General features: G+C 40.4%; 3 protein-coding genes across 3 annotated transcripts in view; all 3 read left to right on the top strand.

The window, feature by feature from the left end:
- The window catches only part of fgf11a (fibroblast growth factor 11a), a 154420-nt gene extending 102425 nt beyond the window's left edge, over positions 1 to 51995 (top strand). The window contains exons 4-6 of the mRNA XM_074662254.1: positions 7944 to 8047; positions 43309 to 43507; positions 46571 to 51995. Of these exons, the coding sequence (XP_074518355.1) occupies positions 7944 to 8047; positions 43309 to 43507; positions 46571 to 46713 (446 nt within the window). The 3' untranslated portion in view covers positions 46714 to 51995. The remainder of the gene's footprint in view (positions 1 to 7943; positions 8048 to 43308; positions 43508 to 46570) is intronic.
- Positions 51996 to 63101: 11106 nt separating this feature from the next.
- Positions 63102 to 110820, top strand: chrnb1 (cholinergic receptor, nicotinic, beta 1 (muscle)). Its single transcript, XM_074661919.1, has 11 exons — positions 63102 to 63257; positions 70783 to 70916; positions 77463 to 77507; positions 78139 to 78248; positions 85134 to 85242; positions 85316 to 85460; positions 85548 to 85733; positions 88035 to 88258; positions 97202 to 97377; positions 109547 to 109694; positions 109810 to 110820. The coding sequence occupies exons 1-11, from the start codon at positions 63197 to 63199 to the stop codon at positions 109954 to 109956; spliced, it is 1485 nt and encodes a 494-aa protein (XP_074518020.1). The 5' UTR covers positions 63102 to 63196; the 3' UTR covers positions 109957 to 110820.
- Positions 110821 to 119057: 8237 nt separating this feature from the next.
- On the top strand, positions 119058 to 140631 carry chrnb1l (cholinergic receptor, nicotinic, beta 1 (muscle) like). The gene is made up of 11 exons (XM_074699378.1): positions 119058 to 119157; positions 122351 to 122484; positions 124501 to 124545; positions 124996 to 125105; positions 126975 to 127083; positions 127858 to 128005; positions 128095 to 128280; positions 129881 to 130104; positions 130188 to 130366; positions 139751 to 139889; positions 140103 to 140631. Exons 1-11 carry the CDS (start codon positions 119058 to 119060, stop codon positions 140241 to 140243), a joined length of 1515 nt encoding a protein of 504 aa, XP_074555479.1. The 3' UTR covers positions 140244 to 140631.
- The last annotated feature ends 3548 nt before the right edge of the window (positions 140632 to 144179 follow it).

Genomic DNA, 144179 nt, shown 5'->3' with positions numbered 1-144179 from the left:
GATGAGGTGGTTCAGGCATCTGGTGAGGATGCCTCCTGGATGGGGAGGAAACCTTGGGGTAGACACAGGACACGGTGGAGAGATCATATCTCTCGACTGGCCTGGGAACGCCTTGGTATCCCCCCAGAAGAGCTGGTGGAAGTGGCCAGGGACAGGGGTCATTGGTCTTCGCTGATGGCATTGCTGCCCCCGCGACCCAGGCCCGGATATGCAGTGGAAACGAAAACAAATATGCTTGTTATTTACAGCTTGTGGAATGATCACAGTGAATAACTCTGTTCACGTTAGCTGTTGGTCTGTTTTCAGTTTGATGCATATCCACACTGTACAAACCCCAGATATGCTAATGCTAAGCTAACAGACTGTCCCTTGATTGTTTGTTTGCTCCTTTTTGAACCATCCATAGGATGCTGCAAGTTTTGGTTATAGTGACACATTTGTGTTTAGAAGCAATTTTTGCTCAATGATGGCTAGGGCGAATGAGAAGATCGACTGAAATGCAGATCAGCAATCAACTAAAAATACTTAAACTGGTCAATCTGATACTTGATCTCACACCAGACTCTAAATAATTTGATATCACCAATTGGACTGGGTTTTACTCAATGAATACACTTAACATACTTCAGTGTTTTAGATTTGAAGAGCTGAGCATTCTGTTTGTTTGTCAATGCAATAGCCATGATCGTTTCTAAAAGCAACACTGAATTACAGTAATTCCACCAACTTCACTTCTTCATCTTCTTTAGCGTGTCAGAAGTCTCAGTAACAACCACATCACACTGCTTACACTCAGCAGCTTGATTCCAACAGGAAATGGAATAAGCAGAAGTGGTGAAGTGGTGTCCCGAAACTAAACTCTGTGCGACTTCTCACAGATGACTGTAATCCTCCTCTCATTCCAGTAGAGACCGACTGGGCTGCACAATACAGCAGCGCAGAGCGGCAGCGCAGTGTGCAGGCGTGCAGATGCCCTCTGCACAGCTTAACTCTGTGTCCTGTTACAGCTCCTCCTCCTCCTCCTCCCTCAGCCCATCTCCACTTTCTCCTTGTTTATTTATTGTGTTGAAGATCTCAGGCCTCAAATTGACTTGTGGGATTGATTTGGCAACACCCTCCCTCCCTCCTCTTCATTTCCCTCCCCTCTTCTCCTTTTCCCTCCCTCCCTCCGTCTCTCCCTCAAAAGACTTTTGATTAATCCAGCGACCTCCTCTGTGAGTTGCAGAGAAAAAAGCGAGGCGAATGGAGAGACGGGGAGTGAGAGCGCGATGGGGGAAAAAGGAAAACAAAAGAGAGATGGGGCGCCTCTATTATCCAGACATAAAGTTATGTGATCCATTTGATAAGAAAAGCTCTTTTTGATTGAGGATGAGAGGGGGAGCAAAGTCTTTCTTGTTAAGTGATAAAAAGAGATGGATGCAGAGAGAGAAGATGAAGGAAACAAAAGACAAACTGTGGAGGAAAGACGGCAGTAATTGACCGTTCCCTAAGTCCCATTATGGTTTCTAAGCCTGTGAAGCTATCCAGTCATGGCCAGGACAAAGTCTGAAATACCAGGAGGCAGATAGTCTCCATCATTCTGAAACAGAGGCTCCTTAATTGTTTACAGTGGTAGTGAGTAGCAGGCCTCTCAAGTCTCCCAAGTCTTTGGCTCAGTTATCAAAAGCTTTTTAGCAGAAGCTAGCTAGCTGATTTTATAATCTCAAGAGCTACTGAAAATGACGTTTTGCCCTGGTTTAGTTGATTTTTGACGTATGGCCAAGCTTCGCCTCCCTCCACCCACTTGGACGAAAATGAATATCCAGTGACAGTCTCTTAAGTCCACATTGGAGAGATATATATGAATCATTTTGTTGTTGAGAAGGTCAGTTACAAACTAAATTTACAGGTCCCAGAGCAAACCTGATAAACAGCATCTGGTTAGCATCAGCATCTCAGACAAGACAGAGGATCAGCATTGGTCTGGACAAAAATGTAGCCTTCTTTTTACTGTCTTTTTTTATAACTTTTCGCCTCAATCCACTGCTATTGTAGGATGTGACAGCCCTTAACATATCACAACAATAAATACTACGTTTTAATTCAAAGAAACTCAGCTAATCTTCATCATCAACAACATTTTGCCTTTAAAAGACAAATTTTCAGGTTAAAATTTCAGTAGCTTTCATATTTTTGAATTTATTGATACTAAATCACCTCTGACATCCTCTCAAAACTTTCACAGTTTTTAGTTAGTTTATAAAAGGTCATTAAAAAAAAAAGACCATAGTCAGGGGTCAGTCAATGAAAATGTGTTTTTTCCAGGTTATAATTTCATCACCTATGTCATTTTTTAATCTATTGACACTAAATCACCTCTTGTGTGTCCTGGACATCCTCTCACAACTTTCACAGCTCTTAATTTGTTTATAACAGGTCATAAAAAACCTACTGAGACAATAATCAAGGGCCAGTCGCTATAAATGTGCTTTTTTCAACTTGGAATTTCAGTGTCTTTGTCTTTTTTAATTTATGAACAAGAAATCACCTCTAATGTGTCCTGGACATCCTTTCACAACTTTAACAGAAAAAAGGCGAACTTTAAAAATGGAACCGTCTTCACCCCGGTATAAACAATACGTGATGCAGGAAACCTCAGGTTGAACTTATCATTTCAGTGAGTGACTAAAAACAGCAGCTCGGAGATGGAGTTTTCTGTCTGCGTCTTTACTCTCACCAGCACACAGGTCGCTGCCCCCAAAGATGCCGAGCGTTTTGGGAGGTATTTAGGTCAAATATTCACACGTACATCGGCTGTACTGTCAAGTGACATTACTGTCAGACAACAACAGTGTTAAAGAGATTTCAGGAATCTTGACACTTGATGAAGAAGACTCAGGAGACTCAGATGGCTTAAGTTGAAATAGTTTATATAGCTCGATCAAGGACAAAATGACAGACAGTACACGTGGTGCCCAGTGTAATGCAAAGTCAATGCTACCAGACCAGTCCGTGTGCTCAGTATTTAGTATTCTTGAGACTGGGATTGTTATGTCTATCTATCAGCCAATGGGTTCAGCTCAGCTTGGGAACTCAATGTGAGAAACAGCGTTCAAGGAGACACTAACGTGTGAATGGGATCCAACCCAGACTATGAAAAACACTGTCTCTGTGTGCAGATAACTTCAAGGCAAATACAGGTATTATTGTAACACATATAGAGACAATTTAGAGAATTCATTAAGGAAAAGCATAAAGCAATGTGAAAATTCCACCACAAACAGTAACAGCCACACTTTAAATGGAAGATATCGAGCCTATAGTCCACAGAGCGGATCGTGGCCGCATCAGATGTACTAATGTGCGGGACCACCAGACGCGCATTATATCTATGATGGGCCATAGCTGATCAGACATTTCACAGTTTTCCTAATGTTTATACACCAGGAAAAGAGAGATCATAATGATTGTTCACAAGTTCAAGTAAAGTCTGAAGTCTCTCTGTGGACATTTTTTTTCAGCGTGAGAAATACAATGTGTGGCGGGAGTGCGTGACAAAAGACCCAAAAGACTGACTGTCACGCTCAATGCGTGACACTTGAGAGCCCTGAGAGTGTGTCTCTGTTAGTTTGGAGCTACAGTATGTACACCGAATCATTCAGCGTAACGTTTGCTAACATTTGCCAACTTTTGCCAACTTTTGTTATTTCAGCTTTTTCAAACAAGTTCATAAAGCAAAACTCCAGAAGCTAACGTTAACTTAACTAGAGCCATTTGGACAACAGCTAACAATGATGTATGATCACCAAAGAGCAAAATCTAGAACAAAACAGGCCAATGAACTCCTAACAACAAACAAAGAGACATGATCAACAATGCAGCTCAGAGCTAACGTTAGGCCAACTTTAGCTAACAGCAGAGATGTTAAATATATCTTTGTATTTCTTACCATCAAAGTTGCATTGTTTTGCTTCAAATACTATGTCAGCTTACCTTAAAACAGATGTAGAAGTCTTAGTTGAATTTTCACATTGAGTTGATGTTTTCTGCTGCACAGCTTTATCCAAAGAAGAAACTTTTCTCTGTTCAAATGTGTCTTAGGAAAGGGTTAAAAACACACCCCATCCCCTGGCCTCTTGGGGTACCCTGTGCCAGAGTTGCATGTACCCGTTTGACTGTTTTAGAATTTAAAATCCCAGAAAAAAAAAAAATTATAAAACTGAGTGAAAACAACTTTTGCAACGCATTGCAGCAGACGTCTGGGCAGAGAATGCCTGACTGTATGTTGATGGATCTACCCACTGTGATTGGTTTGTCACATTCGTGGGTGGGACTTAGCCATAGGTCAATTGTGATCAAGGAAGCTAGTGCAAAGTAGGAGTCAGCCCATGCCACAAAAACTGAAATTAAACGTGTATGTCTTATTAATAGAAGAAGACATTCCTTATTCAACATAGTATGAGCCACATTCAGCTGCCAAGTCCAGGAAAACACTCTCATGTCAAGATATTGAAAGACAAAAAATGCAGCCTGAAATGCTCATAAAGTGCAAAAAATTCTTTAGATAAAAAAAAAAAATATATATATATATTTCAAGTCCAACCAAGGCTATTTGGGACAACAAAATCCTTGTTGTATAAAATGTGACTTTATTTAGAAGAAGGTCTTTATAATGTTTGTCTTTCAGGATGCGTCTCGATGTGCAGCAGGTTACGTCAGGTCACAGAGCCATCTATGCTGGATGGCTGCTGGTGAGTGTGAGAAAACAAGAAACGAGCAAAAGCAGCGAAGAGGCCAAGAAGGAGCAAGGCGTTGCATGTGTGCCCTGCTCTATTTGTCATCCCCGCCGCGGTCTTTGGTGACACCATGTTCATTTGCGAAACCAACTGTTTGAGATGCAGGGATCGATGGAGCAAACAGAGGCAGGGCCCCAGAGATGGAGAGAGGCAGAGCAAAAGCAGCGAGGGTGCGGTTTGATCTTCAACATTTTGCACATTTATAAACGCAGACCATCTGAAGTGTGATTTCATTTCGGTGGGATATTAAACATTTTGACTTGAAACAACTTAAATCTGACTACAGAAGCATAAGTGAAAAGTGAAGTAAGACAATTCTACTTTTTTGTTACCCAAGTGTTGAAAAAAAAAAGAAGCTTATGAGTTTACTTCAACCAGATGAGAAAAACTTGTCACAGCACGTCTTATTTAAAGCTTATAAAGTTCCTCAAACTTCATCAAGGCCTGCATTGACTTTCTATCTCCATCTGATAACTTAACTTCCATCCATTATGTTGGCAGAACTTCTGATTTGAAATTGATTTGTATAAAAGCAGCTAGGGGCTCCATGAATCTAAAACAGGCTCCTGAGACTTCATTCTTCATCGATATGAGAAATCTGTCATTTCGACAGCCATGCTGTCACTTGAACATACACACTTGTGATCTGTCAGTAAAAACAAACAACTCAGCTATAGCATGAACAGCATCACAATGAGGCAAAACCACTAAAACTAAGCACCATGTTAACTATCTTGGACTTGTGCAAATATGTCTGTAATGATGATTTATTTCATTATTAAAGCTATGGTCTATGATCTGAAACCCAGTTTGGCTAATGAGACACATTTGAAAAATGCAGCCTCACTCACCCCTCCCCTCCGTGTTCCAAGATCCCGCCCCCCAGCTCGTATCGCCCTTCTTTGCCTCCTAACAACATGCCCCCTCCAACAGAGCAAGAAGCCGGCCGGCAGAAAATGTAACAAACAAGACAGTCATCCTCCTTGTAACACACAGTGGTAGCTTTTTCATTGGACCAGCGCGATCAAAACCATGAATTAGCGGGTGAAGCAGGTCTGGCGTTGCCATTGCCAGCTGATCAGAGCAGAGCTGACTGTGGGCGAGGCTTAACCCTTCTCGACGTGTCTTCACCAGCTGAGTTTACAATGATAAAGATGTGTGGCTAACTTATGCTCCGACCAGCAGTGTTCAGTCATTAGCCAGTACAGACACAGACTAACCAGAGTTATTCAGCTGACATCTCCCACTGTGGTAAACAAAGTCATTACCTGTTCAACAGAAACTCAGCTGTCTCTGCGTCAGTCTTCAGTCCCAAATCCCTCCGCAGCTTTTTCCACCAATCGTACATTTCTCCAATATTCAGTCTCTGTTGGCACCTGTATCGCTCATAGTTCTTCCTTGCTTCAGCCTTTTTCTTGAAACTTTTTCGTTTTCTTCCCTTCTCTGTGGAGGGTAACAGTAACAGTAACAGCTTCCTGGTTTCTGTCTTCTCTGGCTCCATGACACTTCAGTAGCTGAGCAGCTAGCTGACGTGAGAGGGGTAGTGGGGAAGGACAAGGTGGGACCATGGGCATGACGGACCAGAGGAGACAGGGGATTGGATGGACTCACGGACCAATCCGAACTGCACATGGCATGCGCGGTTCGGATTGGTCAACTAACCGTGCTCCCTCATGATAGTCTGTGTGTAAGCTGGATGCTGGATGCTGATAGCTGCGTCAACAATTTATTAGCATTATGACATAGCAGATGACAGTGTGACCCTGCTTATAAATCCAACGAAGAAGAATAACATGACACACCAAACAATGGAAGACATCCAACAGCTCTTCTTCTTCTTTGTGATTGACGTGAGACTCCGTTACAAAGCGCATTTATGTGTTGTTCTTCTTTATCCCTGCTGAATGGGAAGTGACAATCACCAAACTGCAGTGGATCAGTATGTCTGGCACCCCAACAGAAGGGTACCAAAAAGTTGGACGGTACAGGTCGTTAATTTGGGGACCTGTTGCAGTTTTAGTCAAAATAAAAGCCACAAAAATTGTGCTGTACCATGACGAACTGATGGTGGTCCAGCTATAGCTGTACTGGTTTTCTTTGCACAGCTCCACCCACAGCATTTTTTGTCTTTATTCTTTATGTGTGAGCATGAGGTTTGAACTTGGGATTGTCTTCAAATTTCATATTGGGACAGACGTAAAATGCTCGCATGCACACAGATATGTAGGATAATGTAGCTGGTAGTTACTGCAACCCACCAAAAAGGAATAGTTCTCTGGTTAAAGCAATCGTCTGCTCTTTGCTATAGCTACAAAGTTAAGTCATATAGCTGGATACAGCTTTTGTGTGCTCAGTCGTTTGAGGCTCTCAGATCTGGTCCAAACTCTTCCTCATCATGATAGCATTAGGTCATCATTACAATACGAGTACAGAGCAGCTGGCAGCTGGAGGCTGGTGTGTCACTATTGCTCAACTTCCTGTGTCACATCTTATAAAGCAGTGTTTTTAGACGGCATGCACTCAGGAGGATTGCAGAGGGGAGCACGTGCGTAAACACAAGCACAAACACACGGGGCGGAGAAAGCACCGCAACAGTTTTACATGCATTTCAAACACACAGAGGCTCAAACTTACTAATACGCTGTGAGAGCTGCTCCAGCGGGCTAGGCTGAAGCAAGTTTTTATGGAAAGCTATGCACATAACAAGCCCAAGGTTCCCTATGAAGGGGATTCAGCAAACTGCATTACAAAGTGCTGTTTACTGTGTCAGGACAGAGGAAGTGAATTCAAAACAGGCTCAGGAGACGCCGCTCTCTAATGTACTGTATTTTTAGGGCTCTCGGCTAAGCTATGCTGGCTCTATCACTCTCTTTCCAGCGAGGGGAATTCTCCCTCCTGTCACTCTCGTCTTTGTTTGACCTCCGGTGTACCAGCAAACCAGACTTTATTCCTCCTAAATCCCCCCCTACCTAATCCTCCTCTGCCTCTCACTCTTTCTTTTTCATACACTTCCTGTTCCGCCTCTGACAGATATACTGTCCAACAGGGGGGATGAAATAAGAGACAGCCGGAGAGCAATTGTCTTTTAATGCCGTGTGGAAGCACTGTGAGAGTTTAAGAGAAAGAATGATTGCTTTAACACTCCTCCTCTCTTTCTGCTTTTTACAGTGCAGTTCAACTTGATTCCTGTGGGGCTCAGGATAGTGGCCATTCAGAGCACCAAGACAGGGCTCTACGTTGCCATGAACAGCGAGGGCTACCTCTACACTTCGGTACGGTACTGTGAAGCTGGAAGTTTTGGTCATCCACCACACCACTGCTGTTTTAGACTACTGTTGCTGTAGGCTGAGCAACAATACCCTGTGCATTCTGGGAGTTGTTGTTTTATTAATTAATGCACACGAAAAAAAAAAAAAAAAAAACATTTCAAGATATGAAAGCCAGTTAAACGTCACTAATGCCTGTGATCGATAAGCTTTTAAAACTCACAGCAGAATGATTAGTTCTTAGAATATATATCATGACAATGTTTGAGCTATAGACTAAAAAAACTGAATTTCAAGTGCTTATGTTGTACCTTGAGTAAAAATTGTCTTAATTGGCTTTATATAGAATAGAATAGAATAGAATAGAATAGAATAGAATAGAATATATTCCATTTATCCCTGAGGTGAAATCTGTAGTCACAGCAGCAATCAAGAAAACAAAAGTAAGAAAATAGAAAGAAAGTGCAAAAGGTCCAAAAGAAAATAGATGATGACAGCTTGTCCATCATTGTCCAGTTCAGCCAGCCTCCACCTCCACAGGGTTCAGGACTGAGCTTCTTCAGCAGTCTGTTCAGTCTCTGTCTCCTGGATCCTGTCTGCTCACAGCAGGTGGCGCTCATGTCCAGTCATAGCTCTGTTAGCCATGTCTGTGAATAGCATGATGCTGTTGCTTGGTTAGGATAGTTAGCTTGTCCATCTTATTGGAGATAGATCTCACATTCCCAATTAGATGGATGAACGGACTGGTCCATGTCGTCACTTCTTAGCTCACACCTGAGAACCAGCACGTCGTCCTCACCTCTTTCTCCTCACTTTGTGGGGAAACATCAGGCCTTGCACCAGTTAGCATTGACATGCTTCAGGCTGCTAACAACTGATTTCACATATAAACAACACAGCCATGGTTACACGTAGGATCTCCAGACAAACACAGGAGCAAAAATAGCACTGAAGAAACAACCAGCTTGATGTCCACGACCAACAAATGAATTATTCAAAGTAATAACCCACTCCAAATATAAAGATAACTAAACAGAATTGAAAAAATTACAAGAAACGACAAGGAAGAGAGAGCTGCCACAACAGGCAGCCACTTGGGCAGCACCAAGCGACATATGAACATATGACAAGATAAAAAAAATAATCTGCCAATTGGGGAAGAAAATTTGCTTGCTAGGTCCTTGTTAAAAGTTGGAAAGGGATGTCTTTTACAAGAAAATCAGAAAGTGCATTTTTCTTGCCTCATTAGTGGATTTATCTTAGTATTCTCAAGAAATTCAGGCATAATTTTATCCTCAATATCTAGGATAAGCATTTTTTCTTGGCCTTTCAGCAGAGATGTGCACAGAGGATGAGGGCTAATTATTGAAAAAAGTGCTCAAGTGCTGTCCTGTCATCCAATCACCAGCTGCTCATTTTTTGAGGGTCCTTCCTCTGAAAACAAATCCAGAGAGCTGCTACCCAGATGGACTACATAACCTGACACTATAAACCATGTTTTTAGACTTTGCACAGATCAATCAAATTGTGTTCAAATATCAGTTTATTGAAGCTTTCAATATGGCTGCAATATTCAAAGGAAACAGGCATTGTCTTATAAATCCTTTAATGTCACGCTCAAAGTTTACTGACACATACACAGCCTCACATTGCAGCACTGCCATGTGAGACTATCTGAGCTGTTTTGCCCCCAAACTGCTTCCCTCCTACTTGCAAAGTATCAAGCTGAGGTGGCGACATCCAAAACTGCATGAAAGTCTGCACGGCTCTGTGCATGAAACAGTTTCCCTCTCCCGGTCACAGCAGCACTTGTCGGCTGCGACAGGTGAAACAGCTCACGCAGCGTTTCATGAGAGTTGTTTTGCATTGATGTGCAGGGAGACGCGACACCGCCGAGCTGCAGATTCGAGAAGGGGATGGAAGAATAGATGAAGAGACAGAGGGTGGATCAGAGTGCACTGTATCAGGATGCAGAGAAAAGCCCCCTTTTCAGCTTTTTTTTTTTTTTTTTCTCTTGGCACACAAGCAAAGCGTGCAAGATCTTGTTTGAAGTGCTTCGGTGTGCTTGCTTCAAAGCCCTTCTAACACTCTCTGCATGCATACAAGGTGAGGAGATGCAGAGTTTCTGTCAGGTAGGCTGGATATATCCTGCTGCATGTACAGTAAGGAGGCATAGACACTCTTATTGTCTGTCCTGTCATGGTTCAGAAGTCACATGACCCACAGTACCCACAGCGGACATGTTTTTCATTCGTTTTTTTTTTTTTTTTTGTTACGCTTCTTGTCTGTGGATGAATATTGTCCATCGATAAATGAGGAACTGAGAATAGAGGTAAAGTTTGGCTTGAATGTTATTTTGACAGATCAGATCATTCTGCTGTTGTGAGCCGGTCTCATGAATGTTTCACCCCTCACTAGAGAATAATTGTAACCTCCTCATCCCCATGTTGGGGGAATGCAGATACTGAACCAAAAATGTGCAAAAGTTTGATAAAAACAGCCTGTTTCAACTATTATTTGCTTAGTCTATGTTGAAAGTGTGCACAAGTTGTCCTCAAAACAAATTTTGTAGATAAAGCGCCAGTTTATAGCACTTTATTCAAGCCTACAATTTGTTGGAAAAAGTTGTTGTGGAATTTATTGGCTGGTTAAATATGTTTATTATTTAATAAAATCAATTTACAGGAAATATTTAGTCCTTAGTAATCTCCCTCACCTGTTGCATCCATCTGTGTTACCCTGCTCTCTGCTCCGCTAGTGTCCAACCCCAACCCAAAACACCAAAAACACTAAAAAAAATTCCCTGGTAAAAAAACAAAAAAACAAACAAACAAACAAAAACACTGTTAACCCTATAAAGCTAAATGTATTATATTTCATACATGAGTTTCAAAGACCTGATAAAAAGTTTTCTTACCAAAAAATAAATTAATAAATAAAATAAATAAATAAATAATATAAAAAAAATTAATTAATTAATTTAGTTATACTTACCCCCTATGGGCAGATGAAGTTGTATTTTGGCACTTTTTAAAAATGGCACCTTCAATGAAATCATCCAGGTATTTCCTTCTTTTTCTTTTTTCTTTTTTTTTTTTTTTCCAGGAAAAACAGTGCTAATTTTTGAGAATTCGCATTAAAAATGACATCAAAATTATTATGCATTTTTTTTTAAAAATTAGTATTTTCTGCATCAAAAAAATGCACATTTACTAACATCTTTACTTTAAAAAAGTTGCCAAAACCACCCAACAGTAAGCATGTCACCAAGCTTGACCACAAACCCATTCAGGGCTTTTCATCATGAAAAGTCTTGATAGATGCTGTCTCACTTTGGAGTGCAGCTCACTAAAGTGTCAAAAACAGCCTCAGTGCATATTTTAACCTTAGCCCACCACAGTGAGTAAACTTTTCCCCTAATGAGCCCCAGAAAACGGTCCTCCACATGACTTTTCCAGGACTGGAACCCCCCTAGACAGTAAAAACCTTGTATCCATGCAGGTGCACACACACACACACACACACACACACACACACACACACACACACACACACACACACACACACACACACACACACACACACCTCTTTCTCTCTCACACACACACAGCGATACAGAGGTTATACTTACCCAGGCGTTCTCCTTGCAGAAAAAGGTGACCCATTTTCACTGAGGGAGAGAGAACGAGAGTGGAAGGAGAAAATTGTCCGAGAAAATCCTGCTGAGATGGAAAATGAGGGAGGACAAAGGAGAGGAGGATGATTCTTCCCTGTGTTCACCTTAAAATACCTCTTCTGCCATTGTTCTGTGCAGTGAGCATCAGGAAGATGAAGACATGGAACAGAACCAGAGGAGGAGGGCACAGGTACCCGCAGGGTCCAGAGAGACAGTGCAGAGCCTTTACACCCTGTTATGTAACCATTAGCATGTGAACAAGGTCTCTGCATCGTCCCCTGAAGGATACTGTAACTTTTAGTGAGCAGTCAAAGTAATAACCTTGTTGTAAATCTTTAAAGCCAACTTACACATTTTAGATAATATTCAGGCAAGTGTGACATTTGAGATCACTGTTACAGGAGTCATTTTGTTTGCAGCACTGGGAAACTACTACTAGGACTGTGGCTGCTCAGGAAACTCTTGTTTAATTTCTTATGCTCTTTCGTGAAAGATTTATCACTGAGGTGTTTGAGATGGTGGCGGCTCCTTGTCAGGAATCTTTGGCCTGCAATGCAGAGGAACAAGAAGGGGAGGTAATTAGACAACCTGGTACAAGAGGACCATACAACACAAACAACACAGTCTGAAGGAGATAAATAAAATAAAATATATACTGCTGTACTACTTTAACCTTTTGGTGCATATTGGTCACTGCATTAAACAGCTGTTGGAAAGTCAATTCCACAGAAATGCAGTGGGCACCAGCATAGAACCATAGAGGACCGAAACTGCCAAAATTAAAAATAACTAAAAGTGACAAAAAAAAAAAAAAAAGTACACAAGTGGAAAAAGAAATAAATTAATAGTGAAAAGTAAAATAAATACAAAAGTGGATGTGGAAATAGAATAAAATATGGGAAAGTAAGGGAATAAAAGCCATCTGCTCTCTTTATTTATTTTTAAATTTATTTATAGTTTGAGGCATATATATATATATATATATATATATATATATATATATATATATATATATATATATATACAGCTGATAATGCATTCAAACATATTGTTTCAAATAGGATCATTTTTGAACAACTCTATTAAAGTTCATGAGAAAAAAAAATCCCCCCAAAATAATTTGAGTGGACAGCAACAAAACTCTGAAATTGTACAACATTCTCAAGAACACAGTCTCCTGGAAATTGTTTTACCTCTCTGCAACCCTTAATGTGTATCCTTGATAATCTCAAGCAGGGAGAGCAGCAGTTAACACCAATCTGAAAACAGAATAGAGTGAACATCAGTGACAACACATATGATGCTGACAAAATCAGACGTAACAGCCAGAGTTAGCTGACCGAAGCAGTTTGAACAAAACGTGTTTTGACTCACTGACTCTATACTCAAATCTCAGGGTAAAAACCATGGGTGCTGTGGTATGATGGACAAACACAATCAGTTCCCTTTACATTTTATTAGGTAAAGGGTTCATGGTTGCTGGGGATTAGATTTAGATAATTGTGCCTAAAACTAGAGCTCAAAGTATCATTAACTATTATCTTCTACATTAGCAATTTCTGCAAGACAACACTGGCAGCCACAGCCTTTTGATTTGTGTTCCCCTGTCCACATTTAAGGAGTATTTTCCAGAAAATTCAGAAAAAAGAGTAACCAAGGTGGAGAGGTGTTTCCTCTTACCTTTCTGTAGCAATAACAAAGGCTCTCCTCTGCTGCGGCACTGTTCCAGTGGCTACTCAGCATTAATCTTTCATGGGCCTCTGTGGCAGACGTGTTCCCTTCCACTATCAGAGAGAGAGAGGGAGAAACAAACAAACACACACACACACACACACACACACACACTCACACACACACAAGCAGATAATTGCAACACTTATTTAAAGGATTTGAAAATGAAGTACCTCCTCCCAGCTGTACATTTGCCAGTAATGGCTCTGAGAAAAGCAGTTTTCCAGCCTGGCTTTCTTCTGTCCCATCATTTATCTTTATCAATCTGCTTCATCACTCTTATTTAAAGCTTCTTCGTTGTAATTTTCTCTCTGTGTTATCTTGAACAGTTTCTGTTTGTTTTATGCTTGTTTATGCTTATTTACATATTCATCGTTTTTGCTGCCACAACTCGTTTTCCGCAGACGGATCATTGAATTTCATCTAATTACCTCATCTAATTGAATTATGCTCCCTTTTTATTAAAATTTCAAACACTTATGATGACCTCGGTTTATCTTTGAGCCGGTTTGACAGCCAGTAACACAGCACTAACAATAGAATTATTAAAATGTGCTTGATCATGTGTTCCCCTGGCATGATATAAGCTGGTATGTAATAGAAGTTGTTAACCGGTTAACATTGCCTCGGGGAAAAATGATAACTGATAAGGGACTGGAAAACCCCCAAAAGCAATTATCGGTCAAGGTCACTTTTGCCCGTGGAGTTTTTCTTGTTCTCCACCATGGGGGGGTCAAAAGTCATAGGGAGCACCAGAACGTCAGTCCTGTGTGTCTTTGGAGATATGGGTACTTATTCAATGACAGAGAACGGTTTCAAACCACTTACACAAGAATGTAGTTCAGAGGCTGGTTCAGAGCAACCTCGTGGGGGCACCTTGAAGGGTTAATTAAAGCGACCATGCGTTAAAGTATTTTCATAAAAGACAATAAATGCTGGTTACTGCGAATGTCCCTTGTGTTTTTAACAGCTGAGTTTTTTATCGGGCTTTCTAGCTGCACTGGCTTCGTCGTCTGTCATCCTCTGCTAATGGAGGCACCCATTCAGAGGCTGACGCTAGCAAAACTTTTTTTTTTAACTTGATCCTTTATCAATGTGTACAGTGTTCCATTTTTTTTCTTCAGAGTGGTGAGTGGCTGCAAACCATCTGAGCTGTCTTTGGGAATGAGGCAGAGTACACCCTGGACTGGTATCCAGTTCTAGGGCTGACGCATAATCTGTGTCTTAATTCAGGGTCTGTATGGTACACCTAAATATGTGTAACCACATTTAGTAAAAGAGTATTATTTAGAATTTTAAGATGTATCACTGTAAAAATATAAATGAATAAGGGAGAGAAACAGAAAGCGGAACCTTGTCACTGTTGTCGCGCACCCTGGTTGCCTAATGTGGACGGACACCCTAGACGCAATCTGGAGGAAGATACGAGTGCTCCTGTTGTTCTGATTCTGAGACTTAGTTGTTGGTTAAAACTGCAGCAAATAAAAGCCTTAAGCTTCACATCACTTTTGAGAGAGATGGACGATAGTTTCTGTTTTTATTTGAGCTTAAACACAAGTTTATTGAGTCGCGGGAAAACGGTGCTTCAAAACGTAGTCTCGCGGGACTTCGTGTTGTTATCGCGAGAGTTCGCCAGCTCACACTGTGTGTTTTGTATTGCTTAACATCTGTGTAGGGTTTTGTACTTCATATAATGCTCCCACTCATATGAAACAGCTCCTGGTGTGACATTAAGTGTATTTTAAACATTCCTTAGATGTGTATTTGTTTTGTTGTTCAAAGAAAGTCATGTTAAGCCAGAAATGTACCCTTAAAAGTGCAATGTCCATATATGATAAAGCTTTAGCACTTACATAAGAGTGTGGATGAGTGATCCAGAGTTTTGTACTATACTGTATTTAGTCTCTTTGTTATTAAAGGTGTCTTTACTGAATCTTAAGTCACTTTAAAGTATTTTAAAGTACAGAAAAATGTGCAGTTTAAAGTTGTTGTGAGGAGAACTGTAACAAAATAACAAGATATGGTTGTTTTTAGAGATTTATTTTTCCATAGGACAAAGAAAATGCACTATGTATTTTGGACATGAGTTCAGGAATTAATCGGACGCAATCTGGAGAAAGGTACGAGTGCTCCTGTTGTTCTGAATCTGAGACTCTACCTTTATTCTACAAATTAATTTCTTTTTGTTATTGTGGCCACCGTGCCCGGGACTCGTAACATCTGCAGCCCACAAAGGCTTCCGGTTGATTCTGTAGTGGCCATAAACTGCACTTGGCTACATCTGAGAAACACCGAAACACCCAGCCCCAAGGGGCAGTAACAACAGCACAAAGCAAAGATGCAGCCGTCTCTCCTAGCTGCAGTCGGAGCACAGGAAACTTTTCCTTGCGCACTGAAAACATATATTCTCATTTTTTCTGCCTATGTCCCTTTAGAGGCTTGGTACTAAAACAAAAATTTTATACAGGATGTCCCAATCAGATACCCCCCCCCAGAGTCCGAGTCATTTGATTTTGAGTATCTGCCAATACTAATACTACCAAGTCCCAATCGGATTCTTCTACATCGCATTCCCAGCTCTGAGCTCCTGGAATGTTCTGCTCTGCTTTACAGCAACAAATAGTGTCGCTGTGTGTTTCTGTGTGGAGTTGGTAAGGTCTGACTCTATAAAGCCACTGAACAGGAGAAAATACCAAGCTGTTGTTTTGTGTGTTTACAGAGCCAGGAGCCTTTGTATTTGTAGTGGTTTTGTATTCACGCTTACCTACACCTCTGCTTCCAATAAATATGGATATCATTAAAAAGTCTCCATCGAGAGGTTTATAGCTGATCCAGACCTAACGCATATAACCAGGAAAGACTTTAACCCTCTTTGGAACTACTTCAAAGGAAATTACAAAAGGCCGCTGTGGTAAATGTTCATTTTTATACTAAGAAAAGAAAAAAAAACTGATGGTAATTAAATTTTCAGTTTGAATATCTCCCTAAATGATGTTTGATTAGTCTGGTTTACACTGTGGTGTTTCCCCTGCAAACACACCTCATTAATTATTGATCACACACAAGTTCAGTAAATCCCCGTCTCCTCAAGCCCACACTTAAACCTGCAGACAGATTTAACATCGCCGCAGTGAAAGCAGCTCCTGCCAGGACAAAGGGTACAATAAAGAAGAATTACTTACTGACGAGGGATGAACATTCCTCTTTTGTGTGTTGATGCATGTCCCCAGGAGAGAGTTGGCAGCCAAACATCCCAGTTTAGCTCTGGGAGATATTTAAGGATCACCCAAGCTCTACTTTGGAGTTTCTTATAGCGCTCAGGAGGTACAGAGAAAGAAAAGACTGTATACACTTAACAGGAAAGTAATCTGTAGCGCAGGAAAACAACACACTCCTACCGCCTGAATTTGTGAGCTGTTGTGCACAGGATCAATAAAGAGAGAGCCGGAGTGACGGGCTAAATGATGGAGCAAATGTCCTTTTGTCCTTACATGAGCCTCTTGTTGCGGGAGGATAAAACGAGATGATAATAGAGGTGAGGAGGAGAATAGAGGAGTGAGTCACCACAAAGAATCAGCTGTTTCGCCGTTCCATTAAATATTGCAGCGGATGGAAATTGAGTTTGATTTAAAAAGAGACACCTGGGCTTAAAAAAGAGCATAAAACAGAATGAAAAGCTAATTTTTGACCTTCTCATAGACAAAGCAAAAGCTCTTTTGTGTAAGTAAAAACACCACACACACTCACACACACGCACGCGCACTCTGGAATCTGTATTCAACACTCAGACTCCTTCAGGATAACGGCGTAGCGGGGCACTTTGATTGACAGAACAAGCTGAATCTCCTCTAGAAATAACAAACAGGCCTGATTGTTGTCGCCCTCTTGAGCGGATGACGCCAGAAGGAGAGAAACAGAAATGGATGCTGGGGACTGGAGAGGGAGAGAAGGATGGGCTGACAGGTCCAGACTCAGAGCGAACATAACGTCTCCGCTGGGAGCAACAACCGCCACTACGCTCATCTTTCTTCCCCCGTCTCCCTTTATCCCCCCTCAGTCTCACTTGTACGGCTTTTACTCGCCTGTCAGTCCGTCTCGCTCCCTGTCTGGCCATTTGTGTCTGTTGGCCTCTCTTGTGGTTTGTCTGCTTTCTTCCCTCCCTTGCTTTTTCTCACCTCATGAATGTATGTCCCAGTCTTCTCCTGTCTGCTGTCCTCTTCTTATGTGTCCTTTACTCCTCAGCTCTTCCTCCCTCACTGCTCATTTTTCTTCTGTCCTGATGCCCTGCAACCTTTTCCTCTGACAGTCACTCTCATTCTTCTATCCTTCCTATATTCCCCTACTCCTGATCATATGTGAAATATATAATTTCAAGGACATCCCTTGTCTAATTCAAACTAAGACTCAAAGAAAAAAAAACTGGCAGAGCTAGCAGAAAACATCCTCTCCTTTTGAATAATTTTCCGCGTCAGTATGTCCCTTTAAATTTTGACTGAAGTCATGCATCCCTCCAGATACCAATCAAGTGATGTCCTCCATTTTCATGCTGGCTCAGCCTAACTGTCACCATGCCAACCAAATGACAGCTGTCCCGGGTGAATGCTAATTGTAAAGGCATAATGCAGCAAGTACAAGACACATTAAGACAGCATGCTGGGAGATAACATGATCATGTTATGTAATAACATGACTCACTCACGGATGTGAATGTGAGTCATTGTTAGAGCAGAGAAACTACCATCAGAGACTGAGAGAGTATTCTGATTCTCTAAAGAGGTAAAATGACAAAACTAGACATGAGAGAGTGGAATAAATCTTTATTGTCCACCAAGATGGACATTTGTCTGATGTCAAAAAGTCAAGCTTGAGATCAATCAAAACAAATCATCAGAAAGAGTTCATGACATGTCAGGGGATTATAAGCCCGCCATGGCATGACCAACAAGTGTTTAATGGTTTCAGAGGAATATGACACATTTACAACATATAGTACATGGATTAAGGGGAGCAGTTCTTGTATTTAACACAGTTTTAACCCCTCCAAAAAAAAAACTATCATTTTCTCCTCTGTTCTCCTAGCTCCCTTCTCCTTATCTGTCCTGCTTGCTCTTGGTCTGTCTCTGTCTGAACTATCAGAGCCTCTCTTTGTATCCTATCCAAAACCTAAAACCATGGATTTGATTGCCTGGTCTCTCAACGCAATTGATCAATTTTTCTCAAGGAGGAAACTGGGCGAAGGGGAGCCCGCCTATAACGTTTGCAGCTGGGTAAACGATCGACTCCGGGGATACTTGGAGAACTGTATGCCTGTTGATCCTTTCTGTCCAGGAAGTTGAAGATGTCTACATATTTGGAATTATGAAAACAGGCTTTCTGTTGTTTGGAGCTGGTGGTTTTCTGATTTATCGCAAACTTCAGAAGATGCAGGCAGCACTTTTGGTTCATCGAGGGATTGTGCAGGGCTGTCAACGCTTAGACTCAAGTGATATGCAAACTAAATCGCAGGCAGGCTGTGATTCCTGGACTTCTTCACAGGATGAATAACTTGGAGAAGTTGTCAGCTCTGCTCTGCTGTAATTGGCCACCAAATTAGGTCATTTGGATCGCCACAGATTTAACCAGTAAAACTCTAAAGCAGATGGAAAATTTTACAGTCTGCCTGATCCAAACTATCTTTATGTCTCTTTCGGCTCCTCTGATAGTTGTTGTCCTTGGTAGGCTGATAAGCGCTCTACTCTCCTGGATGGTATGCAGACAGATGCTCCACCCCCTCCAATCCCACATCTTGCTCCTGTGAACTTGTCTCTGGATCAGAACTCTTCGAGGTTGTGTCCTTGTCATCATCAGACAGCAGAAACATTGTTGAGTATGGGGGGGATGAGGTCCATGTGCTTACACAAACTCACACAAGATCACATGGCACACACACTACCTCAGACTCAACGCCTTCTTTGGCACCGTTACAGTTCAGCTGCAGAGGGTTGATGCGCACGTGCCCGAGTAAGGCTGACTCTGATGAGATTGCGCTTCATGTAAACAGACGCTTCACGATGGCATAGGCAGACCATGTGCCTGTGTGATACCTGTTAAAGTCGGGTTCATATTAGAGTAGTGTGACCGCTGGCCACACTGTGTGACTGTGCTTGAGCAGGTTTGGATGGCCAGTGTGACCACGCCCTTAGTCTCAGGGCAAATCCCAATTGTGACTCTTACCCCTTCCCCTTGGCCCTCTGGTTTAAGGGTCAAGAGGAAGGGGCACACAGAGTTCACTACAATGGACTGCATCACATGAGTAATGGGAGAGATAAGCCATTAAAGGAAACATTTGGGGAATGTTGAGGTGCTGCTTCTGAGTACCGTACCATTCGCCTTTCATAGCTTTTGTAGCTGATGCAGCTCCTGAATGCAGCTAATTTGTCCAATCACTCATGAAACTCAGCCCACCGTCACCCCAGTCTGCTATTGGTGTAGCTATTATTATCACTATGGCAGTGTTAGGTAACGAGTGATTTCAAAATACAGTTTACGATCAGTGAATTTGCATTTACCCAGATCTCTCCCTCTGCCTTTATCTCAGAGCAGAGTTGCAGAGCAATATTCACCCCTGTTAATCCTGACTCCTGGGTACAGTTTCAAACTGAAAAGGAAATGTTAAAACTGGACTCAATATGGCAATGGTTGGACCACAAACTTAGCACTTCAGTTCTGGACCAACCACCAGTGTTCAGCAAATTACTTTTAAAAATTAATTAGTTATAGTTACTGGCTACTTTCCAAAAAAAAGTAATGGAATTAGTGACTGAATTATTTCTCCATAAACGTAATTAATTACCAGGGAAAGTATTTATTGGGTTACTCTTTTGAAAAACCTTTATTTTTTCAAAACAAGTCAGTGTTGAGCAGGTTTTGCTTTGGGACATATTCGTGTGTCTGTTTATGGCTTTTACATCTAAAAAGTTTAAGTGGTGTCTGTTTACTTCTATCCTGAAAATAATGTTAATGTAGAGCCTGTAGGCTTGTTCTCATCCTGAAACACCAGTTTTAACCCCACAGACCACTCGGCAGTGACACATATTGAATTTGCTACTCCTGTCCTGTTTCTGCCTGAGCAAGCCAGGTGGGATAAACCTACCAACTCTCCTGATTCAGGAGGGGTTCCCCCGCTTTTTAACCCTGTTCATACTCCACTCGCAACCTGTAATTTCTCCAAGTTAAGTTTTTAAGTCTAGTCCTGTCATCTCTAACATTTGTAAGTCAAAACACTTGTGGTTTGGACGTTATAAAGATCATTTGATTGTCCAATCAGAGACGCAGCTCAGGTTAAGTGACCGCCAGGTGCCCTGTGGCTGCTCGAAGAAAAACTTATAGCCGGCATCAGGGGCGGGCTGGCCATCAGGAAATGCGGGACTTTTCCCGAACGGCCGGTCTATTCCAGACCCTAACCGGCTGGTGCTGCTGGCCCACTAGCTACTTAACGGAGATGGGAGAAATACACTAGACAGTAGACACCAATGTGGGCACAATCGTGGGCGCTAATCCTAGAGGGGGTGCAGCTGGTTTGCGGAAGGTCAAAGTCCGCCACTGGCCGGCATCATAGCGAATGTGGCCAGGGACGCAAGAAGCCATTTATAACAGGGGGGGCTGTACTAGGGGATACTAACGTGTGCGCACGCGCGAAAAATCTGGTCTTTTTTTCGGTTTTCTACGGGTTCTTATTGAGCCTGCCAACAGCTAAATAACCAGACGTTGTGTGCCAACAAATCAGGGTTTATTTCAAACCAATTAAACAAAATATTATTGCCCCACAGTCCAGGCTGACAGTCTCTCTGGGTCTCACTCTCTACAAGACACAACCCGACAAGACACAACCCGACAAGACACAACGTAACGTCTCTGGAAGGAGAGAGGGTCAGAGAGACAAAGGGCGCATTCTATCAGTGTCGAGGAAACACCACTTCCAGCCTCAATGACACTTCAACAATACAAAACGATCAACATAAAAAAATCTAAATCTAGTTTTTCCCCTCCTCCACCTCCAGGGGGTGCTGCAGCACCCTCAGCACCCCACTTATCACGTCCCCGAATGTGGCTGCGTCCGCGGATTGGCTTCATTTCACGGTTTCAGGAACAGATGGGTGATGTTGCGGTGGCTATGTCAGTGATTTATCCAGTCTATGGTTAAAACGCATAAAAGCCACAAAATTACCACACAACCAAAGAATATAGAAACAAGATGGCAGCAGACTGGTTTACAGGGATAGCGAGTTGACGTAACTAAATGAAGAGAAGAATCACAGAGCAAAACAGGTTTTCTTCCTGCTTTTGTCCTTCACAGTTACCTGATAACCCTTCAACATTTCACTTTGCTGCAGTCCAGTGATAATCATCAGTAATAAGTGAAGCCTGACTCAGAAACTTTTTCTTTGCAGCTCCTGATAGTCCATCTGTACAAAGAAAGAGGCCAGATGGGCTGTGTGTATCCATCTGTCTTTACACATCCCCAACAAAACACACCTCCTCTTCATCATTCCCTCAGTCTCCTTACTTCAGCTCCACCTAGTTCATCTGGCTCATACATCTCTTTTCATTTCACTGCAACACTCTGTGTCGTGTCCCCTGCTCTACAGATGTCAAGTCAAGGAAGAACACGAGTGCAAATAACTTCATGTGTGAAAGCAAGGCAGCTTTTGTGCTGTCTGTGAATTCAGACTTATCAGTGGTATTTTGAGGTCTTGTTATTGATACAGGGATGGGGATCAGGTCTATATGGGGGCTGTGTAATACCCCTGGACTTCTGGAGCGTTCAGGAGAAACTCTGCAGAGGGCAATGGCAGGAGGGAAACTCCTTGTCAGGGCTCCATTGTGTGCAGCGCAGGGACCCGCTTACCTGTGGGCACCTCCTGAAAATTGCTTTCTGATAAAAATAGTGCTCAGCCCTGGACCTGGCCCACTTTATTAGTCGTGTGCTCTGGAGAAGCCTCCTGGGTAGAGATGTCAGTGCGGAGGGAGGGAGGCAGAGAGGAGTAATGTGTGGGTTTTAGAGGGGTAGATATTGTAAACTGCTCACACACACACATTCACACAGTAAAACAATACCTGTACACACACACACATGTACATAAACTCCCCTGAGCAATTCAGCCACCCGCCTCGTTCTCACAAACACACGTGTGCAGCCAGGTATGAACTGTCTGACAGAGGCAGGCAGACATAATTGGGCCGGACTCTGATACCTGGGACCAGCTCCGACCAAATTCTCCTCAGTTAACAGGGGAAACTTTGGCAGAGTAAAACTTTACCTGGGCCAGATGACTTTGTGGACACACACCCAAAGGATGAACAAACACAGCTCTGCCTGTGACCCAAAACTGAGAATCAGTGGTGAGGATGAAGGGGAGTGGGAATAAAATCCATTTACTGCTTCTTTTCAGCAGCAGTTTCAGGAAGGAGACAAACATACTAACGACGTATGTACACAGTTGTACGCATTACAAACATGACATCCTTGGAAAAAAAGAAGAAGAATTGAGTAGGGATGCATTAATCCAGCATTTCTGGTTCAGATACCAACACCGATACCTGGGCTTTGGTATCAACCAATACCAATCCGATATGAGTGTTGAATAATAACCTGCATGACCTAATGTGGGATAAGACTGGTAATGTTTTGGGTAAAAGGAAAACAATGAGTACATGGAATTACTGGAGTTAATGTTCATTTAAAATATGAAATATTTAAATGTTAACCATCAAAACAATTATTCAGAATGCACACAAGTTCTTTTCAAATGTAAACTTTTATACCATGTTGACTGGTAATGAAGCAAAAAAACAAAAAAACAAAGACAGTGCATCAGAGGCAACATTTCAAATCAATGAGCAAAGAGTGCTGGTAAAAAACAAAGAAAAAAAAAAAAAAAGCATAGAGCTGTTTGCCTGGATCGACACCATGGATCCCATGGTATCCCCCACAGATCAAAATCCAGCCTTGAGGGGTACCGATACACCCATAAGCAATACCACCAATCAGTATCAGTGCATCACTTGTATCAAGAGGTTAAGACAATCCCCAGAATCTGATCTCATTACTGTAGAAGAGACAAAAATACACAAGAAATTCAGTTGGTTGCGAAAATTTCAGACAATCTGACTTAAAAGGGGATTTCCCAGGAAAAAAAAGGGAAAAACATTGTCCTTTATTCAGAACAATATGGTAATACTAGATCTGGAGCAGTAAGTGACGCGTTATCATCAACCCTTGCCAAAACAGGTGGAAAACAACTTGCTACCTAATGCTGAGTGCTAGGCTAGTAGAATGTGTAGCCTCCTAGCCTGAGTTTTGAGATATAAACACAAAGCCAAACCTGCACCCTGGGTTTAAAGCTCATCTTTGAATAGAAAGTATCACCTTGTCACTATACCATTTAATCATATTCACATTACTCTGGCTGCTAGAGAGAAAAAAAATGCATTGGTCTTTTCAAGGCGGTCATCTGACATTGCTCAGCAGAAAAGATAATGCAGACAAGGGGAAAAAAGAAAGAAAGAAAGAAAAAAAAAACAAAAGTGTCACCTTGGTAGACTGAAAACCCTGAAAAGTTAACTTAGAAAAATGCTTGTAAACCAGTTACCTTAAAAACCAAGTAATGAAATAAGTTAATTTAACTCAACAGCTTAAGTTAATTATTATGGAAAATCATTCTACTGAATGTCCTAAATCAAATAAACTTGAGGCTTATTTGTTACAAATTAAAATAAAAAGTAATGTTAAAAACATGTTGCATATCACTGTAAAAGATAATAAGTTGACCTTACTCAAAACTAAAAGATGTGGTTTCGAAGCTGATACATGTTTACATTTTCTACAGAAACCATAACAAAGAAGGATTGAGATATTTGGCCCGTCACTCTGCTTGTTTTGTCACCTGGATGAAACAAGCGAGTGGGGCTTGGGTTGGTATGGAGGCCATGCAGACCTATGCTATCGGGTACCTAATGGATCTGATGTAGAATTTAAACAAGGCTTTAGGGTTGACTTTAATAGTTAGGTTTCAAACTCGGGTATTCCAAACAAAACCTAGAGTTGTTTCTGTTTTCTCTTTAATCACTGCTTCTCCACGCTGACAGCTTTGTTTTCCTGGGATTTGACATTATTGCATCATCAACCTCCGATGCTAATGGGCCCACATTTTCAGGCAGTTTATCCAGAGGACATCTCTTCAGGGACTGCATAACTTTTGCCCAAATTTAATCAGAAATCTTACCGACTCCTTTGACCAGATACTTAACACAAACTCAGCCCTGCCTCTCAACCTCATCCCAAGCTTTTTGATCCTTGAACCCTCCACTAAGGTTTATCTCACACTCTCATGCCTCTTATTTGCTTGTTTTTCACCTCCCTCCTCTCCCCTTCCTGCCTCCTCTCTGCTCTGTTTATGCCTCTCCTAAGCTCTCCACTGGGGACTCCTCTTAGAGATGCACGGAGGCACCAGCCGCTAAACAGGGAACACCTCTCTTCACACAGACAACCTTAGAGGGGAGGAGGCGAGGAGGGAGGCAGAGGAAGAAAAGAAGGGGAGATGTGAGGAAATGATGAGACAGAACAGCTCGGGGATTAGGGTAAAAAAGATGTGGGGCATCATGAAGGATGAGGGGAAGAAGACACAGGTGACATGAGACACATCCACTTGAAGTGCCGCAGCTACATCCAGAGCGAACACAACAGCTTTGTCACGTTTTGACAGGCGTTATGGACGTCCCAAGAGCTGTTAGCTGTTCCGCATTCTGATCACTGCTAACAGTCGATAAACACAAAGGCAAAGGGACGCACACGCTCAAGACAACAAGGTCACATGGGCAGGTGGATGCATAGAGATGTTTCACACACAGTTCTTACTTACACAGGCATAAATGACTAAAACAGTTTGGGTAAGCTTCTCACTGTCTCTTATTTCCAATGAGTGGAGTGTTCTTTATAAATTTCACGCTGTAGCATTTTGCTGCCGTGTCTCACAGCATCGGTTATTTGGGATGAATGGTCTTTGGTGATGTAGCGAGATACCACATCCATCATCTCTCTCTGTTCTATAACAGTGAGCAGGTTCCTCTCTGCAGAGACTCGCAGATGAAAAGTGTATAAGAGGGAGACTGCTAGTGTGTGTGTGTGAGAGAGAGGATGGTCTCTTCAAGATATTTAGTTCACTGGTTTCCTCGTAGAGCTATCGTGAAGAGTAGGTCACAGAATCCATAAAGGGATGAGAATACACTGGAAGAAGTTTTGTGAAGAAGTGCTTGACAACTTTTCAGCTAACTTTACTGAAAACAAGCGCACTAAAGTCTTTGTTTATTTATATTTAGTATGAATAATGTGTGATTCATATCATCTGATGCTCAAAGATACTGAATAAACTGCAGTCTGGTTGGTTTTTGGAAACAACGTGTTTATCTTCTTTGCTGTGGTTCTGTGAATTCTGTCTGATTGCTCTTTGTGTTCAACATCGCTTTCACAATCTTGGGCTAAAAGAAATGCAAAGTCAGGCCATGAGACTTGAAATCTGAGGTACAGAAAGTGATATCTGGCACTTTGGAGGCAACCGAACCCCCCTACAAAGAACAACCACATTATTTAAGTAGAAGCTACAAGACAATCAGAGGATTTTTGGCCACAAATGTCCCCCTGTGAAAAACATCAGCAGTGGCCAGATTACCTGGCACACTTAAAACTGCCGGGCCTAGATTTTGTTAGGTATCAGGTGTTACAGAAGGGATTTTACTTCCCTTGATCTTCTTGGAAACCAATGGTAGCTGTGCTGAATGATAAATATCAGACATGATCAGTATTTACAATCAGGAATCATGTTGTGTGGTACAACCCTGAGAAGGCATGGCTGTAGCCGGAGTTTCAAACTTTCAAGCTTAGTGAGGCCTTAGGATTAGGACCAGAATGTCTTTACCTATTTGACATGGGCTGAGACCCAGTCTGAATCAGTGTTCTGTCAGACCGTAGTGTAAAAAGAAATTCACTTTTATTTATTCCTGAAATGTCTCACGGTTTTGGATTAAAATGCTCAACTTCCTCATCCGGCCACCAAAACATGTCTTTCTGTAGAGAGTGAGATCATAAAACTGGTGTCCTAATGAATTTAAAGGAAACTGGATAAAGCCTCCTGAACTGGGGCCAGTGTCTTTAAGCTGCATTACTCCACATGGCCAGAAGGCAATGATTCTGCTGCTACCATAGACTGTTTAAAAGGCTCTGCTCTGTAACATTTTATGCTGTTTTCTCAAGAGGCATTAAAAAGACCAAGCTGTCCTGATAAAAAAAAAAAAAAAAGAAAAGTAAAGAGAGACACCATAATTCTTGTTAAACCTGAGACAGGGCGAGATCTAAACCATGATGCAACCCTCTGCCTCTTAACTCAGCTGTGCCTCTGATTATGAGATGTATGAATAACGCAAGATATTCAATTAAAAGAACATGTCAAGCAAAAATGGGCACTTGACATGGAAACAGATTCCCAAAACTTTTTGAGCAACCTTTTGCAATTTTGTTTTTCTTGTTGCAATGACAAATCAAGTTCTATTTTGTTGAAGCAGAAGTGGGAAACAGCAGTTGTTTTTCTTCCCATTGGCTTCAATTTTCAACGTGTCTATCAGGGAAAATAGTTCACTGTGTGTATATATATATATATATATATATATATATATATATATATATATATATATATATATGTATATATATATATATATATATATATATATATATATATATATATATATATATATATATATTTGTCCAAAGGACACGGCCCTCTCTGAACTTCCTGTTAAAGTGATACTCCAGGATGGAACAAGTTGGGTCCTATCACAAGGTTTAGGGCAGAAATTACCCCTACAGCAGTGTGTTTGTGCAGCAGAAGCCCAGGGCGCACGCACCAAACACTCCCTCCCTGCTCCTCTGCCAGTTTCCTCTGCACTCAGACGGGGTCATATTTTACTTGACCAAAAACACAAATAAACGGACTCCCACCAAAAAAATCTGATATAGGTCTGCATTTATGCTTTATTTAGAGAATTTTCAGCACGTTACTTTCACACAAAAACACCGCTTAATAAGGCTCTAGTTCTCATCGTGTCGTAAAACGGCGCTACCTCCGCTGCAGAGCCACAGCTAGCTACGAGGCGCTCACTGCTTGGCGTGCCAGATATAAACAAACGCAGGTAGTCTGCCAGGACGAAGAGACACGATGAGACCTAGAGCCTTATTTAGCGGTGTTTTTGTGTGAAAGTAATGCGCTGAAAATTCTCTAAATAAAGCGTGAATGCAGACCGATATCAGATTTTGTCGGTGGGAGTCTGTTTATGTGTGTGTGTTTGTGTGTCAGCAGAGGAGCAGGGAGGGGGTGTTTGGTGTGTGCGCTCTGGGCTTCTGCTGCATAAAAAACACTGCTGTAGGGGTCATTTCTGCCCTAAACCTTGTGATAGGACCCAACTTGTTCCATCCCGGAATATCACTTTAAGCTGTGCCTTCATCTGAATCCAAAAACAGCAAGACAGAACATTGAAATACCAGTCCAGAACACCAATAATTCTAAGTGTGCCACAACTTTAGTTAAATAAAGTATCTCTGGCCAACTTTCCTCAAATATCAGCCATGCTGCATGATCTATTAAGCAAATGTGGAACCTCATTTTCCACCAAATCAGCCTGATGCTCTCCATTGGAGAAGAGGGTGCTCCTGTGGTCTGCGGAAATGTCTGTGATAATTTGTGAATATTTGACTTCAGAAGCAGCTTAATGTAGGTAAACTGGCATCAGTTATAGACTAGTGTCATAATATTCTACTCACTTTCTGAATTGAATTTTGACTGACGGCTCCAAATGACCAAACCTCAGTCCAATATGAGCTCAGGTGCTGTGGGGGATGGAGTCAGGACATTTTTAAGAGCCATCAGGTCTCATAATAACTGTAGGTGAACATTTGCAGAAGTGAAGTGATGGGACCCCAAATCCCAAGTGCACAAGCCACACACACACACACACACACACACACACACACACACACACACACACACACACACACACACACACACACACACAGGCACAGATAAACCTGACAGGTGGCAAACTGGCAATTAGTCAGCCCCCTCAACAAAGCTTTCACAAAGTCTTTTTACAGTTTGACCTAAGAGGACCGCTGCCTTCACAAACACACAAACACACACTCAAACTCACACTCCCCCGCACGCTCACACCTCCTCTCGCCTCCAACTCCTCTCCTCTGACCTTCCCCTCTTGAATCAGAAACCACTTGTCTCTTTTCTTTTGAGTCAGCACTCTTGCTTCCTTTCCTCTCACTCGCTCCTTCCCTTCCTGAACTCAGATCGACCCCCCCACACACCCTCCCGTCCCACCCCTTTCACCACACACACACACACACACACACACACACACACACACACACACACACACACACACACACACACACACACACACACACACACACACACACACACACACACACACACACCTTCCTCCTCTGATGTGGCAGCAGCACTGTGCAGACACACGTGGCCTCTTGGAAGCAGATGCAAGGAAATGTGAGGGATGGAGGGAGATGAAGAGGATGCTGGGAGAAAGATAGAAACTGAGAGAGGAAGGGAAGATGTGGGAGGAGAGGAGAAAGAGAGATGAGAAATTGAGTGTAGGGGTGAAGCAGGTTAACTCTGGTTCCCTTTGGAAAATCCCCAAACGCACAGCCAGGGTCTGGCAGTCAAGGTGAGAGGCAGAGGACATCCCTCCCTCCCTCCTTCTTCTTCCTCCTGGTGCACCGGCCTGCACCCTCTCCAGCTGTTCTCATAACAGCCAGTTTGTGTGTGTGTGTGTGCGTGCGTGCGTGTGTGTGTGTGTGTGTGTGTGTAGGAGAGAGCCTTCCCTTTATTTCACCCATTTGCAGTTGTCAAAGTGCAATTTCATGCGTGTGTCCTGTTTATTTTCCCATTTTCTCAGTCAGATTTGTCATGGATTTCTGTGATTTATTAAGGTGGTGCTGCCTTTGCATCTGTGTGTGTGTGTTAGTGCATCATAATATTTCCACTGTGTGTGTGCGTTTGTGTGTTTGTGTGTGTTTTCTTGCATCAGGCCTGGTCGGGCTCCAGCACTCCTCAGGGCGTCCCTGTAAATGCCAGAATGTTGGCACAAACCAGGACCCCGCTCAGCCTGATCTGGTGAAAACTTTGTTCTCTTCTCTGTCGGTCAGCATCTCACAGACACACATGAGAGTTCAAGATGGCACCAAGAGGCCAAGAGGTGAAAATTAGCCTGAGAACGACAGCAAAAGGCATTTAAAAAACAGATGTTCGGTGTGTTTTCGGGTCTTTTTGAGCCACAGTGAGTTTTGAGAGCCGTTTGATAGCTGCTACAGCTCATTTGCATGCCTACCACACAGAGGTGTTTAGTTGTTGTTCTGTCTGGTTCAAGAGCACTTCTTGACTTTGGAAACAGCGATTGTCAAACAGTTTAAAGTTCTGTCTAAGGGCAACCACAAAACGCTTTGATTTCACAACTTGAACGAAGTTATACCAGAAACGCTGAGCAAAACTGTTCTTTGGTAATCATACGTAACAAAAAAACATACAAAACAAGCATCAATCAATCAATTAATCAATCAATCTTTATTTGTAGAAAAGAATGTACTTTGTTTTCCTGAAAGATAATTCAGAGTTAGAAGATAATATATTGTGCAAAACTTTCAAGGATATAGAAATAGAAAAATGTGAGAAATGTCAACGAGGAGAAAAAAAAAAAAGGCCAACCAGACGACAGCTTGTCCTTCATTTTACAGTCAGCTTCCACCTCCACAGGGTCATGGGATGAGCTGGACTTCTTCACCAGTCCGTTCAGTTTTGCTTTCCTGTATCCTGTCCATTTATAGCAGGTAAAATCCTTCTGATGAGGCGTTTGCATCTGATGTTAGCCCTGTCTTTAAATAGCATGATTCTACTCTGCCCTCTGGGATTCTCTTTGGTGCTATATTAGCACTGTTAGCTTGGCCATCTTACTGAAGGAGCCAGCTGTACTATGTAATGCCAAATTATGATGAACGTTATCCCAGGACACTTTCCAAAAGCATCAACTGGTCTGGACCTTTTAATGATAGGCAAGGCCATGCAAGGCAAGTTTATGTCTATACCACATTTCAGCAAGGCAATTCAAAGTGCTTTAAAGACAGAACTAATTAAAAGAAAACGATTTAAATTAAATCAAAAAGCAGATTAAAATGAATAAGATACAGTAAAACAATAAGACTAAAAGAAAAAAAGAGTTAAAATAGATTTTAAAACTGATTTTAAGATTAGAGTTGCAAAATTATATATATATATATATATTTTTTTTTTTAAGGAACAGTTATTACAATGAATTGTTAAAATGCTCTAAAAAAAAGGCTGCTGTGAAAAAGTGAGTCTTCAACCTGGATTTAAAGGAGCTCAGAGTTTCAGCAGACCTGATATTTTCTGGCAGTTTGTTCCAGACATTTAGAACATAGAAGCTGAATGCTGCCTCTCCATGTTCGGTTCTGACTCAGGATTGTAAAATTTTACTTTATAAAGATAAGACACGATAAGAAGTCTGATCTCATCTGAACCCACCATGAGTACAGCACTTTGCAGCATTTAGAAAGTTACAATGGAAAAGGAAAAACTTCCCTCTAACAGGCACAAACCAGACAGACATCCAAGGAGACTGTGGTAGGGTAAGTGACAGAGAGTGTCCATAGCTGGGCTTGATGATTACGGTGAAACTGTAAGTTTTGTAGCAGCTGGAGTATGACAGGTCCACAGCAGCAGGCCATCCACAACAACAATCCAACCTAGAAGACAAACTCAGAGACTCCCAGAGAGAGCCATGGTTAACTTTATGGGAAATTAAGATTTGAAGTTAGGCTGACAGATAGAGCAAACAGAAACCTTGTGTGTCCGTTTCCCCCCGACAGTCTAAGAGTGTTTTCACACCTGAAAGCCCGGACCACGGTCCATACTAAGGTCCATGTTTTGTTACACAATTTACATTTCGTTTAGTCTGTTAGGGTTTAACACTGTCATTTTTGCAAACGGACTAAAAGACCTAATTCGAAGAAACTACATGATATGGTGTCTCTATGATTAACACTGATTGGTCATTTGACCATGGGCTGCCACATTCTCCTGTCACCTTGTACCCTCTCTCTTTCATCCCCTTGGAGAACAACTGGAAAGTTTCAGTATTTTTGTGTATCTTTTCCAGTTGGCCCCTTATAAAGTTGTCTGATCAAATATTTATCAGACTTTTCATCTCATCATCTTCCTCTCCTGCTTCCATGGCACATTCTGTTTTGATGATGGTTTTTTTTTTTTTCTGATAGTCATTTCATAATTTCCTGTCTTTGGTACAAAGGTCCAAGCCATTCAAAATAACGTACGTTGGGCAAGAACCAAATCGTGATCATGTGTGGTCCGTTGTTGACCTTGACCACCCCTTTTGTTCGAACCAAAGTTTGGCCATTGACTGTATCTAGAGTGGACAACATGGCTCTGCCATTTACCATTTAATGGTTTTGAAGCCAAGATACCTCTGTCACAGGTGCAGCTATTGGCAGCAGTTTGCAGCCAGAGTCTGCGCAGTAGAGACTGTGAGGGACCCAGGGAGAATCTGAGTGCTAAGTGACAAAAATAACTATTACTTTGTCTTTTGAGAGTCTATTCTTGGCTCTCTCTTCCAACATGTTTTAAAATCCCTGAAAACAATACACAAGAACGGCAGCTGTCAATCATTGTAAAATGTGTGAAAACCTAGTTATTAACTTCTAATGACTAATGAAAATAAAACTTGTAAGAAAAAAGAGGACTTGAATACAAGGCAGCTAAATAATATCTTCAAGTTTGACCACAGCCCATCTGGAATGACAGGAGACTGATTTTTTTGACCTGTACTGCAGCCAGCCACCAGGGGGAGCAGTTCTTGTGGTGACCTCACTTCAAACCAAGCAAGATGATGTCCATTTTTTAAAAAGAAAATTTATGTATTTTTCTACAGTCTATGGGTCTGTTTGTTTGGTCCAGGGGAGGTTTCACACTTATCATTTTGGTTCGTACTGCAAAGGAAGTCTGAAAGTCCAATTAATGTTGGTGTGAAAGAGCCTTAAGCCTATGGCAGCATAACTAAGAGCTGGTTCCTACTCCTTAACACAGAGAGTGTCTGCCCCCCTACTTCAGTCAGCGGATGATTCTAGATAAGAGGAGCCTGATTACCAAAGGCTCCACCTCCCATACTACTTTTTAAGACCGCATGTGATGATATTGTTCTACGAGACAATATTGAGCTGCCTGTACAGCGTATAAAGTATAAAAATACGTGTCAGACATAGCATAACTGAGATATTAGCTTTGTCCATTTTTTCACCATTTAAAAGCAAAGAACAGAAGCAGCAGACTTTTTCAACACAATGCTTGCAAATGAACTTCAGTCTGTTGCTGAGTCTTTGTTTGCAGAATGTGGCGGTTGTAGAAGAGAATCTTACAGAGCTGTAGTGAAGATGATTCCTCCTCTTTCAGAGGAACTTATCTCTCGTTTCTGAATTTTTTTAACAGCACAGCTCAGAGGTGAACAAGGGTCAAGCAGCTGCTCTAAAACAAGAACAAAAGCTTGATTTGTGCTAACATGGTTTTTGAAAAAGTCGCTCTAAAACACTTAATTGCTGTTGATGTTGATGCTTTTTACACTTGAGCTGGCGTGTTTGTCCACCTGAGAATACCATGCTGGTTTGAAATGGAAGTCTCCCTCTCTAATTGCTGAGGGATGCCATCTGAAAAGAGTTTGAAAGAACACTTGCTGATAACAACACTTTAGAAAATGCCAGCAGGGCTAGAAATTGTGCATAAATTAATAAATGATAATGACTCCTATCTGTACACAATTATTTTGCAAGCCCCCGTGATGCTTCCTCAGCTGTTTGTCCTCAATTAAAGTTGTGTTTTTTCTGCTCATTTGCTCAGATAATAATCAGCTTTGCTGGTAAACAAGCTTTTGTGAGGCTCACCTTGCTCTTTGTGTGCAGACAGTGCTGATTCTTATCTTTGAGTTGCATCTGCAGGTAAATATTTTAACATCCGCCATGCAAGGACAAAAACGACCCACTTTATATCTCTGTTGTGTTCATCTTCGGCCAAATTTCTGCGTCCTCTCTCCTTTAAACTGGATAAAAATCTAAGCTCTGTTGAAGAATGATTTTGTTCAAAGTGATACAGCAGCCTCGAGATGACATAAATTGCATTGATATTGACTCATCTTTTATTTCTCAAACTCCTCTCAGATGTTTTAAGTGACACTTTATGAAAGAGAATCCTTGTCATATAACTATTCAAGCACGCAGAACCAGAGAGGCTCTCACTGAGCAAATACTTTTTTCAGTGAAAGAAAGCAGCTCTGAATTCTGCATCAATTCAAAGTACTTTATAACCCAAGACGTACCTTCAAACCTCTGCAGGATATTTTAATGGAAATTTCCTTTTTATTAGATGTGAAATGACAGACAGGAGGAAAATGCAAGGTGCAGATTTCATGTGTCAAACATTTGGTTGACTGACTTGAATTTGTAACTTATTAAGTTTGTCAGTTTGTTTAAAGGTAGGGTCTGCTGAATTTTCTAAAGAATAAAAAAGTCAACCTTTACAGGAAAAATCCTGCTCAATCGTCAGCTACTATACTTGTGTGTCAGTGTCTATGTCTGCTTCCAACCCCCTCCTCAGCCTGATGTTAATGTTTTAGTTGTGTTTTGGACATTAATAGGCAGAGACTAGGCATGGTTACATCAGCCACTCAGAGCACCCAGTGTGCAAGTGACTTTGTGTGTTGATTAGCCAGGAGGAGAAGGTATCCTGAGTGGCGATGATAGTAGACGTAGCACAGAGCAAGAAAAACACAACCAAAGTGAAACGAAATGCTAAACAGATTAAGATTTTTCCTAAACAACGAGCTTGGCTCGACTATCATTTGCTTTCAGGCACTTGAAGAGCAGCTTGGGATGGAGAGCGATGTGAGTTAGCTTTCTGCTAACCAGGCATGTGTACCTGTGATTAGCTTGTGCTAACAGGCCAAGTCAAGTGCACAGCTCTCGGGTCTCTTTTGAGTAGAAACGTGATGCTACAGGTGGTTGCTGAGCTAGTGAGTGCATCCACATAGTCACGGTCAGAGGCTGTGGGTGTGCGCTACTGCTGGCACTGAGCCAATGAGGAAGAGTCCAGTTTGAGTGTTGTGTTTATAGAATAGAATAGAATAGAAAATACTTTATTTATCCCCGAGGGGAAATTCAGGAGTCACCGCAGCATTTAAGAAAACAAAAGCAAGAAAGAGTATAGAAAGTGCAAAAATGTCCATAAGAAATGAGATGACGACATCCCGTCCACCGCTCGTCCACCGCTCGTCCACCACTCGTCCACCACTCTCCAGCCCAGCCAGTCTCCACCTCCACAGGGTCCAGGACTGAGCCTCCCCAGCAGTCTGTTCAGTCTCTGTCTCCTGGATCCTGTCTGCTCACAGCAGGCGAAGCTCCTTCGATGTGTTGCGGCGTCCAATGTCAGCCACGTCCATGAACAGCATGATGCCGCTGGATTAGCACAGCTAGCTCATCCATCCCCCGGGGCTAGATCCCACGTTCCCAACAACGATGGATGGAAGGACAGGTCCACGTCGTCACCTCCCAGCTCACAACCAAGAACCAGCACGTCGTCCTCACCGCCTCCTCCTCAGCTCGAGGGAAATCATCAAGCCCTACACTAGTTAGCATTGACATGCTACAGGCTGCTAACAGCTAATTTTGCATGTAAACAATGCAGCCATGGTTACATGTAGGATCTCCAGACAAACATGGGAGAAAAGTAGTGAAAAATACCGCCGAAGCCACAAAAAGTTTGGTGTCCGTGACCGACAATGAACCATACAAAGTGATGATCCACTCCAAATACAAAGATGACAAAAAGAGACGAAAAAATCACAAGAAACGGACAAAGACGAGAGAGCTGCAGCAACAGGCAGCTACTTGGGTAGCGCCTAGCTTATTATTATTGTTATGAACAGGTAACAGACCGAGGAGACTCAAGTCACATGACTTGAACCAAGTTAGGAGTCACAAATTGAAGATCAGTGTGACCACAGCTGAAAAAGGATTAGACTTGATTTTAGTTTCAAAGACTTTGGGCTTCATGACCAGTCCTGCATGAGACTAGCAGATTGAGATTTGAGACCCTTTTTGAGTTTCCTGTAAGCATGAGACTAAACAATCTACACGTAAAGCTTAGAGAAATTCATAAACGTGTTAATGTTGAAACTACACACCCTCCCCAAGTCTAAAAGATCTTAAAAATGACTCGTGAACAGAAGGACAAGGTTGCTGTATGGAAATGTTTTCCTTTATTAAGTAGAATGGCGAAAGACAGACATGAAAAATGGAAAGTAGAGATTTCAGCCTTTGTACATGAGGCATTTGTGCTGCTAGGCCAAGCAACTCCCTATAGGGTAAATGTTTGAAAAACACAAGGCTGAAAGGGGTATTGAGTCTTGAAACTTGCTTTTGACATTAAAGATAAAACATGGGACTAGCTTGAGACCTAAAGGAGCAAAGATTTGAGACTTGATTGTTAGTTGAGGGTTGAAGTGGTACTCACTAGACTTAAAAAGATCTGAAACTTAAAATTCCCTCGAGACCTGAAGTAGCCAAGACTTCAAACTTGCTGAAGGATAAGCTTTAGACTTGCCTTAAAAATATCAGGTTAAGACTCGAGATCAAAGTCTAAGAATACCATTTTTTAGAAAAATAAATATACAAATTGATTATCTTTCCAAGCTTTTCAGACTTCCCCATGGACGTATCCATTGTATCTCAAGAAGTACTGGAGATCATCTTGCAGTAACTCTAGAAAGTTTCGTGACTTTGAAGTTTGGAAACCTAAGGCCTGTAACCCTTGTAAAGAGTAATTTTTCAAAGATGCAACAAAACATTCTGCAGTTATACTTTAAGCTATCATTTTTAGATGAGTCTCAGTTTAGTGGACTCAAGCAGACTGCTACGGAAGCCGCACGGAAGTCAAATTTTCAGCGGCTGCAGGGATGAATCAGAAGTCATGCACTGATAGTGAGATGGTGAGATAGTGAGAAGCCTCAGTGACTGGCAAAAGTTTTCAGAATAAAAGCCCATTTATACTTCCTTTATGTACGAAAATGTATCTTGTATGTCCTTTTTAAATGATGTTACTGTCACTGCTCACATACTTCCATACATTCTTTATGTTTGCATTGCAGTTAATCAATACATCTACCAGGAGGGGCAACCAAGAGTCAAAAGTGTATGACAGAAAAAAACTCAAAATCAAACATGACCACAGTGAAGGAGATATCGCTAATGTACTGCTTTCATAATAGACAAAAATGGAGGCAGGCGGTGGTTGTTGAGGCCATTTAATACATTGTGAATGTTCCACCATTGTTATTTCTTATGTCTCATTGAGCTCTGTATTGGGTAGTACCAGCAAAACCACCTCCACAGTTTGGTGTGGTACTGCTCTGTTTGGCGCGTAGCTGTGAGTTTAATGGAAACGTGCAGAAATATGGACAAAATGAACACAGAGCATGTACAGAAGGCTCCGTCCGTATCCATATCCGAACATAAGGTTGGGTGTAAATGGGCCTTTTTAGAGACTCCCATTTAGCTGGTTCCCTGAGACTAGGAAGCATGTGACAAAAAATTAACCAATAGGCTGCAGGGAAAGAAGGCAATACATTACATACATTTCATTTAAGTGTACAGAGAGATGGCTGCTGGCCACACTTTAAAGAAAACATCTGTACATGTTGAGGAGGCAATGCCCAAGGTCAACAAACCATTTCAAGTATTTGTATTTAACCTTGACTTTAGACCTCTAAACTTTAATCATGACTCAAGACTTTTGACTTAAGTTCACATCATCCCGTTTCTGCTGATTGTGTAGCTGGTCACCCTTGGTATGAGTCATAATGGTGAACACTGGCGTTGACCTGCAGTAACCCATCTCGCTGTGTGTATTTCTTGCAGCTTTGAGTGCAACAGTAAAACCAGGATTGATCTGCTGTAGTTGCTGACACGTGTAACTACAAACACCATTTACTGAAAGCTGTTAAAGTGTAACACATCTCATGTGTGTCTGTTGTCACATACAGTACAAACACACACATGTGGTCATTCATGTGCCCTATTGATGCGGCGAAATACATTCGTCCTCTGGGACTCGGCCGATAAGTGTCTGTGACTTAAAGCCCCTGGATTAACCTGTGTTCGCCCGATCGCAGCTTGTAAGACGTTCTAAGTTCTTCACGCTCAGTTACGTTGCTGCGTTGCCATCCAATCAAAGCGTAATCCAGGTTTTTTCCGTACTAATGCCTATTGACTTTTCACAGAGGTGTCACATAGAATCAACCCCCCAGCTGAGCGCATGGGAGGCTCAATGGTTAATGGTAGCTGTGCATCCAGGAACATGTCTAAATTATGTCTTCAGATGTCAAAGGATGAAGTGAAACGTGTGTGTGTGTGTAAGTGTGAGTGTGTGTCATCACTGGATAATTATCTTGCTGTGCTTCCTCTCGTTTCATTCTCCTCTTCCTCCCGTGTGTGTCCTCTTTTCTTTTCATGTTCCCTTTCCTCCCGCTGCTCCCTGTCCTCCCATCCTTCTCTTTCTCTCTTCTCTCTGTGGGTGTGACTGATGGAGGAGGCGACCAGTCCATCCGTCACTGTTGATGTTGTGACTCTGAGTGTTTGTGTATGTGTGTGGGTGTGTGTATGCATGTCATCTGGCGCCGGGTGGCCTCCCACTGATGTAAAAGAGATCTGTCATGTCTCTCTGTCACAACAGCAGACACGCATGAGTGGATGTACACACCCACGCACATAAAAACACACACGCAATCCTCATGTTTCCCCAACAACTCTGTGTGTGAACAGAGAGTGTAGATATTCTTCTATTGACCCTGACTCTCTCTGATTCTTTGGTGCATGTCAGTCAGTCGTTTGTGTACCATCTTTTTTCCCCACATATTTTTAAACTCTTTTTCTCGTCTGTATGGCCTTAACCAAGAATAAAAAGCTAAATTAGCTGCTAACAAGGCCTGTAGTTGTACAAAGTGATGCTGATACATTGCAGTACTATCCGTCTCTGTAACACGATGCCACATTTCTGCAAAATCTGCTTTAAAATAAACAAAACAACACAAAGTTTGTTGCCTGAAAAGCGACACAGAAAGAATCCCTCCTGTGGATTTGCATCCGTTGTGTGACTCAGGTGGTGTTTTCAGTGTGCTATAAAGAAGCCCTTTGAATAGAGCAGAGCGTTATGGAGTGGCAGGTAGACACAAGTTAATTTTGGAGCATCAACAGCAGCAGCAGGAGCCGTGACAGAAAGCCCCAGAGCTGCTTGTGTGTTTGCAGCAGCCCCTGCTGAACACAAGAGGAACTGCAGCATCTGTTAGGACGTCTGCTCTGACTCCTGCTGAGTGATCAGACTCAGCTGATAGTTAGCTCTTACTTGTTATCAAACACTATCTCCACTCCAGTGTCTTGTTAGACGATCAGAGTGAAGAGGTGTTTGGACTCCAGCTCTTTTTCTTTTTTTCTGTTTTTGATGGAGAGGAAAAAAACAGCAGGATGTCTCGTCACAGTAAACGCTGTGCAGCAGATGTGCTCGTGTCCCCTGTGTGTCGGCTGTGTGACTGATGTGTCTCTATTAATGACTGCTTAATCGTGTGTTATCCTATTGAAGAAGCATCGCTGATGGCACCCTGAGAGTGTGTGTTTGATAGAGTACATGAGCCAAGATGGAAAAGGAAAAAATACTCATTTAATTAGAACTTGTGAAATGTGATGGATGAAATTCCAGCCAGATGATTAGTTGTGGATTTATACAAACAGGCTGGAAACTTTGGGAACTGCCTTAAGGACTGAAATGATCAGAGGTGAGATTGCGAATGCAGTCGTTTTTCTTTTCAGGGCTCAAAGTTAGCAGAGGATCACTTTGAGTTAAACAACATATAAAAAAGGTATTTTAACTTCAAGAGACCATCCATTCATCCATCCACCTGTCACCGCTTTTCTGGGTCCAGGTTGTGGGGGTTGTAATGTCATCAGGGAACACCAAGGACCTCTATTCCTAGCTTCCTCCATCAGCTTCCATGTCTTCCCAGGCCAGCGAAAGATACAGGGGCCATGTACATGACAACAGTTTTAGGGTAAAACGCAGAAGTATCAATACGTTTCGGCCCCATTTTTATACGTAGACAGCGTTTTAGCCAACATAAAACACAAACTTTTGAAAACGTTCTCCAGAGTGAATTTTTTCTGAAACACTGCCAACACCATTGCCATGTAAACGGTAAGCCGCCGTTTTCAGTGAAAATGCTGACGTCATGCTCTGCTTCACGCAAGCGCATAAAACAGTACAACAGTGCCATTGATACGATCATCATGGACTAACATGTTGTACTTGTGCAGCTGAATCTGCTGTCTCTCAACAAAATGTGCATCTGTTGCTCCACTTCTGCACTTTGCATTCACCAATACACCAGACCTCAACTCTACTTCAGTGTGGATCTACCAAAAGCAGCTTCTGGACAATACAGTTATAGAACCAACTACAGGCCTGACATGCTTACTACAGTGTTTTCAGTCCCTTCATGTTCCCGATTTTTTTCACCAGGTTGTAGCGTTTTCAGATGAAATGTTGTTGTGTAAATGGGGTTATAATCTCTCCATCACGTCCTGGGTCTACCCTGGGGTCTCCTCCCAGATGGACATGCCCAAAATGCCTCCCCAGGGAGGCGTCTGGAAGGCATCCTCACCAGATGTCCAAACCACCTCATCTGGCTCCTGACAATGTGGAGGAGCAGGGGGTTTACTCCGAGCCTTTCTGGAACCAAGCTCTGAACCCTATCTCCAAGGCTGAGCCCAGACACCCTGTGGTGAAAGCTCATTTCAGCCACTTGTATTCCCCATCTTGTCCTTTCGGTCACAACCCACAGCTTGTGGCTATAGGTGAGGGTTGAAAATGGGCTGTCTGGTAAATTGAGAGCCCTGCTTTCTGTTTTACCTGTCTCCTAACTGTATTGCATCCGCATCATGGCTGATACCCCCAATCCATCTGTCAATCTCAACTCTTCTGCTGGCAGGCCATCCTTTTCCAACATAGAACAATGGCCTCAGATGTAGAGGTCCTGGGCCCGTATGCGTGAAAAGCCATTAGTGGGGAAAACAGAACATTTGTAATATTGGCAAAAAAAATTTTTTTTAAATCAATTAGTGGTATGCACAATCCAGGTTAACAGTCCATAAGAGTGTTTAATTTAATGGAGATACACTCCAGCATCACGGGTGCTAACGGCAGGATTACAGCGCCTGTTCAGCTGTTTCAAGGCAGACATCACCCCATGCATTACCATTTGAGACGAAATATGCAAAGACAGTGGAAAATCCTTTGGACAGGTGGCGATGTGCAGCCATACAGCAAATTTAGATTTTGGAGACACGTTTTTTTCAGATAAAAAATGAGATAAGTAAGACAAACTGACAAGGCTAACTGCCATCAGTTTTATAAGTTTGATTCGCTTTTGCTTTTATACGTCTGAGTCCTTCCAAGATGTGTGTGATGAAATGTTGGAGTTCATAAACTGCTTTAAAGTGATTCATTAAGGTACTGGGGCATTGCTGCAGCACTTGTTCCTCAAAGCAGCTTTCATATTACTGATTTTATTATTGAGGTTTTCTACTGTGAGCTCAGAAACACCACAGGCATTTACTATGTTCAAGATCACCAAACTTTCTCTTTCTCTTTGTTTGCCTGATTGACTCACTGATAACAGCAGTTTGTGTATTCTTGAAATAAAATCTCCACTTCTTCCACTGAAAAATATTTTTCTTGATCTTCTCTCAGTCACACTGTTACCACTTGCCAGGTTTATCACTGTTTATGTGTGGTAGACATGCACAGTTGAGTTTGTTTGATCGGGTTTTTCCAGGAGGTTCTCCTTATTATGACATAATCTGCACCTGCGTCTCTTTCATGGTGTAATTAGTTACTGGACGATTATTTGCAGTCGTGTATGCGGCTAATGCTGCAGCCAAACAGGCCGTTTCATAACAGAACGTTAAGAACGGTCCGGTTTGTTTAATGACTGAACGTGCAAACAGGCCCTGATCTTCATCTTGGCTGTGTCACACTTGGCTGCAAAACACCCCCGTCTTCAATGAGACCGATAGGACCACATCGTCTGTAAAAAGCAGAGATGGGATCCTAAGTTAGCAAGTCACTCTGTCCCATTGAATCCTTATAACCAGTTGCTTCCTTGGGCCTCTCCAAGGAACTTGCTCTTCAAGAAGAAGAAACATGAGGCACAATGAAATTTCTACCACAGAGCCCTCATACAGACAGCTCTTGAGTCTGAATCATCAGTGCTTAAGTTCAAGTAAGGTGAGGACTTGTGTCATTGAATGCTTGCCTTTGTTAACCACTGAAAAATGCAGTCTGAACCATGACATCCAAAAGAGAAAAACACCTCACATGTAACTGACCTTACATCAGAAAACTTGACTAACTTTCCAGCCTCTGGTTTTACTTTTTCATGGTTTGTGGTGGTCTTCAAGGATCTGCACTGATCAGTCTGTCACAAAGGCAGATTTACACACACACACCCTTCATGTTACTGGTATGGCCACATTCACTGTCAATCATGTAATTATTCAATTAATGAACTCGAGCACGTCGTCTGGGGGATGAGAGCTGGTGATTTACAAAGCAGGCTTTAATCCTGAAGTCATCCCATGTGGATACACACACCCACACACTCACACACACTCATACTTTCACATTCACACTGATTGAAGAGATGAGACGCAACACACTGCAGTGCAAACACAGTTAATGATAGCAATCTGATTACACCTTCCACCAGGCTCCAGACCTTCTGATGTGGCTCCGTGCTATTAGAGCTAAGTTAATGGGTGGGTGAGGAAATGAATGGCTGCCTAAGTGAATGGATGTGTAATTAAAGAATGGGCGATACAGTCAATGTAATTAGCTTGTTTATGTGCGCTACAATGGATATAGGCAGGCGTTAAGGCGCCGCTGAGGACGAGACAGAAGAGATAGAAGCCGGAGGAGGTGGGAGAGGCTGAGTGAGGAATGAATGAGAGGGAGAGCAAACTCCTTATTCAGGCCTTTTCTGCTCACCCGTCAAATCAAGGCTCCAAATCAATCCCGCAAATTGGTTTGTTCCTCAACAAGGTTACCAAATGACGGAGGGATGAAGGGAAGAGGACAGAATATGAGATAGAGAGGGAATGTGTGAGAGCTGTAACAAAGGCGAGATATAGAGGGGGGGTGTCCCGCCGTTGACGTATTGTCTAATGCAGACTGTGTGTGTGCATGAGTGTGTGTGAGCTGAAGGCCAAAGGCAGGGTCGTTAAACTATATAGAAGGTGAAGGATCCACCTGATTGTTGTTTGTTACAGGTAAACCTAAGAAGCTGAGTTATGGTATCCCACCTCTGGAAGCACTTCATCCATGTGGCAAACGTGCCCATGAATGTGTGTGTGTGTGTGTGTGTGTTCCCGTCCGTAATGCAGCCACAGATGCTTCTGTAACCCTGTCATGATGAAATGTGGGCCCCATTTCCTCCCATTCCCAGCTGAGCCAGTGGAAATGGCGAGTAAATATATAAATAATAGAGGAGATAAAAAATGGCAGACGCTCCAAATGTGTTATTCTTCTCCTCTGACCCAATGTGTGTGTGTGTGTGTTTTTGTCCCTTTCAGGAGCACTTCACGCCGGAGTGTAAGTTTAAGGAGTGTGTGTTCGAGAACTACTACGTCACCTACTCATCCATCCTGTACAGACAGACCCAGTCAGGACGAGCGTGGTACATCGGCATCAACAGGGACGGACAGGTCATGAAGGGGAACCGCGTGAAGAAGACAAAGGGAGCTGCGCACTTCCTCCCAAAACTCATCGAAGGTACAAAAACTTTATTCTGTACAAGCTGGTGAAGTCACAAAAACCTGTGAGTCACTGTTTTTGTCACCTTCTCTGGTGTTAATTGCAAAGTGCCCAAACCCTGCCTGGTGTCTCCAGTGTGAGGAAGTGATGGATCTGAAATGCTCCGCCTAAATTCTCTAAAGTTTCTTCACTCTTTTCTTGATAACTTCTCAGTGCTCTGAGTGGAAGAACATTGTAATTTAAGGACTTAAAGCCACTACTTTTCTCTCACGCTTTGCACCTTGACCCCACTGGTTTGAACAACAGTGAGATTAATTCATAGATTTTTTATGACCATCAGGGGCGCTCTTTAGGTTGTACTCAGGGCTTGTCATTAACCAGTGGCGTTTTCTCCCGGAGGCCAAGGGAAGCCATGCTTCCTCTCTTTTTTTAGACTGTAGCTGTGATTTAATGAAAATATTCCTTTTTAACAGTTTCGATACTTCTTATGTGTTTTGTCACCGTCATCTCTTCCTTATTCCTCTCCTCTAGTTATTGAGCATTTTACAATGTGTAAAACAGCACCCTCCTAAATGTTCTGTGGCGAATGCGTGGTGAAAATACGATACTGCACGCTGTTGTCCGCAAGGAAGCCAAGCAGAGTTAGCGTCCCTTGGTGAAAAAAAACAAGAATGATTAACCAATCAGATGAGGCCGTGGTCATGACACTGCTCATCTGTGATTGACCAAGACTGTGCCAAGGGAAGCCACCCCGTCTTTGGCCTCAAACCAATCAAATCACAGTATCGTCATCCTCGAGCCACTGAATGAAATCAGGGAGGTTAGCGCATCAGCAGTGTGCATGAAGTGGCCGGTTGTGTGTTTAAGTGGGCGGTTGAATTAATTAATAAGATGTTTAAGCTAAGTCAAGAGGACAATGAACGTGTGTGAATGAGTGAGTGAGGGTGGGAGAGCTAAAGGGCGTGTGTCGGTGTTCAAAGTAAGTAAAACGAGCGCTCTCTGGGCACTCTAACAGGTCCGTTACATGAAATAGCGATCCAAACTGCAACATAGCCTTTTATGTACCCCACTCCCTAAAAAAAATACAGATAACAGGCTTTGTCTCACTTGGCTTCCTCAAAAAAAATCTCCACGCCACGCCACTGTCATTAACACCCGCCAAATGCAGGTGAATTCCAGCTGTGGTAGATCACTCCTAGGTTGATTTATTATTATTGTTTTATTATTATTTATTTAATGGAATAGAATGGAATAGAATAGAATAGAATAGAATAGAATAGAACTTAATTGCCATTGTAACAAGTACAACGAAATTGAAGTCACAGCAGCAATCAAGAAAACAAAAGTAAGAAAGTGTATAGAAAGTGCAAAACGGTCCATAAGAAAATAGATGACATCAGCCCGTCCATCATTCTCCACTTCAGCCAGCCTCCACCTCTGGTATTCCCTCTGTTGCTGGGTTAGCACGGCTAGCTCGTCCAAATTATTGGAGATAGATCTTATGTTCCCAATAACGATGGATGGAAGGACAGGTCCATGTTGTCACTTCAACTCACACCTAGGAACCAGCACGTCATCCTCACCTCCTTCTCCTCACCTTGTGGGGAAACATCAGGCCTTACACCAGTTGGCATTGACATGCTACAGGCTGCTAACAGCTGATTTCACATGTAAACAATGCAGCCATGGTTACATGTAGGATCTCCAGACAAACACAGGAGAAAAGTAGTAAAAATATCACTGAAGCCACAAAAAGTTTGATGTCCATGGCCAACAAATGAGACATGTTAAGTAATGATCCACTCCAAATAAGATGACAAACCAGAGACGATATAATTAGAGAAGAGAAACTGGTCACAGATACGAGGAGCTGAAGGAACAATATACAAACCTTCTAATAAACAAACACTTATCAAAATTATATGTAAAAAGTTCACTCTGGAAATACTGTAAACAAACCAAATCATTCTAAATAAATGAAACCTATGGTCCAGTGTGACTTGTATATGTTCTGTCTTTATGATACATTTTTTGACTGTTAAGACTTTAAAAAAATGTATGGTTATACTACAGAGTGACTTATAGTCCAGAAAGTATGGTACTTAGTTTATTACTAAAAAATTACTGTTGTAAATAAATATTTAAGCAGACAGTGTTTCTAGCTAGATTTTTCAGTTTAGTTTTTACCTTTTCAATAATTTTCAACCTTCACAACTTTCATTAAATGCAATGATAAACTCCTCCTTTGTTTCAATAATCTGCACATTTTCATATTTAAGGAGCAAAACTGTTTCAGAGCTGAATACCTGATTCATGTAGTCTTAATGTGAGTGTGCACAGGGATCATTTACATTTTAAAAGGTTTTCAATCTCTTTCAAGTAAACTTTACCATGTCATCATCCGCTTTAATCACATTGAACATAATTATCCAACAACTTAATTGGCTAGTGGCTAGTGAAAATGCTAAGTGGCTAGTAACTCTGAGAAACCACTAGCCACAGTGGCTGGTGGGTAAACTGTTAAATGTTAATGTCAAGCCCTGGTTGTACTCATTAAACACAAGAAGAAGACAGGTGATGACAGAGCTCACGGTCACACTAGAGCTCACCCGTACACAGCCCTGAGGAGATTATTTCAAATCTACAGGAAAAGATAAATACCTGTTCAATTTATATTTGTTTTAAACAAAAAAAAAAAATTTTAGAAAACTATCAGCATGTGTCAATGGTTAGACCTCTACTGTAACCACCCAGGTTTTCCACATAATTTTCAATGGAAAAATAAATAAATAAATAAATAAATCTTAGATTTGTGTCAATACAGTGTATTGCCTTTCCTATCCTGGGAAGCCCGGATGTTGTGATCTGAATTTTTCAACTTGAATTTTCGGATCTAAATTTTGAGGAGTTGAAGTGAGATGTCAGTAGCTGTTACATTAAACATCCACCAGTGTTACCTGATACCTGACCAATGGCAGCCACCAGGGGGCGGTGTTTAGTATCCGTCCTGAGGAAACTTTGTTGCTGCTGAATATCAGTGTCTCTACCATTTCTAACCACTTCTACCTTCTACCTTCACAGTGGCCATGTACAGGGAGCCCTCCCTACACGACGTCGCCGAGCAGAGCCCACCCAGGAAAACACCCAAGACCTCCAGTGACTCTCCTGTGCACCAGAACGGCAAGAAGGACCCTCAATCCAAAACCAAAACCTCCTCCTCCTAGCGCTCAGAGACACGGTGGGAGGAGGGGCGGAGGACACAGGGGCACTGGGCACCAGCGGACACGTTAACAGGGTTGTTAGGGCTACACCCACACTTGCTGCCTGCAACACTGACCCCACAAAAACTCTGCGAACCACAATGCACTGCTGTAAAGTTAACAAAAAGGAGCAGAACTGGGCAGAGGGAAGCCCCTTTTACCTTCAGAGACCTCCATCCACACCAGCCCTCCACTTATTAAATAACCTCTGTGATTATCAAAGCCTGGGATATAAAAGCAATAACTCCATGAAGAGGCAAACAGTCACGTAGCATCATGTTGCATGTCACCACAGTGTGTTTCACCGTTTGGGAGGAAGTCCATCTCACTCCTCATCGTCAATGACGTCCTTCGAGTCAAACGTCTGAGAAAAGTCTTCCACAACGTGTGTAACACTCAAATCTGTCCCTCTGAGGCAAACACTTAATGACTGGGTTGTGTTTCTATTCCCCTGCAGGGTTACATGCTAACGCTAGCTTGACAAAGAGCTAAGCTAACTCAAAAGCTGTTGCAAAAAAAAACAGCGTCTGCTCAGTCATCTTCAGCGTGTGTCAGCGACTTCCTGAGATGGCATGGATACTTGTCAGTCCCGCTTGTGGGTTTGCGAGTGTGTGTGTGTGTGTATGTGTGTGTGTTTTAGTTCTCCTCGTCTTGCATTCACCTTTTGTGCGATTTGATTAGTTTGTGACATGGACTCAATTTTCCACTTGGTGGCACAAGAAAACCCCTCCCGTCCTCTCCGGCTCTGTTAATGGAGTCTTGGGGTGATCAGAATCTTTCGACCCTTAAACGAGGGGCCGAGCGCTCCCTCAGCACACTGCATAACAACACACACAAACACACACACACACACACGCTCTCTTTGCTATGTTGATATTTAAACACACATGGAGGTATGCTGAGTGTGTGCACACACTTTAGCATCCTGATATTCATCTGCAGCCCCTACAGAAAATGATCTCATAAATTAACACACTTAACTCAGTATAATGCACTGAAACACACACACACACACTCACAAAGTCAGCAGACATGCTGATGTGGTGGTGATGGTGCGTGCAGGTTCTGGGAGACAATGGAGATATCATCAGTGAGATGAGGTACTGATGAAGCCTGACTGTGTAGCTTGTGATTGCACTGCAATAGCTTTTTTTCACTGTGGTTAGCCATGCATCGCACAAAACCCAAGCCCACAAAGTAGCAATGGACCCTCTGGCACTCCATGTGATATGCCTACAAATACATTAAAGAGTTTATATTTTACTAATGCATCCACATCATGTTACCGCCCTGATTATAATTTTAAAACACCTTTTCCCCCCTTTGAGTACGATAACAGCTTGTGCAGATATCTTGCTCCAGGAGCTCTGCACACTGTGCTGATACCACTGAAGCAGCGCGGCACCGATGAACTGTGTTAATAAGTCAAGAGGGACGTTTATTATGAAAAAAGAGGAACTTAGATTTTAGAAAAAGAGACATTTTGACACTTCTTGTGTTTCTCAATCATGAGGTGTTAATGGCTTACTGTTGAGCCAATGCTTAACTTATCACAGCGCCCATAACTTAAACCAACTTTGGTCATTAAAGCACATTAGACCTAGTTATTAAAAAAAGAAAAAAGAAAAGAAATAAATAAACCATCAGATAAATGACTTACTTTCAAATATCTCAGCAAAGTTTCTCCCAGAATGCAAAGCAGTCAAGAAGAAGCTTCAAAAGAGAGAACATATTACAACAGAGTACAGTTGTACCTTGACTTACGAGTGTCCCAACTAATGAGATTTTTATGATACAATTTTTTCCAACATTTTTTTTTTTTGTTTTGCTTTGAATTTGAGTTGGGAACTCATATTCAGATTATGGGCCAGCTTCAGAAACCCCACCTGTGATTCAGCAAATGCCATGGTGAACTTCCCCACATCATGTCCCACATGTTCATTTTAAGGGGTTAGCTTGCAGCGGACGCGTCAGGGATGTGCTTGCTTTTGTGCTTGTGGTTATTTTTTGCAAAACTTTTAGATTTTTTTTTCCAAAAGAAACACTCAGAAAAGTTTGCAAATGGGAGTGTGACAGTGCTATTGCCTAACCCATTTCAGAAACCTTCTGAAAGGGAGGACGAACCAGACCTCATAGAACTTTAGCCTTTCTCCTCCACCTCTGTCAGCATCTTTAAGTCGTCTGATCTCCAAAGTAATTACCAAACATTACACTAAATACAAATATTTTATCACAGTACATTTTAATGTGCTGTGTTTTTAAACAATATTTCTTATGTGGAAGTTCATAACTCTTCTTTTAAAGTTTTTAACAAAAAAATGTGTCATTTTTGGGTAATTCGAAAAAGATTATTGGCATTTCAGTTCATTTCAATGGGTAAAAGTGATTTGACATGCCATTAAGTTGAGTTAAGAGTTCAGTCACAGAACAAATTAAACTCATGAGTCAAGGCACCTCTGTACTAGGGTCATGATGTAGAGGGAATAACTAGTTATTAGAGAATAAAGTTTTATTCTTTACGTAAAACAGTAAACATTAAAGATGATGGTTTGTTTGCACAATGTTTTTAGGAGATTGGTAAGCAGCAGCTCTGTGACCTCAGTTTGACCTTAACTGGTTAGTTTGATTTCGTAATGATAAATTATGTTCTCCTCATACCCCAATTTACATAATTTTACATTCCTTAACCAACTTTAATTGCAATTTCTTTCTTAAAAAGTTCCAACTTCATTTTTATAATAGTATAAATCCCTGTTTCCACCAAGCAGTCAGGTTTCAATCAGTTTGGTATGGGTTGGGATTGGTTATGACCGATGTTTGTGTTTCCACACCCAACCATGCCCCCTAGTCAGGATGTAGGCCTGGTGACAATAGCCGTGTGAGCTACGCGATAGCCTGTGCTATAGCCGTGCGACAGAAATAAATCAAACAAACAAGGAAAATGCAACAAAGTAAACAAAGAGCAATGATGGAAGACATCCAGCACTTTGTTTTCTTTGTGATTTCCATGTGGCTCTTTGACACAAAGGAAAATCAAACTTTGCTCCAGAGTCTGTGTGCCGCTGTCACACAGTAGGTGACGATTCTTTCCACCAATCAACAGTCTGCATTGCTGTAGTGCCACCTTCTGGGATCAGATTGGTTTTGCCTGGCACCCATAGAGAAGGTTCCCAGAAAGTGTGACAGCTTGTCTCAGTTATTTGGGGATCTGTCCCAGGATTAGTCAGTGGAAACGCCGTAAAATGTGTTCTGACTTAGACGAACTGAACTGAACCACTTGGTGGAAATGGGAACTTTACTGTCATAACTTTTGTTCTTTGAATTAATTTCTTTGTATTTTTTTTTCCAAAATTTAAAACATAATCAAATGAATTTACTTTTTTTTTTCAATTAATCTAAAACTTTATTCTCAAAACATTGATGTATTTTTTTTCCTGTTATAGCGTGGATTTTTCTCTCCCAAAGTGACAATTATATTCTAAAGATCTCAGATTTTCTCATAGAGCTGCCCTGATCCTTCTTTATTTGTTCCTTCATGCAGATGATCAATGGGTTTTTCCAGTCAGTTGCAAATTGGAGCTGTATTTGTTTGACGTAATTTGACTGACTTGCAACTATGCATTTTAGCATCTCTTAATAGTGTATCTCCCCCAAAGGAGGTGTGTTGATGTGAAGAAAGGAAAAATAGTACAAAGCTTTAATCTGAGATGAAAATGTTGAAGATGTGCTGGGGTTTTTTTTTTTTTTTTTTTCACAACACAAGAACGGTCCAGTGAAAGATGCCTTCACATTGCATGATGGGTAGTATAGTCTTTTGCACTTGAAGGTCTTAAAGTCAGGATATCTCAGTTTCTGCTGCTCACACTCTGACAATTCTTTCTTATGTGTGTCTCTTTCTAGTTCCTCAACTTAAAGGAAGTGCAGTATTAAACGAAGTGAAGTGACTCTTTCAGTTTTTTTAATCCACATTAGCCTGCTAACTGAGTGTCTGCTCGTGACACATTAACCATGTTTGCCACTGGTTTGCCTAGTTTCACCTGAAGTCTTTTTAAGTGGAAGGGGTTATGATGCAAAATACTCCAGCCTTTTATTACTCTTGTTACTACTCTGAGAGTTTGTGATGACTGTTACAGTCGGAACAGATCAAGAAGAAAAAGTCCCGAAGTCGTGTACATGATAAATCCGAAAGACAGATACGAAGATAAATGTTATATTTGCTTTAATCAAGTTTTCTCTTTTGTCGATCCAATAGACCGTCCTGGTAAAGAAACTGTTTTTGTTTTTTCTTTTTTCACCATTTCCACCAGGGAATCTTGTTCTGCGTGTTTCCATTTGTTCTCATAGTTCAACATGAAAAGCAATCATTTTTCATATCAAACTTCTTGGTACAGCGAGCCAGGCCGGGTAATTGTTTCTGCCTAATGTTTATGTATTGTTAGAATCGAGGGAGTCTGGAGTGTTCGGAGAGCGGAGGAGAGGCTAGATTGATGATCAGGCCTTAGAGAGGGGACTGCAGGAAAGAAAACACAACGAGAGGGGGAGAGAGATTTTTTTGGGAGAAATAATTTGCGCTGATGAGCAGAACAAAAATAGTTTTAAGAGGGAATTATGGTAATGTGGCCAGCGTTTCCCTGAGCACATTTGTACACACACACATTTACACACACTTCTCACTTCATGCATAATCCCCCTGCTCTGGTGTTACCTGTGGTTGTAAATAATAATAGCTGATAACCCATGCAGAATAGAGGGGAGCTGCTGAGCAAAGTAATCTGCTACCTGAGAGAACCCTGAGCAGGTGAGCGGAATAAAAATGTAGTTTGAGAGGAAAAGAAAGAATAGAGAGAGGTAATATAACAAACACTCAAAGGGCAGGAGGGAGAAAAGTAATTCAGTTCAGAGGACTGCGAGTTAATCCAGGTTAATTTGTTTAACACAACCTGCAGTTAAAACTGTAACAATAAGGACCATAATTTATCCCCAAACAGACCCTCAGGCTGAAGAGTCTGACCTCTATGATCGCTACATCCACATCAAAAAGTTAGTATTTTATTTAATAAAATGAGGTTTGTGCTCACAAGACCATGACTAAGACTGTCAGGGACTGGACTAGAGACTTTTAGTAGAGGTGGACGATACTGGGAATTTTGGTATCAATCCAATACCAAGTAAATACAGGGCCAGTTTTGCTTATACCAATACTAATACAGATACTTTTTAATATTTAAGGTTGATGTATCATCAAACTGCGGACCTAAAGGTGTTTTAATGAGTTTTTTTTTTTTTTTCTTATGATTATGTTGTTAAAACCTGGGACAGAATTTAGGCAAAGTTTAAAGATGACTACAGAATACTTAAGTGTCATGGTAAACATTAATGTTCAGAAACAGTAAGACAGTAAAAAAAAATCTAATTTTTCCTAAAAAGTTTTGTGGAATTATTTAGTTGAGAAATAAATCACAAAAAATATGATCACTTTAAGGTCAAATTACAACAAAATCTTTTTGGAGGTGCAGAGTTAAAGACTACAATACAATACAACAAATACATAAATTAACATTCTCACATTATTGGATTCAATTTCTTAGAATATCAAAGTATAAAGAATTATCACATCAGAACAAATGTTATACAAAATTTGAAACAAACTTCTTTTTTGGAGTCTGCTTGCTTGTTACCCTGGTGCCGCTGAGCCGCGTGACGGTGCAACATCAAAACACAGGAGGGGGAGGGGGAGGACTATGAGACAGCGGCACAGACACAGACATAGTCAGTTCGCCACTTTTATAAAACCACAGCAGTCAGTGCACGCAGGAGAAGAAATTAAACTAGTGTATCGATCTTTTGACCCTGGTATCATTCAATTTCAATACTAACGTTGGTATTGATATTATTGATATTGGGATTGATCCGCCCACCTCTAACTTTTAGACAAGAGGAGAAAATACCATGTAGCAAACAGAGTCTAAAGGGCTGATGCTGTTTTCTTTTTTTGTGTTATCTTTGTTGTTGTTGTTTGTCAGTACACACAAAAAAAGGAGACTGTCTGTTTCTGAAACAGATTTTTGAATCAGATCGGCTGTGGCGGCCGTAATGGAAGTGACACTAACCGCACTAACAGCTATAGGGCACCGTCAGTCATGTGAGCTGAGCTGTGCCTCTGTTTGGGCTTTTGTTCTGAAATCCTGGTTTTGTATCGTTCTTTATATAAAAATCTTCTAACACAAGCAGCAACAAGTGGTTTAGTTGAACTGTCATTGGTTTAAGAGGAACAGGTGGTTCAGTCAAGCGGCAACCTCCGGTCTAAGAATATGAGACAATGCTGAAGTGCTAAAATCTGCTGTTTCTGGAGGCTCCAGAAGCCCTGGAAGTCACCACCATACACACCAAGCCAAAAAAGTCATTTTCAAAGCAGAAATTAACCTATTTACAGCCTGGTTCAAAAAACGTCTCCTGTCTGAGTCGCTAATTTTACCAACGGCACCCACTGTACGGGGGTGAATTTTTTTCCAACTCGGTCCTTCAGAGGATATTAAGATAGCAGGCTTGCCTGCAGAGGCACAGCTCAGGGTCACGTGACCGACAGGTGCCCTATAGCTGTAGGTGAAGCCCCCACCACTACCAATATGGCCGCAATAGCCGATGTGCTTCATTTTCCGTTTCAGAAACAGACAGGTGACGTCGGTAAGACTGCGTTCATGCTTTATACAGTCTGTCAGTTAAATGTGCAATGCATCATGGGAAATGCAGGAACTGTTTTGTTTTTTTTAAGCCTGATTAAAGTTAGGTTATCTGCTGAAATTCAACTACTTGTTTAAAATCTCCCTTTTGAACCTCAGTATTACACTGCATGCTTCTTTTAGCTCTGATTAATGCAGCTTTTATTTTTATTAATGCATCTTCTTCTGCAGAAGCAAATAAAAAGTGGCGGCTCATTGTATTTCAGAATGAAATACAACACAGACTTGTTTTGTTTTCTAAACTTTTAGGGCTACTTCTTATTTCCTACCTAGCACTTTGCTCCACAGTGGCGTCAACGCAAGAGCTAAAAATGTTTGAAATGAAAGCCATCATCCTGTGACTGAGTGATGAATTCATACCTGAGTTTACTGGATATTCATGCTAATTGTGCATCCACTTTGAGCTGCTCATTTGACCGGTATAAAATCCTGATGGATGACTGTTTCTGTTCTTTTTCTCAGACTGTTATTTAAATATTTATTCTCAACAAGAATGAATTCACAGTAAGATGAATTCATAGATGTATTTTTTGTTAAAAGCTCATTATATTTTTCGTAAGGCTGTGTCAGAGGTTGTTTTATATCCAGTTGAGAGCTGTAGGATGGCATATCTGATGGAGGTAAAGAGTTTTAAATAGGAGATGTGAATATCTGTGTTATCGATTGCACTTTTCAGGAAGTTTAGAGTGCAAAAACCAAGTTTGCATGATTGCATGTGTGTGCGTGTATCAGATTCTGGTGTGTGTTTTGCAGCGTTCATACTGTCCCATTCGTCTCTGCTTGTGGAGCCTGAAATCAGCTCCTCTGTTCCAGCCTGTCTGCTCTCGGCCTTCAGGCTTCACTTCAAACGATTCTGTGTGAATTACAGGATGTAAAGATTGCCATTCATCCCGGCAGCCGTCTATCTGAGAACATGTTTGATTAGTGAACCCCCTCCACCCCAATCCAGATTGCTTGATTTACGGTTTGCTACAGGCTGGTGGATGCCTTTAGATTCAGGTTTAAATGTTGAATACAAGCTCTTTGGAGTTAAGAGAGGTGTGTGTGAGGGTATCACAGAGGGTTAAATGGTTTCTATCCGATTCAGCGCCATGCTTCACACATCTCACGCACACACCTCTCTCCCGGGGGACTCCCTTCCCTCGGTTTCTCTCGAGTCAGGGCCCTCCCTGCTTACAGAGCGAATTACAGCTACAGAGAGGGTCATCCTGGGTTGTGAAGGACTCAGAGAGGGAGGGGGGCATGTGAGACGGACTGAAGTGTAGCTAACTCGTGCCCTCACAGCCTCTCTTTGAAGTTCCACTTCCTCTCTACAATCCCTTTTTTGCAAACACAACTTCCCTTTAACCTGGAGGCAGATCATTGTGCATGTGAGTGAGTGTGTGAGTGTGTGTGTGTGGGCATACAGTGCAGCGTGTGTGTGCTTTATAGATCTCACTCATCAGCTTTGGTCTCTGTGTGTATATCGTTGTGTAACGTGATTGAATATCTCTGTACGTCCATTATGTGTATCCGAGAGGGGAGTAAAGGGGGAGAGAAAAATAGAGGATAAATCAGAGGCCGAATCGATGAGCAGAAGTCCTTGGGCAGAAAGCAATAAACTCCATTAACAAGGTGCAGCCACATTATCTTGGCGGGTGTGGAAAAAAAGGATTAATATTGATATTGAAACCAATTGTGTGTTTTATTAGAGCTTTTATTTTTCTAACACTTTGCCCTTTTATGAGCTGGGTTGCTGTTTTAAGTGAGTGTGTGAGTGTGTGTGTGTGTGTGTGTTAGTTTGAGGTGGAGTCCCTCCACCACATCTGCAATGCAGCAGAAAACACAAAAAAGAGAGAGGGAGGAAGGGAGAGGCTCACGTGACAAAAGAGTGACGCTGTCCTCGGACAGATTTTCTCCCCTCCTTCTTTTTTTCTTTTTATGAAAAAAAAAAAAAAAGTGTTTGTCACATTTGAATCCAGAGCGGGAGCACTGAATGTCACAGCCTTATCATCATATTAAAAAAAAAATAACAGAGGCTGTGTTTTTTAAAAGCTGCACACCTACAAGCTCTCCACACACACATCTGCTCTGCAAACACACACACACACACACACGGCACCCTGCACCAAGCCAGTGCAGATGTGGCTAAACAGGGTGACCTTTACGAGCAGATCACGGAGGGACTTCACCTCACATGGGCCAACACACACAAATATTTGAGCAGTGACTTTACACTGCATGACATGCTCTCAGTTATATTTACTCTTTTTTAAAAATGTTTTTTTTTTTCCATCCAAAAAGCAGCATTGACTGTTTTTGACTGTGTTATTCACTCTCAGTGTGTTACTTGTGATGACTTAATGTGAAAAAGTGAGAACTGCATCATCAGTGTTCTGTTTGAGTGTTTCTATTTCATGTGGTGATTTTACTCTTCCGTTGCATATCTGTGTCGATTCTCTGGTCACGGAAGAGGTGAGCTAACGCTGCAAAGAGGAAAAATGAAACATGAAGAATATTGGTTCTCACACCTCCTCAAACAATCCCCCAGCACTCATCTGTCAATCAAAAACCCAATGATTGACCTCTGACCGCTGACCTCTTAAAAGGAATTTAATTGGCTCATGGCAGCATGTGGACTGCTCATTCAACGTCTCTTTCTCCCCTAACACATACACACACACACACACACACACACACACACTCTCACAAACATGTCTGCAACTCGTGTGTGTGTGTGTGATTCTGTGATCCGTCCTTGAAGGATTGTTTTTGCTCTTTTTCTGCATGGACGATCCGAGACACACGTGACAAAGTCTTCCAAAAGAGATTTTAAGGAAACCTCCATGATCTTTCTTTCCTCCTTTGTCTTCCAAATGCAAAAAGAGTACATCAGTCTTCCAGCTATCAAAGCCACAATGACACTATTTTTATATACAAATGGGGCAAAAAATATATCTATATATAAATATATATAAATATATCCATGCAAATGTGGTTGGGGTGCAGTAACTCCCCCTGTTGCTGGCGAGTTGGAGGAACACTACTACTATATGCCATCCAAACCCATGGATCACCTGGAGAAGAAGGCTGCAAAGGACTACGGAGAGCAGTGGGACTTGTAGTTTTTGGACTTCTGGGTTAAAGGAGAAGATCACAGACAGGCGGGACTACAAGCATGCATGCGCCAATCATTTACTGGACACCTTCAAAGAAACAGTCTTTCCCCAATATTTACTCTTGAACCCCTTTAACCCCTAATCCCTCCTTCCCCAACACGCTATAATCCCCAATTCTTGTCTCTGCATTTGCAATATGATCTGTATTTATTTCTATAATAACTTACACAAAGTCAAGGGAGACGTATTATTGGATATAATTGAATAAAACAAACTAATATATTTGTATGATTGTAACCCTGGTCTGATGAGAGTTTTTGTGTGTGGTTCTTGTGATGTGCAATCCACAGCTTTTCATTTTACACTGGTTATTCTGAAGTCTTGTTACTTGGACTACATTTCCCATGATGCTTTGGGAATGCACACAAAATATAACAAGGATTTACTACTAAATATTGTTACACTGGCAAAATAATCACAGTGACAATGCTGTAAGAATTTTATTTCATTTTTTAGTTTTTTTAAGCTGCTTTAATTTTTATTTATTATATATAGCTTTTATTTTTTTATTTATTTATTTTTATTTTATTTATCTATTTTTTTTTTACAAATATGTGATATGATAGTCAAAAATATATATATATATAAAAGCACAGTCTAAGAAAAAATGCTGGCCTTGTGCCGGCTATTCAGGGGCCCGGCAATATTTTGATTTTCATGAGGCCCAAAATCCGTGGTGGCGCCCCCGGTGATGGTTGAGCTAAGTGGCTAAACCAAAACCTGGAGCTTGGATACAGTTGTGCATCTGCAGCAGGAGTGCTGAGAGAAAGGTAAGAGAGGATTAAACCATGTGTTTGGTTTTGACTGAGGTTTGTATGGTTCCTGATGAGGGGAAGGTTATCTGCAATGGCTGGAATGCTCCACTAGGAGCCACGAGCTACCAGAACAGATATCATACATCTTAAAAACACATGCAAAAGTCCAAAACAAAGAAACAGCAAACACACATATTGTGAAAAACCATGAAATATCCACTACAAATATATAAATGAAAAAACCTTTCAGATTCTGTTCTGAAAAGGAAAGGCCTAAGGCCTGCTGGGGGCGCTGGACAACACAACTTTTACACCAGCCCAAAACATGCAAAACCACCAACAGGTTTGCCATGGACTGCATCATAATGTCTCTCTAGATTATTTCTGACCTTTAAAAAAAATACACTCTGAACTCTGACAATTCCATTCTTGATTCTGTTGCTGATCAGTGTTGAAGGCTGTTGGATAAAGAGTTAAACAGTTCAATATCCAGGTGTTAATACTCTTTTTCTAGGGTTGAACTTTGATTACTTTCCACTGAAGTTTAAACACAACATTAAGTCTGCAAACATTTAATTGAAAGCCTCATATAAGAGAGAGTGTATCACTGTGGAGTAATAAGGTAAATAAAGAACAAGGAAAGTAATTAAACTAATGCATTTTCAATATAATTAGACTTGGAAAGAGAGTGGGAACTTGGACACTCTGCTGCAGTAAAACAAGACAAGCATCTCTAATATTGACCGATAACCAAATGAAATTGTTTTAACAGGGACATCATCACTGTGTTATGTAATCTGATCATCAAAACTCTCCTCTGCGTTGTCTGTTTCCTTTAACTCGTGAAAATAACCACACAGGATAAGTGATCCATCTAATCTAAGTTACCCACTCACGTCTGTATTAAAGAGTAATCTGTCAGGGCTGCTCCGGGAGAGATCCAGTAGTTTGAGTCACTGCCAATAGAGGCTTCATACACTCCCTCACCACCACTGATTTGATGTGCGACGCTGGCTGCTAGCTGTTAATAGTTAGCTTCTATGGTAATTAAATTGGAGGCAGGCCAAATGGCGCTGACAGTGGATCATAAATTATGATGGCGTGGATGGCCGGCGAATGAGAGCGAGAGCAGAGTGGCATGAGGAGATGAGCGGAGGGATAAAGGGAGGATAGAGATGTTTTACTGCAATGGCCTTCAGAAAATACATCAGAGCAGGGTAATTAAATGGGTTGATCAACTTAGCGTTATATTGTGGGAATAATGGCTCTTGTATCACCTCTATATGTTCCCTTATCACAGCGATGACTGGACAAGGTGGCCATGCATTTTTCAACATGAGGGCACATTTTATATCACAACAGCAAAGGACAATGGAAGAAAACTTTCCCCTGTCCTTAATCAATTCTACTTACTTACTACAGAAGCCTCATAATACACACCCATTTATCAGGGCGCCCAGTTTAGCAAGTGGCTATTTTAGGCCAAGATTTTCAATGAGTTATTTTTTTGTTTGGGACTACCTGATAAATTCAAATAGTATTTAATTTGAGAGTGGACACCATTTTTCCTTGGCAGTTTCATTCACTACAGCCGTGCCCTTAAATTTCTGGTAGACAGAGCTAAAGAGATTAGCTGTTGCAGTAAGGTTTGTGACACAGGAAGGATTTTTTTAAGAAAAGGTGTTTTTATTTATTTATGTATTTTCTTACCAACAACAAGTAAGAGATCAGCTAATAAGAAAGTGAAAAAAAATGTACGGTTTGAAGGTGAAGCTAAATTCAAAATCTAGACCTAAAGTCTCCCCTTCCCCCACAACATCAACAACAACAACTTTGTTCCAATTTTAAGGTGTTTCCAAAGGATAATGACGGGACAGATTCCCAAATAACCAAGACAAGCTGTCCCACTTTTTTGGGCCCTTCTGTAGGGGTGCCAGACTAAACTGTTCTGATCCTGGAAGTTGGAGCTAAAACACTGCAAACTGTTAATTGCTGCAATTCTCCTGGTGGCTCACAGTCTTGTCTAAAGCAATCTTGATTGTTCTTTGTGACAAAGAGCCACATTGAATTCACAAAGAAGACAAATTGCTGGGTGTCTCCCATAGCTGCTCTTTGTTAACTGTGTCGTGGTTTCATGCGATTATTTCACTGATGCGGCTATTAGCATCTGGCTTCCACGCCGCCTACCGCGAGGGGGCTCGGTTGGCTGTGGAAACGTGAACAGGACCAGGCTTACACGAGCCTATCCGTACCAAACCGTACTGATCTGGACTGGACTGCTTGATGGAAACAGGGCCATGGTCCAGCCCAAAAATAGAATAGAATAGAAAATACTTTATTTATCCCCGAGGGGAAATTCAGGAGTCACCGCAGCATTTAAGAAAACAAAAGTAAGAAAGAGTATAGAAAGTGCAAAAATGTCCATAAGGAATTAGATGACGACATCCCGTCCACCACTCGTCCACCACTCTCCAGCCCAGCCAGTCTCCACCTCCACAGGGTCCAGGACTGAGCCTCCCCAGCAGTCTGTTCAGTCTCTGTCTCCTGGATCCTGTCTGCTCACAGCAGGCGAAGCTCCTCCGATGTGTCGCAGCGTCTGATGTCAGCTCCGTCAGCCACGTCCGTGAACAGCATGATGCCGCTGGATTAGCACAGCTAGCTCATCCATCCCCCGGAGCGAGATCCCACGTTCCCAACAAGGATGGATGGAAGGACAGGTCCACGTCGTCACCTCCCAGCTCACATCCGAGAACCAGCACGTCATCCTCACCTCCTCCTCCTCAGCTCGAGGGAAATCATCAAGCCCTACACTAGTTAGCATTGACATGCTACAGGCTGCTAACAGCTAATTTCGCATGTAAACAATGCAGCCATGGTTACATGTAGGGTCTCCAGACAAACACAGGAGAAAAGTAGTAAAAAATACCACCGAAGCCACAAAGAGTTTGGTGTCCGTGACCGACAATGAACCATACAAAGTGATGATCCACTCCAAATACAAAGATTACGAAAAAGAGACGAAGAAATTACAAGAAACGTACAAAGACGAGAGAGCTGCTGCAACAGGCAGCTACTTGGGTAGCGCCAAAAAAAAGCACCAAAATGCTGGCTTCAGCATAAGTGTCCTGTCTGCCCTTGGCCACACCCTTTGCTTAAACCAGGAAGTGAAGTCCCTCACAGCCAGGTAACTTTTGTCGTGTCCAAAACCGTGTGCTTCTGCACATACACTTACTATTTTCAGTGCACAAGTAAGTAAGTAATTAAGTTTTATTTACTATAGCACCTTTCATAGAAAATAAAAATATTAAATAATATAAGATCATAACAACACAAACACTAAAAAAAATTAGAAAATGTAGTCACACAGCAAGGACTGCAAACAACTTTTAGTTAAAAAAAACAAACAAACAAAAAAACATTAACTTGTAGAGTTAGAGTCAAAGGCCTGCTTAAATAAATGTGTCTTTTAAAGTTTTTTAAAAGTGATCACAGAGGTAGCTGAGTGAATATTTACTGTTCCATAAAGACTGTTCCATAAAGTGGGAGCTACCACTTCAAGGACACTGTCTCCTTTGGTCTTTAGACAAGCTCCAGGGACAACCAGCAAGCCCTGGTCAGAAGACCTGAGTGACCGACTGGTGAGGTAGGGATGTAGCAGGTCAGCGATAAATTCAGGAGCCTGACTATAGAGAGCTCTGTACACAAGGACAAGAACCTTGAAATTAATTTGACTGAGAGCCAATGTAAGGAAGCTAAAATTGGTGTGAAGTGAGTTGTTCGACTAGACTTGTTCAGGAGCTTTGCAGAGGTATTCTGGACTAGATGAAGTTGGTGAAGAGCGGGTTCACTGAGGCCGGTGAAGGCTTGGAGGAAACAAAGGCGTGAATGATCATTTCTAGTTCAGAATGAGATACAACAGACCTGAGTTTAGAAATGTTTCAGGAATGAAAGAAACATGTCCAACTGTTATACATGGTGATCAAAGGACATGGACTGATCCAAGATTCTTGAGTTTAGACTGGACAGCAGAAGAGAGGGAACCCTTGGTAGCCACAGAATCAGCCAAAAATTAAGACCTCCATCTTGTCAGCATTTAGCTGCAGGACGTTGTGAGCCATCCAGTCCTTAATGGTGGTCAAACATTCAAGTAAGACAATCAGTTTGTCTGTGTCATCGGGCTTAAATGACACATACAGCTGTATATCATCTGCGTAAAAATGACAAGATACACCTTAGAATTTGCTAATGATGTGGCTCAAAGGAAGCAAATACAAAGAAAAAAAAATGGGGCCCAAGACAGAACCCTGAGGAACACCACAGGAAGGATCAGCAAACTCTGACATGTATGGACAAATTGGCACAGGGAAACTCCTGCCGGAGAGATAGGAGGAGAACCAATCCAGGGCAATCCCTGAGACACCCACCCACTGCCACAGCCGCTCAATAAGGACACAGTGATCCACTTTATCAAAGGCTGTGTGTGTTCACATTGACAGTATGGAAAAATGTAGTGCACTTTGACTTGGCGCTCGCAAAAAAGTCACGGCAGAGAAGACAAAGGAACAACAATCTGAAAAAAGAGACAGCTGTTAAAACTGTGGTATCATCAATCCTGTTTGGCCTGAGCCATAACAGCTTAACAGAACAAAATTTACATTTAATATTTAATACAAAACATGCAATAGACATGGATATGATTTTCATATTTTGTTTGCATAAAGAAAAATCCCTGACAATCCCATTGTCCTGAAAACCATACTTACAGCATCAACAAGTTGGCAGACTTGTTTTCACAGGAAGCTAGAGTTCAGCATGAGGGACTTTTAAATCACTTCTGGCTCCTTGAACTAAATCCTGTATACTACTGATGGGAACGCAGCTCAAATGGACCCATAGTTCACGAAATGAGAATAATATTTCTGAGGAAGAATGAAACCAAATATCACAAACAGTGTCTTGAGACTAATAAGTGATTCATGGAATAGATATTTATTAATAGTAAAAAAAAAAAAAAAAAAAAGTCCATAGAAAATGTCTACTTATAACTGGAACCATCACCATCATGTAGGATTTTTCAGTTAACTAGTTGCACATACAGCTGTGTGATGTCTGACCATTCAGTGTGCAGTGAAAATTGGTCCAAAAGCAACACATTGTCAAGAACACCAACATAGTTAATTATATATATATATATATATATATATATATATATATATATATATATATATATATATATATATATATATATATATATATATATATATATATATATATATATATATATGACAAATTGGACAACTTTATGGTCTTTATACCCAAGATAGTTCCACTCTTTACAAACAGTCTTTGGGTTTACCAGTTCTTACTTTTGACTGAAGGACACCACACCTGCAGGGTTTCTATTGACTCTCCATTAAAAATGAAGCTTGCCCTTAAACTCTCGCTCTCTGTCTTACCTTACAGAGCCCCTGTGAGCTTTGAGTAAAGCTGTGTGTAAGTAGACTCTCATTGGGCACAGTTAACCCTGATCCACACTAACTGGGGGGGTGAACTGTGACACACACCCTCCCCTCTCTGAGGATGTAATTGGAGCAGACAGCAGTTGGCCAGGCCGGCCTGACTGACAGACAACAACAGTGCGAACTGAACAAACCAAAACTCATTCTGAGAAGTTCCTGTCAGCTGCACAGGGGGAGAAAAAGAAGAAGAAGAAGAAACTTTGTGGATTAATCAACGCAGAATCTGTTTCCAAGAGTAGAGAGATTTTACTTTGGTTTTGGGGACGAGGGTTACCATGAAGAGCCTGAATCTGCTCCTGCTGGCATGTTGCCTGGGCAGCCTCAGCACACTGGGAGGTAAGACACACGCTATCACATTATTCCCATGTAATCAAGTATTGGTAATCATGCTATATTTCTCCCATGTATACTATAATAATACCACCTGCTGGGAGCTACGTGAAGCACAAATAATGGGGTAAAGGTCATGACGACTTAACACCAAAATCAGCACCAGTAGTCACTGGAGTAATAGGAGCTATTAGTGGGAAATAAAAGCATTCAAAACAAACGTGACCTTAATATAGTTGGAAAAAAATAGCCATACTGCTTTTCACAATTACGTGGCACAAGTACTTATGAATTAGAATTCCCTGCATCTCTACAAAACATTACACCTAAATACAGAAACATCAGTAAAAAATGCAGTATCATTGTTAATATCTACAACATGTACTGAGTGTAAGTAACAACATGGGTACAAAGACAGAAGCATTGGAAGTCTTGTTTGCATGCTAACATGCTAATGTTTACATAGCAAGGTCTGCTGCTGCAGGGATTTGCTAGTTTACTGATGAATTGAAAGCTTTAAGTTTGCACTAAAACATAACAGACTTATGAGCTCACTGCTAAAAACAGTATGTACTCGCTGTGAGATGCTATTGTACTTATGTTGGAGTTTTAACCTTTTCATATTTGCTAGCATGCTAACAGTACTAAACATCAAATACAGTTCAGAATAATTTTATTTACTTATTTATTTATTTATTTATTTTTATTTATTAATAAGCATTTTCTGAATATTATCAAGGCGAGAGGGGACAGGGGATGGAGTAGTAAACTAGAAAACTAGAAAGATGGATCAGGAATAAAAGTGTTTGACTTAGATCAAGGCGGCCAAGTTTAAGAACTGAAGCCAAACTGGTTTCCCAAGCTTGTGTTTTCTTTGATGTCTGTATGGTCTGTCAAAGTCAAATATACTTCAAGTGGCAACACAGGGTGAGTTCAAGCAGCCAGTAAAGACTGAGAAGTGCTAAAAATCTGCAGTGCATCGAGTGTCTGCTTGAGGCTGGCTCCAAAAGTACCAGAAATCATGTACACACCAAGCCAAAACAAGACATTTTCACTTCAGAAATCAACGCGTTTACAGCTTGGTAAAAAAAAAAACTCTCATCTGAATTCAGATCTTTAAGATGTTGAGTTCACCCAATCAGAGGCGGAGCTCAGCTGATTGACAAGCAGTCACCTGTAGCTGTTAGAGTGGAGGCTCAAAGTGATACTCCGGGATGGAACAAGTTGGGTCCTATCACAAGGTTTAGGGCAGAAATTACCCCTACAGCAGTGTTTTTGTGCAGCAGAAGCCCAGAGCGCACGCACCAAACACCCCCTCCCTGCTCCTCTGCCGGTTTCCTCTGCACTCAGACGGGACCATTTTTTACTTGACCAAAAACAGAAATAAACTGACTCCCACCGAAAAAGTCTGATATGGGTCTGCATTCACGCTTTATTTAGAGAATTTTCAGCGCGTTACTTTCACACAAAAACACCGCTAAATAAGGCTCTAGTTCTCATCGTGTCTCTTCGTCCTGGCAGACTACCTGCGTTTGTTTATATCTGGCACGCTGCGTGTGCACTGATACACTAAGCGGCGAGAGCCTCGTAGCCAGCTGTGGCTCTGCGGAGGTAGCGCCGATTTACGACATGATAAGAACTAGAGCCTTATTTAGCAGTGTTTTTGTGTGAAAGTAACGCGCTGAAAATTCTCTGAATAAAGTGTGAATGCAGACCCATATCAGACTTTTTCGGTGGGAGTCCGTTTATTTGTGTTTTTGGTCAAGTAAAATATGGTCCCGTCTGAGTGCAGAGGAAACTGGCAGAGGAGCAGGGAGGGGGGGGTGTTTGGTGCGAGCGCTCTGGGCTTCTGCTGCACAAAAACACTGCTGTAGGGGTAATTTCTGCCATAAACCTTGTGAAAGGACCCAACTTGTTCCATCCTGGAGTATCACTTTAAAGCCCACCCCATTTCCAAAATGGCATCTGCAAATGATTTGCTTCAAATCTCAGTTTCACACAAAGACATGTGACGTAATGCAGACTATGTCTATTTGTTATACAGTTTATGGTTAAGTTACAGTTAGTAAGCTACAAAAATTGTTAAAACAACAAGATCACTTTATGTTCACTCAACCTAAGTGGTTTAGGTAGGAATCCCATCTGCAACACCTCTCCAGAGCAGGAGGTGGCAGTAATGTAAAATAGGCCCTATTCATCAGAGAGCAGAGCCAGAGAATAACCTGCACTGTAAAAAGGGAATCTTCAATCAGTTGAAGTGATGTAATTTTTTTAATCAATCCAACTCAATATTTTTAAGTCAAGGTTTCCAATGTGTTTTTGTGGATCACGTCAACTTGAAATTCTGCATTGCTACAGCTAATGAAAAGAAGTAGTTGGACCAACTTAAATGAATTGCTTCAATTGGTCACACCTACATTAATTAAGTTCTTTGAAATAAAATTAACAAGTTCAATAAACACAACTTAATAAGTCAAATAAATTAAATAATTTAATTCTTCTCAAATCAATATTTTGCATTAATCCAACTTAAAAGTTTAAGTTGTTTCAACTCAATAATCTGCAAAACCCAAAAGGAAAACCCATGGGTGAGGAGGGAACACTGTGGATATGAGACCCTGATGCACATTACCACGTGCTACCACGTGGGGACAGTGTGTCTGTGTCCCACAGCATAGACTGATTTGCTGGCTGCCTGGCTGGCTGTGCTCCACGACAGTGAGGGCTCCAATGAAATTACTCTCTCAGTAATGGTAACTTGAATATAACTGAAGACAAAACCCAGTTTGTCATTTCTGATCCAAATTTTAGCCCATCAACACATCTCATTATTAACATATAAAGTATTAAACATGCTTAAAGGTACACGGTTCATGCCATGTGGCGCACAGAAAGCCTGCGCCCTTGGCCAGTTAACATCTTAACATACAGCTGGGTCTAATATCCACTGCACTCCCTCCTCACTCACGGTTTGAAATGAGTCAATTCATTAATTCAATACAATTTAGTTCGATGAACATGGGTTTAGTTGTGATTTCTTAGAAAATTAGAGTAAAATCTACTATGTGTATTTGAGTTACAACAACAAATGTTATTAATTTGAAATAACTTAAAGATAATATGTACATTAAGATGAAATAAATCATCTAGATCTAGATAAAGATATTGCGTGCAATTGCTAAAATTAATAAAATCGGGTTAATTCAAGAAAACATTTTTTTCAGTGCATATGGGAATTGATCTCATGGCACAAAATTAATTTGGCAGGAGTATTTTTTAAAAAAAGAAGCTAATTTTGTTGGTGCAAGAGATCCCAGTTTGTTGCTTTGCTTTTCTAATGACATAGCACACCTTTACAAATGTTCTTAAATTTTTCCGTGGACCCTCTAGCTATGATTACCCTGGGGGTCCTGGGACCCCACTTTGAGGCACAGTACATCAATTCACAAGGTGATACCCAGCCAATACAGGGGGTCCATTGAGTAAACTGGATTGAAATATGTGTTTTTACAGTTTTTCCTGAATGCATTTATGATTGATCATGCTATATTGAGATATTCTGGTTCACTCATTTGATATGGGTGGAACTGGCTTTACTTTTGTAGTTTGGGGTTAGTCCTACCTACAGCTAAAGCATCATTTACAGAACGAACAGCTGTTTGGGATTAGGTAGATAACATGACAGCAAAGAAGCAGGAAACATTTTGTCCAAATGAATGATTCAATCAGAAATAATGGTCAGGGATCATTGGTTTTGCCTGGGTTTTCCCTTTTTTATACTGTAGTGTACTGTGCAGTCAAGGTTTTCACTCAGCCTGACTGGATTGTCTCAAACAAACACAGTTATGGTGAAACTAGGACAGGAATGTCAGCCTTAAGTAGAAGACAGAAGTCAAGAGTATCATCAAAACCATTTAAAACAGCTGCTCCTGAGAGAAGACTTTTTTGTCTTCAGGCGATTTATTTAATCACCAACCACGAGTACCTGGAGGAGAGAGGAGCACTCAAACTACTCACAGCTCATATTAAACCTCACTCCTGTCATTGTCAGTTTTAAAATTGTGTTGATCATTCCCCAGAAAGTGCACTCACAGGGCAGAAATCATGACATAGAGCAGCTAAGAGTGTGTGTCTTACGTTCTTTTTCAAAGTCATTAAATCAGCCTCTCTTTCTTTATCATAAGTCAGATTGAGAATACATCCTACAGTATCATCCCTCTCAGATCATCAGTGTTACTTTAGTTTGACTTACGCACCAAGTCATATAAGTGAAGAAAATGCTTAAGCCGAGCTGTTTACAGCAACCTCGCAGCCTGGGCCATCAGCAGCCATGCTTCCCTGTGCCTAGCTAATGGGGGTGCCTTGCTTGGTGATCGTTGTCATTTATTCCTGTCAGGTCAGATCCAGCCGGGCCCACAGCTATGCCAGACGTGATGAATGCTGCGTCACTGGAGCTGCTGATTATAAATGCTTTTAACCTTCCAATACTGAAGGGAGAAAAATTGGAGGAAGTCAAAGTGAATATGCATTGGAGTGTGAAGTGTGAAGCTCAAATGTGTATTTCCTTTGATATGTATTTCAGTTAATGTGAAAAATTGAACATTTCTTGCAGATATGTTCAGAGAAAGGTGTAAATTGTTTTTGAACATTATTGCTAGTATTCATCTGATATTGATAAATGTGACTAACGCATGTGATTCACTTTTGCTCTGATTTAGGCCAAGTCCACAGGAAGCCAGGTATCTAGGAAACAAATTAATATAAAATACTTGTATACATTAATGCCTGTCATCCACATAAGACTGCAGTTTAACAACAATATTCACAATCAAACCTTGCCTGTCCCTCAGGTGTCTCTTTATACCAGATGATGTGGTCAGTTTTCTGCAGTGTTACGTGCTGTGTAAACATCATCAAATGGGAAAATGTATCAGAATGTTTTTACATCAGGATCAGGATCTGAATTTTATCACTGCAGTCCTTGTTGCTTAAATGTAATTTTTTGTTTACATTTTTAAATGTGGCCTGTTCCCAGACTCCTATGTGAACCGCTAGCATACCTGAAGTGACCTGCTTGTCAGTTGAACAGAAATGGTGTAACCCACAGAATGTTGATTACGCAAATGAACATAGCCCATAGTTTTGGGGGCTTGTTCTCTTAAGTGAAGCTGCTAATTTGGGCTTGCTTTGCTACCTTCTCTCCCTGTTCTCTGTAAAAAGAAACATGTGGATTTAAGTTTCACTTTCACTTTTCCTCGTGCACTCCTCTCTCAGCCCCTCCCATCTCTATCTTCCATGACTGTATTCAGCGAGCGAGACTATCTATCTATCCATCCATCCATCGATAGGTAGGTAGGTGGGTAGGTAGGTGGTTGAATGGATAGATAGATAGATAGATAGATAGATAGATAGATAGATAGATAGATAGATAGATAGATAGATAGATAGATAGATAAAGACAGATGGAACTTTGTCTTTTCTGCAGTAAAAACAGAAATTTGTCTTTAGCACGGCTCCAAGTACGAATTTAAACACTCTTAAAAACACAGTAAATCTCGCTTCAAAAAATGGAAATGTTGATTTTCATTTCGGGCTCTAATTTCGTGGCGCAGCGCAGGGGGTGCAAGCCTAGCGCACCCTGCGCAGTGCTAAATTCGTGCAGCACACCACCGTGCGCTGCAAATTTGAAAATTTGGTAGACCGTCTGCGCAGGGATGAGTGTGACAACACGCCAGGGGGAGTTGACAGCGCACCAGGGGGAGGTGTCAACAGATTCGTGTTGGGGCAGTGACAATTTCGTGCCAAAAAAGTGCGCTGAAAGCTCGCCAGCTCCAACCTGGTCTATCCTCGGCGCAAGGCGGAGCGCACCCTGTAATTTGGTGACAGGCGCATATGTGCGCACATGACAACAAAGCCTCAGAGGCAGGTTTCCAAAGTATCAGGCACATTTTAATACAGTAAACAATCACAGCAATCACTATTTAATGTAACTGTCTGAACCAGCATATACATTTGTATCTATATTAACTGTCCCGTCACATCTGATGTCAGATTAAAGCCGTTTGTCATAATGGAAAGTTAACCTGACGGCAGCTGGAAGTTTGATGCACATCTTACAATTAAACAATAAACAGCCTTAACATCTGATACTGAGTAAATCTGGTTCTCTCATTTCATTTAATTCAAAGAAAAGAGGGAGAGAAAAGACGAAGACAAAAGAGACAAAATTGATGTGTGTCACTCAGGATTTACCTGTGATTTTTAGTCTTTATTTTTAACGTGATCTAAAAAGATGGAGTACATTATTGTAAGGAGGATGAGGTGGAGACACCGGGAGAGTATACAGTATATCACCAGAGGTTCTGCTATTTGGTGATGACAAACCAGGAGTGCAGGTGGATCAAAAGTATTCTGAATGGATAAGCCAGCTGTGTAACTGTCTCTTCATTTTGTTCTCCTATTAATGACAAAGGAACAGATTACATCTGTCCCGGGAGCTGGCCCACATGGTCATGCGCTTCGTGTCCTCCGATGCGCCCCGCTGTCCATTCTCCTGCTGCAGGGACAGCGGCTCTGACCGTCTCCGCTATCGGGTCTTTCCACCATACCTTCCACGGTGCTGGGGATCACTCGGACCAATCAGACGCTGAGCCTCGGCCGCAGCGCATTTAAAGGCGAGGAGAGGCGCGCATTTGATTGGTGAAAACAGCGCTTGGCTGTGTTAAACCCACTCATGGCTTTTCTACTCTCTTTCTGCCATTTGCGTGGAGGGAGGCGTGGACACCTCTGCGCTCCTCTGCGCCTTGACTGCGCCTCTCTTTGCACTGCAGGAAACTTGCAAAGTGCGCTGGTCACGCCCTGTTCGCGCGGCGAAGGCTGGCACAGGGCAGGTGCGCCTGCGCTTGCACCTGGTCTATGAAATTAGAGCCCTTCATGTCATTTTGTTTATGGGTGAGAGGAAGTGTGTTTGTAAGGCCACGTATGTGATGTGGCTCTTTGTGGTACCATCATAATTTTTGTGGCTCTTGGTCTCTGACTCGTTGGACACCCCTGATCTAATATATAGACTTAACATCTGTTAACTGGCCTCAGCTAATCCTTCTATCTCTTGCTGGGTGACACATCCTTCTGCATTAACTAATTCTGTGAAGCATCTGCTCACTGTGCACTATTGACTCAGACGCTGAGCTAGAAAGCTCATTGTTACTCGTATCTGAATGCACGGCACACCTTGGCTGCCAGTCAGTACGCCTCACCCCAACTTGTCATCAGCGTGATGGATTTTGAAAAGAACAGCGAGCAGGAGCTTTAGTTAGAAGTTTTTGGGTGGGAATAATAAGCAGAGAAAGAGGCCAGAAATAGGTTTGTATTGAAATGAAAGCTTTTTGTTTTGTTTGTCTTTTGCAGGTGCTAATAAATGACCCATCTGATTGCAATTTGGCTGATTAGAAGAAAAAGGACAGCCAGCATTTGGGTTTATAGCTGTTATAACTGAACCTGTCATGTAAGCCTCCCTCCATATGTCACACAGGTGCAACTGATGCTGAGAAGGCGTTACTGGCAAAAGTTTTCGCCAACTACAAGGCGAACGTGCGGCCAGCAGTGAGACCTGAAGATAGGGTGGTGGTTCGCATCGGTATGGTCCTGTCCTCCTTCGTTGGTCTGGTGAGCTATGAGTCCATTACACATTTTCACAGATGAACATACACAACCAGTAGTCAGGGAAACAGAACCGGATGTGCAGTATGTGGTACAGAAATAAAGAGGCTTGTGGTGAAGTGACTGTTTACTGAAGTGATCTATTTATGTCTCTTGTATTGAGGGCTATTTGACAGTCAAAATAATATGAGTCATATGAAACTGTTAGTGGTCGTAGGATCAGCCTCAGTAAGGTTTGAAGGAAAGGCTCAACAATATTAAAGCTGGCAGCAGGGTTGGACAGGTCCTCGCACTCCCCCTGGGCCTTCATGCCTGTTTTATCTCCACTGTCAAGGTTTTATCCCCTTCCATTGTGTGTTTAAACCATAGCATTTTCCCTCCTTCAGTGAGTCACATGACCAGCTCCATGGAACTCTTAGTAAGTGTGTGACATCATCACCGACTGCTGCTCCAAGAACAGTTAAATTCACAGAAGTTTTGGAAATAACTCCTCATAGATGCCAAAATTTTACCCTAACTGCTGTAAAGATGTATTATTTTGGAAGGAAATTTTGTCAGGAATCCATCCATGTCTTTTTTAAAGCTGTATAAATTTTACTTTTTTGTCTAGAGGCCCAAATGCCGGAGCTTGCATGGAGCAGATCCATTTATTCCCATTTATTTAAAAGGAGTGAGGTGAGACAGCTTCTTTGGGGGCTTGTCATTTGAAAACCAGGTCCAAAACGTCAAAATCCCCAACAACTTTTGTAAAGCAGGGTCCACTCTGTAATCAGAGCAAATTTCAAGCCAACTATTTATGGTTTGGGAGGGGATAATTTTTTTGTAGAATGGGCAAAAATGTGGAGAAGTCTTGTTTTGAAAGGCAAAATGCCAGCTTCTTGTGCCATACAGGGCTGTCAGCCCTCTTGTTTTTCGTTTGACACTTTTTCTTCTTACTCCTGCTTTGAGCTCTAATTTCACCCCCTAAACTCACCAGAAACTCTACAAAATTGGCACACATCTCATACCCGTTAAAACATTTTATCTGATAACAAACATGACCCCCAAGATCCCATAATTTTCTCTTTAGCCCCATCTAGGCACTCAAAAAAAAAACCCACTAAAAGGCTCTTCTAGTTCTGCTAGAAGAGGTCCTCTCCCTTGGGGCAAGGAGCCTAAAAATGTTCTGTAATGAAACAACAATTTGGGCATGGCAATGAAAGCTAACAAAAGCCTTAAAGGTGCTGTATTAAGTTCCATTTTATAAAATGGCTTCAGTAGAAATTGAATGTAACATCTATAAGTATGAATAAGTAAGTATATAATGACCTACAAATAGAATTTTTTTTTTTTTTTTTTTTTTTTTTTGTGTGTGTGTGTGTGTGTTAGGGACGTTCAAACAATTTATTTACAAAGAAGCAAGTTTTTCAATGGTGGCCTTTATCTTGAACCGCCCTTCTTCTCCACTAGGACACAACTAGTTTGGGACATGAGCTTTTTTGTATTCTGTGATTAAAAAAAAAAAAAAAAACAAGTGAGAAGACTGATGCTGATGAGCCTTTCCTCATTCATGCTGTCTTTATTGACCACTTTAAACCTCCAACCTGTTTACAGCTCAGTTCATGTTGACGGTTTGTTGTTTCAGCAAAATGAAACACAATCTGGCTTTTCCACTGAACCCTAAAATATGGCTGTTAATCCGTTTTGTGTCAAAACTGGGTGAAGTCCCCTATGTTGAGTCAAATCAGCACATGGAGGAATCAGCACAAGAGAACATGTGGGTTTTATACTTTTTAACACTGCGTGGTGTCTGTTCCCAAACTGTCTATGCCAACCCAGCCACAAGGAAGTGCTCATCACACCGTTATCAGGGTGCTCTCTGTGTGATAGATCATATGAATGCCTGCATTTTTTTACTCAAGACACCAGGAGCACTTGGTCTTCGGCTATTCGTCCTGTGCGTCTCCATCTGGCAGTTAGGAGCTTTCGGCGGTGTAGGACTTAAAAATTTTGGACTAACATGGCGGGCTAACATGATTGAATCACAGAAGCTTTTTGAAAAATCTCCAATGGATGTTGATGTAGTTTAGATTTTGTCATACAATTCATTAGGGGAAAAAAAGCAACATGATCTAGAGAAAATAGAACAGCATTGAATTTTTTAAGATGATTGTCACTCAGTACTCAACTTAATGTCTGGCTGGTGTTAACTGCCCAAAACAGTAGAGAAGGATATGATCTTAATTTTAGGTTTATTCAAAGCCATGTTAGCTCAATGTTAGGTAATGGTCAGGTTATACATTTACATCACCTTTCAGTAGATATGTAACAAAATTGTACTGCAAGTAGGTTAGTTTCTTTGTGCTTTCTGAATCTGAGTTTTGTGTGACAGTCAGGACATGAAACCTACTGGGATGCCTGTGTCTCCCACCCCTCTCCTCTCTTTTACTACGTGACATGTTGCTGACATTTCTCTGAGTTTCATCTTGAGGCTTCTCTGCCTCAGGAACAGCTCTTCCTCTAATAGATACATATTTAAAAATCTAGTCTGATTTTCACAGACAGATGTCCCCATAAAAGCTTTACGCTTCCCTGTGATGGGACCAGTGCACTCCCAGAAGTTCCACATGTCAGGATGACAAAATTTTAGCATAATAGATGACACAAAATATGGCGCTAGTTTTTAATTCACAATGTTCCTTAGAGGTATCTGCCTCTGAAGTTGGTGCTTTGGGCCACTGAGGTAAAATGAAACAAAAAGTCATGCTTATGTGAAATATTCCTGGCTCAGTCTCTGAATGTGAGACACCATAAAAAACACTAAAGATAGTTCACATACACATGCGTGCACTTCATTTTTCATCTGGTTTCTTATGTCCCCTTCTGCATTTTCTCTGCAGTACATGTATGCACAGACTAAGACACACACACACACACACACACGCGCACACTCACCTGCAATTTGTCATATTTGCATATCCATCTATAGTAAGCATGCTCCTTACGCCTACACTCAAGGTCAGTCTCACACCAGAGAGGGAGTCACACGGGGCTGATGAGTTCCGGAGTGGAACGATCTTGAAAACTGACCCACTTGGATGCTGAGCCCCTCACTGCCCAGAACTGTTCAGCTGGATAACAGCAGTGTTTTTCTTACCATCCCCCCTACAGGGGGTGAATGCTAAGAGCTACAGGAAATATATGTGAAGAGATAGGTATGAATGTGTGTGTGTGTGTGTGTGTGTGTGTGTGTGTGTGTGTGTGTGTGTGTGTGTGTGTGTGTGTGTGTGTGTGTGTGTGTGTGTGTGTGTGTGTGTGTGTGTGTGTGTGTGTGTGAGAGAGAGAGAGAGAAGGATTTGTTAAGTCAACCTCCTTCTACCCCTACCCCCCTCCGTGTTCAGGCCCAGCTGTCTCGCTGACATTCCTCCAAGTGTTTTAAATAGCAGGCCAGGTTCAGGGAAGCGCCGCCTACATCCTGAATGCACAATCACATACATACACACACAGGCACTTTATGTGAGAGTCTGGAAAACATCTTATACTGTAAACCAAGATAAGTTGAGTTTACTTGAAAAATGCTTTTAAACTGGTTACCTTAAAAAAAATAAGTAATGAAATTTAAAAACTTAAGTTAACTTAACTCATCTTCTTAAGTAGTTTCTATGATTGTGGAAAATTGTTCTACTGAATGCCTTAAATCAAATAAACCTGATGCTTTTTTGTTACAAATTAAAATATGGAGTAATCTTAAAAAATGTTGCACATCACTGTAAAACATCATAAGCTGATCTGACTCAAAAAAATATGGAAACTCATTGCCTAAGAATAGAAAGAAGAAGTTACACTGGCTTAAATTTGGCATGTAAATTAAACTAGATTAGTTTGAGAGTGCAAAACCTTCCTTACTCATTTTTTCCCCCAAGTTAATCCAACTTAGGTCATTATTCAAGATAAATGAATTTTCTTGTTCTCCACTCAAAAAGGTATATGCTCAGCTGTGTCTCATATCCACAGCGTTCCCTCCTCACTCATGGTTACAAAACACTGTCACAACAAAAATCAGTTCAAATTTCATAACTTTGGTAACCTTGAGTGAGGAGGGAGGGCAGTAGATATGAGACCATGCTGTACATTGAAATACTGTTTCTCAGGGGGAACAGGTTGTCTGTGCACCACAGCACTGATTGGTGGTCTGTGCTTCATGGCACAGTGGTAATGTACGTATTGACTTTTGCAGTGTGTGCCAAATGGTTAATAGCGTAATAAATGAAGTGTCTGACTGGACTTTCATGCTATTTTGGCCAATTTTGTAATTAAAGGGGCTGCGGGGAGTTTGAAAGTGATCGCTAGATGTAGGCCTGACCATAATCCACACTTGAGATTATCAGCACCAATATGTCTGGTTACAGGTTAGTTTAAATTGCTACATCCTAGCTTCCAGTCAGGATGGAGCAGAACCGCATTGATTTACAGTTCTAGGTCTCTATGACAACACCACGCCAGCTGTGGAAGTTTAGTTGAGAGAACAGATAAAACACAGAGATCTTTGTTTTGCATCAGTTCTCACTACTAAACTGTGTCATCTGGCAAGTTAGCCTTTAGCACGGGCTGTATCACTCTATAACACAGGGGCCAAGTTATTTGTGATAATGTCCATTCCAACCCACAGTCAGCAGTTATTCTGCAGAGGTCTGTTAAAACTTGAGAGTCTATCAATAAAATGAAGAGTGCGGTTATGTTAGCTCTGCTTGGTAGATGACTAGCAGGACATAACCAGGATTCACTAACGTTACACATTACAGACATGTCTTAGAGCACCAGGCTGTCAGCTGTGCTAAATATAAAAGGCTACTGAACTACATACAAACTGATAGTGTTTACCTGTTGTTGCGTTAGCGACATACGTCGGAGCACCAGGCTACTGATAGCGCTACATATAGCCAGCTACTACGTTTGCCTGATGTCACATTTCAAACTGTAGCGCTGCATAACTGTACTGATAAATACCTTACCTTGGAGCGTTGTATCCAGTAAAAAAGTTGTCCTTTGCAAAGAAAATTTGTTTCGATCCAATCTCAATTCCAAAACAGACACATGCCTCACTAAAAGTAATGTATGACAGAGTGTGTGGGACTCCAGGCCACAAGGTGGCAAGGGAGTGCAATTACAAGAGATCCTCCTAACAGAATCTCTAAGTGTAAAAGGACTTTTTTTTTGACACAAACAGCCAGTCCTTAATGCAAAGAGCATAGACAGCCAATCAATTCCACAAAGAGCACAGACAGCAGGTCCATACCATGGGGAGCATAAACAGCCAGTCCATGCTGTGTCACACAGACAAACGGTCCATGCAATGTGGAGCACAAACAGCCTGTGCCACCACTGCACATCTTGATATACAGCAGGGTCTTATATCCACTGTGTTCCCTCCTCACTCACGGTTACTATATGCTGTCACAGAAAAAAATGCTTTGTTAAAACCATTTTCTTAAAATATAAAGAAACATTTTTTAAGTCTGATTACAGAGAATATTTCATTGAAAAGTATGGAAAATAATGAGTTGGATTTATATGAGGTGATGATTTGAAATGAATCAAATTACTAAGCACATGAGACTTTTATTTATTTATTAAGTTTTTCATTAGTCCAAGGTGTTGTAGTTGTTTCAGGTGAAAATAATGACATAGCTGTGTCCATGTGTGTTGGTTTTCATCAAGATCAGACATATTTAGAAAAAAAGCCTAAAAATCGAAAAAAAGTCCAATGTTTATGTCAAAAAAGTAAACTTCCTGTTCCAAATTGACTATGGTCAGAAGAGACATTTTGTAAGATAGTTATGCACCAAAAATTTCAGGCTTGTAGCCTTTGGGGCTGCAGTTTAAAGCCACTGGGGGACGCCATGGAGCATATATTTTTGTGCAAGTAGTGGATTCATACATTTTTCACCGTGACTGAATTTTGTGCAGAGTTTGGTGAGTTTTGGTGCATGTTAAAGGCAGGCAATTTGGAGTCCAAGGAGGGAACAAAAGAAAGAATGAAGACAAATAATCATTTGGGTTCCAGGAGGGCCTTGGCCCCAATTCTTGGGCTCGGGCCATAATAATTATAATAAAAGATGAGATCCTATTTTACTTTCCCTCCAATTTTTTGAGGCCCCCTTACTGGGCTCCCACTTTGAAAACCACTGCTTTGTACAACATTCAGTCATGCAGGTATGACAAATAAGTCATTTCAATATTACTGTGCAAAAATGGCTAAAAGTTGAATTGAAGGCTTTCTTCCATATCAGCATTTTTTTCATGTGTCCTATAACTAATGGAATATGGTTACTAGGCTTTTTCAGCCTTATTTAAATCTTTTTTGTTGATGTCATTGTTGTTTACACGTTACAAAAAAGAAACTAATACCTTTAAAAAAAGCACTTTTAAATTAGCCTATTATTGCTTACATTTACCAAATAAGGCACATAAAACTTTGATTGCAAGCAGGTATAGAAGTCAATTGAACATCTTTTTATAAGCAGTATGGTACAATAACAAAAACAAACCTTTTATTTTCTGTTTTTCTTTCAGAATATGAAAAATGAAGAAATGAGCACAACTGTTGTCATGAATCTGGTGAGTATGTCTTCATGTCAACACCTTTTACAACACAATGTGTATGTCTTCTCTGCTAACTCCTTCCTCCTAAGTGGGAGGAAGCCTTAAATTGGAGTTAGTTCTGTTATAATGTGGAGTGTATTTCAAATAACACACAGTAAGTCATCAGTCAATGGCGTGTTTTGTTGGGAAACACAAAGTTACTTGAAGGGAAACCCCCAACGCAGTCTTTAGTAATTGAATACCTTATTACATTTTCATATCATTTTAACCAAGTCAACCATGACTTACAGCTCTACTGAAAATAAATGCATTTACATCGAACCTCCTTTTGGATGTGAAGCTCAGTGCCAGGGCACAGAACAAATAACAAACTCTTGAAGTAGTCATAATAATGCAGAGTTTATGCAAAATGAGAAATTATGCAAATTGTGTTTTGTTATGCAAGGACAAATGCACAGGGGAAGTGTTCCTGTGGAATCTAATTACAGCAGTTGAAAAATGACAAATAAACTGATGAAATGACAAATTGGTTACAGTTGTAAATGCAAAGTTTCCTCTCTCTGTTATTCTTTGGTCACTTTTTGTCACATTCCCCTGTGTCCTGCCCTCATGGCTAAGTTATTTTTAACACCTTTGATTTTCACAGGAATGGACAGATTATCGGTTTTCATGGAAACCCAAGGACTATGATGGGATTGAGGTGATACGTGTTCCGTCTTCCAAAGTTTGGCTGCCTGACATCTGGCTTATCAATAAGTAAGCACAAGCCTCTGCTCCTATGAGCATGAATGAATCAACTCTGAGGAGTTGAGATGGTCACCCCCCCCCCCCCCCCCCCCCCCCCCCCCCCCCATTTTTAAACTGTAGTTTTACACAGAGAGTTATTTCTGTCCAGGTCCTGCAAGAAAAAATCATGCAGCACATGTACTACTCAATCTGACCACAAGTGCAAAGATTTGACCACATCTGTTCACACCTGAACCAGTCATTTCTCACTATGCCTGTGCAGACTTGTCATATGGCTTGTGGAGATACCATTTTCATTGATATGTAACTTACTTTAGGCAAACATTAATGTAGAAAAAAAGCAGCTTCATTTTTAGGTGGAGAACGAGTAGATACAAAGCCAGTCCATTTTATTAATGCTTCATACCTGTTCTGTCACTACAGATTAATTATATTTGCCATGTTTCCAGTTTTATCTCTGTTCTGTCATGGCGCTGGATTTAGTGGATTTCTAATAGACGGTAAATCAAGCAGGAAAGAAAGTCAGGCACAGAAACTACAATAAAACATCTGGTGGACTGCCATTTGATGTCAGGTAACCCTTCATCACTTGTGGCATTAATGTCTGCCCCTGCTTTTTTGTTGTTGTTGTTTTACATATAGAGGGTATCAGTTTACATCACTTCCCCTCAGTCGGACTGAGTGGAAAAACAAACTCAATTTACATCTTGAAGTGTGGCAGTGAACACACGCTGTTAAAAAAAAAAAAAATTAACAGGGAATGGTCTGTAATTTTTAACAGATTTTTCCTGTTTTCTTATATATATATATATATATATATATATATATATATATATATATATATATATATATATATATATATATATATTTGTATGTATATATATTACACAGTAATAAAAAAAAAAAAAAAACGTAAAGGCAGTGACAGCAAAGTTTCCAGACAGATACCATTTGATTACAGTCAAACACTGTAAATATGCAAAACTACGTAAGATAACTGTAATTATATAGGACTACACTGTAGAAAACAAAAAGAACTGTTAAAAAACGATAAGAGCAGCAGCAATGTTTCCAGACAAATACTGTAAAATTGCAGGCAAACACTGTAAAAACATAAAACATGGATCTACATGAAATAACTGTAAAAATACAGGAAACTGGAAACTTTGCTGCCAGTGCTTTTACCATGTTATATAGATTTTTTTTTTTTTTACAGTGTAACAGAACAGGGAAAATGTGGAATATGACATGAAATTAAGGACAGTTGGACTCAATATTGATTTGTTAAAGTTACCAAAGAACCAGGGGTCCATGATCAACCACATGTGGCCAGAAATCATATCCCAACATTTATTTGTTCCTGATTTCAACACCAGGAAAACACAATGTAAAACCCAGAAGCTACAAAAGCCTCTTATATGATTCAATTTGCAGTGTACAGTGATTGACCCAAGTGAATACACATATTATCTATTAGTACTTTTGATATTTGGGTTTAGTAAACATCAAATACTTCATACAACACATCTACGGCTGCTTTGTGCTGGAGTTCCTCTTGTTTGGAAAACTGGGTTAGCCTCAGTTTAAGTTAGCTGACATCATTGCAAGCACAAGGTTCATAATCACATGCATGAAGACAAAAATGTTTCAGAAAAATATAGCTGAATTTAATATGTGGATATTTACAGCTTTTGTAATTTAGGGTGTAGTTTTACCCAAAAATACATCATGAATAAATGTTTACTGACACAAAAGGGACACAAATCCAGCTTTTGTTGCCTGGATTGTTTCTGTAAATATCATCCAGTTGCCTGTCAAATAAAAAAAAAGATCTGACTACTTTTCAAACCTGCTCATTCAATCAGTCCTGCAACAGCTCTTCCTAATTTTTTATTATTATTATTTTGTTTTTAAGTTTAGACAGAATTCAACCCAATGTTGCCACTCAACTCTCCCTGTTCTGCCACTCAGTGGGCTCAACCACAGTGACTTCTGCTTGCTGTGATGCCACGTGCATATGCTCTATTAAAGACATGAGCCACCTCGATCCCAGATAACTAGTACTTAGTTGCCTGTGCAAATTAAAAAGGTTGCATGTGCTTTTAGTGAGCATGTCATGGCTGATCTACTATGATAACGTGCACAATTGATAACAGATGCCAAAGTGGCAAATGGTTTGTAGCCAGATGTTATTTCTGTCAGATATATTGACATGTGCCTCCATCGTCTGTTACTGCACTTCTGCCTCCTTCATGCCACAATGGCTACAGCCATTTGTACATAACACTGTGCCAGTTTGCGCCTGCCTATCAAACATGCTCAACATAGACCCAAAAACACTGACCACAATTACTTTCAGCATTGGTAAATCACATTGCGGCTGCTTTTCGTTTGAAGAAGACAGAAATCGAACAGCTTTGTATAAAGTGCCACTATGTAATACCAAGGAGGTGGAAGAGTCAACATTCTCTTTGAATGAGTTGCTGACACTTGGCAGTGGGCCAGAGGAGTTCAGGCCATTGTTTCTCCAAAGCATGTTAGTTGGAAAATCTCAGTGTTCATGCAACCTTATCTGTTGCTTGAAGCTCAGATTATAAAACCATGATGGGGTCCATCCTTGGTTTGAATGAATTGATACAAAAAGCTCATGTGGGATTTGATTAATTTATCTTCCATGATTTCCCAAAGACACCTAATACATATGATACAGCAGGGTATGCCCCAACTTGGTGGCCAACCACTGCCACAGCTTTGACACGTCTCTTCTTTTAGCAGCTTAGATCCCTGCTGGAAGGCCTTCTCCAACTGAATGTTTGATTTAGTCCAATACATGACAGAATAAAACAGAACAGTACATATGTAATGTGAAAGCCCAGGCAAAGCATTTAATCAGATAATTTAGATGCGTGGAACAGTAAATGTAGTCCCTTTTTCCCACTCCCACTTGCACACTCCCATTAACACCACTGTAAATATCCCACAGCTCCATTCATCAACACTTTATGGGCAATTAAGCAGCATGGCTCCCTAAAAACTGAGATGATGGCCTTACTCACTTGGAAACACACTTATGTACAAGCATTTGTACACACACAAAAGCTAGCACACTCTTCTCTTAATGTTTGTGATCAGTCCTGGTTGTATGAGCAGCATCTGCAGCTTCATGGGCACCAGGTTTAAGAGGGCACAAGCTTAAGGTGCCACAGCATAAACACCAAACGCATCAGATGGTTGAATCTGTGTCAAAATGACTTGATGAGCTTAACATCCAAACAGAAGTCTGTGCGTCCTCTTTTAATGCAGAGATTTTAGTTTTCCATACAATGTTTGAACTTTTTTGATGTGTTTCTTTTTTTTCCAACAGCCCCCAAAACATAAGTGCTGCCATGTTTTGTTCTTTTTTGTGTTCCTTGTGTTTAATTTTACTGACTGTATGATTGCGCTCATTAGTTTCACCTGTGTTTTGTGTCACACCTAATTAACCCTCTGTGGTTCAGTCAGTGCTTATGTTTACTGTTCACACTTGGACCAGTCATTTCTTCATAGTATTCAGGTTAAGATCGATATTCCAGTTTTTGAAACATTCAGAATAACCTGTTTACATGTGTTATCCCAAACAAAACAGCGATTCTCAGACAACGTCTGTTTTCCAAACTGCCTACTACACTAGTAGTGCCTCCTATTTTGGCCGAAATTTAGTACGTAGTAGTCAGTATGCAAAAACTTGCAAAATCTGCAGTATCTCCTGGAACACTATGTTGGTGTTCTTACCAGTGTGTTGAAACCTTTGGACCTATTTTCACTGCACACTGAATGGTTAGACGTCACACGTGCAACTGGCAGACCCGCACAAAAGGATCCAAATGCACAACTCGAAAAAGGAATCAAAGTCTTTTAATGAAGCAAAAAACTCTCAAAGTAAGAACACAAAATCACAGCAACACTAGAGCAACTTGAGAAAAAGGAAACAAAAAATCACAGCAAGGCTGGAGAAACGAGGTAAATCATATACTTGGACATAGACTTATCGGGCAACACATGACAAGACAATCTGGCACAGGACAAAGGGAGATGGTGGCGGTTTTCCAAACCCCCTACTACACTAGTAGTGCCTGCTATTTTGGGCAAAAATTAGTACGTAACAGTCAGTATGCGAAAACTTGAAAAATCTGCAGTATGCCAAAAATCCCTAGATGTCCTACTGATCCAGGAAAATTTCTCAGTATGCAATGGACCAGTCTACCTGGCACACTGTTTCCCACAATGCACAGCACTAACGCTGTTTGTCACTGCAGGTGGCAGATTTTGGTGGATTACCGCCATCTACTGGAATGAGTCTGCATTACAACTACAATACAACAACATTAACGTTATATGGTCTGTGAGATAGAAGTGAAGTGATGAGAAAGAAACACTAGTAAATCTTGTCACTTCCAGTCATAAAAGATTTGTTTACTTCTACAAATCCATTAAAGCCCATAAAAAAACATTAATTACCCTTTTCTTTTAACCTCATCTGGATTATATAGAAGTGTTTTTTATCAGCTGTAAAACTAAAAATCCAGATTTATTTTAATTCAATGATAAAACTTTTGGTTTAAGATTAGAAATCAAGAATGATGATTCTGCTATGAAATGAATGAATGATAAAAAAAAATAAAAAATAAAATAAAATGCTGAGATCTACCCATAGATTGTTTTTTTTATTTATATTAAAGGCAAAAAAATGTATTAAACTTATATAATAATAATAATAATAATAATAATAATAATAATAATAATAATAATAATAATAATAATAATAATAATGATAATAATAATAATAATGATAATAATAAATTTTATTTGTAAAGCACTTTTCATCAAAGTGATCTCAAAAAAGAAAGATTTTTAGGCCCTTCTTAAAAGAGTCTGTTGTTTGTGGAGCCCTCAGGTGTTCAGGGAGGGCATTCCACAAGCGAGGAGCGGCTGAGCTAAAGGCCCGATCACCCATCGTACACAGTTTAGTCCTGGGGGGCAGAAGGAGGTAGTTGTTACCAGAGCGGAGGCGTGATGAGGTTTGTGGTTTGAGAAGTTCTTTTAGGTATGAGGGGGTGTTTCCATGGATGCAGTGGTGGGTTAGGAGGGAGAGTTTGTATTGAATCCTGAATGAGAGCGGAAGCCAGTGGAGGGAGTGAAGGATGGGTGTTATGTGGTCGTACTTCCGCACCCTCATCAGGATCCTAGCGGCGCTGTTTTGGATGTACTGGAGTTTTTGTAGGCCCTTGCTAGGAGTCCCGATGAGGAGTGCGTTGCAGTAGTCAAGCCTTGAGGAGACAAAGGCGTGGACCAGTTTTTCAGTATCTGTAAGACTGAGTAGAGGACGGAGTTTTGCAATGTTTCTGAGGAAGTGAAAGGAGGTCTTATGGATGTGTTTTATGTGAGTGTGGAAAGTAAGGTGGCTGTCAAACCTTACACCCAGGTTGGTGACTGTTGATGAAAGAGGAATGTGCTGACCAGAGAAGTTAATGTGGGTTATGCTGGATGACTGGACCTGGTGTGGTGCGCCAACTAAAATGGCTTCAGTTTTTGAGCTGTTTAACTGCAGGAAGTTGTTTGACATCCACGCCTTTATCTCCTCAAGGCAGGTGCTCAGAGCCGATGATGATGATGAAGATGATGATGATGATGATAGTGGGGCTGCAGATGAAAAAGGGTCTGTCTTTATGTAGAGTTGTGTATCATCAGCGTAGCAGTGGAATGATACTCCATGCCGGCTGATGATACTTCCAAGTGGAAGGGTGTAGAGGATGAAAAGGGTGGGGCCAAGAATCGACCCTTGAGGGACACCACAGGTGACGGTGTGTGTCTCAGATTTTGCATCCCCCAGAGAAACATACTCTTTTCTTCCAGACAGGTATGATTTGAACCAGCTCAGGGCAGAGTCAGAGAGTCCGACGGAGTGGTGGAGGCGCTGAAGGAGGATGTTGTGGTCAACCGTGTCAAAAGCTGTAGAGAGATTCAGGAGGATGAAGAGTGATGGTGTATATATATAAACTGGTGTATATATATTAAACTTGAACTTATTTTCAGGTTTTAAAAGCCTTAATATGAGCATATTTCAGTTTTTTAAAGGGTTATTGGTGTTTACATTGCACTTGCACAACCAGGTTATTGCTAGTTTCCAAAAATGAAAGGGTTACAATAACATACTGGTGCTACACAGTGTACCACACTAATAAATCCAAATGAGGAAAAGAACTTATCAGAATCAGAATCAGAATCGGAATACCTTTATTGATCCCCGAGGGGGAAATTTCATTTCAGTTACAACCCTTTCAAGACATATAAGAAAACAAACGTGGGGAAAATACAGAAATGAGATGAACCTAGGAGCTGCCAGGTACCCAGCGCCCCTTTGCAATAGATAAGAAATGACAACATTGGGAGCGGAGAGGGAAAAAAAACATGGTAAACAAAGATCAACGATGGAAGACATACAGCAATTCACCTTCTTTGTGATTTCCATGTGGCTCTTTGTTACAAATCGCAATCAAGCTTTGTTTCAGAGAAGACTGTGTGTGGCGAGAGGAAATACCCCACAAAATTTGCCGTATCCAGACAAACTCAACTGAACTGCGTTGTGGAAACGAGGCTTAAGAGATAAGGAAACACATGAGAAAAATTAAAAGATGACAAAGACTACGACCATGACCATGGGAAGGGTCAAAATCTGTGTGCTTCTCTGGCGCCATACACACCTGACACTAGCTGTGTCTTTTTCTACCTATATATCAAACATACAAGAGCTCACACCACCAAGAGAATCACAAATAAAACCATTTTACAAACCCACCACCCAAAGAATGCAACAAATGGCTCTGACAGATGTTTTACCGTGATCTGTTTTTACAGCAACAATGGGCAGTTTGACGTGGCTCTGCATGTCCGTGTCCAGGCTTACAGTAACGGCAGAGTGACGTGGACCCCTCCTGCTCTGTTCCTCAGCTCATGTGGAGTCAAGGTAAACACATAAATCCTTTACTTTCAGTGCAACTGATGTTCCTTCCTGACTCATGATTGTTTACTTCATCCAGGTATCATACTTCCCGTTCGACTGGCAGAACTGCACCATGCAGTTCCGCTCATACACATACGACTCAACAGAGATTGATATTCAGTATGCACTGGACTCTAAAGGCAAAGAGATCAAAGAGATCATATTGGATGACGCCTTCAGTGGTAAGCAACACAACGGAGTAAAAAAAACACTTTTTACCTTTTTTAAAAGATGTATATATTAAAAAAACTGTTGAATTTCCCCTCCAGAGGGAGGCGAGTGGCACATCAAACACATGCCGTGCAGGAAGAACACAAACGATGATCTCTACGAGGAAATGACCTTCTACTTAATTATAGAGAGGAAGCCTCTGTACTACGTCTTGAACATCATCCTCCCCTGCATCCTCATCACCATCATCGCCATCTTTAACTTCTACCTTCCTCCTGATGCAGGTGAACAAACAGTGAATTGAAGCCTAAATGTAAGCTGAAGTTTAACTTAAACTTTAAGGTCTGTTGGTTTAACTGTGGTTTATATTTGATGTTGCTTTGATAAGTGTTACACTGCCGCTCTCTAAAACTGCCAATACTGTTTCCTGGTAGTGTTTGTGTCATCTGGATAAGATGGGCAATCACATATTTGTCCAATTACCGGCACAAATGGATTCAATTTCAGATTAGGAAGCTAACTTGCATAAAGCACAGCTGAATCAATAATATTCAATTAAAACAAAGTAGAAATGAGCTCTTCACACTCTGATACTACTTAGGTAAAGACTTTGATCAGGATTTCATTCACAGATTTCCTGTGTGTCTGGGTGTTCACTGTGTTCGTAATTGACGAAGGCTGAGTAGGTATTAAAAAGATTTCCAAATATGCCATGTGGACGGTTATAGGTTCACATAAAGTAATGTATTACACTGATTGTTATATACCCTGTCACATCTGAGCGCAAGGAAAACATGATAAAAAAGGATGGCTCTGCACCATTATGTCATTGTTGTGTTTGTTGTAAACTGGGGTTAAATCAATCTCAGGCTGGACAAGTTTTAAAACCTTCACAGACAACCTTTATGCTGTCCCTCTGGTACCCCTTATCATCTTAACATGATTTACAGCTCTAGAAAACCCTGCTGTCTTTAAGGCTCCCCGCTTCTAGACATGGGTACCTTTCACATTTGAAAAGATATGGTACCAATGCCCGACACCTAACAATCAGTACCGGTACACAACAGTACCAATTTTTAGTACTTTTTTGTGTTTATGCGGTAAAAAAATATCAGTTTGTTTAAAAATGAAATGTATATATTTTTTTAATTTAACAAATTTATTCTTTAATATATAACCTTGCAATGCTGTGTTCATGTCCAGCATGGAAAATCACCTTCTCTTTCATTCCCTCACAGTCACAAGGATGCGTTTAGGTACCTAAACATGGTACCTTTTGATTTTACATGAAACAGTATCCAGTACTTTTAGCCGCGTTTCCACCAAGCAGACCGGTTCGGTTCGTCTCGGTACTGCACGCATTTTGCGCCGTTTCCACTGACTTATCCCCGGACGTATCTCTAAAAACCAAGACGAGCGGGCCTGCTTTTTTGGGACCCTTCCATATGTGTGCCAGACTGAACCGATCTGCTCTCGGAAGGTGGAGCTACAACACTGCAGATCATTAATTGGTCAAAAGAATTGTTACTTACCCCAACAGCGGCTGCATTTCTTCTGGCTGCACACAATCTTCTCTGAAACGAAGCTTGATTGCACTTTGTATCAAAGAGCTCCATGCCAATCACAGAGAGGACGAAATGCTGCATGTCTTCCATCTATGCTCCTTGTTTACTGTGTCGCGTTTTTCTTCTTTGTTGGATTTATTAGCGGGGTAAACTGTGTCGTGCTGCTATGGCGTCACGCTATTGTTTAGCAGCTGCGGCTTTCGGCATCCGACTTATATGCTGCCTACCATGAGAGGGCACAGTTTGCTGTGGAAAGATCAGGCTTAACCGTACCAAACCGTCCCAAACCGTACTGAACGGACCCGGACTGCTTGGTGGAAACGAGGCTTTTGACAGAATTCAGTCGGTACCTTTGTAAGTACCTAATTCAGCACCCATCCCTACCCGCTCCACACACACCCCTTCCCTCTGATTGGCCAGCCAATCAGAGGGAAGGGGTTTATAGACAGATCCATGAATTTTTAAAAATTTGCACACACACACACACACACACACACACACACACACACACACACACACACACACACACACACACACGTACATTGGATGTTAAAAGCAGTGGGAAGCAAGTTACTTTTAGTAGATAGCATATTTTATTGGGGATAAAATGTTTGAACTGTTAAATGTACGTCTGGTGTTTTTGTTTGTTTGTTTGTTTGTTTTGCATATGATCAGAGGAAATCCTGTCTGTAAGTGACCACTAAATACACCTGGGAGACTTCCCTCTGTTGGCCCTTCAGCTTCACTTACAATGGGAGATGAGTTTTCCATTAGAGTCATTATGGGTAAATTGTGCTGAACAGCTGCAGCTAAACAGCAGATCACTCACTCAGTTAGAGAAGGAACAAACCATGCCCTGGTAAAGCAAAATGGGACATGACGCCTAGAGAAACAAAGTGTAACAGTGAATTTCCTTCAAGATTTAGTGCTCCCAACAAAATGCATTTGAAGGAGAAGTAAGGACAAAATCAAAAGTCATCAACACTCAACAGATTCTTTTGCCCCTTTCCTCTCTACCAGGAGAGAAGATGGGTCTGTCCATCAACGTGCTGCTCACCCTCACTGTGTTCTTGCTGCTGCTGGCTGATAAGATTCCAGAGACTTCTCTGGGTGTCCCAATCATCGTCAACTACATCATGTTCACCATGATCCTGGTCACCTTCTCCGTCATCCTCAGCGTGGTCGTCCTCAACCTGCACCATCGTTCACCCAACACACATCAGATGCCCATGTGGGTGCGCAAGGTGAGGTCCCTACCTGGACACCTACATTTATATTCAAACTTAGGGTCTGTGATTGCTGAACCTATTTTTTTAAGTTGCTTTATTTGCTAGATCTTACGGTTGCAGGGCAGCCCAGATGAGCACCTGGGCTTTTCTACCGCTGAGCCATATTGTAACGATACAAACAGAACATGGTTTAAACATTGCCATGCTGAATATGTGTGGTCTTTCCTTCACTTGTACTGTATTAGGTACATCTTCTTTGTACCCAGTTATTCCCTCTTTTGCCTTCAGAACTGTCAGAGCTAAGTCCAGTGAACCCATTGTCATTTTTAAGAAACCACTTTGAGATGATCCAAGCTACGTTACATGAAGCGGTATCTTGCTGGAATGGTCCGTCTCCTCTCAAGAGCAGAGTAAGAGCGCCCATGACTTCCATGACTCCAACAGGATTGCTAGATTTTGATTGCAATAGTTTCCACTTTGATTTGCTGCATTTAAATCAGAGCTCGACGTAGTCAGCATTTCTGTATATCTTTGCATTGTACCATTTAATCTGGATTTTTGGGTATGATGACAAACCGTGCTTACAGACAGAACTATTTGGAAGTTGATTTGAGCACAGACAGAGATTTCCACTACAGAGTTGTGTCAGGATTTGTACAGTGATTTTTACAGATTCTTTGAATCTTCTAATGATATTACAAAAATACTAAAACTTCTTAGTGCTTTGTGCAATTCTATGCTGAAGACAACCGTTTGGAAATTTCAGAACATTTTTTTGCGCTTAGTTTCTCATATAAATATCCGTCAAAAGTATGGGTAAAAAAAGCCTTTTTGGAATGCTCTTGATACCTGGTCATGTTTCTAACTTGTTGGAAATTCAGAGTCATCTAACTGGGAGGTGTTCCCTTAGGTTTTTTTTTACTTTCACAACATTTAACAAGTTTTTTTTTTCGGTGTTATTACTTTTTTTTAGACATGGTGATGGCATCGAATTTGAAATACAGGTATATAAAAATAATGAATGAATGAATAAATAAATAGATAAATAAATAAAAATAAATAAATAAATAAATAAATAAATAAATAAATAAATAAAAAGATTAATTAATTAATAAATGAATAAATGAATAAATAAATGAAAATAAAAATAAATAGATAATGATAGTGAAAAAATGTGGTAACATTTAAAAGGTTGTATAATTTCTAATAAAATACTGAATTTAACAATCTAATCTTTATTTTTTTATCTTAGCTTTCTTCACCTCATCATACATTAGTGCAACAGTACAGCTTTGACTGTTTAGCAACATGTTTGGACAAATTCCACAACATAATTATAATTAACTATTTATGAGCAAAGAGCTGAAATCACTACAAAAGCCTCACAGCCTCATAAAGGTTTAATTAAATTGCTGCCACCTCTTAATGAGAACAAGCTTCGGCAATTTAAATAACTGAAGAAAATCATATCTAGGAACAAAATTCAGTACGTGTTCATGCAGCAGCTCCTTCCATGCTTTATTTATTGGCTTTGAATGATTAATTAATGTGATGTTAATTGTTTTGTTAATTCAGTGTGATGGAGGAAACAGTAGTTTTAGGTACAGGCGCACTCCAAGATGAAGTCGACTCAGCTCCTCAACAGCCTGATCGTCATGTTAAACCATTAACCTCCATCAACGGCTGCTGCCCTTAATGTGCATTATGTGCAGCTAATTACAGGCCTGAGAAGCAGTGCCACACTCTGCTCTGAGTTCTGTCACACTTTCAGGGAACATTTACTGCAGACACAGGTGATTTGTATGGCTTAATGGAAGTAAGCCTCTTTGTGCTTGACTGATGGAAGGAAAGGACATTAAAGGTTCTGCGTCCTTTCACTTCTATACAGATCAGACCCCCTGTGTCATAAAATGAAAAGAAAGACTTTGTGCTGAGGACATTAGCTTTATAATAGTGTTTTTTTTCTTCTTTTAAGCTGTAAGCAAATGAGCAAATGAAAATGTGAAATGTCACAGGGATACTTGCCTACAGATTTGTTATCACCACAATGCTGCTGTAGCTGTGAGCCACTGGAATCTGCAAGGTCAATTTTATCCTTCCAAATAGATTCCCATTATGTCTAGCTTTGGCCAATAATGCGTTTGTCTAATGTGGGATAGTGTAAGTCATTTTAAGACCAGTTCAAAAATTGTACAAATTTACTTTTTGCACTGTTAGATCTTGAGAAGATTTAAAGAAAAGACAGCGAGACAAAAAAAGACTAATCAACCATCAAAGTGAAATAGTATGTTCATTACACACATACTACAGCCTTCAAAAAACAAAATCTGCGCAAAAATGTGGTTTAATGTCTTTTCCTGTCAGGTATTCACTCTGTTGTGACCTCCTTATGGCAAAGGCAAAAAGTTTTCTTTCTTTGAATGAGTTTGGATTGTTGACCAGTACAAGCACAGCCTTTGAGAACACGCCATTGCAAATTGGGACAGCCATTTTGACTTTCTTCAAAGATCCTGAGGATTAGGGAACAAAAAGGTCGAGTGACAGACCCCCCAAAAAATTCACCAGTGCTGAGCCAGAGGATCCCATTAACTGTCAATCAAGACATGGTACGACCCTCGACCCAAATTATGGCCATTGCGGGAGCCGACTGCAGCCCAAAAACCATCAGACGACATCTGTGAGAGAAGAGCTTTAAGAACAAAACATGTCTTCAAAGGCCTCGAGTGGCAACCGTGGGACACTGAAATGTGGAAGACAGTTTTATTCTTGAATGACAAAAAATTGAACCTTGACGTCCTGATGGCATCAACGTTACTGACATGACGAGGAGATCCCTGTGGGGAGGTTACCTTGGCGGCACAGTGGAGGTGGCGCCATCATGATCTGGCAATGAAGCTTCAGGTTGGTCAGGAGCGTCAAATGGCGGCTGGCTCTGTGGAGATGTTGCAGGGGGCCTCTTTCATGACTGAGGGCCCTGGTCTGTGTGGTAATGACTGGGTTTTTCAACAGGACAACACTGCAGCTCACAATGGGCGCCTGACAAAGGACTTCCTCCAGAAGAATCAGCTCACTCTTTGGACCATCCTGATGTTCCCCTGATCTAAATCACTCTGACAACATTTGGGGAAGGATGGAGAGGGACGTTTACAGAAATGGACATCAGGTCCAGACAGTGGACGATCCTCCATGAAGACATCTTCATCACTTGGAGCAACGTTCCCACAGCCTCCTGAAAACACTGGCATCAAGCATCAACAAGAATGGTGGAGCTCCTCATTACTGAGTCCTTTTGACCACTGATGAACAGCCAACTTCAAGCTTAGGTCATATTAGCAGGAGACCCCAGACAAACTTACCTAAGATGGTGAGGTGCTTAGCCAGCCGCACAATGGCTCATCACTTCCAGATCCTCCCAAGATGAAACAGGGGCAAAAACTGGATTAAAGGGACTTTTAAGAACTCCAGCCAAAATTAACACAACTAAATAACATTCAAAGGCAGAGAAAATTAAAGTGGGAGTATTGAGCTATTTCTTCAGTCAAATTTTTACTTTCACTCTGTTACACCAGAAGAAGCTTTGTTATCCTTTTAGCTAAAATGAAATCTCAATTTTTTTCCACTCTATCTTGAAAACCTTTATTTCAGCCTCTGTTTGAAATGCTGTTGTTTTAGCTGCCGTCTCTTTAAGGGCTTCCCACTCTACATCCCCCTCTTCCCTCTGATTGGCCAGCCCCCTGGAGGCCTAATTATGGTCAGACCTTGTTTTTCAAGGCTTGCCGCTCCAATGTGTCCCAAACCAGTTGGATCATTATGTGATTACTTCATAATTTCAGTTAATCTCCTGATGATGGTCTGAAAATCTTGTGCTATTTTCAGAACAGACTTTTTTGATCAGTTTCTGTATCATATGGAAATGTTGCTGCTTAAAAATCTGCATATGTTAAGTATGAACATCCAGCATTGTTGCTTTATGTCCATGTTTGAGAAAACAAAATACCCCTCCTTTAAGTTAGAATACATTGATTCCAGTAGAGCCCCCCTTTACGGCTGACAAATTGCAGCAAAGGACAATTTCAAATGATCATCCTCATTATGCATTTCCTTTCCCTCAAAATAACATTTTTTAAATAGAGGAAAAACCAATATGTGTGTTTCAGCTGCCATCTCTGCAGCTAAACTGGAGTTACAGGTTTTTCTTGGTGATGAAGTGAAAGTGTCTGTAGCTGTGCAGAGTTCTCTCCACAGGTCACCTTACCTGGCTCCTCTGGGTGCTGTGTGCAGCCTTGGTGGCTCCCAGCTCTGTCTTCTGTCCAATAACCACGTCCCCTGGCTCCCTCTCACTTCAGCCTTGATGTTGTTTTGGATGCTCTATGCCGCTGTAATCACGTCACTTTGTGTTAAGCTTGGGCCTGCCAGAGTCCCATATATCCCGAGCAGCAACGCTAAGTGAGTTACAGCAGCCAGCGCTGTGTTAGAGAGGCCTTGTAGATAAAGTGGGGCTCTCCAGGGCACAGTTTTTCTCTGAGTTACTCACGGCTAAAGGTGTGCCAAGCTGTGGGAACCTGAGAGGCTTCACACAGGGCCAGTGGGCGATATTGGATTGGCAATATAGAGAGTAATCACTCAGTATTTTCTGGATCCACTTGTAATTGAACAGGTGTAAAGGGAAATATTTCACAGCAGAGCCAGTGATGTGGCACTGGGAAGCATTTTGGCTAATAGTGAATTGATGTAGGTCAGGTGAACTGGCGTGACTTGTTGCTTTGAGTGGGGGAGGAATCCTTTCTGCAGGGTGTTGCCTGCAGCCAAAACATCCTTTACTTCTCTAACAGGACTGCAGCTTGGACTCAGATCACAAGACCAAGTTTGAACTGCCTCCAAAATGACATGACAGGCTAAATGGTGTTTTAAAATCATCTGAACACTGCCAAGGACTCGTTTTACTCATTCCTTTCATTATTTATCTTTAGCTGGCTGGTGGTAAACAGTTATCTAATTTGAGCCAAAGATTGAGGAGTCTGTTTTTTTTTAATTCTGCTCTCATCAAGCAGCATGAAGTTGGGGATTTTTACAGTGGAAAACATCCTAAGAACTTCTAAAGAAGTTCTTAAAATGTTGCATGATAGTCCAATAAAGAATTAATTAATCAATTAATTAATTGATTAATTAATTAATCAATTAATTAATTGATTAATTAATTAATTGAAGCTGTTTCAATAGTGCACAAACTTAGGAAGCTTAAAGTATTGTGGATTCATTGCTAGAAGTGGAGCAGATTTAGTACTTACTTTAGTAGTTGCTTTTTACACTTCAAGAGGGCATAAAATGTTGACTTTGGACTGAGTTAAAATTTAAAGAGAGGCATTGTGTTTTGTTAGACTTCATACTGTTCCCCTTGTACCCCAAAAGAAGCTTTTCACAATTTTCAGCTAAAAAGAATCCATACACTGGTGTTCTATTAAAGCTTTACTTCAGCCTCTGTCTGAGGGTTAAAAATTATAAACCACATTCCTTGTAATTGGCTATCCATCTGGAGGCCTGTTGGGGTTGTGGGCAAACCTTAGTGTTTGAGTCCCCTCCAATGCATCTTGAATCAGTTAGGAGATCCTTGTGTGATTGTTTCATTGTTTCAAAAAATCTTGTGGAGATCCTGTCAAGAGTAAATTCTTTTTTTTTTTTTTTGTTTTTTTGTACAATTTCTCTGACTAAATATGTAGCAGTTTAGAAATCTTCGTAGGTTAGTCGGAACATCCAGCATTGATACTTAAAGAGGTTGTGAGGAGTTTCTAAGTGATCTTGAAAAAGTCTCCCTTCTAGATATATGCCTGATCATAATCCTCACTTCAAAATGAAACTAGGTTATTTCAAAATGCTACTTTGTAGCTTTCCAATTAAGACTGGATTGATTTCCGGCACGTCTTAGTCTCCATGAAAACACCCCGCCAGGTGATGAAGTTTAGATGTGTGAAGACAGTTCTGAGTTTTTCTCTGCTGAAAACGATTTCTGTGATTAATTTTGTAGTGATGGTGGACACAGGAGCCTAACTGTCAGACAGAAAAAGGACAGAAGAGCAGAAGAAAGATAAACAGGAGACAGATACAGCATGAGCTAAATGCTAACACAGGAGCTAAACTGTTGGTGCTAATGTTCATTCCAGCCCACAGTCAGCAGTTATTCTGCAGTGGTCTGTTCAAACTTGAGAGTCTATCAATAAAATGTAGAGTGAGGTTAAGTTAGCTCTGCTTGGTAGATGACTGGCAGGACATAACCAGGATTCACAAATGCTACACGTTACCAACATATGTCACAGCACCAGGCTGTCAGTAGTGCTACGTATGGATGGCTACTAAACTACTGTACAAACTGACAGTTAGCTTGTTGACACATTGGTCTATGGATATGTCATTCCACTAGGCTGCTAGTAGTGCTAGCTATAGCCGGCTACTGACGTACAGTACTAAGTTTACTTGTTGTCATGTTTCAATCAACAGGGCCACTGATTGCACTGATAAATACCTTAACTCGTCTCGTTGTATCCAGTAAAAAGTTAACTTAGACAAAGAAAATTTGTTTAAAAACAAACACACGCCTGGTTAAAAGTTACATCTTTACAACAGTGTGCAGGCCAGATCCTCCTCACAGCATCTTTGATATCTATGATATTTACTACTTTGATATTAATATCTATGTCTGAAATGTGGGATCATATGATAAACCTCCGTTAGAGCTCCTGAGAGGAGATCCTGGTGTGTGTAGGTTTTATGACAGAGCAGTATAACAGCCCAATAAAGGCATATCAGTCACTGAGTTGTGAGAATAAAAACTGAGTCTTGTTGGCATGCTTACCAGCTTTGTACCTTCCTAGACGCAATGGAAACCAACATTAGTGATTGTTACAGGGTAATGGTTTGTCTTTTCACTGATGACTAATACACTTAAAAGCACTTTTTTAAGAGCTTTGAGTAATAAAGATGATAAAAAACAACTGTAATAATTTATGTTTTAGTTATTTTAGAGGTAGTTTTTTTTTATCATCAGTGGGTTGTGGTCATATAGGAATATGGTATGTGCACATGTCTACTGAAGAACTGTCTTCATCATTCAGCTTGTCAGCACTAGTCAGTTCAACAAATTATCTGGATTTTCAGTGTTGATGCATGAGTTTCAGTGTGTTCAAGGTCATTGAGTCACATGACAAATTACTTCATCATCCTTTTCAGCACACTGTAGTCTGGCAGCTGTTGTATCTCCCTGTTCCTGTGTCTTTGTCAAATTTCAATATGAAACTCCCCGGATGGCTCAGTTGAAGTAAAATTAATTTTGTCTCAAACAGAATTGAAACGTCACCAAAGAACATGTTTCGACAGCCATTGGTAAGCTAAGCACATAACAGCAGCTGACCCTAGCACAAAAGCCAGCACTGAACTATTTGAGTGTACAAATTTGAATTAGTTATATTTAGTATTAGTATTGGTTAAAAAAAAAAAAAAGCTATTTGCATGTTGATTTTATGTTGATAATACAACTACTTGCCACAAGCTGAGGCCAGTTAACTGCCACTGCTTTAATGCTAAAACACTACAACCTTGATGTAAACAAGCACAGAGAACAGATAGAGCCTGAGGGAAAAGAGCAGTTTCTGGTGGTTATTCTGGCACAAATCAACTTGATGTAATTAGCACAGGCTGGTGGTGCTAGCTGTGCTGACATTGGCAGTTCTTGGGATTGAGTGATGACCTTTGTTAGAGTTTTGATTGTTGTGGAATTTTTCTTAACTTTGGACCACACTATTAGTCAGAATCTAAAACTCTGCTTCTGATTCTGTGACAAGCTCCATTCCAGCCTTTAATCCAGCCCACAGTTTGTCTCTTCCAGTAATGACAGGCACATACATTTTTAACACCACAACCCCCCCTGGTTAGGCAGCTGTGCTTGTGTGCGTGTGTGTGACTCACTGGTCTTCTGTCACACACAGAGAAATAGTTCAGCAGAGGGATGACAGGTGTTGTGGTGTGCTGGGAAAGAGGAGATTTGGGGGAAATGTCAGATGAGGTCACATGAGAACAAAGACACGTTTGATTTAGAAAGATGGTGAAGTCCACCTTTCGTTTTTCAAACTACTAAACAGGTCAAGCTGCTCCAGCTCTTATTATGTCTCCATTGTAGCTACAGTGCAGCTCTGTTCTCACCGAAGGGCTGTTATTGACATCCATCCATCAATACAGACAAGCCCAGAGTCATTTCAAAAGAAGGATATCCCAGAGCACAGATAAAAGAGCCATTCACAGAGGCAAACACCAGTTATGATATTGATCAAGCTCACATTTGGCCCGATAATTTCCTGTTTAATCTTCCAGTCCAATTCCTCTTGTATTTATTCCATCTGAAAGCCAAGGAGCACAGATTGATGGCCATATTAAAAAGAAGGTTTTCTTGATTTTCCTCTCACTTTATTGCACAGTTATATCTGAATTTCCCACATCTCTGAGCCGTCCAATACAAGTGTAGCCATTTACTTCAGGCTTTGCCAGAAAATCCACAACCTTTGCTCAAGGACACCTTGAGAGTAGACATTGAGGAATTGGAAGGTGTTACTCATTTGGTTTCCCCACCCACATCATTCAGCAGCAACTGTTCTCAAAGGTTATCTCACTGCTAAATTGAACATTTTGACTCATTTCTCAGCCATAATAGGCGAATACAGGACAAGTGCATCTCAGCTGCCCCATAAATCATGAAGCAGGAGGCCAAACAAATGGATTTCATCACAGGGAAGATTTTAGAGGCCTGGAAAAGCCCAGCTCAATGATATACAGCTCTGTGTTTATCTGTTGATGGTTGGTTACAGTAAAAAAAATGTCCTCTTAGACGGTTAAGACATTTCTGATTCCCAGAGTAATTCAGCAAACTTTTCATGAAGAAGACCGAGTAACAGCTTTTCTCTCTTTACCTTTCAGATCTTCATCCACATGTTGCCTCCCTACCTGGGCATGCTGCGCCCAAAAGTAGAGACCCCACTGTCCCTCGAGACCATGCCACGCCGAGAGAAAAAGATGGTCGCCATCAACAAAGGTGCCGATGAATACTTCATTCGCAAGCCAGACTCCTCGATCCTGTTCCCCAAACCTAACAGGTGAGAGGAGACTGACTCTTTGAGCCGGGCTCATGAAAGTAGGGTGTTTGATGGTGCATGTGAATTTACCCCGTTTCCACCAAGCAGTCCGGTTTAGATCAGTGCAGTTTGGTTTGGTTTGGTTTTTGGCTTAACTGGTTGAATCAGTTAAGCCTGATCCTGTTTGTGTTTCCACAGCCAACCGTGACCCCCTCGTTCCGTTAGCCCCGTCAGTTACGTAATAGTGTGACACCATGGCAGCGCAGCACAGTGTACCCCGCTGTGGGGGTAAAATCCATCAAAGAAGAAAAACGCACAGTAAACAAAGAGCAACGATGGGAGACATGCAGCAATTTCTCTTCCATGTGATTTCCATGAGTCTCCTTGTTACAAAGAACAATCAAGCTTTGTTTGAGGGAAGACTGTGTGCCGCCAGGAGAAATTCAGCGATGGCTGTCGCACTGTCAGTGACAATTCTTTAGACCAATCAACAGTCTGCAGCTCCACCTTCTGGTACTGGATTGGTTTAGTCTGGCACCCCTACAGAAGGGTACCAAAAAGTGGGATGGCTCATTGTGGTATTTGGGGATCTGTGCCTAAATTAGTCAGTCAAAATGCCAGCAGCAACAAACTGCCTTTTTAGTGAAAAGTTTTAGAGGTCTCGCTGCATAATAGGTAAAAATTTGTATCAAAGTAACGTTATGTTACAATTACAGCTGTTTTTAATTTTAACTCTCTTCCGCTGTAGCCTCTGCCTCTCTTCTGCTTCATGAGGTCGCTCTGACACACAAACATATGCACACAAACAGATGTTCCTCTGGATGTCAGGTCACAATTAAAATGACTTTGCTGTGAAATAAAAGGAAAATAGTCAAATTTAGGACAAAAACTGATGTAGGACAAAATGACCAGTGATGCTTGAGAGGAAAGTGTTTTTAGGAGAAGGGCAGTGTGATCTGTTTGGAAGCTATTTTCTTTTCTTTTTTTTTTTATTTGTCTCTGTCTTTGTCTGATCGAAAAATAATTCATTCCTGTATTTTTACAATTTTTTTTACATTTTTTTACGTAGTTCTATATTACAGCATTTGACTGTATTTGACGGTATTTCTCTGGAAACTTTGCTGCCATTGCTTTTACTGTTTTTTTTTTCCTTTTTTTTTTTCCTTTTTTTTTTTTAAAGGTCAAGTCCTGAATTTTTAGTTATTTCATGTAGTTCAATGTTATTACAGAGTTTGCCTGTGATTTCAAGGTATGTGTCTGGAAACTTTTCTGCCAGTGCGTTCTTTTTTTTTTTAGAGTTTTTTTTTTCTTTTAGCAATGAATTGTGACCATGAGTGAGGAGGGTACAGGGTTCAGCTCTACGCTAATATTGGCATAATACCTAAAAAAAAAAAAAAAAAAAAAAAACATCCAGGATGTCATTTTACAGATTATACCTGTAATTTTACAGTTCTGTATAATGTTTTTGTAAAACAGACAAAATACTGTAAAATCAAGGATTAATAGCAGTAAAATTCAGATTTATTTTATTTATTTATTTATTTATTTAAACTGTGTAAAATCAGTGAAAATATCTGTAAATCTACTAGTATTTTGTTGTTTTATAAGAAAAAAAAAACAAGAAACATCTGTTGAGAATTATGGACTATTTCCTGTAAAATTACATTACTTTAGTATAGGTATATGTTAGTATCAGTATAGGTGGTTTTAAATTTAACCAGAAGGAGGGTCACTTGTCTCAGTGCATGGACTTGACGCACACCTGAAAAGAATCATTTCAGACAGAAATACAATGCATGAAAGCTTGGGAGAGCAAATTTCCCTCCAAAAAAACAAATCAAAATGCATTTCACGTGCACATTTTGGACAGTGGATAAGGGTATTTTAATGTGAGTTATGGCATCCCTATGATCAGATTTGGGAATAACAGTGTCAAAGCTAACAGCATTAGTAGCGGCATTGCTTTTCCAAGAACAGGTAATCTAATTAATTATTATTTCAAACATTGTGACGCCGTTACTGTTACTGACAGTGAAATGAGGTGTGTTACTTTGTGTCCGACCTGGCTCACTCAGCCAGGGACAAGAGAGGAGCTGCAAATAAAATGTGGGGAAAAGTATCAGACACACAAGTAATGATGAGAACAATCATATAGACGTGTCATTAACAAAGAGCTGAAGCTAAATTAAACTTTCATCAACAAATATCACACAGCTACCTGTATGTGTCTGTGTAACCAGCAGTCAGAGAGGATCTCCTGCAGTGTCTTTGGATCAAACCAACCCCAGGAAGAGGGGTGGATGCTTTTTGAGGTTTGAATGTAAGGCACAAGTGGCCGACTTGTTTTGACTTAAAAAAAAATATTAGAGATGACAGGACCATACTTTAAAATAAGGGGGCAATAAGGAGAAATTGCCCAACACTGCCTATGCCATTTATAGTATTAAAAAAGACTAAAAAATGTTGATGACCATAGCATGATCTCTGTGAAGGACTGACATTGTGATGAACACATTTGGAGTAAACCCTCAAAATGTGACTGGCAGCTCTGACTTTAGAAGTTTCTGTATCATCCCCAGTGTTCAGTATTCATAGAGTTTCAGCTCCTTGCAGCAGGTTTTCTTTGAAGTCTGCGTTTCCTGTTTCCCCACAGCTTGTATTATTTTGTCCTCAACTATCAAACTCAACCAGGAGCAGCTGTTACTTCTAGAATAAAATAAGATGGTATTTCAATACCCAGTGACACATGATCTCCCCGTAACCACATGTACAATTTATACCTATGATTTGTGCTGATGCACTCCAGGCTGTTTTTCTGCTTCACGTCCCTTTTCCACCAACAGACTGTGAGCTGCTTCAGACTGGAGGCGTGTTGGCTGTGTGATGGCCCAGGCCCACGCTGTCATGGTATTCACACAGGCTGCACGCTGGGCACATGATGCGCTTTCAGCCCGTCTCTCTTCATACATTTTATACAAAATAAGCCCCCAAACAAAGTCTATTATTAAAATTTCTTAGCAAAGAAAATCATTAGGATGGATTATTTACACAAAAAGTTTCTCAAGCCAGTGATCCACTGTGAATCATCATTAATGACATGCAAATTTCATGTAACGGAATGTGCTGGATTATGGCTCTGATTTGTGTTTTTCATATATGGGGATGATTTCAGGTGCTTCCAATAAACAAAATCTAAAACCCAGTAACAAAAGCCAAATTGTGTGTGAACTTCAGTGTGCATTATTATCTACAGTTAGCAAAAAAAATAAAAATAAAAATAATAATAATAATAATAATAATAATAATAATAATAATAATAATAATAATTATATATATATATATATATATATATATATATATATATATATATATATATATATATATATATATATATATATATGCACTCTCTTTGCTGCAAAGAAACATCTGAATGTGAAAAGGTACAGCTAGCTTCTTGATGTTTGATGACCAGGTATTTTCTCAGATTTTGGGATCTGACATGATTTTTTTATGATGTTTGGTGTCTGTGTTAAGCCCAGACTCTATAAGGGGCCGTTTACAGGTTTTAGGGTGAAACGCAAAAGTTTTGTTGTGTTTCAGCCTCGCCTTACATGGTAACGGCATTTTAGCTGATCTAAAACATAAACTAGCTCGTCCATCTTATTGGATATAGATCTTAAGTTCCCAATAATGATGGATGGAAAAACAGGTCCATGTCGTCACTTCTTAGCTCACACATGAGAACCAGCACGTCATCCTCACCTCCTTCTCTTCACCTTTTTGGGAAGACATCAGGCCTTACACCAGTTAGCATTGACATGCTACAGGCTGCTAACAGCTAAGTTCACATGTAAACGATGCAGCCATGGTTACATGTAGGATCTCCAGACAAACATAGGAGAAAAAGTAGTAAAAATATCACTGAAGCCACAAAAAGTTTGGTGTCCATGACCAACAAATGAGCCAAACAAAGTAATGATCCACTCCAAATACAGAGATTAGCAACCTTGTTATTTACCTTAACCTTTATCAACCTTTACTTTGTTATTCTAAGCTTTTAAACAAAAAGGTCAAAAAACAAGTTATCCCAACTGCATGGTGCTGCATTGGGATAACCTGCTTTGGTCTGCATAGTGATGCCAGTTGAGATTTTAAGATTTGGATGACTTTATGGGTGAAAATGGGATAATTTCTACGTAAATGCAAAAACTAAAAAACATTGAGGAATAATTTGACGTTCATAATTAAAAGCCGTTTGTTTTTGAAATTACAGTTTTATAAAGTACTTAAAGCCATACTTGAGTAAAAGTAGCAATATCTCACTTGAAGTCTACTCCCATTAGAGTGAAAGTCACTAAAGCCACTAAAAAAACACCAGCCTAAAGGTTTCAAAGTAGCTCAAATTAGAAGTACTTCAGTATCACAAGAACAAAAAACAAAAAACAGCTAGAAACAGTTGTTTCACAAGCTTTAAGATTAATTCTCACTTTCTCTTTCCCTTCACCTCGTACTTCCTCCTTCTCTCCTTCCCTCTCCTCCTGCTCCCTTCTTTAAGGTTTGATGGTGAGTTTTGGAATGCCAGTATTTCGTTGTTTTTCAGCAAATACAGGAGGCGCTTTGTCCTGTAGGATGAACCTTCAATACAGACAAAGTGAAAATGTTCAGATATGGCGACAGGTGTCTGTTTTCTCCTGAAGCTAAACTAGTAGGTGGTGGTGTGGTGGTATCTCCACTGTCACCAGTGGACGAGATTGCTTCCATCATGCTGTAGACACTGAGGAATATTCCCAGAGAGTCTCAGCTTGATCTGTGAGCGCCAGTTATTTGCACAAGAACACACAAACCAATAATTCATTCACAATTATATTAATATTTTATTCTGTAGCAAGTAATGACAGTGACAATGTAAAAGTAGTGAAGTAAAAGTAAAAGTTGCACTAAACATAGGAAGTGTTCCTTTACACCACTGGTTTTCATGAACTAAAAAGGCATTTAGCACTGAAACCAAACCTCTTTAAGTGCAGCCCACCCTGAGGATTTTCTTTCTTTAACAGTCATGCACTGTGCTTCCCCTGAAGCTGTTGAGCAGGAGCTGGATTTGAGCCAAAGTTTGTGCTTTAATAGGCAACAAACTACTCTGTCAGTTTAGCTGTAGTCTCTTTACTTTGTACACAGGTAAGAGGTGACCTTGCTCAGCTTTGGATGGAGGAGCTGTACATCCGTAGAAGCGGCTACTCTGTGACATCTCTAACCAGCCTGCCCCTCTGCTGCTCTATTAATAGACACTAAAAGTCTTCCTCGCAGTCTGTGGCCGTCCCTGCCTCTCTATCTGTCTTCGCCTCCTGTGAGAACTGAAATCTGTCTGCTGGGAGAGGCTGGACGCAGTGAAGAATCATTGCTAAAATAATAATGGCTCACACAAATGGACTCTGACACATTAAAACGACACGCTGCTTGTCGGGGTGTTAGAACAGGTGACGAGATGGAGGGGAGGGTGCTCTATTAGAGCGCTTTGATGAGACAGCAGTATCTCTCCTGAGCTTACACATACGCACACACCTCTTAATTGGGTTTAGTGCATGTCTTGGCACCAGACGCATCAGTTTTAGTTGAATTAGTCTCCTCAACAGTCATTTACTTCTGGCTGATGAAGTGCTACTCTGAGCCATGTCTGAGGGAAAAAAGATGGAGGGGTTATGAGGCCAGATTCTCTCGCTCCCTATCTCCCCCTCCTTCACTTTGTCTCTCTATCTCTCCATCTGATGAGGCTCCACCTCTGTGAGGTCACAGCCTCTTCACCTGCCACACACACGCAGGAGCAGCAGCGATGGCAGCGCTGCATTGTAAACTCTGAAACTGCTCCACAGAATACAAAGCAGCTCTTTACTCTGGCCTGGCTGTCAGCAGGTTCCACTTCACTTTAAGGCTTTCAGGAAAAGAACATGATGACACACTGCCCTCTGGTGGTCAGAGAAGTAATCTGCATCCCTTTTTTTATCTGGAGCCTTTTTTTAAGGGTTTAAAAAATGAATTGAAAGGTGTTTAATATTTGAGGCGTTTCATGAGAGAACAGATGTTGGTGCAGAGTGCAGCTGCTCTGTGAGGATTAATTCATCAAGTTTTTAAATTCTGTTGGACAAGGTCACCGTTCAGGCCAAGATTATATAAGATTTAGCAGAAAAGGCAAGACTTCTCATAAGCTGCTGAGGAACAAAAAATACAAGTCTGTTTTTGCTCAATAGTTGATGCAAATTAGTCAGTTACTATTATATTTTATCAGTGTATAAGTGCAGCACTTGACAGAAAAAAAAATACAGTAGGCCTATATGGTCTAGATTTTGCCACCTCTGTTGATGGTTGACCTATGGCTAAGCCACGCCCCCTCCACTCACTCAGACAAACCATGAATATTCAGTGACGGGCACTATGGCAGGTGTCACAGTTGGAGACATTTCACAGGATGCTGTTGATGATTGTTGTAGACAGAAAGATCACAGATCATCTAGAAGTCCCCAAAAAGCTCTAAAGTCCACATTGGAGGGAAATAGGAACAATTTTATTGTTTGGAAGGTCAATGAAAAGCATCAGTTATGGACTAAATTTACAGCTCCCAGAGCAAACCTGATAAACAGCATCTGTTAACGTGTCTCTGTTAGTTTGGAGCTACAGTATTTACTCTGAATCATTCAGCACAACGTTTGACAACCTTTGTTATCTCGGCTATTACAGATAAGCTAATGAAGCTAAGCTCCAGAAGCTAACACTAGCTTAACTAGAGCTCTTTGGACAACAGCTACCAATGATGTACGATCACCAAAGAACAACAACTAGAACAAAACAGGCCAATGAACTCCCAACAAACAAAGAGACATGATGAATAACGCAGTTAGGAGCTAATGTTAAGCTAACTTTAGCTAACGTTAGAGAAAATCTGCCTGTCTGTCAGAATGCAGTGGCAGTTTTAGTGATGAGGATAAGTTTATATTTACTTACAGCAAAGTCACAACCTGCTGCCTCAAATAGGATGTCAGCCTACCTCAGAACAGATGGAGACATCCTCCTTCATTTCATTCACGTTTAGTTGATGTTGTGCTCTACCTCACAACTTTATCCAAAGGAGACACTTTTCTTGGTCGAGATGTGGCTTGAGAAAAGGTAAAAAATACACCACATCACCCAGCCTCTCATAGTTACATATGCCCCATAAACACTGTTTGATTTTTTTTTAACTGATAATATCAGCCAAACCTCAGAAAACTAAACAAAACAGGACTTTCTGCAACACATTGAATGGCTATACATACTGTGATTGGTGCATTGTGTTTAAGAGTGGGACTCTTGGAACTGAACTGGGAAGCTGGGGGTAGGAATGACATCATCTCCAAGTTAAGCATTCCAGTTGCCAAGTTGGAAAAACTTGCCATAACAGCAGTATTTCTGTTTATAAACATCATATAATATTATGTATACGGCTGATTTATTGCAACAAACACTAGTCAGAAATTCTCATATAGAAAGATTCTAACAGGAGCTCAATTACTGTTTCCCTTGAACTTGGAATTTACCACTGGGAACTCAGGAGTGGTGTGGGTGCTCCAACTTAATTCTGTCTGTATTAACTTGGGAATTCCAACACTGGGGGCCATTCCGGTTCGGCATTCCCATCAGAACTCGGAAATTCAGACCTCTGAGTAGGAATGGAACGCACCATTAGCCGTAGGTCAATTGTCCAAAACGTTAATTCTAATCGCATTTGTTAGCAGCTTGGTGGATAGGTCTGATGTTGTTCTCAATTTCTGGAGAGGACAAAGCTTTAGAGTGATTGTACAGGGCTGGCCAGTCAACAGCAGAGAGAACAGGTCACAAGACAGCAAGAAATTGACTTAATTTAAGAAGACATGACCTAAACACAACTTCTGACACAGGATGTGTTTTGCTCGTGTTACAGGATTGTTTTTTTTTTGTTTTGTTTTTTTTCTTCAGAGGAGAAAATGCCAGAAAACAGAAAAGTTAGCTGTTGGAAAAGTTACACATGCACTACTGTTAGTTTCTGCATCTGCTGTAAATGCCAACAGACAAACACTAATGTTTAGGGTTAGCCATCAAGGAAAAGTGAGGTTAAATGTGATTTACTACAGTAATGTGTAAAATTTTAGTTATAATGTTAATTTCAGTGTAGTTAGCTATTTGGAATAACTCTGTTATAGAGGCACCAAAATGTAGAAACTGAGTGACTTGTGTTTAAGATGTATACAGTCATGTTTTGTACATCAAGTAATTTTTGGATTGATAACAGAAAAAAGATTAGGTCTCTTACTTTTGTTTATCTGCTCATTTTTCCACAAAGTAAATATAAGCATAGAAGTCAATATCAAAATTCTATAAAACCAGGCTCTAAGACTAAAATCAGAGTATCATCCTCTTGGATTTATGAGAATAAAAACAGAACTCAGAAAAACAATCACAATTGTAGAAGAATGTCAGATTTCTGAAGAAAAAAAATAAAGGCAAAGTTTTTGATTCAAATCCAGAATTAAAAAAGTCAGCAGCCTTTCATCATTTGTTTTTGTTTTTGTTGGTTTAGTTCTGTGAATCGTCTGTGTACAAATAGTAGGCTTTACCTGTTTTCTGTATCAACAAGATTTTATTAAGTTTATGAGTAAATATGACATGACACTCTTTGTATTTAATGCCATGCGTTGACAATTGTTTCAGCATGTTGATGGTATTGCCACCAGCAAAATTTCACTTTGCTTTGTCAGCAACTTTTGTGTAAAGTGAAATCAAGTTTTCCATCACCTCAGTCTCTTCTCCATTGTCTCGGAAGTTTTGCTGCTGACTGACAAGGGTGATTGACATGTGGCACGTCATGTGATGCTGGCGAAAGGTTCACCAGCTCCAATGTTGTGAAAATAACTGTCTATATCTTGATTTTAAGTGATTTTAACCACCCACTAGGGGCAAATACAAGTAACTGTCAGTGTTTTTCTTTTGTTTTGTTTTGATGCATCCTGACCTTTACCTTTTGTGTCTCCTCATTTGAATAGCATCCGTACAGTAATCACAGTTTGATAACCTGTTGAACCTGCAGTTTAAACTTGGACCTAAAAGAGTTCCTGTACTTTCATGTCAACACAGCATAGTGATGGATAACTGCAGGCTTTTGGATTTGCACAGTTTTCTGTCTATGAAAAGTCAGACATTCTTAAGTCATGAGGAGTTTTCATTACATTCTGTTTTATTCCTACATCTCTTGGTGCTACTTTGTGCACTGCAAATAACTGAAAGAATCCAAACATCCTTTGATTCCAGCGGCAATGTCACTCCAGAACATGTGACATCCTGCAGCAACAAATGAGCTGTGTCACGACCAAAAAATAAAAGAGTATTAGAGCTCTGTGTCTGATGCTCTACTGGAGGCAGCTAATGGAAATCTATGTGTCATTGCTCAAGGACACCAAGTGTGATTATGCATGGAATTGCAACGGGGAAACCAGAGCAGAAAAGGTTCTGGGTAATCCTTCAGCAGCTGTGTGTTAAAGCCACTCTGAATAACTTTTGGAGGAAGAAACATTTGTACTCAGTGACAGCTATTGTAGTTAGTATTATAAACAGAGTCAGGCTAAGTAGTTTAGCTGTAATGAAATGAATGTTGATGTTTCAGTTTTTGGATCTGTAACTGTCGCCTGCTGCTGTCTCTTCATGTGGAAGTGGGGCTGATGCTCGATGTTTGAAGCAAGTGGAGTTTTAGTGAACAACAGACGCAGTTTCCACATCACGAGGGCCCACAGAGCAAGAAGACCATTTACATTAGATCTCTCTTCTGCTCCAGGGTCACGTAATACCTGTGCTGAGGATAACAAAGAAAAGAGAGGCAAAACATGAGCTAAGGCTAAAACACAAGCTAAAGGCCAAAACACAGACTACAGACTAAAACATGAGCTAAAGGTTAAAACACAGGCTACTGACTAAAACATGACCAAAAGGTAAAAACATAAGCTGCAAACTAAATCACAAGCTAAGGCTAAAACACAGGCTAAAGGAAAAAACACAAACTAAAGGTTAAAACACAGGCTAAAGCCTAAAACTTAAAGCAAAACTAAATCACAAGCTATGGCGAAAACACAGGCTAAATGCTAAAACATGAGCCAAAGGCTAAAACACAGGCTAAGGACTGAAACACAAGCTAAAGGCTAAAACACAAGCTGCAGATTAATTCACAAGCTAAAAGCTAAACAATGAGCTAAAGGCTAAAATGCAGGCTAAAATCTAAACGTTAAGCTACAAACTTAAACATGAGCCAAAGGTTAAAACATAAGCTACAATCTAAATCATGAGTAAGGGCTGAACCACAAGCAAAAGTATAAAACACAGGCTAAAATCTAAACTTAAGCTACAGACTTAAACATGAGCAAAGGGTTAAACATTAGCTACAAACTTAATCAAGAGCTTAGGCTAAAACACAGACTAAAGGCTATTACATGGGCTTAACACCATAATACAAGCTAAAGGCTAAAACAAAGGCTACAATCTAAAACTGGAGCTACAGACTAAAACATGAGCTGAAGGCTAAGACATAAGCTAAAAACTTAATCATTAGCTAAGGCAAAAACACAGGCTAAAGGCTTATACATGGGCTTAACTCCATAACATGAGAAAAAGGCTAAAACATGGGCTAAGGGCTGAAACACAAGCTCAAGGCTAAAACACAAGCTACAAACCAAATCACAAGCTAAAGGCTAAAACACGAGTTTAAGGCTAAAAACGAGCTAAAATCTAAAACTTGAGCTACAAACTAAAACATAAGCTTAAGGCTAAAACAAAAGCTACAAACTTAATCCAAGCTAAAACACAGGTTACAGCCCAATACACGGCCTTAAGACTATAACATGAGCTAAAGGCTAAAATGCCGTCTAAGGGCTAAAACATGAGCTAAAGGCTAAACACAGGCTAAAATCTTAAATAAGAGCTACAGACTAAAACTTGAGCCAAAGGCTACATCAGGCTAAAAGCTTAAACCCCAGCCAAAGGCTAAAACACAAGCTTAGGGCTAAATTTAGGATCAGAAATACTTGAATGATCCCTGGGAGGAAATTTAGTGTCACCAGCTGCTCATCACACAATACAGCTGTAGAACATATTAATAGGAATAAAGTAATACAGTAAAATTAACAATAAAATGAGACAGAATGGCCAATAAAATGAAAAGCAATTCAATAAGTAAGTGTGCCATGAGCAAACAATAAGTAAGCAATACAGTTAGCAATCATAAGTTCCAAAAAGGTGTATATAGTTACATGATGAATGTGAAAAGCTGAGTTGAGTCAAGATATTGCACTATGAATTATATATTATATATAACACAGGCTAAATGCTAGAATAAAAGCTAAAGGGATAATGACGGGTTAAACTGTTTGAGATAGTGTTCATTCCACTAAGGGCACCAGGTCGTTGCAAGGTTATGATACAAACTTATAAATTTTGCTTGTTGTCATGTTTCAAACAATAGGGCTACATAAGCAGAGGCAGCATACAGCTATTTTACTTTTTAAAGCACTTTACCACATCTTCAGTGCTATACACACTGATGACATGCTGCTGAAATATGATTTGAACAAGTTCCCTACCACACTTTTACTGAAATGTTTTTGTTAATCAGACAAACAAAAATGTTCCTCACTTCCTTACAGATTGCCTGAGATTACTTTTTGTTGTTTTTGTCAAGATTTAAAACAGACATAATTATCCTCTTAGTTTTACTGGGTATGAACCTGTTTGAGTGACGGCAGATTGAGTGGAGTTATTCGCAGCAGCTCTCTACGAGCTCCCCCCTATAAATACTACACACCTTGGCAGCTGAGTGATGGTAACTGAGAGCAGGAAGTAAACACAAACATGCATTTCCGTTTGGCAACTAGTAAACACATAAATACACACACGCTCACAGTCAGACTGAGAGTGAGCAGCTCTGTCAGCAGATGCAGAGTGGTGAACGCCACACTAGCAGAACTTAATTATTTCACACCTTTAAATTAGTCCTGCAGCTCCTGTGCTTTAGGAAGAGTTTGATTTATGTTCATGTATATATTTTCCCTCCAGACCCATCCTGTGATTTATGTTTTATCCCGTTTTTGGCCCTACAGGTATTCTTCTCTGACAGCAATGTGTGTATTTGTGTGTTGCCATGTAGGTTTCATCCAGAGGGCATGTGCACAGATCTGAGAAAGTTCATTGACGGTCCAAGCAGCTACCTCACGCTCCCGGACGAGCTCAAGTCAGCAATAGAAGCCATCACGTACATTGCAGAGGCTCTGCAAGCTGAGAAGGACTACGAAGCTGTAAGTTAAGTTTAGTTAGATAAATCTGTTCCCGTCTCTGTCTTATGTTTTCTCACCACTTCTAAATGTTTTTTTCTGGGTCCACTCTGGTGTCTCTCCCTCCATCCATGTCCAGCTGAAGGAGGACTGGCAGTATGTCGCCATGGTGGTGGATCGCATGTTCCTCTGGATCTTTGTTGTCTTCACCACTGTGGGCACCTTGGCTATCTTTGCTGATGCCAGCTTCAACCACACACCCACTGACCCCTTCAAACCCACATGAAGCAGTGGGGCATTTGTTTTTGTTTCAGCCTCACCTGTCCCTTTTTTATCTATCTACATAAAAAACATTTTTTCAGTTTGACACAATAAGATCTGGTTCCTTTGAGGTGTTGTTCATCACTAATCCACTGTGCATCTGAGTAACACTTCAAAGTCTCCTCATGTCTGACACTTTATAATATCCAAAACAATATTTTCTTTGCCAAATTTGATACCTGCATGAGATTTAAAAACCAAGCCAATGCCGCTGTATTCTATTTAAGTAAAATCTATAGCTACCGGTGTGTTTATTTGGTGTATTGGAACTTTAGGTTTGAAGAATGTGGATCCAGGGTTTGATATTCCAATGTGATGTTCACACATAAACACCAGAGGAAACCAGATGCTATCGCCGGCAAGCCTCTCGTTTCCCTGTGTCAGAATGTGCTGCAGCGTGGCACATGCTCGATAGATATTTCTGCAACCATGGTAATCCTCGTTGTATTTTCAGCGCTGATATTCATATATCAGACTGCAGAGCAGCATACCAAGTCACTTGACCAGCTGCGTCAATACCCGGTGGAATTTCCATCATATAGGAGACATGGGGGTCGTGCTTATGTTCCCAGTGTCCTGTGTTTGTCAGGGTCCTGTGTTCTAAAACCTCTGTTAGGGCTCCATTGCATATGAAATGGCTCAGATATTAAAGATATTTGCTACACATGCAGTTCAAAGTTTTTATCTTTTTTTCCCCCTACAATTACAAAAAAATAAATATATATAAACCTCTTGAGTCAGCCCTGTGATTGACTGGCGACCAGTTCAGGATGTACCCCGCCTCTTGCCCAATGACAGCTGGGATAGGCTCCAGCCACCCGCAACCCTGAACAGGATAAGCGGTTAAGAAAATGAATGAATGAAACCTCTTGAGACTGCTTTGTTTGAAAAATAAGATTTTTTTCACCCTCTCTTAAATACTGTTATTTGGGTCTGAATATGAAAAAATTACACTCAAAAAGTGATTAGGTATGTTGTTCATGTTCATCATCCTACTCTGTATGCTACATTGTGTATCTTGCATTGCATATTTCATGTTGCATTTATATGACAAAGTAATCAATGTAACGTGTTGTATTTGAACTATAGAACAGCTACAGTGTTCATATAATCAAATATAAAATAAATTATTCATTATCCAAAGTTTTCTTTCTTTTATTAATCAAATATCTATATACACTATAAAATTCTGGAGATGGCTCTTTTACCTGTCTTTTTTATAACATCAGACAGTAGAGCTGACCACCTCTTAAGTACAAAGTTACCTGCAACTAACAACAGTCTCACAGGATAGGCAAGAGGATCTGCCTTATTTTGAGAAAACCATCCAGCCCAAAGTCACACTAGTCAAAATAATCAGAAGGCCAATTACTCAGAAGGCCAGTTAGTCAAAAATTAGAAGGCTTGTTAGTTATAAAATCAGTTTAGATTAAGTCATCACACTGGGGAACAATTTGAAAAACATCTTCTACTGAGCTAGATTTTGCTGATTAAACCTAAAGTTGTCATGCTGATTCCTAAGTTGCGGGGGAGTTTTTTTTTTTTTTTTTTTTTTTTTTTTTGCGAGCATGTCAAGTTTTTCTCGATAGCTTACCCTCCAGATCAGCAAAACTCCTCTAATTAGCTGTAGTAAGACTCTCCAGCTGATTATGATTGGACTTATCTACAGCTACCTGGCAACTTGTATGTGCAGCCACACTTGGGACAGTGTGGTGAGAGGTGTGTGCAGCTTCTAATAGGTCAGTACTGTCAATATCCGCTAACAGAAAACTAGCATAGCAGAAATTCAGAGGATTTGTGCTTTTATCTTGACCTTGCAACCATGGACATACAGTTGTAAGTTCTATTTTATTTTCTGTTTTTGTTTTTGTTTGTTTGTTTGTTTCCAAAGCTTGCAACTTTGCCATCTTAGTGTTTGGTTTACACAGGTATATAATTCATTTGTTCCAGATCATGTCTGCTCCTGTAGCTCCTCCAGTGGACATATTATTTGTAAAAACACAATAGTGTTAACAAACATTGCAGTCACTCCTGTTTCTTTTATATTTCATTGTATGTCAATATTTGAAGATTTTCATTAAACATATCTGTTAAGTAAAGTATTTGTCATATTTTTTAAGAAAACAGGGATCCTATAGTTCAAAACCTGAACATGATAGATTAAAAACTAAGATCAGTTATATATTCTGCACCTGAAAAATGTTTTAAAAACAGGCTGTCAGACCTAACTCAACAAGAATTGTTTTCCCCAGTGTTATTCTTCCAACCAAACTGTTTTCAGACTGATGGGCCCTCTGATTTTCTGACTAACTGGCCTTCTGGTTAATGGGCCATCTGACTAGTAAGTCTTCTCACTAATGAGCCTTCTGATTAACACGCCTACTAACTGATCGACCTTCAGCAGTGCCAGCTTGTCATGGCTCTGAATGAGCTACTCCAGAGGACTGACCTGCTCACAAAGTGCATCAGCTGACTAACGTGTTTTGTGTTAATCCAGTGTTTTAGGCAAGAAGTTCTTTGTCATAAAATTGCATGTGTTACATTACATGCAAATGTTGAGTTTCATGTTACATTGTTTCATGTAGGATACACTATGTTCCATGTGTTGTTTCATGTGGATTGTTGCTTGCATTGCATGTATTATGTTGTATATTCAATTTTGCATATGTTGTGTTCTATGTTAATCTTCTGCAATCTTTTTTTTTTTTTTTTTTTTTTTTTTTTAAATAAAGATCCAAGGCGGGGATATCAAAAGGCTTCATCTGTTGTCAGTATGCCAGAGGGAGAGTTGTGACCCATGCTCTGTCACCTGCCCGCTTTGCTATTAATAATCCTCAATGATCCCACACACACACACACACACACACACACAAATAGTTATGCGCACACACATTGAAACTGGTCATGAGACACTTCTGTTTGGGCTTCCCTGATATTTCTGCATGCAAAAATAGTTGACTGCAGTAAAGGCTGTCTGTGTTCTGCAGGGCTCATTGTGTTGACAATAAAAGTGTTTCATTGTTCTACGTCTGTTCCCAAAAAAGTTGAAATGTTGTGAAAAATGTTGTAAAAAAAAAAAAAAAAGATCTTCTGCAAAATTTAGATAAACTGGACTGAAAAACTGATAATAGGGCTAAAGAATAAAAATGTTGTAGTCCCATCCACAAACCGGTTAAAATTGTAGCATGCAGAGAAATTAAGGCAGGGACATCTGGAAATCTTGGGCACTATGTTCTCTACTTAAAAGAGCGAGCAGCTACAAGGCTTAATTTCATTGCAGAGTCCAGGAGCAAGCATCTGTGATGGTATGGGAATGCATTCTGTTCATAGCATGGGTAGCGTGAACATCTCAGAAGGCATTGTTTGTACTAAACAATGTGTACAGGCTTTGGAGAAACCACCAAAACAAAAGTCCATTCAGAAAACATCACGCATAATACAATGAGATAATGCCAAACCTTACTCTGCACAAGGGTTGACAGATCTGCAGTTGTTCAGTCAAAGTGGGCTACTTTTTGAGTGCTACCAGAGGTATTGTGTTGTCCACTCAGTAGAGAGCAGGATGAATTATCACAAGGATTCTTTGAATGGACCCTCCTATGCAATAACTGACAATAACCACACTGTTTAAATAAAATGTAACTTAAAAATAAAAAATATCTGAATTTTACGGTAATTAACCCTTAATTTTTAAAGATTTTTTTTTCTGTTTTTCAAAAACATTATACAAAATTGTAGAATTACATAAATTAGCTGTAAAATGACATCCTAGATGTTTCTCTTTTTTTGGTGCTATGCCAGCTGAACCCTGTACCCTCCTCACTCATGGTTGCAATTCACCATTGAAAAAAAAAAAAAAAAAAAAAAAAAAAAACGTTAAAAGCACTGGCAGCAAAGTTTCCAGATAGATACCATAAAATTACAGTCAAACACTGTTAAAATACAAAACTACGTAAAATTACTGTAATAATACAGGACAACACTGTAAAAAACAAAAAGAACTGTAAAAACACACAGTAAAAGCACTGGCACCAAAGTTACCATACCGACAGATACCATAAAATCACAGTCAAACACTGTAAAAACACACAGTAAAACACTGTACAAACATGGAACTACATGAAATAACAGTAAAAATACAGGACTAGAATTTACAGTCAAAATAAATTAAAACACAGTATTTCGTAGTTAATAAATGTCTGTTATATTGTGAAATAACAAATTAATTCAGTTAAAACATATTCAGATCAGATTTCTTTAAGGTTAATCTCTGTAATTTTATGGTATAAATTATTTATTCTAGGAAACAGTCAAATCAATCTGCAGGAGTTCCCAAAATTTTCACCACCTGACCCCCAAAACAGTGGTTCAGAGCAGCTCATTTTCAGATACCTGGTACCTTGCCATTGGCGTCAATACTCAATGGTACCCATTTTTGGTACTTTTGTGTGCAGTTATGAGGTAATAAATATCAACCTGTTAAATAATAAAATGAAAATCAAATCAGATGAGTCAATAAATCAGTTAAATCAACATTTTTCAATGTAACATTCTTATTTATCAATATATGAAACTTTAATGCTGTGTTCGTGTCCAGATTGTAAAACTACCTACTTTTCCACTCCCTCACAATCACTTGGTTGAGTTTAGATAATGAAACTACATGAATCGATTCTACAGATGGAATTTGGTGGGTACCTATAAAAGTAACTTATTGGATACCCATCCCTTCATGAGAGTGCAGAAATATGTGGAAAAATCCAAAAACAGATATAAAGGAACACTAGAAAAATACTCAATTTTCCTGATGTTCGAAAACTAGACTAGGTATACATATAGCTGTGTTTTTTGATATAATCTGCTTCCACTCATTGTATTGTTGTGGAGTTGAAACTACTTGAGGTGAAAATTCCAGAAGCTGTTTTCTTTGATACCTAAATGTTTATGGTATTGTGATGGGCAAGATGCCGCTGTCTCTGCTCTTTTGAAAACTCATTGTCAGCATCAGTGATTTTTTTTGTTTTAAACTTGTTAAAGTTTTAAATGTTTGAAACTCATCTAATTCAATTTTTCAACCAACATTAAACACAGAATCCAGACTTTCAGAGGATGGGGTTGTAGAACTTGCTGCAGCCTTCCACATGGCCTGGTCTCCAAAAGAACAATATGACCTTGCACGAAACTCAAGCACTGAGAAGATTTGTTGTCCAATAGTGCTGCAAAAACAAACAGGCGCTATTTTGATGTATTTTTACTGGCAGCGGTGACATGCAGGAAGGCACTTCGAGACATTCACCCTCTCTAAACTTTCAACCTTGGCCTGATTTATGGTCTGTTTGTGTTTTTGCACTAAATGTCCATCCAGCAGTGAGGATTGGGACCTCCATTACATCAGGTAAAGTGTGGTAGACTCAGAGAGTAATAGGTGGACGGTGAGCTCTTTCTTATCTTTGGTACCAGACAAAATAACTCTCTGACCTTTGAAATACTAACATCAACTTCAGAAAAGCAGCACTGAGGAACCACAAAGCAGCAGGAAAAGAAGTTTGTTCCTGGGTCTTCACCCAGTCAGTCATCACACTTCAGGTTTTCACATCCTTGAACTTCTCCTAGCATCTCTACAGTATCAACATCCATCTCTATTTTTATTTCCTGTTCGACATGCTTATCTTTTCAAGCCTCGAGCTCCAAACCTGCTATGAGAAATATGGAGGTGCTCTCTCCATACTCCAAGACCTTTCCATCACTATTAACAACACCTCGCTGCTCCTGCCAAGACGTGGGTAATTCTTGACTTTGCTTCAGCAGCTTAATGCAGCAGGTTTTCACTCCACAGCATCAGTCCTTCAGAATCTCTCCTCTTCATTCCCACACAAACATTAGCTTGAACGGCTCGGAGTCACATATTGTCACATCATGTCAGCCTCACACGGCTGAGTAAGTTCCTCTTTGCTACAACCTGCAAGTTCTCTGTAACTCAGGTTTATTTTTCATGTTCACTTTGATGTAACTAAAATATTTCATTGCTTTTCTCCTAATGCAACTTCTTTAAGTTCAGTTTTTATGCTGGGGGACCATTTTGTCCTGACAAGCTGATATGTGCCTGAAAACACATTTATCAAAAGCAAACCAGTTACATTTGTCATGCTGAAGTGTTGCTTCTCAGACAGTTTGAACAGTTTACATTTTCATTTGAAACATTTATAATTATTGACATCTTCCACAAACATTTTTATGATACCAGTAATCATAGAGTTCTTTTCCCTGTTTCATGAGTCTTTTTTAAGCTTTTCACTTTTTAAGCCCTTATACCTCTCTAGTTTCTTCATCACTAAAAATCTGTACCCATGTTGACATGTTGCTTCATCTTAACTCTTACTCATTGTGGCTTTCTAAGCCTCCATCTGTCTCCTTTGCCCTGTTAAACAGAGTGACTAGTCACCAGTAGATACCGATTCTCCTTGTATTTTACCTCTGGAGCTCCACAGGACACAGTTTTATCCCCGTTTTTAATTTACTTTATATGGATGTCTTTCCACTCCCAGAAGTTCTCTGACGACACTGCCGTGGTGGGTTTTATCCATCGCGCAAAGGACTCGCCCTACAAGGCTGGAATTGATACATTGGTCAGCTGGTGCAATGAAAATTCTTTGAAACTAAATGCTGGTAAAGCCTAAGAACTAGTTGTTGATTTTAGAAGGAAGACAGAGGAGATCTGAAGACAACTGAGATCCTTTGACAATATCAGGAGGCTCCTCAGCGTCTTTTATCAGGGTTTATAAGCCAGTGTCCTGTTTTATGCTGTTCTTTGCTGGAGGAGCAGCTTCACCTCTGAAGATGAAAACAAGATCTACAAATTGATTAAAGTAAAAAAAAAAAAAAAAAAAAAAAAAAAAAAACTGGTTCAGTGATTGGATGTACTCTAGACTCAACTGAGGTCATCTATGTCAAGAGGACTGGGGCTAAATTGAAAAATGCGCTCTTCCTTCAGGACCATCCTCTTTATAGTTTTTTTAATGGACTGAGAAGTTCTTTTAGTGATCGTCCTAAGTGCTCATCTGAATGACTCAGAAGGTCTTTTATGCCGGCAGCTGTTTGCTATTTTAATGAACACGTGTGACTTTGTTGCTGTCTGCTGTCTTGGTGCTCTTGTGTTTCTTGTCCTGTTTTTTCTTGTGTAGGTGTTGAGGGCAGCTAGTGAACCACTGACTTTTGAGTCCTCCTTTATGATCGTTGGTATTTGGTTTTTGTATTTATTTATGGTAAATGTCATGGTGTGTAGTGTGTGTATGAGTGGACTGTGCGAACAGTAGCACGAGTTTCCCCATTGGGGCTCAATAAAGATCTATCTTATCTTATCTTATCTTATCTTATCTTATCTTATCTTATCTTATCTTATCTTATCTTATCTTATCTTATCTTATCTTAAACCTGTTTTACATGCTTTGGACAGAGGCTAGTGCACAGGGTGGGGAGGCTGGTTTCTCTTTAAACTGGAAAAACACTAGCTTCCCCAGATGGTCCTCACAGTGACTTTAAACCACATTGAGGCTTCCAGAGCTGAAGAAAACTGGAATGTGAAAGCAATTTCAATTTTTATCTGACTATAACTATTTTGTAATAGAATAACTTTGAACTTTATAACATAGCAGTTAAGAAATAGTGGGACGGTGTGCGCATAATAATCAGCCCAATTCAATATATGTGTAGCTCATTTTTTGCAGAGCCACAGTTGAGTTTATCATTGTTTTGTGAGTAGAAGAAACCCAACACAAGAGCAGTGTTCTACACTGTGGGGCACTGACTCATTTCAGTTTTTCACCCTACTTCCACAAGGTTAGAGGCAGACTTGGCATGTTAGCAAAAGCTAAACACTAGTATTTGATACGTACCTGCTCAGTAAAAAGCTTACTCATGATGCTCTTAGTCCTGTGCTGCTCTCCAAGTGCCCGAAAGCACTCGAGTCGAGCCAAGCTTCACCCTCATTTAGAAAAAAGCTTTATCAGTTATCTGTGCTACGTCCACTATCATAGCCACTCAGGGTAGCTTTTTCCAGTTGTTAATCAACACACAAAGTCACTTGAGTACTTGTGATTGGCTGAAATAAACACACTTACCTTGCACTCAAGAACATCCTGATACAACAGAAACATCAACATATAGGCTGAGGAAGGGGTTAAGACAGACACTGACACTGACACACATGTAAAGAGCAGGATTAATCTTGAAAATGTTAACATTTCAAATTTTTGTAAAACCCAACACACTCTCCCTTTAACAACCCTGTTATCCTGGGGGTAGGTGGGAAGGACCTCTAACTGAAAAATTCAAAAATTTTGAAGTTTTCCTCTGAATGATACATTTGAAATATTCTAACTTTAATTTATTTTCATTAATTGAATAAAAATGATTCTCATTTAAAAAAAATGTCTACTCAACATTGCTTTTCAGCTTGAATATCAGCATGGTTCTTGTTGGACTACAACAGGCAGGAACCAGCACAACAACCAGGTTTATTTTGACCAACAGAGAGTAGGCCCAGGTCGTTTTTGAAGGTTTGAAAGAATCTTTTTTCTTTTTTTTTCTTGAAGATTATGGGAAAGGTTGAATTAAAGATGGAGACAGCATTGAATGAAAGTCATGAGAGATGCCACCACTTTAGCTCAAAAACAATCCCCCCACTCACTCCACCCAAAAATATCTCCATTGTCACAACCCATGGCCCATTCCCATTCCTTTACCCCCTCCACTTCCTCTTCCAGCGTCCCCACAGTGCTAACCTCAGGATTGGTGAGCACCAACAGGTGCCTTCCCCACAGGCTTCCCAGTACAAACACATTCCGCCCTCTCGTCACTCCCAGCACGCGCGCCCAATCAGGCCGTAGTTTCACCCATGGAGCCATGGCCACAATGAGACGAAAGGACAGGAGGGAGACGCGTTAGCTGAACGCTGTGTGCCACTGAAGGTGTCTACATGCTGATATTCAGCTGACGGTGTGCTCGGGAATTGAGAAAGGTGTGCCTTTTTAGTGCGCTTCTTCTGGACTCCATGAAGTTTAAGATGTCATGACTGCCATGGTGGGACAAATGAGGACAAGAATGGACTTTCATGTGAGGTTGAACACATTTCTCTTCATATGCAGCTGCATTTGTGTCACCTTTACAGGTAAGACCCAGGGATGCTTGTAGCATCTGTGTGGACAACTTTCTTTTTGTGATTTATTGATTTTCTTGAGCTGAGATTGTAATCTTGAGGGTGATTTTGTTTGGCTGTTTAGTCATTTTTCTTGATGAAGGCTTGCTGTCCTCAATGCCATCTCAGATGTTTTAATTGTCTTTAAACTGAGTCTTAAACTTTAAGCTGTGAAGTGACGCTGAGAGTTTTGAAATAAGAAATAGGAAGACAAATATGCTTGACTAACTTTGACTCTGACCTTTGGCCTCATGTCGTGCTTGCAAACGAACACTTGCCCTGTGCGTGTGTGTGTGTGTGTGTGTGTGACCTGTAGTTCAGTGTTTCCACTCCTTTAGCTGCCCTCAAACTACAACTGAACATATTTCCTGCTCGGCTGTATGAGAGGGAATCTTCATAACCTCCTGAATGTGAGCACACACACACACACGCTCTGAAACTGAGGCGTGACTGCACTCAGCACTCCTGCAGTTCAGGCAGATAACACACCAGCATCTCAAATGCAGTGTGTCAGTTCAGTTAAATTGGTATTGATTCCACTTCCTCTGCCTTTTTAGGGATAAAAATCATAATTGAAATCGATTTGTAACAACTAGTTCTTATCTTTGCTCAGATGAAGGGCTTTGACTTTCACCTTCTGACCTGAGCAAAGGAGAAAAGGAGCTTTCCTGCCGTGTTCGGGAACCTCCACAGGGATTGTGCTTGGTCTTTCCCTGTCCCTATGCCTTACACTTGGGGCTGTTTTCCCAAAGTGAAGTCCTTTTTCCAAGTTCTGAAGAAGATATTTCAATTTTTTAACCTGAAAACCAAAATTCGAAGAATACCCTGCTCTAGAACATGTAATGAATCACATTATCAGCTCATTGTTTGTTAATCAGGGTCTATTTTTGTCTCTGATGGAGCTGGTATCCCAGACATCCCTTTGATCCCATCCCCCTGCTGCGTATCAATTACATTAGCTCAGTCACCTTTGCTACCCATCGAACAGCACCTGCCCTGTTGACTGCCTCTTTTGCATGCCTGGGCTGCCCCTCTCTGTGTTTTCCTCACGTTGTTTTACAACATATTTGACATCACATCAATCTGTCATCCATTAAAAGCCTGTCTCTACTCAAAGATGTAAATCCTTCTGCTCATTTCAGACTTAAAATTCAGCATCCACATTGTTTTTTGTGATTTTCTGGTAATATTAGCTATCTGGGGCAGGCATCTGAACCAGAAAAACAGAGGACATTGACATGCAGTATATTTTAAGCATTGGTCATCCCTTCACCACCAAAGGCCCGGCTCGATGATCCATGGAGAACAATCATGCTGTGATCTGGGGGCCAGTGGCATGTGTCATGTGTCATGTGCTCTCTTTGAACAGCTTTTAGTCACCCCACTTGACCTTAAAAGTTAAGTTGTGGAATCTGTTTTCTGAGTTATTTTAAGAAATTTCATCCAATCTTCGGATGTGTAGATTTGAAGATAAGATAAGATACACCTTTATATGTCCCATACAGCAGCAAACAAAAAAAGTTGGAGTGACTTTTCTGGACGGAGTTTAATCACTGTCTGGGTATGGGAGTGAGGTGTCTTTGACGTGCCTCTGAAAAAGTCCAATGTCCAGTCCAGGGTAACTGTTGCATAATTTCTTCCATTTATTGATCCACATGAATTACACAGGTACAGACAGGGACAGGTAAGTGTTGTCTCTTCTTGTTATACTGCTCACACTGTAGTACCTGCACATTGTCCTGCCTCCTTCTCTTCAGCTGTCAGGGAACAACAGGCCTAGCACCGGTTAGCATCGACATGCTACAGGCTGCTAACAGCTGACATCTTGTGTGTAAACAATGTGATCATAGTTACATGGTATGGTGTTTTTACAAAATTAGTAAAAACACCATACCAGACGTAACAAGTTTGGTGTCAGTGAAACAAAAAAATAGGGAGGGAGCTGCTGCTTGAGCTGCTGCTCCAGTGGCGCTTATAGCAACATGTGTGAACTCACCTGAAAACAAGAAACACTGTATTTTAACATCTTAGAATGAGCTTGTCATTCCCAATGAGGTACTTCATCTTGTTTTAGCATCATGCTTCCAGAGCCCAAAATGGGTAAAACAGACACTGGCTTTAGAGCCATAAACTGTACACAGTAACAGCTGTGTACATGTTGGTATCTGAAGTTGCTGCAGAGTACAGTGGTTTGTTAATCTATGTCAGGTGATTCACCACCAGAAAACCTCTGAAACCAAAGATGATGAAAACTATGTCCAGACAGAGAACTCCTTTAAATCTGTTAGAATAACTATGATTCTGTATTTTAGGATTGATAATTATTAAAGTCAATCGTTTGATAATATTCCATAGTTTTTCTGTGAACATAAATCTGTTTGGTGTGTGTAATTTGAATATTTACTTGTCATTTATTCTATATATGAAGTGCTTAGTGTGATATTTTTCTTATGCCGCTTAAAATCTAAATTCTGAGTTTAAAAAAAGCTTACTTGTCTAAGTAAATGGAACCAAAACTGTTTCCAAAATGCGTGTGGAGTGTAAAGGAGCCTACAGCAGAACTTTTTCCTTAAACTGAAAGGAAAGTTGTCCACTTTCTATAGCCAGGGTTAGACGCTGGACAACCTAACAGACTGCGTCTATAATCATGTTGATACAATTCATCAGCAGGGTTATTAAGTAGGGTTTTCTATTAACTGGGGTTTTGTCAAGTTAGGCCCACAACACTCTGGAGATGGTTCAAAAGTAAGTTTAGTTATAGCAAAACTAACTCCTCCATGCTGGCTTTCACAGCCCTTCTTACTCAAACTCAACAAAGACAAAAAAAAATGGGGAGTGGAGTCTGTAGAAAGGTCGATTTAAGCTGAGAGAGGGTGGGAAGTCTGTTCTAGGCCCAGTCTACATCCCCCTAATTATCTTTTTTCATGAGAGAGTGGGAGGAACAGAAATGTGGTTCATCCAGTCCCTGATTCACTTGTATTTTTCTTTAGGTCTCTAATATTTTTCTATCTGCGTGCATCTTTCTTCACGTTCACCTTTGTTTGGTTCTGTTTTTGGTCCTGTGTATGTATTCTTTTCTCTTCAGCTGTTTTCCTCTCATGGTTCATCAGGCATCGTTTTCTGACCTCATCATTTTCTGCCTCTTTGCATCCACCCTTTCATCCAGGGGCCTCAGAAACGGAGCGGAGGCTCCATAAGAAGCTCTTTGAAAACTACAACATGAAAGTGAGACCAGCTCGTTACTGGGAGGACAGAGTGATGGTTCGAGTGGGGATGACTCTCTCGCAGCTTGTCAGCTTGGTAAATACATGTGCTGTGAAATTTAAAAAAAAAAAAGAAAGAAAAAAAAAAAAAGACAGAAATGGTGGGGGTGTCACTGTTACAAAGTTATGGTGGTTCTTGTTTTCTGGGGACAACTGGGGTTCAGATTGTCCTCTCTTTTTGAACCTTTTTCAAAGAAGACTGATAAACAAACCAGACATAAACACAAGCAGATGGTGTTCATTAGACACAGAAATGACAGAGTTAGGAAGATAAATATTGTTTGTATTGGAAAATGAGGAGGGATGGGTGTTTTGGTTCTAATAGTGAGGAGTTGCCAGTTAACAGGGTCACAAGTTTAGCCAAAACACAAGAGTGTTTTGTGCTAAATCTGGATGATTAGAATCATTATACTACTATTGATCCCCAAGGGGGAAATTTAATTTCAGTTACTTCCCTTCCAAGACATATGAGAACACAGACAGTGATATGGGATACAGGAATGGGATAAACCTCGGACCTGCCTGCGTGCCCATTTACAATGGATCATAAAAATATTGGGTAAATATATTGACGCACTGTAAAAAGGGAATCTTCAATCAGTTGAAGTGATGTAATTTTCCAATGTATTTTTGTGAATCATATCAATTCGAAATTCTGCATTGCTACAACTACAAAAAAAGCAGTAGTTGGACCAACTTAAATTGATTGATTCAACTGGTCACACCTAATAAAAAATAAGTTCTTTGAAATGAAATTAACAAGTTCACTTAACCCAACTCAATAGGTCAGATAAACTAAATATTTCATTTTATCTCAAATCAACATTTTGCATCAATCCAACTTGAAGTTTTAAGTTGTTTCAACTCAATAATCTGCAAAACCCAAAAGGCAAATCCATGGGAGCACAGAGAACGCTGTGGATATGAGACCCTGCTGCACATTAAGATACCATGCAGGGACAGTGTGTCTGTGCTCCATGGCATGGACCAGCTGGCTGTCTGCACTCCACAGCATAGGCTGCCTAGCTGCTGGGCTGTGCTTCACGGCATAGGCTGCTTGTCCTGGCTGTACTCCACGGCATTGGCTGCTTGTCCTGGCTGCCTGTGCTTCATGGTAGTGAGGGCTTCAATTAAATACTCTCTCAGTAATGGCAATTTGTATAGAAGTGAAGACAAACGCAATTTGTCATTTCTGATCATAATTTTAGCCCATCAACACATCTCATTTTTTCACATATAAGACATTAAATACACTTGAAGGTACATGGTCCACCCCACAGAACACAGACATAGGTCCATGCTATGTGGAGCACAGAAAGCCTGTGCCCTTGGCAGGTCAACATCTTAATGTACAGTGGGGTCTAATATCCACTGCATTCCCTCCTCACTCACGGTTTGAAATAAGTCAATTCAATAGGCTGTTAAGTAAACTTTACAAGTAGTTAAAGAGTAAACTCAACTTAAGACCATTAGTCATATTCATTAACCTTTTTAGTGCAATTGTTTTCCAAGATTCTTTTAAGTAAGCTCAACTTGTCACATTTTTACAGTGCAATAAAGTGTAAACACACCTCATCAGATTCTACTTTGAGGTTTTGCAAATTATTGAGTTGAAACAACTAAAAAACTTTAAGTTGGATTGATGCAAAATGCTGACTTGAGAACAATCACATGTTTAAGTTTATTTGACTTAATCAGTTGTGTTGACTGAACTTATTCACTTCATTTCGAATAACTTAATTTATTTAGGTGTGACCAATTGAAGCAACAATTTAAGTTGGTCCTATATATTCAAAAGTGACCCAATGTAGTTTTAATAAATGTGTTTTTCTTTGTGTTTGTTTTGCAACTATAAGCAAGTCCAACTGTTTTCTTTATTCAGTGTGTGCTACAGACTTGGCCTGTTATGATAGGCAGGCTAATGTAACTGTTTTTCATCCTGTGCCATTTGGTTGAATTTCTCAAAACAAGCTAGATGATGATGAAGTTGCTGTAGGATCACAAATGTTTCTGATCCTCTTTCTTTAACAACTCTCTCTATGTCCCACCATAGAATGAGAAGGATGAAGAGATGACGACCAACGTGTTCATGAATCTGGTATACACACACACACACACACACACACACACACACACACACACACACACACACACACACACACACACACACACACACACACACACACACACACACACACACACACACACACACACACACACTCAAAACCATTCATCTTAGTCACCGAGCCTCGCTCTGCTGCTCTGACTCCTGTCTTCCCTCCTCTGGCTGCTCTGCCTCTCAAATGGACTTGTCACTTTCTATAACCACAAATTATTTCTTGCTTTTTCCCTCTTATTCTCTCCCTGGCTCGCTCATTTCTTTCCCTTGACTTTCACTAATTAGAAATCACGACGGCTTGAGAGTTTGTGACAGTTGTGAGAATGTGTGGATGATCAATTTCAAAGGCAAACGGCAAAGACTCTGCCACCTTTTACCCTCAGCACTTGTTATTCACTTCTTTTCTATTCACCCTCCCCACCATGCCAGGCATGGACAGACTACAGGTTGTCATGGAACCCAGAGGAATATGACGACATTGATGTTTTGAGGATTCCTCCCAACAAGGTGTGGCGTCCTGACATCTACCTCATCAACAAGTGAGTGCTCTGTCAAGGTACATATTCATCATCCCACTGTGCTAAATAATTCAATATGACAATAAAACTTAATGTAAAATGTAAAAGAAATATTTCATATTCATGTTACTTTGGACAGAAGATTTATGCGTGGTCTCAACAGTAAAACCACAAATGTTAACAAAAAGATGAGGTTTGAAAACTGGTTTCAAGACAAATATTTGGTTTTGAGAAACTGTCATGAAATTTGTTAAAAAATAAAATTTAATTTAAAAAAAGTGTTTTTCCAATGTTTAAAAAAACGTCATCACGTTTTGTTTTATAAGCAAGAATATGTTTATTAAGCTCAACTGTAGTTTACATTTGGTCACAATAAGCAAATACTAACATGCTAAAAGGTTTAACAAAAGGCTTAACTATAAACATTTATTGATTTAAAACAGTAACCTATCAAATATTATCATGTTAGCACTTCTTTTGCTATTTGTCTGACATTAGCACTGAGCTTAGAGGGACACTTCTGTTTGTGTTAAATTTAATGTATAGCATATGTCAATGATTGTCATTTATTAGGAAGCCTGTGGCTCACCCAAACTGGAAGGTTGGTAGCTCAATCCCAGCTCCTGCAGTCGAGGCCCTGTTTCCACCAAGCAGTTCAGTTTAGTTCATCTCGGTATGGCACACATTTTATGGCGTTTCCACCAAGCGGCAACATCCGGTTAGTAAAAATGAAGCCTATGCAGAAATGCTAAAAGTCGCTGTTTGTTGAGAATCTGCTTGAGGCTGGCCGCAAAAAGACCAGAGGTCACATACACTGCCAGTCATAAAAACAGACTTTGCGGCATTAAAAAAACATATTTACAGCCTGGTTCAAAAAACAGCATGGGTCTTAAATGCTGATTTCACTATTGGCACACATTGTATGGTGGATGATTCTTTTTTTTTCGGAGGTTCAGAAGTTATTAGGATCGTTCGATATTCCAATCAGAGACACAGCTCAGGTCACGTGACCGCCAGGCGCTCTGTAGCTGCTCAAAGAAAAACTCACAGTCATAGCTAATGTGGCTGCGTCCCAGGATTGGCTTCAGACGGGTGACGTCTGAGGCTACGTCCATGTTTTATACAGTCTAAGGTTTCCACTGACTAGTCCCAGGACTGATCTCAAAATAACCAAGACGAGCCATTTGGGACTCTTCTCTAGGGGTGCCAGACTAAACCAATCTGATCCCAGAAGGTGGAGCCACAACACTGCAGACCCTTGATTGGTTGAAAGAAGATTCACATACTGTGCGACAGCAGCTGCTTTGTTGAATGTCTTCCATTGTTGCTCTTTGTTTACTGCATCGCGTCATGCTTCCTCCTTATATTTATTAGCGTGGTACACTCTGTCAGGCTTACACACTGCCTACCACGAGGGGGCACTGTTGGCTGTGAAAACAGAAACAGGATCAGGCTAAACCGAGCCATTCTGTACCAAACCATGCTGACCTAAAGCAGACTGCTTGGTGGAAACAGGGCTCAAGTGCCTTTGAGCCAGAAACCAAACCTCAAATTGCTCCGGCTGTTGCTCGGCGGTGTGTGGACAAACAAACAAACACCCCATCATGAATGCGTTAGCTTAAACTGATGGTCCACAACAATAGTAGTTTCTGTCTTCAGTGTGTGAATGTGGTGTGGATAGGTGAAGGACACTAACTGTACAAAGCACTTTGAGTGGTGAAAAAGACCATATCATTACAGGTCTGTTTATATTTCTGTTTCCAAGATTAACAAGCTAGCTAGCCAGACATTCTTTGTTGTACTTTCTTTTACTGGTTTGCTCATAGGAATCCTTGGATGTCAGACACATATGAGCACCACATCTTTCTTTTGTTTCTTTTTCTCTTACAGTAACGACGGTCAGTTTGATGTTGCTCTCTACGTCAATGTCTTGGTTTACAGTGATGGCACAGTCAACTGGCTTCCCCCAGCCATCTACCGCAGCTCCTGCTCTATAGAGGTAAAGATTATGTTACAGGTGACCTCATAAATTGATCTAGACTTTAAAATCTGTCTCAAAGTCTTGGGGGAAAAAAAATTAAATTCCTACATCAAAGGCCAGACTTGAGGTAAATTAACCATGTACACATGGGCTAAGCTGCAACAGGTTGTCAGGAGCTTTCTTTGTGGGCCAATGCCACACACTTCAATTTTTTTTTGCCTTAGATTGTGAGTTCAGACCAAAAACTTCTTTCACAGTCCTCACACAATTATGTAAAAGAGACATAAATGTATCTGTAAGGTCATTTTTTGAAACTGAACAGTGAGATGATGAAGTAGTGTACAGAAAGTACCTAAAACGCCCAGTGACTTTCAAGTAAAAGAAAACAGTGTCCAAACCAGATTGTATCTGGCCTGATTACCACAACAAAAGGACATAATAAATGAAGTCAGATCAGGAGTCAACGTGTTGAGGTTTTACTGCCCAACTTGAATGAATGGAGACTTATGAACGGAGTAGGAAGCATGGGAACTCCTTGGTCTTGCTTGACTGAAGCCAGTGTAAGTTGACAAATCCAGTCGACATGCAACAGAGCACATACATTTTGTGTATTTGAGGCATCAGACTGTGAACATAGGTAGTGATCATTACACCTTGATTGATGATGACTTTTTCAGAATACTTGTGGCACATCTTTTGTGAGTTGCAAGAGTGTTGTCCAACACATTCTGGTTTTACAATTGCTTTTTTTTCCCTGCAGTTTAGCAGTCTGACACATTTCTCCTCCTGTAGGTGTCCTACTTCCCGTTTGATTGGCAGAACTGCAGCATGGTTTTCCGCTCTTACACCTATGATGCCTCTGAGGTTGACCTGCAGTACTTCCTGGATGAGAACAATAAAGAGATCCATGAGATTGTGATCGATGAGAATGCCTTCACCGGTAAGTGTTCACTCCATTCACTTTTTATGCACTCTTGAAGAGACGGCTCACGTTCCGCCCATGACGGCTACATGTCTGTGTTTTGTCAGAAAATGGAGAGTGGGCCATTTGTCACAAACCCACAAGGAAGAATGTGAAAGAGGACCTGTATGAGGACATCACTTTTTACCTCATCATAGAGAGGAAGCCTCTTTTCTACATCATCAACATCATCGTGCCCTGCATCCTCACCAGTGTGCTGGCTATTTTTGTCTTCTACCTGCCTCCAGGAGCAGGTCAGTACATGTGACACAATCTGACACTGACTGCACGTCATCGCCACAGAGAGAAACAGGAAGAGACGCTCCTGTGACAAAGAGCCTGTGACTAATACTAAAGTACACTGGAAAGAGAGAACAGTTGGACCAACTGAAATTATTGCTTCAATTGGTCACACCTAAATAAATTAAGTTATTTGAAATGAAGCTAATAAGTTACATCAACACAATTGATTGAGTCAAATTAACTTAAAATTTGATTGTTCTCAAATCAACATTTTGGATCAGTCCAACTTAAGGTTTTCAGTTGTTTCAACTCAATAATTTACAAAACCTCAAAGTAAAATCTGACGAGGTGTTTTTATACTTTATTACACTGTAAAAATGTGACAAGTTGAGTTTACTTAAAATAATCTAGGAAATCAATTGCACTAAAAAGGTTAGTTAATATAACTAATAGTCTTAAGTTGAGTTTAATTTATGTCTACTTGTAAAGTTTACTTTACAGCCTATTGAATTGACTCATTTCAAACCATGAGTGAGGAGGGAATGCAAAAGGATATTAGAGCCCACTGTACATTAAGCTGTTAACCTGCCAAGGGCACAGGCTTTCTGTGCTCTATGCCGTGGACCACAGACAGCAAGCTGGTCTATGCCATGGAGCACAGACACACTGTCCTTGTGTGGTTTCTTAATATGCAGCTAGGTCTCCACAGTGCTCCCTCCTCGCCCACAGTTTTTCCTTTTGGGTTTTACAGATTATTGAGTTGAAACAACTTAGAACTTTAAGTTAGATTGAAGCAAAATGTTGATTTGAGAAGAATTAAAATATTTAGTTTATTTGACTTATTAAGTTGTGCTAAATGAACTGTTTAATTTCATTCCAAAGAACTTAATTTATTTAGGTGTGACCAATTGAAGCATTTAATTTAAGTTGGTCCAACTACTTCTTTTTATTAGTTGTAGCAACACAGAATTTCATGTTGATATGATCCGCAAAAGTACATTGGAAACCTTAACTTAAAATTTTTGAGTTGGATTGATAAAAAAAAAAAAAAAAAAAAAAAAAACAATACATAATTTCAACTGATTGAAGATTCTCTTTTTAATGTGTACTTTGTAATGCAGGAGGCCTTTGAGGGAGAGGGAGAGTGACCTTGGCATGTTCTTTTATAAAGAGGAATTTATTGATCAAACTAAAATTCATCAAACTTGTTGTTGAATGTTCAGAGCATAGCCTCCAAAAAGGGTTTTCAGATTCAGAGCTAAATTTAGATACCACATTATCAACACAACACAGACCATTAAGCTCTCACAATCAGGTCTTTCCAGCGTGAAGCTACTCAGAATGCAAATAGCTTTTTAACTCTATAGTTTAGAGTCCTGTGATTCAGTGCTGGCATCATGTGGTTTCTTTAAAGTTTCTTGACGTTTGGTTTGAATCAGGCTTTATACCTCATTAAATTATCGTTTAATAATGTTTGAAATGTTCTATTTTGGTCAGTTCCCACAAATCCATTCATGGATTTTTCCAGTTAAATTTTTGGAGGTTTTAAAGTTACAGGTGACTCATTGATTAACTGTTTAATCAAATGTTTTTTTGTAAATACGTCCACAGGAGAGAAGATGACCCTCTCCATCTCTGTCCTCATTGCTCTGACTGTCTTCATGCTTCTACTGGCCGACAAGGTCCCTGAAACCTCCCTGGGCATCCCAATCATTGTCAACTACGTCATGTTCACCATGATCCTGGTCACGTTCTCCGTCATCCTGAGTGTGGTAGTCCTCAATCTGCACCACCGGACGCCCAGCACACACATCATGCCAAACTGGGTCCGAAAGGTGAGGGTTAATGAAAGTCCAGGAGTAATACGTTTCTTTCACAGTCCTCTCATTTCACTGATTCCTTTATTTCGATTTCACAGGTTTTCATTCAGTTCCTGCCCAAGTATATCGGCATGGCACGGCCGAACCCAGAGGAGCCTCTTTTAGAGGAGGGGTCTGATAAGGACACTCCCATCCCATGCTACAACGGCAGGCTGCCTGGAGGAGAGTACTTCTTCCGCAAAATCAACCCTGATCTGGTCTTACCCTGGAGAGGCAGGTGAGTCAAAGCCACTAGATTTTCACTGGACCATTCTCTATAAACCCCAGAGAGGGTTGTGTGTTAGATTTCCAGAAAACAAGACCAACAACTTTGCCATGTTCAAAGTCCCTTAAATCACATTTCTTCTCCATTCTTATGTCAAGTTTGACCTTAAGCAGCTTGTCTTCATATCTACATGTGGAAAGGCATTGAGTTGCTGCCAAGTGATTGGTCAATTAGATATTTGTGCTTAAAACTAGCAATACAAATGTTCCAGATCTGACCCATCTTACCCATCCCCTGGGACTGAGCAGCCATTTACACGACAACGGTTTCAGGGTGAAACGCAAAAGTTTTGTTGCGTTTTTAGCTTTGCTTTTACACGGAAACGGCGTTTCCGCTGACCTAAAATGCAAACTTTTGAAAACTTTTGCAAAACTTCTGAAACACTGTCGACAGCGTTGCTGTGTGAACAGTAAGCCGGCATTTTCAGTGGAAACGATGACATCACACTCCGCTTTGCGCTTCACGCTTCATGCCCACAACAAGACAACAGTACCGTGTTGTGCTTGTGCACAATCTGCTGCATCTGCTAAATGTCTTCCTACAAAATGTGCATCTTTTGCTCCACTTTTGAACTTAGTTTTCCCCAACACACCAGATGATCAACCCAACTCTACTCCCGTGGAGGTCTCCCAAAAGCGGCTTCTGGACAAGACAAGTATAGCGCCAACTACAGGCCTGGCATGCTTACTACAGCGTTTCCAGTCCCTCTGCGTTTCCGTGTAAACGCAAATTTTTTTCACTGCATTTTAGCGTTTTCAGATGTGCTCTATATGACACTCCTCTGCCTCACACTCACAGAGAACGTTCTCCTTTTAATGTTAATGAACGCCGGCACCGCCATGAATCTTCTTTTTAGATTGTGCCAAAGTGTGAATGTTGGATCTGATGCCAGACAAGCTTTCATAGTAAAGTACACGGTGTGCTTGGCAGAGTTACACCCTTTGCCACAGCAGCTTAGAGAATCTGGCAAGACACAGACTGTACATACACTTCCCTCAGCTTTACGCATTAAATGTTCCATTGAATACAGCCTCCAGAAAAGTACTCTGAGGGACAAGAATAAAAGATTCATGATTAAGATAGATAAAACCAGACAAGGGTTTGGATTCCAAAGTGAACGTAGGCAACAGAACTTAATGGAAGAAGAAACATCAGCATATCTGAGTTTTGCTGGTAGATCATCATTCTTTTTCTAATGCACAAATACATAAAGGTCCCTACAAATTACTTTTGGAATGTAAGTGTGCAGCATCATCATTTGGACCACTAGTTAGAGTTAGAGCGCTACACTGGAAAAAAACTGAACTCTAAAAAGTGTCTTCATCTCGTTTTCAGTTTAAAAAAAATGTCTTTTGAAACATATTAAGAACCACATTCACCTGACCAGTCTAAGAAGTCGTATTTTAAGTTATTTAAAGACAAAATGAGGTCTGATTTGCTTGCAACAAGTTTTTAAAAAAATCTGCCAATGGAAGAAAATCAGGATGAACAGGACATTTGGTACCAACCTTGTCAGCACCAATGATCTGTACAGAGAGGAAACAAAAGCCACCGAGCAGTTCAGCTGGTTTATCTTGGTACAGCACACTTTTTGTGGTGTTTCTACTGACTAGTCCAGGGACAGATCCCAAATAACCAAGATCAATTGTCCCACTTTTTGGAGCCCTTCTGCCAGACATTCCAATCCAACCCCAGAAGGTGGAGCTACAACACTGCAGTTTGTTGATTCATTAGCAGGGTACACTGTGTCACGCCGCGGCTGTTACACAACAGAGACGGCTATCGGCATTTGGCTAACACGAATACCCCAAGAGGGGGCACAGTTGGCTCAGGATCAGGCCTCACCGAGCCAACCTGTACCAAACTGTGCTGATCCATACCGAACTGCTTGGTGGAGTCGAAGCTTACCTGTATTTTTTTATTCCAGGTATGGTTTTCAGGTCTAAGAGCTGCTACAAATGCTATAACAATGCCTCTAGCTAGGATGTTTATGCTTTTTTTTCTGTGAAAGTCATTCATATGGGGTCAGTACAGAGAAAAATAATGAATTTAAAAAGTCTTAATAGTCACTACAGAGCTAAGTGGCTTTACTGCAGTAATTTTCTTAATCAACCTGTGCATATAAAAGAGCTCTGAAATTGATGTCTAGCACGCTGCTAGTGCGAAAAAAAATAAAATAAAATAAAAAAGAAAACAGGTAGTGGAAACAGGCCCTTGAATAATGTGGAAACCCTTTGGCTGGTCAGCAGTGTCTTGCGGTAGAGGTCTGGGAATTTGCTAGGGTTTTATTGTGATGCTATAGCCTTGTTTGACAAGTCTTATTGACTGATCATCCATTCTTCGAACTTACAAGACTTTTTTTTTGTAATCCGGTTTTTGGGCGTGATAATCACACCTGATTAGAAGTCAGAAGAACACCAAAGATGGTGACATGCTCCCTGTGGAAACCACACTGGCAATTCTAGGTTGTTTGGATATTGTAGTCTTAGCCAATTGGAAGTGATACCAACCAATCACAGATTCCGTCCTCTGTCTGTAGCCAAACAGCGACTATAAACTTGGGGCTAGTTGCATGGCTGAGATTTCTTTCAAGTTTTGGAGGACAGAGAATGAGCAGGTCTGATTTAATTAGTCATAATTTAAAAATCAAATTTGGAAGATATCGAGCTATGACCGCAGGACATTTCTCCTTGACTCGCTCTGTCTTTCTTTTTGTTTCTGGGTCATTAAATCACAAAGCTTAAATGAACCAGACACATGGTGAGTCATCATACAGTAAATCAATCAATGAGAGAGATTATCAACATTTTTATATGAATCAAAAATCAGGCTCCAAACCGTTCTGTCTCCCCAACCATGCTGACTAATCTGCCGGTAGGCTCCAGCCTTACCACCCAGCCCCCTGGCATTACAAACAGCTCCACAGTTCCTGAACCCAGCCCGGAGCTGGGCAGCTCTCATCCCGTTCCAAAGGCATCAGATTCAGCCCCAGCTAAACCCCTCACCCCGTCCACAGTCGCCAGACACTAAGCCTCTGTTTAGGTTGGGCATTAGAGGGTAATCCTGCAGAGAGGAGGTGGAGGGAGGCGGCACAATAGACAGTGGGCAGTTGAGTGGAAGGGAAGAGTAGTACTGAGTGATCGAGGCAGGGGAGGATTTTGTGGTTTTTGATGTGGAGGAGATGTTGGTCGTGCTAGCAGGCACCATCAGACAGTTGGTGTCATCCAACTCTCTGATCTTGTGATTCTGGAGAAAACAGGTGCTGTACTTTACAGAATAATGACGAGAACTGTGCTCGTTTGATGATTTGTATTACAGCTTCAGTGAGTCAGTCACTCAGTTAAACCAAATATAAATACAAATATTTGAAAAAACTGTTGAGATGGATATTTTTTTATTCATTGGTTTTCACTTCTAAAATGTCAAATTCTCTTTTGGTTTGAGATAAATGCTTTTTTTCAGCATTTTTCAAAGTATGTAGACTGAAACACTTAATCAGACATCAATCACTTTATTTTATTAACTGACTCGCCTTTTTAGATAATGTTGCAAATTATGCCAAATTATTTAAAATAAGGAGAGGTCTTTACCCCTTGATGCCTGTTGTCGCCAATTTACGACATACCCTGCCAGGTCTTGATCTGGCTGAGATGACCTTTGTATCCCAGTAATGACTATTGATTCACGTTCTACAGGATTGTATCAAACTATGTCCCAATTGGGTCAGGGGATAAACTTATTGTATATATACACATCAAATATCTTAATTTTAACTATGGTATGTTCTATATTCAAATCAACAATCTCCCCTTAATTAAGCATCTGTAAGACTGGAAAAAAAACACAAAAACAATATTTTAATATAATTGAAAACTATTTCAGGCAGTAAGGGGTTAGTTTGGTAGTTTTAGAGCTTGTAAAGGTTACAAGTATGATTGCATGTTAAGGCCTTGTAAAAAAAAAAGATAGAATTAAAATTACTGAAACTAGATGGGAACAAATAACAAATTAAAAAATTCCAAAACCTTATTTAAAAAAAAAAAAAAAAAAGTATATTGCAATATAATTGGGATATTGAGTTGCAGTTTGAGGGGGGAAAGGGTAATATTTGCACAACAAACACAAAGAAAACCCTATTTTTTAAAACCATATTGGGTCACTTTTGAATATCTGGGTAATCCAGCAAAAAGCTGCTGTTAGCCTAGGGCACACGCTAACTACACTGAAAAAAGAAAACAGTTGGACCAACTTAAATTATTGCTTCAATTGGTCGCACCTAAATAAATTAAGTTTTTTGAAATTAAGTTAATAGGTTTAATCAAAACAATTGATAAAGTCAAATAAACTAAAAATGTGATTGTTCTTAAATCAACATTTTGCATCAGTTCAACTTAAGGTTTTTAGTTGTTTCAACTCAATAATTTGCAAAACCTTAAAGTAAAATCTGACAAAGTGTTTTTATACTTTATTGCACTGTAAAAATGTGACAAGCTGAACTTACTTAAAAGAATCTAGGAAAACAGTTTCACTAAAAAGGTTAGTAAATATGACTAATAGTCTTTAGTTGATTTTACTTTATGTCTACTTGTAAAGTTTACTTTACAGCCTATTGAATTGACTTATTTCAAACAGTGGATATTAGACCCCGTTGTACAATAAGATGTTAACCTGCCAAAAGGTTCTTTTAAATATCTGCATTTTGGTGGCATTTTATGCTTTTATGTGGAGAGTCTGGATAGAGTACAGGAAACAGGGTGGGAGTGGGGCGTGACATTGGAAAGCTGCTGTAACTTCATCAATCAGCTCTAACAGCTCAAGGGCTAGCCCCATGGCTAGCTTAGCTTGCTCAGCTACACAAGCTCCCCATATGTTACTTTTTTCTAAAATTTACATCTATTTATCCAAAGATTCTGCAACTTTAAATGACAAACTTGTGACTTGTTTCTTCAAATAACAGACTTTGTTAGACAACTTATTGGTTTTGTTTTTGTGGCTCTGATACACCATGGTATGTGAGAACACAGACTGAGGAACACAGTTGATTATGAGACAGTAACTCAGAATAGCTCTGCACATGTTCGATAGGTATTATAGGTGCACATGTGTTGTTGTGTAAGGGTGTGTTTGTGTCACAGTGAAAAGGCTCCATAGATCTGCAGTAATGAATACAAGCCGTGGAATGTGAGTGACATGCAGCATGTACAGGACCAGCATAGCTCTGCACTGAGCTGTGACCACAAGAAGACACTGGCTTATACACATACACACACACACACACTTCACCTCCACTATGGGAACTCTCAGACATCCCCTTTCTGACAGGCTATGTGTGGTCACGCCGTCTCCCTGTGAGTCTGATGACTTGTCCCGCTCCTTGGCTGACGTCTGGCTGATCTTTATTGAACATCACGTACACTCCATACACACCATATGCATACAGACAACACACACTTGAGTCATGAGCTGAAGTGTCAGTCTGACAGGTGCTCCGTGGCGCCTTCAGAAGGCTGTACACAGGAGCGTACTGCCAACTATTCCCAATGACAAAGACGACTAAATAAGAAGGCTGGCTGTCACCTTGTGAGGTGTGGGATAACTTTCCCCTACAGTGACCGTAAAACTGTGACGCATGTCTGATTGGAGGCCAAGTCTTACTGACAGGCTTCCATATGCTTAACATGAACTGTTGCTGACAGAAAGAAATGATCTTTGAAGCAAACACTTTCTCTTGGTTGACAAGCAGGTACAAGGACAGCCTTGATTCCCTACCCTTGCCTTCATGTTCCCTTGATTATTCTTACTTTGTTCTATGTGGCATGAGTTCTCTTCTGTGGTGTCCTCCTTGGTAGCTTAGGTTCAAACTGAAACGACTGAACGGACATGGAAAAGCTACAAGGATCAGGAACAATGGCAACCAAATGATGTCAAAACCCAGATGGCATTCAGTGTTCACACCTTTGGCACTCAACAAGAAAATAAACTCTTTAAAGTCTGTCTCAAAATGTAAAAGTAGAGTGTTTGTTGAGAACATCATAATCATTTTGCCTGGGTCCTTTAAACACATTGGCTGTATAGACACCAATTCAATGGGGCAGGCTTGAGGACGGTCTGGTCGAGCTTGTCTGTTTTGTAACCGTGAGTGATGAGGGCACAGAGAGGATATAAGACTCTGCTGAACATTAAAGTCTTACATTGGGGGAACATGCTGCCTGTGCAACACTGCAAGGACCAGCTGTGTAATTCTAATATCACTATAATTAAAAATTGACCACCATAGCAGAGACAGTTCTTCTTTTATGTAGTTCTATGTTACAGCGTTTGACTGTAATTTTACTGTTTTTGTCTGGAAACTTTGCTGCCAGTGCTTTTACTGTTTTGTTTTTGTTTGTTTTTTTTTTTTAACAGATTTTTGTTTTTTATGATGAAGTCCTGTATTTTTACAGTCATTTTATGAGGTTCAGCATTTTAACAGTGTTTGACTGTAATTTTACAGTATCCGTCTGGAAACTTTGCTGCCAGTGCTTTTACCATTTTTTTTACAGTGTTTGCTTTTTTAAACAGTGAATTGCAACCATGAGTGAGGAGGGTACAGGGTTCAGCTGGCATAACACCAAAAAAAAAAGCAAAACATCCAGGATGCCATTTTACAGATAATTTCTGTAATTTTACAGTTTTGTATAATGCTTTTGAAAAACAGAAAAAAATACTTCAAAAATGAGGGTTAATTACCTTTTTTATTATTTATTTATTTCGACTGCGTAGAATTACTGAAAATATCTGTAAATCTATTAGCATTTTGTTGTTTTACAAGAAAACAGGAAAAATCTGTTAAAAATTACAGACCATTTCCTGTAAAATTACATTTATTCATTTTTAACAGTGTACCAGGCTTGTAAACCAATATACTTTCAAACACCTGGATGAAAAATAATAGGCCTTTTTTTTTTTTTTTTTTTTTTTTTAAGCTGTAAATCATGTAAAGCTACTACTGAAGAACTGGCCCCTGCAGATGTTAGTGGTGCTCTCTTTGGATGAGAAATCAGAATGAATAATGAGACGAAGGTGACAGAGACAATGGTGAAACGTTTCAAGTCAGACAAGTTCAGGCAGCTTTTATTCAATCAGAGCTTGTGTTGGGATCTTGGAAAAGGATGGCAGAGATTATGGAGAAAGGACCTCTAAAACAGTTAGCAGCCAATGAGTTAAAAGGGGGGTATTCTGCTTCCCCTTCTTTTAAAGATGGATACAAAGTAACAATGTTGGATATCCAAGCATTTTCATTTGTTGTAAAAATCTCTAAAATTGTCTTTAAACCAATAAAAACACTCAGGTCTAGAAAGATAACATGGAATTTTAATGAGACTTGCGATGAAGGATACATAAATATCTCCTAATTTGTTTATGACATGTCGGAGGGCAGGGTCTATCCATAACTTGTTCTTCTTTTTTTGAAGGTTTGAACATTATTTTTTATCTGACACAGTTTTTTAAACATGCATTCATGAGCTGTTACAGAGTTATTCACAAAGGCATGAAGGCATCCCAGGAACTCTGTTAATAAGATTCTGCCCATATGTTTTGCTTCATGCAACAGCTGTGTGAGGGAAAGAATGAAGGGGTCAAAGGTCACTGCATCCCATAAATGTTGACCCAGCGTTGTGTCAATGTCACCCTGTCAGTGTTAAGAGCGTGTTGCTGTTGTCACTCAGCGTTTGGAGGAGCTGCAGGACAGGGGGCCCGACGTATGGCTCTGCTTGTCAGCGGTTAGAGGAGACACACAAGGACGAAGTGTTTGTTATGGAGGGACAATTCTGACATCTTCCTTTGTAATGAATGACCTACGGTGGACAGCTAATGTCAGCGGGGGTTTGTTTCAGCAGAGGTGAATCATGCTGCGCTGGTGACTTGTGACCAATTCAACATAAATATGAACTCAGGGAGAATTTATGAAGGCTGCCACCGTATTTTTATTTATTTACTTTGCACTTTACACTTCTCATAAAAGAGACTCAATGCAGAATTTGAAGGCAACAGATGTGTACATTGTCCTTGTAGTGTGTCTGCATTTTATATATTTTAGACCAAACAGATAATTTGATGTGTGTACAGTTGTGCTCTCTGGAAGAGTTTGGAAGGTGTACCGTTCTTTGTAAGAGAGAATAGCTGTAAGACAGAATAGCTTAATCATCACACAACAAATGGCAATAAAGAAAATTGTTAGATGGTTCCTGCTTGAAAGTTGGCAAACCATCAGTGATTATGACACATATTGCCCTGTTTAACATCAGTGACAGCCTGCAGTCTAAGACGTGTGGCCCTCTTTTTTCCCAGCTGCCCCTTCTGCTTGGTAAAAAGTTGGTCTTGGATATTTGTCCTGTTGGAAAGTCCATGTGCAGCTTCCAGGCTGATGAATACAAATTGCCCTCCATACTTCCTGATAACAAGCTGCTTTTATCTCATCATTCAGTCTGACTGGATTCCCCATGCTGCTGGAGCTCACAAACCCCAACACTAGGGATGGGAAGTTCAGCTCTTTCCAGAGAGCCGGTTCTTTTGGCACAGCTCCAAAAAAAGAGTTGTCTATTTCGGCTCCTAATGTTGTATTATTTGTAGCTTCGTATTTTAGCCTAACCTGACAGATATAAGTGATAGTTTAATCAAACTTTCCTGGAAAAAAAATGGACAAAATAGGCTGATCCAGATGCTGCTTTTTGTGGGCTTTACTCATATTTTCATGTTTTTGTGTCTGATGCACTCTTCTCCTGACGCAGCCACATTGGATATGACACTGGCTGTGAGTTTCTTTTCGAGCCGCTACAGGGTGCCCAGCAGTCACATGACCTGAGCTGTGCCTGTGATTGGAGAATCAAACAACCCTAATAACTTTTAAACTGCAGAGTTAGAAAAAAATTTGCTCCCCGTACAGTGTGTACCGATAGTGAAATCAGCGTTTTAGACCCAAACTGTTATTTGAATCAGGCTGCTTTTTAATGCCCTAAAAGTCTATTTTTATGGCTGGTCGTGTACGGACTTCCGGTCTGTCTGCAGAAATACAGTGCTCTGCTTTTGAGTTTATGACCTAGGAGAGCCTTTAGGAGGAAATTTACCTGACGAACCTTTGATTTATTATCGTGCAATATTTTTTAGGCTGTTTCTTGGGACCTTGGTTGAGTTTTTCAGGATCTAAAAAAAGTTTCCCCTGTACAGTTCAAAGGAAGAAAATAAACTAGAAAAATTTCCTCCATGTCCCTTCAGGGGCTCTGTGCCTTGCTGATATCCTGTCTGACAAACAGTGTAGCGTCTCTGTTGTAACTCCTTTTCCTTGCTGTCTTGAAGATGCGAGAGCACAGTGCAACTCCAGCGGCTCCCGGACTCTGACAGCTTCTGTCTGATCCTCCCTCCCAACCTGAAGTCTGCCATCAGTGCCGTGACATACATGGCCGAGCAGCTGAAGAAGCAAGACACGGATGACACGGTGAGAAATGTGCACGACATGAAACGACACACTCTATCAGGCAGCGTGTTATTCAGTGAGTCTGTCTGCAGCTCCTGAGCACAGCCTGTTCCAAACACGCCCCACCGTGTTCATGTGTCATCGCTTACAGACAGTACACTGCTGACTCAGGGCTCACACCAAGCGCTTTGTGTCAATCTGTGTGTTTGTTTTTGTGTGTGCTTTCCTTTCCAGATGACCGGAGATTGGCAGTTCATCGCCCTCGTTGTGGACCGCCTCTTCCTCTGGTTGTTCGTCATCATCACCACCCTGGGAACCCTGGCTATGTTCTTGGATGCTAGTTTAAACCACACACCCGAAAACCCCTTCCCGTAGGAGATTTCTCACATACAGTCCCAGCTTGAAGTATAATTCATGCATCACTTTTTCTTATGAATGAACTGTAAAACCATCAGCTGACATGGAAACAGGATCAACATGTAGACATGAGAATGATAAATGTACATGTGGCTACACTGTTTTGTCTCAATCAAATATTTGAAAAAGCATCGTGACGTCTTCTAGTGTAAAATCTTGAAATGCAACTTTCTCATAATTGTTCACTTTTTTAAATAATACTAAATCATCCTCCATTAAAACACTGCTCATGTAAACATTCAACAAAAACATCCTTTTCTGTTTGTCTGCAAAACCACACACATATCATACTTTATGATTGTAATGTTAGCATTCAGACAACAGGGGTCAGTAATGTGACATAAGTTGAATACAGGAGACTCATGTCAATCGTTTTACAGAGAGAATGTTTTTTTTCCTGATGATATAAGTGTCCATGGTTTTTTAAAGTCTTGTTGGTTGATGAGCAGTCCTGCTGACGTGTTTTGAATGGATGAAATTTTCATATGTGCAAATAAAAAAAAAATAGATAAATAAATTTAAAAAAAGTATTTTTCTATAAACTCTGAAACCACAACAACCTTTGGAGTTCAATGATAAAAGTCTTCTTTATGAGTTAGTTATATAAAAAAGACACCCCCACCTTATCTCAAGACTTTTAACCAATACCCCTTATTAGAAAACAAGAAAAGTTTGAATTTAAAAACCTAATAAAACTTGTAAATAATATGTTAACACTTTTATAATGGCAGTTATCTTTATCGAGTTGACTTATTACTGTCATTAATGTGTTATCAAAACAAAAGCTATACCTGACAGTTAGACCAACAAAATACCCAAAATTGAAAACTGCACTTAGAATTTTTACAAGAAGTACAGACTGGGTGTCCATAGTCTCTCTACAATTTAAGAAAAAAAATGCCAAAGCACATGAGGAGACAAATCTGTGGAAATTGTTACAAAATGAGGAATAGATATTGAAGTTCCTGATTTTTACACCTCTCAATAGGCACCATTAAACCCTGTAGTTTCAATGAATTTATGTTTTGAGTAACCCTTTTTTAATGGTTCTTTAAACAGTAGGCTTACCTCTTTCATCAACAGGGTACATGAAATACACAAATGCAATGAGGTTGAAAACTTTGATAAGTTTAGAAGAATTGAACAAATCTGATTAAAATATCTCATCAATAGCCTTTTTGATATCCCTTTTTTAATTGTGATGACTCTTTATGGACACTCTGTATAACAACAAGAAAGAATCTTAACTCATTAAGATATACAATAAAATAAAATTGGAAATTCCCCTGACACAAAATTTCAGCAATACATTTAAAAAAAAAAACACACACATTTTTCGGGTCCAACTTTTGGGGAAACGCAGTTTTTGCAGGCAATTTTTTTAGGGGAAATTGGGCCTGTTTTTAGCCTTCAACAAATGGGCCGTAACGCCACAAAATGTAACCAGAGGGCTCCCAAACTTCTAGGTTGTTAAAAATTGAGTGCGACTTTCAGAAAAATGCTGTTTTTTGTGGGTTGTTTTTCAGGGGAAATTAGGACCATTTTTAGCCTTTCACCAAATGGGTCTTAACTCCACAAAAAGTTCCTACAACCACTAGAAATAGATAACATAAAAACATAGAGATACACACAAAAAAACCCTAAAAGAAACAATCCCACAAAATTGAAAAAATAAAAGAAATATTCTGTACACAATATAACAATGAGATATCAAATAATTTCAGAAATATAAATGTAAACGATAAGGTTCAAAATGACTTCAAAGAGACATCAACAATAACAATGACACAAAAAACAACTACTTTAAAGAGCTAAAAACTGAAAGTATGATACATAAAACATCTGAATAAAGGAAAACACTGAAACAGAAACAAGGTCAAAGGAATGTAAATGAAAACAACGAGGTAAAAAAATAACTCCAGAGAGTGACAAACATAAACAATAAAGCAAAATAAAGTTAGAAGAGACAAACAAAAAAAATGGGGAGGACATAAATTTCACTAAACATGAACTCAAATTTTAAAAAGAAACTTGAGACAGAAAGAAAACAATGTGGCATAATAAAAATATGTGCAAAGAAAAAAAACTGCAATCTTATACAAAAAGATTTAACACACCAAGACAAAAGCTGAAGGCTATTTAAAGACATACCTGCTAACAACCAGTATCAGCAAGAATATGAACCATAGCATGATTCTTTATAGTACAACTTTCACAGTAATTGAAATTGATGAGTTCACTATTTGATCATACAAACAGAACAATATCCTGCTTTATTATTTTGAAGATTGTACTGTTAAAAGTATCTGTAAGGCGCAGATGACTTGGCGGTTAAGTTTGCGCCCCTTGAGGTTTCACCCTCAAGTAGGACGCCCCAGGTTTAAATCTAGCCTCGAATCCAGTTTCCTGCATGTCATTCGCCACTCTCATCATGTTTCCTATCCACTGTCCAATCCTCTCTCTGATTGAAGACATGAAAAAAAAACACAAATAACTTAAAAAATAAAAAAAGATTCTTTCCTTATCCTCAAGATAAAACACAAAACGCCAAAAGTGCCTCCATGCAAAGCTAGCAGAGAGTGACTGCACCTGAAAGATTTTTTATTTGTTAACACTGACAGGACCTGGACATTGCATCAGTGTGTATATTTTGGGCGTACTGCTCCATATCTGATGACTTTGTAGCCCAGTACAGTACGTTCCACAGTTTTCACGCTCACTGAGCTGCAGCCTGAAGCCACTGACTGTGATTGTGCTCTTCTTTCCAAACTGCCTAAATATGTTTCTCCTGCCCGTTGCCGTTGCCAAGCTCCTCGGGGGAAACAGAACACCTTTTTCTCGTTGCCTCGGAGGGAAGATGAGAAGAGTGAGTCCACCAGAACAGGGAAACAATCTGTTTGTCCCATCCTGCTGCTGCTGCACAAAAGCCGAGTCATGCTGCAAACGTAGAGTGAAGGTGATAGAGACAGAGGACATGTGGAGAAGGGCGCCATCCCCCTCATTTGCACACTCTGAGCTTTTCAGGGGAAAGCCGTGGGCCCAGCGTGTTTTATTGCTAATGCCTCAGTGACTTCCAAGGGCACTTAAAGGGTCTGAATCACTGGATTTGCACTTCACTTGCTCACTTCAGATCCAGGGGAGGCCTCAGGAATGGGAGGGAGAGCCCCAGAGAGAAGGTTATTAGTGCCCTTCTTTGGGCTGATTTAGATGTTTTCTTTCTCAGCTCCTATTGAGCAACGGGCAACGGCTACAGCAGCAAGACAAATGTGTGTTAAGGCTTTTAAAAAGTAGTAAACGGGAAAAGAGGAGACAAAGCAGAGGGGGGAAAGAGCAATGTTCTTTGTGTGTTCTTCGCCGTACAGGTTTAGGGAGGAAACGCAGCCAAGAGGACATGAGATAAATCAGGTTACCAGTAGCAACAGCACTGGTAGGCATGAGACTGGCTCCTGATCATCTTCATCCTCCTCTCCACACACAACCTGACTCTGTATCACACCTTTCTTACCTTCATACATTTATCTTTTTGTGCTTTTACTTTTTTTTTTCCCCGACAACTCTTTCAACCCTGGAATTGCCTCCTCCACACCTCCTCCTCCTCCTCCTCTTCATCAACCTCTGTATCAAAGTGGAACACATTCCTTCAGCGATGGCGTCAGTCCTCCCCCAGCAACAATGAGGCATTTGTTGGCCTCAGAAGCCAAGACTTGAAGCCTGGGTACAGTATAGGAGGAGAAGAGTTATAGCGGGAGAAGACGTGGGTGAAAGTGGAGGGAGGACAGAGCAGAAACCTGAGAAAAGGATGGTGGTGGAGGAAGAAAAGAAGAAAAAGGTGGAATATATCTTAAAGAGCTAATCTTGCTGTCTCCAGAACTTGACTATCAACCTAGAATAGAG

This window comes from Halichoeres trimaculatus, unplaced genomic scaffold (genome assembly GCF_033239565.1).
Source record: "Halichoeres trimaculatus isolate MK-OKI-2021-1 unplaced genomic scaffold, fHalTri1.1 fHalTri1_scaffold_22, whole genome shotgun sequence".
NCBI lineage: Eukaryota > Metazoa > Chordata > Actinopteri > Labriformes > Labridae > Halichoeres > Halichoeres trimaculatus.
This window is presented reverse-complemented; position numbering and strand designations above follow the sequence as displayed.

Excerpts from the sequence above, each read along its gene's own strand:
- chrnb1 (XM_074661919.1), top strand. The coding sequence starts at position 63,197 with ATGAAGAGCCTGAATCTGCTCCTGCTGGCATGTTGCCTGGGCAGCCTC. Across the intron at positions 78,249-85,133 it reads GACATCTGGCTTATCAATAA|CAACAATGGGCAGTTTGACG; the intron begins GTAAGCACAAGC and ends CTGTTTTTACAG. Across the intron at positions 97,378-109,546 it reads CTGTTCCCCAAACCTAACAG|GTTTCATCCAGAGGGCATGT; the intron begins GTGAGAGGAGAC and ends GTTGCCATGTAG.
- chrnb1l (XM_074699378.1), top strand. The coding sequence starts at position 119,058 with ATGACTGCCATGGTGGGACAAATGAGGACAAGAATGGACTTTCATGTG. Across the intron at positions 124,546-124,995 it reads CCAACGTGTTCATGAATCTG|GCATGGACAGACTACAGGTT; the intron begins GTATACACACAC and ends CCACCATGCCAG. Across the intron at positions 130,105-130,187 it reads TGCCAAACTGGGTCCGAAAG|GTTTTCATTCAGTTCCTGCC; the intron begins GTGAGGGTTAAT and ends TCGATTTCACAG.